Here is a 115,335-nt window from a genome sequence, read left to right on the forward strand (position 1 = left end):
GAGCTGCAAGTCCAAGACACTTGGAAGGGGTGCTTTGCCTCCATTCAGCTGGGGCGCCCCTCCTGGTGCTCCCCCTTCTCTCTGTGTATGTTGTCACATCAAGAAGAGGAACTGTAGGCTTTTGGAGAAACTTGGAAATTGACATGTGGCACAGCCAGTGACTGACATCCTAAGAATGTGGCAGAGAATCAAGAAATTAAAAAGCTGGAGAGAAACTAACCTAACACTGTATGTTAATTACACTGGAATTTTTTGAAAAAGCTGGAGAAACTTTGGATGTGATTATAAAGTAAGTAGACTAATTTTACAAAGCTATAGATGCAGACTAATGCATATACATGATGAGGAAGGCTATAGTTATCCTGTTAATATTATTGGATGTCTCAAATGCAGTTTAATGATCAAGATTTTTAAAGTCTCTCATTGAATTTTAGTCACATGCCTAATTCTTGATCAAAATGTCTATCAGCAAATTTGATTACCCTCCCCATTCGTCTGCATAATCTCTGGGCAACTTTTCACAGTCAAAACCAAAAATAAATCTTCCCTCAAAGGATGATCATAGGTGCCAGCACGACTGTTGAGAATATTTCAGAGGTTCCTCGGTTTTAACCAAAGGTCCAAAGACTCCCTGTAAGTAGAGGTACTATGTATTTTGAATTCCAACTTTTGAGAGACAATTTTCCATGGGGATCTCATGTTTCTGTACACCTTGTGAGCAGAGGCACAGAGCTTTTGTTCCAGACTTTTGATGTTTATGTAGGAAACTAGCTTGGAAGTGAGAATATCTCCCTCTTGGACAGCTTTGCTTGTTTACCCTTTAAAAGACTAGGCTTCCTGAGCTAGAAATTCATCAGCTGTGACTCAAGTATTTTCCTTGTGCAACATCTGCTCTGCGGAGCCCCCATGGAACTTGGGGGACCAGAGGAGCAGATGGGGAACATGAAGCTCACACAGCCTGCAGTGCTTCTGACCCAGGACTCTCCTGTCTTTTGCTAACATCCATGACACCGTCGCGGGTTAACTTGTTAGCCTGCAGTGTCTCAGACCCTTCATACATAGTTCTTGATACCAACCAACCCCAAAATTTAAATTTTATAGAATAAAAGGATCTTTTAGTCCTACCTAATTTCCCACCTCTCTCACGCAAACGATCTAATACAATTCCAGCACAATGAATAAATATGGATTGTCTTCTGGAATTTGTTGCAAAGGGACCTAGTATTTCCAGCTAGAAAACCAAGAAGTAAATATAATGTATTAAAGGATACGTGTTAAGAAAGACAAAGGTTAGATAGGGCTAAAAAAAGAGTAAAGGGGAAGAAGGTAATCCTAGAAGGTGGAAACAGAAATAAATTACAAAGCATGTCTTTAGTTTTGGTTTAGTCCCACAAGCTCAACCATTCTTTGCTAATAAAAATTATAGCCCTATCGCCCTCTACCGGAACCAGGCTGGAAACTACAGGGAAATAGTTTGAAGTTGCTCTTTATGGAAACTGCTCCCATCTCTTTTATCTATTGCTATCATTTTCCAGATTTTAAAGGGTAAACCTCAGGTGTTCAGAAAGATAAAGGAACACAGCTCCCTTTGCATATGCAGCCTGACAGGTTAATGCTGAACCACCTAGTGCTGAAAAGAGAGTGGACAATCCTTCCCATACTCACCTTTGATTTGTAGCAGCCAGATTACAGGGAACTCTAACAGCTGTAGCCTTTGCTGGACATCCCAGCAGTTAGCCCCTAGCTCTTTGGCCTCTACCTGCCCCACTTCCACTCCACGGATGACATCTGCTTAGAACTCTACCCTCATCTATTAACCCCATCACGAAACCTACTCAGTTCTCATCTTAGAAAGTGTCACTTTGCTCCTGGGGACTACAGTACGGCTAGACAGAGTGAATGCCAACTCCCAGCAGAGTAACATCACACTGTGAATTCAAATATTGAGTGCCAAAGGTCCAAATCATTTCAGTTTAAATGCCACCCTATCTATACGTAAAAGCAACGTATCCAAATGTTTCGATCATGCACTGAAATCAGAAAAAAATAATGAACCAATAAATGTATTTATTTACGAATTATAGAAGTGTACAATTGTACAATATATTATGTACATTATAAAACACACAAAAATAGAAATTTAAAAGGATGAGAGTAAATACAAATAACCATTTTAACATTTTCCCAACAGACTGATTTATCTGCATACCCCAGGGATGTAACACACCCCCAGCTGAAACCACAGTCCTAAAGCATGCCAATGATCGCTATATTTGGATTTTTAGCTCAGGTTACAGAAAAATGTACAAGATCACAGCTTTTCAAAGTTTTGCAAAATAGCCCTAGTATCTAGTTTAAATGTGTGAAGATGTTTGATGCTAACTTAAGACATATTTGGACTAATCACAACACAGCTAGTGATATGTTACTTCATGGTTCACTGATGGCTGTTTCATTTTAAGGCAAACTAAATAGGGGATTTCATGGAGTTGAGTAAGAATATTTGGGGAGAAAAGTGCTTTAAAGAAATACTTCAAAATAAAGGATGAGGATTCGCTTATTAAAAAAAATAAAGAGCCAATACCTAGCATCTAAAAAAAAAAATTCCTCTGCCTACAGTGGAAAAGACTTAAAAAAAAAAAGCATTCCAAACAATGGCCATTAGCTAATGCAAATGGATTAGAATGGATTGCCACACATCTTCCTGTCGTAATACCAGTGAGTCCTTAAGAACATGAATTATTTTATTTCTATAACTCCAGGATCCAATCATAGCAACTCAGTGAATATATGATGAATGATGAGCAACCACTCAAAAAATATGTAGAGTGCTGAATCACATTTGAAGTAATTGTTGCTAAAGAACACTCCTGCATCTGGTTTTGATTTGTTGAAGCAAATAACTAGATAAACGTCATGATCAATGATGCACTCAAGAGAGCTTCATTACATTCCTCAACGTCCTCCCCCACCCTCTTCCCCATCAGTCCTTTGGCATCCTCCTACTCCTATTGCTTGCGCCCGAGGTCTGAGCTTCCCGCCATGCAGTGGAGTACAGTGGACAGTCTCGTCCTTCTCCACCCCTCAGTACAAGCTGGGAGAACTAGAAGAGTATTGTTCTCTACAGAGAACCTTGTTCAAAGTGCTTAGTTTTAAAAAATATTCATGAAAACTTAAAAATTTTTAGAAAGGACACAAACATCTGACTTTTGAGACTGAGATACACACATGACAAACAACTGCTAGACTTTCAATTGTGGTTTCCTCATGGAAGAGTTACCTTTTAATAGGTACTTCACCAATTTAAAGAGATTAAAATATTACACAATTTAAGTAACTTAATTTCATAAATAACCAGTTTCACTTTGTGTACACACCCTGAATGTTTTCATCTGTATGTTCATTTATTCTGTTGATAAAATGTCAGTTTCTTCAGGAAAACAAAACTGAAACTACATTAAGAGTTTCCATTAGATTAAATGCAAACCAGGGTTTGTTATCAAATCTTGATCAAGAGAAGAAGGGATATGGAGTTCTGAGATTGGCTGGAGAGACAGGAACTATAAACTGAAGGCTCAGTTCTTTGACTATTGCAATATGGAAGGTTTTTTTTTTACCTAAAGTACTAATTAGAGGGTAATGTACTTGCGTGGTTGGGAAGTATGTATGTATCACACAAAGGGCAAAGGAAAACAGCCTGGTGGGATTTTCTAAGGTCAAGGTGATCCTGTTTTTTTTAAGCACTGTGGTGAGTTACTGGGTTGTGAAATTACCCTCTCTAGAGTCTCAAACACAGAAAGCCAGTTGTTTGAAAGAATAAAACCTCAGACAAAATAGCCACTAGAATAGAAATACTTTTCTTGAATATTATCCTTCAAGAAAACCAGGAGATGTGCACATTACACAGTTTGGTTTGGTCACACGTTTCCTCAAACCCCCTTTTGCTTGTTGCTACCGGCTGGCCTCACTCCTGTCTATCGCACTTAGGTGACCAGCTGCTGTCTCACCTGACACTGGAACTTCCCAGAAAAACCTGACTCAAAAATTGAACCCACCTTCTACTTGTAAAATGAAACAAATCCTCAGGGGGGCTACTGACTGCCAAGGAAGGGTCTCACTAACACCTCTGAAACAAACTAACAAAAAAACAGGTGATGGAAATTCCAATGAAGAAACTGCTTTGAGTATATTGTAGAAATTATATCCTAAATTTAGAACCAGAAAAACCATTCATGTTTTTGGTAATTTTCAAATTTTATTTCCAGCTACCGCAGTAACAAAATACCAATTCTGCATGGAATGTGGCAACCTTTTAAATCAGTAAGGTCACAAATTAGTATTCCAACAGTACTTTGGCCTACGGAGATTTTGATAGGCGAGGACTATCACAGTCTTATAATATTACAGACATATGCTTCCTCAGTATCTAGTAATAAAAATACTCATTTTACCTCAATGATTCATCATGTATACATTTCTACTCTTTATAAGCACTATCCTTCTGGGTTGCAATGTGTGAGGGGGAAATTCCTCCCACACATGGGCTTTTCTATACCATACAGAAATAGCGATCACTTCCGCAGTAATGTACATTAAATTTTTAGTTGAAAGAGTGAATTATCCTATTATATCCTTTCTCTGGAAGTAAAAAGACACACACCATTACAAACGTAAAATGAGTCAAACTTCTATTTTATTGACAGGAGTCCAAAATGAATACAAAAAAATGCCTCCTTTGCAAGTTATGTGTTTTTTTTTTTCCTTAAAAGGCTTCTGAGTCAGGTGGATTAAAAGCTAAGAATGTATTTCAGCTTTTATAGTGAACCTTTTAAAAAAGGTTTAATAACATGAGTCACCAACATCAGAGAACATATGGTCCCACAATCATTTTTAGACCTATAGCTTATAAAAAGAATTAGATCCTGCACTGATCTGCTAAAATAGAGGCTTAAAAATGTTTTAAGCCATTAAAAGCCATTTTTTATAATCTGTCTGATAACTCTGGGCAATTAAGAAAAGTAAAATCCCCAAATGTAGCCCTCTATATTATGTGGAATGGGACAGAATGCCAACTTATGACCAAGACAGGTAAAAATAAAAAGTTTAAAGCTATGAATGGAGCTGTTATAAATAGTCTTGTATCACTGCAAAATGTCAATAAATGAATGACAGAGCTTATCAAAAGCTTAAAACTTGAGCAGATGTTACTAAAAACATGTGTGGTGTTTATCATACTTTCATGTTTGCTGAAAACTAAAGCTAAACAAAGAAAAACTGCTCACTTATAGATTGGTTTTCATGTACCTTTACTTTTACTGGGACCATAAATTGATCAGATAATACATAGCCCACACTTCTGGACAGTTATAACAAAGGGTTTATTATCATTTGCCAATGAAATAAATGCACCATCCCATACTTGAAAGGCTTTAACAAGCCTTAAGCATTTTTCAGACTGTACCAAGGCATCACCACTGCCTAGTTATGTTATGCACCCATTTCTAGTAAAGAACTAAACACCTCCCTCAACATCAGTTCTGCACTGTTTCTGGTTTATTATACACTTCCAAAACAGCAAAAAGTTGCAAATACTGTGGTCCATTCATAGTATTGCTTAGTCATCATCTTCCTCCTCTTCTTCCTCCTCCTCAAAGCTATCTTCAAAGCCCTCGCTGTCCTCCTGGTCTTCATCCCCTTCTATTGCTGTATCCCACTGTGGGTGATTTTCTGGCACAGGTTTAGCCTCATGAACTTCCAACTATAAAGAAGAATTAAATGCAGACATCAGAAATTTTGGGAGGAAAAATGGAAGAAATATCTGATAAAGAAAAGGTTTTCTTTGACCACAGCAATTATAAAGAAACAGACTTTATGGTTGTTAACTCTAAATTTAACATATTTATTTACAATAGACATTCATCCCAGAAATAAAAAGGTAATCTAATATGCAAATGCAGTTAAATTTCAAATACGGTCTGACATTTTAATTCTATAGAAGCTATACTATTTATTCTGTACAATGAAAGATTAATAATTGTGATTCTTGAGCAAGAACACTGAGTTATGTCTTAGTAAGTCTTATGTCTTAATAAGTCTGCTGAGAGAAGAAAAACTCAAGTGTGACTTTCAAAAAAGTATTTTGCAGCCTCCATATTCATGAAGTGAAATTCTATAGACAATGGAAAGAAATATGGTACCCTCATGGGAAAAAAACAGGCCTGCCTTTCCCAGCTCCCTTTACTCTGGGACTCCAGTACACCATGCAACAACACTTCACCACAACGTTACACAACAGAAGGCCTTTTATAAAAACCTCAAGTGAAACTGGTAAACATTGATAGGAACGTGCTTCAAATGATACTTATACAAAATGTATAAGATGATAAAAAAAATTAATCTCAGAAATTAATAAACACTTCAACAGAATCTGTGGGAAAATACATGTACTTTTCTAAAAAAACAAAAACAAAACCCAGAACCCAGTTGGTGAGGCCCTGTAAAGTCATAGCAAATTATAGTACATTAAGAGTATCACTTAAGGGCGCCTCGGTGGCTCAGTTGGTTAAGCGACTGCTTTCGGCTCAGGTCATGATCCTGGAGTCCCGGGATGGAGTCCCACATCGGGCTCCCTGCTCAGCGGGGAGTCTGCTTCTCCCTCTCTCCCCTCTTGTGCGCTCTCTCTCTCTCATTCTCGCTCTCAAATAAATAAATAAAATCTTATTTATTTATTTATTTTTAAAGATTTTATTTATTTGACAGAGAGAAACACAGCGAGAGAGGGAACACAAGCAGGGGGAGGGGGAGAGGGAGAAGCAGGCTCCCCGCAGAGCAGGGAGCCCGATGTGGGACTCAATCCCGGGACTCCAGGATCATGACCTGAGCTGAAGGCAATTGTTTAACCGACTGAGCCACCCGGGCGCCCAATAAATAAAATCTTTTAAAAAATAAATAAACAGGGCTCCTGGGTGGCTCAGTCGTTAAGCGTCTGCCTTCGGCTCAGGTCATGATCCCGGGGTCCTGGGATCGAGGCCCACATCGGGCTCCCGGCTCGGCGGGAAGCCTGCTTCTCCCTCTCCCACTCCCCCTGCTTGTGTTCCCTCTCTCACTGTCTCTCTCTCTGTCAAATAAATAAATAAAATCTTAAAAAATAAATAAATAAATAAATAAATAAATAAATAAAATAAAAAAAGAGTATCACTTAAGTAATTTATATTTAACATTCTAAATCATTCTAATAACTTATATTTGAGGTTCTAAAGCATTATGCTCCTTCAACTCAAGTTTATTATTAAAAGAGCAAGCCATTGAGTGTATCATATATGAAGTATGAGAAGACATCTTTTTCCCTCTATTACTCTACATTTCAGAACTAGAAATGTTTTCCTAGTATATTAAGCACTTATTCAAACAGGCAACCATATTTATTAAAGAGTCACTATTCTTACCTTCAAGGGTTTGATCTGATCCAAACCCATATAGGAGTCTGATCTCAGAAACACTGTATACTGATAATTTCCAGGCTTGCCTGGTGCAGGAAACTTCAGTTCTACCTAGAAGAAAAAAAACAGCACTTAAAATCCGTATTTTGAGAAATGGAAAAAACAACATCATCTAGGTCTTTTATTATATTCTTTAATAATACACTAGTAAATGTGTTTCCGAGTTCTAGGAGCCATTCTAGCAAATTATCGGACTCAAGGAGGGGATCATGGGAATCCCAATTCATAGCCAGCTGGTCAGAAGTACAGGTGACAACTTGAGACTTGTAAATCTGAAGCACATGGGGGACGGGGAGTCTTATGGAACTGAGCCCTTACCCTGTGGGATCTGAAGCTAACTCCAGATAAACAGTGCCAGCACTGAGTGAAGTTGCAGGACACTCAGCTGGTATGACAGAGAACTGCTCGGTGTGGGTAAAAACCCACACACCTGGTGTCAAAAGTGGTGTGAGTGTGACAGTAGTGTGAGGAAATGAGAAATACAGGAGAAGTGAGTTTTCCTTTAAAAATGCCCAATGCTGAAAATACCATATGATTTCACTCATATGTGGAATCTAAAAAACAAATGAATAAACAAATAAAAAACAGAATCTGACCTATAAATACAGAGAAGAAACTGATGGTTGACAGAGAGAATGTTGGGGGGGGAGATGAGGGGATGAGCAAAATGGGTGAAGGGGAATGGGAAATACAGGCTTCCAGTTATGGAATTAATAAGTCATGTAAACGAAAGGTACAGCACAGAAAATACAGTCAATAATATTGTAATAGCATTGTATGCTGCTGGCAGTAGCCAAAGCTATACTCATTGTGAACATAGTATAACATAGAGAAGTTGAATCACTGTTACATACCTGAAATTAATGTAACATTGTATGTCAACTATACTCAAATAAAAAACATGTCAGCTATATTCAAATAAAAAAAATTTTTTAAAACATGCCCAGTGCCTTAAAAGGTCAAGAAGATATTTATTTCCTATTAAATCATAAACTTCATATATACAAAGAGTTACAAACTCTTAAAAATTTCAATTCCAGGGAAAGGAAGATGGCAGGGGAATAGGAGGACCCTAGGCTCACATCATCCCATGAATACAACTAGATAACTACCAAATCATCCTAAATACCCCAGCAATCGAACTGAAGACTGCCAGAACAAACACCACAGCTAAGGGCTGTGAGAAGAGAGAGAAGAGGCCATGTCGAAGAAGGAAGGAAGCGTGGAGACATAGTTTGGAAGAGAAATGGATCATGGCCACTGTGGTAGGGAGGGAGCTGCAGAGAAGAGCAAGAGACAAACCAGCACATAGGGGAGTGCATGGGGAAAAGGAATTCCCATAGCATTTCCAAGAATTTCCCTCTTGGAAAGCAAGAGGGCCCAAATTTCGTGAGTTCTTGCAACCAGCAGGGCTTAAAGCCTGGAGTTTTAAAGGTCAGCACTCTTGGCTCTGGGAGAGCTCAGATGGTACTGGGGCTGCTCTCAGAGAAAAGGCAGGGCAAACAGTCCATGGACATAGAGCATGGAAACAGTGACCTGAAAAGCGCATGGGGCTCACAGTGCGGAGGGTATTCACTCATCTCAGAGGGCATCACAGAGAGACCCCTGGCTGGGGCCATTACCCCCACCCCCACCTCTCAGCATAAGACAGGACCACCTGCAGGAAGCAGTGGAAGTGCCAATTCTCATTACCTAACTTGCTTACACCAAGCCCCCAGAACACCTGCACTCCAGTGGAACCACCCCTCCCAGTTACACTTGCCTCAGTCCCAGCACAGTGGGCCCCAAGTTTGGCAGGGCCTCAGTTCCCATGGCCGGTGGCAACAAGACTTGTTTCACAAGCAGACCAGAACACACCTAGTTAAAACTTGCCACATTCAGGCCACAGACCAAACACCACCCACCAACAGGCAAAGGGACCCTCTGCAGACGACTGGCCTGAAAGATAAAGCAGGCAGAACACAAAAGCAAAGCCCACACAGCACACACTGGAGACACTCTCTGGAGCACCAGGCCTTAGGGAACAAGGGACACTACACTGCAGAGCACCACAGCACCTCCTCTAAATAAAAGCCATTACTCTCAAGAACAGGAGACATAGCTGACTTTCCTACACAGAGAAACAGGCACAGAGACTTAGACAAAATGAAAAGACAGAGGACTCTCTCCCAAATGAAAGAACAGGACAAGGCCACAGCAGAAGATCTAAGCAAAACAGATATAAGTAACATGCCTGATAGAGAACCTAAAGCAATGATCATAAGGATACTCACTGGGCTTGAGTAAAGAGTGGAAGACATCAGTGAGACCATTAACACAGACCACATTCAATAGCAGAGATAAGGAGCTCAATAAACAAAACGAGACACACTTGATGGAATGAATGGCAGGGTGGAAGAAGCAGAGGAACAAATTAATGACCCAGAAGACTAAAGAAAACAATACAACAGATCAATGAAACCAAGAGTTGATTCTTTTTTTTTTTTATAATGTGTTTTTTTTTTTTTTAAAGATTTTATTTATTTATTTGAGACAGAATGAGATACAGAGAGCATGAGAGGGAGGAGGGTCAGAGGGAGAAGCAGACTCCCTGCCGAGCAGGGAGCCTGATGCGGGACTCGATCCCAGGACTCCAGGATCATGACCTGAGCCAAAGGCAGTCGCTTAACCAACTGAGCCACCCAGGCGCCCCCCAAGAGTTGATTCTTTAAAAAAAAAAAAAAAAAAAAAAAAAAAATCAATAAAATTGATAAACCTCTACCCAGTTATCAAGAAAAGAACCAAATAAATAAAATCACAAATGAAGGAGGAGAAATAACCATCACCACCACAGAAATACAAACAATTATAAAGAGATTATTATGAAAAACTATGTGCCAACAAATTGGACAGCCTAGAAGAAATGGATAAATTCCTAGAAACATATAACCTACCGTACAACACTAAAACAGGAAGAAATAGAAAACCTGAACAGAATGATAACCAGCAAAGAAATTGAATCAGTAATCAAAAAACTCCCAAAAAACAAAAGTCCAGGATCAGATGGCTTCAAAGGAGAATTCTACCAAACATTTAAAGAAGAGTTAATACCTATTCTCAAACTATTTCAAAAAATAGAAAAGGAAGGAAAACTTCCAAATTCATTCTATGAGGACAGCATTACCCTCATACCAAAACCAAATAAAAATAACACACAAAAAAAGAGAACTATAGGCCAATATCTCTGATGAAAACAGATGCAAAAATCCTCAATACTAGCAAAATGAATCCAACAATACATTAAAAAAATCATTCACCATGATGAAGTGGGATTTATTCTTGGGTTGCAAGGTTGGTTCACAAATCAATGTGATACATCACATCAATAAGAGAAAGGATAAAAACCATATGATCATTCCAACAGACACAGAAAAAGCAACCGACAAAGTACAAGACCCATTCATGATAAAAACCCTCAACAAGGGGCACCTGAGTGGCTCAGTCAGTTAAACATCTGACTCTTGATCTCAGCTCAGGGTCATGAGTTCAAGCCCCGCACTGGGCTCCATGCTGGGTGTAGAGACTACTTAAAAGAAAAAGAAAAAAAAAACACCTCAATAAAGTAGGTGTAGAGGGAACATACCTCAACATAATAAAGGCCACCCATATATGCAAAACCCCAGTGCTAGCATCATCCTCAATGGGGTAAAACGGAGAACCTTTCCCCTAAGGTAAAGAACAAAACAAGGATGTCCACTCTCATCACTTTTATTCAACACAGTACTGGAAGTCCTAGCTGCAGCACTCAGACAACAGAAAGAAATAAAAGGCATCCAAATTGGTAAGAAAGAAAGAAATCTTTCAGTATGTGCAGATGACATGATACTATACATAGAAAACCCAAAAGACTTTACCAAAATACTGCTAGAACTGATAAAGTTGCAGGCTACAAAATCAATGTACAGAAATCTGTTGCATTTCTATACATCAATAATGAAGCAGCAGAAAGAGAAATTAAGCAATCAATTCCAATTACAAAAAATGGGATTGTACCCAAAACAATAAGATACCTAGGAATAAATCTAACTAAAGAGGTCTATTCCTGTACTCTGAAAACTATAAAACACTGATGAAAGAAACTGAAGACACAAAAGAAATGGAAAGACATTCCAGGTTCGTGGATTGGAAGAACAAATATTTTTTAAATGTCTATACCACCCAAAGCAATCTACACATTCAATGCAATCCCTACCAAAATACCAACAGCATTTTTCCAGAACCAGAACAAATAATCCTAAAATTTGTATGAAACCACAAAAGACCCTGAAGAGCCAAAGTAACACTGAAAAGGAAAAGCAAAGCTGGAGGCATCACAATTCCAGAGTTCAAGTTATATTACAAAGCTGAAGTGATCGAAACAGTATGGTACTGGCACAAAAACAGACACGCAGATCAATGGAACAGAACAGAAAATCCGGAAATTCAACCCACAATTATATGGTCAATTAATCTTCAACAAAGCAGGAAAGAATATCTGGTGGGAAAAAGACAGTCTCTTCTACAAATGCTTTTGGGAAAACTGGAGAGCAACATGTCCAAAAGAACCTAGACCACTTTCTTACACCGTATATAAAAATAAATTCAAATGGATTAAAGACCTAAATGTGAGACTTGAAACCACAAGAGTCCTAGAAGAGAAGACAGGCAGTATCTTCTTTGACATGGACCATAGCAACTCTTTTCTAGATATGTCTCCTGAGACAAGGGAAACAAAAGCAAAAATAAACTATTGGGACGTCATCACAATAAAAAAAGCTTCTGCAAAATAAACAATCAACAAAATCTATGGAATGGGAGAAGATATTTGCAAATGATATATCTGATAAAGGGTTAGTATCCAGTGGGGCACCTGGGTGGTTCAACTGGTTAAGTGTCCAACTCTTGATTTTGGCTCAGTTCATGATCTCAGGGTCATGGGACTGATCTCTGTGTCAGGCTCCTCACTCAGCCAGGAGTCTGCTTCTCTCCCTCTCCCTCTGCCCCTCCTGCTCTCTCTCAAATAAATAAATCTTCAAAAAAAAAAGGGGGGGGGTTAGTATCCAAATATATAAAAAACTTATAAAACCCAATACCCAAAAAACAAGTAATCCAATTAAAAATGGGCAGAAGACATGAACAGACATTTCTTCAAAAAAGACATACAGATGGCCAACAGACACATGAAAAGATGCTCAACATGACTTATCAGGGACACACAGGCCAAAACTACCATTAGATATCACCTCACACTTGTCAGAATGGCTAAAATCAAAAACATAAGAAACAACTGGTGTTGGCAAGGATGTGAAGAAAACAGAACCCTCTTGCACTGTTGGTGGGAAATGCAAACTGGTGCAGCCACCGTGAAAAACAGAACTGAGGTTCTTCAAAAAGTTAAAAACAGAAGTACCCTACGACCCAGCAATCACATTACTGGGTATTTACCCAAAAAGCGGTCATGGTCTCAGGGTCGTGGGGTCAAGCCCCATGTTGGGCTCTGTGCTCAGCAGGGAGTCTGCTTGAGATTCTCTCTCCCTCTCCCATGCCCCTCCCCCTGCTCTCTCTCTAAAATAAATAAACCTTTTTTTTTTTTTTAAGATTTTTTATTTATTTATTTGACAGAGAGAGACACAGCAGAGGGGGTGGGAGAGGGAGAAGGAGGCTTCCCGCCAAGCAGGGAGCCCAATGTGGGGCTTGATCCCGGGACCCTGGGATCATGACCTGAGCCAAAGGCAGCTGCTTAATGACTGAGCCACCCAGGCGCCCCCAAATAAATAAATCCTAAAAAAAAAAAAAATGAGATACATGCACCCCTATGTTTATAGCAGTATTATTTATAATGGCCAAATTATGGAAGCAAATCAAATATCCATCAACTGATGAATGGATAAAGATGTGAAATATACATACAATGGACTATTACTCAGCCATAAAAAAGAATGAAATCCTGCCATTTGCAATGACATGGATGGAGCTAGAGAGTATAATGCTAAGTGAAGTCAGTCAGTCAGAGAGAGACAAACACCATAAGATTTCACTCATATGTGAAATTTAAGGAACAAAACAAATGAGAAAAGGGGGTAAAAAAGAGAGAGAGAGAGAGAGACAAACCAAGAAACAGACTCTCAACCATAGAGAACCAATGGTTACCAGAGAGGAGGTGGGCAGGGAATAGGTGAAAAAGGTGATGGGGACTAAGAAGTGCACCTGGATAAGCACCAGGTGATTAAAATAAAAATTTAAAGGAAAAAGTTTAATTTCCACTTAGACAAAGGAAGAGTAAGTTATTAAGATGGCATTTGGATGTTCTGGTGATCTGCCTCCAATCTCCAAAATCCAGATTTTGTAGGCAAGATTATATATTAAAACAAACAAACTAGGAAAAACAAACTAGAAAATTCATGGGACTATCATTTTTTAAAATTAATCCCACAGTTTGACCTTTCTCAGTATACCATAAAACACAGAAATCATAAAAGAAAAAAATTACTAAATCACACTACCAAAAAAACCCAAATAAATAATGTTTGTATTTTTACTTGGTAAAAACAACTGCAATAGTAAAACAAACTGGGGAGAAATATTTGCAACAAATATCACTAAGGGATATAATATTTAAAACAATAATTCCCCAAACCAATTAAAAGACCAATAATCCAACAAAAATGAACAATGGTCACAATCAGACATAAAAATAAGTACAATTCAAATACACTGAAAGATGTTCAGTTTCACTCTTGAGAGACAAAATTTAAACTATACTGAGTAAAACCAGCATAGTAAAAAGTGATCAAGGCAAGAATCATCAAAGGGTATTAAAATGAGTGGGCAGAAGACTAGTAGAGAACAAGATATTAACATAGTGTCCAAGTATTACCTGAAAGATTAGAGGAAAAAAATACCTTTTATAGTAGAGAAAAGCCTTAAGTAGATGTTCAGCCATGGTATCACCAATGTGGGGCAAACTGATATAATGTGCCTCATTAGAAGGTTGTATCACTCATGTAGTATTTTTGCCAAAAATATTTAAGATGAATGTAATCATGAGTAACCAATGAGACAAATTAAAACTGAGGGATATTCTACAAAATATTTTGCCTGGACTCTTCAAAAATGTTGATGGCATGAAAAATTTAAAAGCAAAAACGCCAAGAAGAGTTCTAGAATAAAGAAGAATGACAACCAAATGCAATGCATGATCCTTGAATGGATCCTGAATTTAAAAACAGAACAAAAACTACAACAGACATTAGTGAAACATTTAAGGAAATCTGAATATGGACTGCACATTAAATACCGTATCAATGTTAAATTTCCTGAATATAGTAATTTCATTATGCTTATGTAGGAGATGGCCCTTGTTCTTACGAGATACATGTTTAAGTATTTAGAGTTACAATGTCATGATGTCTATAGGCACACATGCAGAGAAAGATATTAAACTATCTTAAATATAAGGCAAAATGTTAATTGATAAGTGTAGATAAAGGATCTATGGGAGTTCATGGTAGTGTGCTTGCAGCATTTCTATAGGTTTGAAACTTTTTAAAATAAAAGATGAGAGGGGAAAAAATAACACTAAGATGCCATTTTCCACCTTTCTGATCAGCAGTGACATTCAAAATGTCTGATACACTGAGAGAGAAAGGGCATTCTTAAACATTCATTCTCCCTATAGAGAAATAAATATCTAGCGATACCTACCAAAATTACAAATATACACAGCATCTGATTCATTAATTTTAACTCTATGAATTTATCCTATAAATGTTTGTACATGTGCAAAATGACATATGAGGTTATTCACTGCAGCAAAAGAAATAATTTATAAGTCCATTAAATTGTAGAATGCTAAATAAATAAACAACCACACAAAAGAGTATAATGCAGCTGTAAAAACAAATGAGGAAGGTTTTTCTGCAGTAACTTGGAAAAAATTCCAAGTTATATCATTGAGAGAAAAAGGTGTATGCTATTTTATATGTAATATTGGAGAAAATACACATGTGTATTTGCTTGTAATTTACATACAGTATCACATGAAGACTACATAAAAATTTTATAACATTGATGGCCTCCAGGAAGGAAAGTGGGTGACTGAGAGACAGGGATGTTTCAATGAGTGTACTTTTGTATATCTTCTGAAATATTATTAACTAGGTGAATTTATTATCTGTTCAAAAATAGGTAAAACTTAAATTTTAAAAAAATAATAATAAAATTGCTCTATCCAAGAAATACCCTTAAGTTAGCACTAACTTTAAGTGTCAAATAAATAACAACAAACTACTTCACACATTTACTACTTGGTTATAAAGGGGGGAAAATACTTTTGGATTAAAAATCAACATCACAGGGGCGCCTGTGTGGCTCAGTCATTAAGCGGCTGCCTTCGGCTTGGGTCATGATCCCAGGGTCCTGGGATCGAGCCCCGCATTGTGCTCCCTGCTCTGCAGGAAGCCTGCTTCTCCCTCTCCCACTCCCCCTGCTCGTGTTCCCTCTCTCGCTGTGTCTCTCTCTGTCAAATAAATAAATAAAATCTTTAAAAAAAAAAATTATCACAGAACTATCTTGAAATTCTAAAAAACCTTGCTCTTGTCTACCAAATCCAGGCAGAAAGAACTTTTCTAGAGAAGTAGCATGAAACAATCAAGAAAAACGGATAAAATATACTCATCACTATGATATATTAGTAATGACATTAACAATGAATAATGCCACATAGTCAAAAATTCCATTCTAAAAATCTAATTATCAGTTCTTAAATTTGTTTTTAAGACCAAAGATATTTATCTTAGCACTAATCCAATGAGTATGAGAATCATAAATTTTTGTAAAATATAATTAAATTCTGGACAGGAAAGCAAAAGGCATATGTTCTTAGACACTAACAGTGAAAACTCCCAAAAATAAGTTGAAAACAAGTTTTTAAGACTGATAGAGTTGCCTACCTTTAACAATACTGTATAAATTTCCAATCAGTTACTCCCTAAAGACACCAGAGAACAGTTACAAAATGTGCCTTAACAAATAAAATACAATAAGCCAAATATGATAAACTGATTTCTAAGGAAGACTTTATGAAGCAGCATGATGGTGAGATGCCATATATTTGTAAAAACTGAAATAATGTTGTTGGATAATTACCTCTTCTGTATCTTTTAGTGTACACACATGATACGGCATAGATATTAACGTCTGTTCCTTCCTATCTGCAATATAAAGCCACCACCATTCTTGTTTTTCCTGCAAAGAAAAAAAGAGAAGTTTATATTATCAGAAAGAACTAGAGAAATAACTGTTTAGCCTTGTCTCCTTTCAGAGGTATTGTTCTGGTTTTATCACTGCAGTATTTCCAGCACAGATACAGTGCCTGGTACAAAACAGATACTTAATATTTACTGAATGAATAAATCATTATTAACCATTTGTAGATCTGCTGTCCAAAAGAATTCTGCATGTAATTTTAGGGTTTCAAATGGCCCCTTAAAAAACCCTAATGATGGGCCTCTGTATTAAAAACCCCTATATAACCTTAAATGACAAAAGATAGCCTAAAAAATACAACAATATAAACTACTACAATATCATCTAGCAAATAATCTTAGTAATCTTACCTAGTAATAAGCAAAAGCCAGAAAGTAGGAGCAGAAGGGACTTGGGAAACCAAATCAGAAATCATTAAAACATATTACTCATAAGGGAGCATCTCAGATTTAAGAGTCTATTTATACCTTTCACTGCACATGATTTTAGTAAGTGCAGCATTTTTAGTTGTACTCATAAAAGATTAGGCATAGAAAAAGAGCTCAGTAAAGAAACTGCCACCAGAATGCACAATGACAGAAAAGTATTTAAAAAAAAAAAAAGAAGCAGGGACGCCTGGGTGGCTCAGTTGTCGGGCGTCTGCCTTCGGCTCGGGTCATGATCCCAGAGTCCTGGGATCGAGCCCCACATCGGGCTCCCTGCTCAGTGGGAAGCCTGCTTCTCCCGCTCCCACTCCCTGCAACTCGTCTGCTTGTGTTCCCTCTCTTGCTGTGTCTTTTTTTTTTTTTAAAGATTTTATTTATTTATTTGACAGAGAGAGGGAACACAAGCAGAGGGAGTTGCAGGCAGAGGGAGAAGCAGGCTCCCCGCAGAGCAGGGAGCCCGATGCGGGGGCTCGATCCCAGGACCCTGGGATCATGACCTGAGCCGAAGGCAGACGCTTAACGACTGAGCCACCCAGGTGCCCCTTGCTGTGTCTCTTTCTGTCAAAAAATAAATAAATAAAATCTTTTAAGGAAAAAAAAAAAAGCAGCAGCAGCCCAAGCAGTCCAGAAGCACCAAGCTTCAATGTGCTCAGTGAGCACTGCTGTGCAGGACACAACAGTAACTGTTTAGCCATCTCTTGGTATCCACTGCTTAAGAATTGGTCAGGGAAGGCAGCTTTCTAAAATGGCTTAAAGAAAAATGTTTTGGAGCTAAAAAATAAAACGAACTCTAGGATATTCTAAATACTCAACCAAAACGACACTAGACTGTTGTAAATTTTCAATTATCCAAAAGAAAGTTAAAAAAAAAATAGCGTTTTACTGAAAACAGTTATCATAGGGAAAATGCCTTTTTAAGCCAAAATCACTTGCACTTCCTATTTTATCCACAAGACATTAAAATTTGATCTAAGAATGCTACACTGTCAACTAAAAGCTCTTGTAAACTACAAAGCACTACAACAACATTAACAAGCAGAAAAAATAAATCACAAGTACATGATTAATCTAACTTCGGCTTAACCCAAGGGGGCCTACCACAATAGGTATATGCATATGTACGTATGTTTGCCTCCGTGCGCGTTGCACACACACAGTGTTAAAAGTGGGCCAGAGTCTGAGTCACAACTACTCAACCCTGCCACGGTAACATGACCAGAACGAGCGTGACTGTGCTGCAGTCCAGCGTCATTCATGAAACAGGCAGGGAGGCAGACTCGTCTGCAGGCTGTAGTTTGCCGATGCCTGCTTTAAAGCCACACAGACCCGGACTGTTTCACGTCTCTAAATCTCACTTTTCTTCTCTGTTAAATGATGAGTGCCTAACTCAGGCTGTGTTGTGAAGATGGACTGAGATAATACGAGCAAAAGATATGTTAGAATGTCTAGCACACTGATTGTGACAAATGATAATCATGGGGGCGCCTGGGTGGCTCAGTCGTTAAGCGCCTGCCTTCGGCTCAGGTCATGATCCCAGGGTCCTGCTCAGCAGGGAGCCCGCTTCTCCCTCACCCTCTGCCTCTCCCCCTGCTTGTGTGTGTTGGCGAGCGCACACATCATTAAAAAAAATGATAATCATGATTATTAATGAAATGAGGTAGGCACCTTAATCATTTAAGAGTTCTGACATTTCATTGTCAGAAATCTCATTACCAGAACATATATGTAATGTAAGTAGCACAGGGAGATGTTCAAGAACGTGCGATTCTTCTTTACCTCTCCACTAAGAGAATGCCTTTCCCTCTGCTCTCCCAGGTTACTTGATTAAAATGAGATTCATTCAAAAATATTTATTAAGAAGCTAGTGAATTTCAATCCATGGCATTGTACTTGTGCCTAGACTCTGATGCACATAGTGAAAGCGGAAAATACATTGTAGCACGAGTTATTTGCACTTTCAATAGTTTTTCTGTGGTGTGAGATTCCTCACCATTCTTAACATATTAAGCATAATGAATGAGTTTCAGTAACATATAAGTCAATTATAATCATAAAACTTTAAGCAATTTAAGTGGGTAGTGAGTGTGGTTGTTAGGGTAGTTTGGTAGGTACATGGCAAGGTAGACAGATGTTAGGAAAATCCTAAATAAATTTTATCTGATAAATGATACTTTGAGATGTTTACAGTACAGTTGTAGCTTAAATTAGAAAAAGGCATTTTCAAGGCTAAAATGTTCTAAGGCAGTGAATGGATGTTTTGCTTATTAACTAAGCATGGTCTAAAATGAACTATCTGTTATAAGGGTACAAATTATGCAGCTTATAACATCCGATGGCACTTCTAAAACCAATCAATGAGTGGAATTTACTCGCTTGATTTCGGGAGCCTTGAGGTTGGCAGGCTACCACTGCAAATGGGCAAAATGCCCTTAACAGATGGGCTAAAGCTCAGGACATGCCAGAAGATCAGCAAGCGCATTAACATGGAATCCTGGGCTCACTTCTTTCCAAGTCAAAACAACAGTCTATGCAGAGCCATTCATTTATTATTAGGAAAGCCAAATTACTTGGGAATTTGCCTTCAGCAGCCCCCAGCAACTCTGGATTGACATGCTAAAGCAAAAAGCAGATTTATACATGAAATCACCTGCCAAACATGAGTGCTGAGCAGAAGGTTCTACGGCAAAGCTGTGAGGCAGTCTGTGGAACAGCTTCCCTGAACTAAGAGGCAACCAGTTCTTGACCTTTGGCCATAGAATCATGGCAAAAGCAAATCGTCATGCAAATCCCAAATTCATTTGAAAGACAAAAAACTCAAGGAGATCAACAGCTGAGCAGGCCACAACCACAAACTAAACAAGGATGAGAGAAACAAACAGCACTGATCAATCTGTCCTGAGCTTGGGGCTCAGCCACTCTCAACTCTTACTGAACTTAGCTGGTCCCACAGCCACGGGCTTGCCTATGGCCACGGACTAGGGCAATTACGAGGGCCAGAGCCAGTGTAGTGGTTCCAGGTGGCCAGTGGAGGACCCTCAGAGAAAACCCACAGGAAAACTTAAGAACTTTTTCCTTCCTATCTAAAACTTGGTACAAGTGAGGGATTCACAGAACCCATGTAGTCCTATGACGAGGACAAAATACGCATTTGTCTGCAAGACTGCCTGAAGTGCTAAAGAGAAATCATCATTCAGCACAACCTTCAGTCATCCAGCCACAGAAAGGACAGAAGCCCAGGAAACCACAGAAATACTTAAAAAGTTAACAATCCTCCCATTAAATGACACATTCACGTGAGAATCTAATTCATACTGAAATGTATCCTTTGAAATGTTGCCTATCAAGAATAGATCATCTTTAGCACATTTGAGCCAGTATACACCACAGAGGGATAATGAAAAATACCTGGAGAGAAATTAACGGGACAAGGAAAACACTGAGCCATGAATAACTCACCTCAGGAAAGTAAAGACTATAAACAGGATGTGTTATCTTTGATTTGGTTTCCAGGAGAGCTCTCTCCTTTCGCTGTATACTTTGTTGTAATTCTTGCCACTCCTAGTAAAGTAAAAATCAAACACTTGAAATCAAGTACGTTTTCAAATGTTCTCATTGAACAGTTTCCATCTTCTTCCAGCTGTTATTCCTGACAATGCTAACTACCACGGAGTTCAGTTCCACAAACTTGATCATTTCCCTGCTCAAAACTGTTGTAACGCATCATTTCATAAATCAAACCTAAGCCCTTTAGCATGAACTATACAGTCATAATCTGACCTGACCTGGGCCAATCTCTCCACTCCAGTCTCCTGTCACTGCCTATCTCTGCACTTTCTATTCTCGTCACTTCAAACTACCTTGACTTCTCTGAATTCACCAAGCTATTTCACTCCTCCGAAACCATGTCTGGATTTTTGTTTTCTCTTTCTCTAACCTGGAAAATTCCTACTATTATTCCTTCGGGAGCTGCTAAAGCCTAAACCATGAGCTCCTGAATACCAGAAATTTCCCTCAACTGAGTTGATCACTCCCTCCTTTGTGCTTTCACTGTACCTTGCACAAAATGTGCATAATCTCTTTTGTACTTTAATGTTTATTTATAAGTCTGCCTTCCCCACTAGCCTACTATCATTCAAGGGCAGAAACTGTTTTACATTTGGCTTGCATTCCTCTCATCTAACACAGTGCTTGCAATGTGACAGATAACGAATAACTGTTTGTATAATTATTTGACAACTGAATGAATGTATTTTTGGTATCTAAAGAAACTAATCTGCCACTTCTACTAATCCTAATACTATACTCAGAAAGGAATATGTCAACTCTTTCTCAAAGCACACCTGGGGAAATAATATTCTTAATAGGCTTTAATTTCTTGGCAATCAATTTAATTCCCAAAGTACAAAAACAGTTGGGGCCAGCAACTGCTAAAAAGTCATCCTTGTTTTTCCCCACCACTCCCAAGGGCAAACTCCCCACCACATTACAGGCATACCTCATTTAACTGCACTTTGCACATCTGTACTTCTCAAATACTGCGGTTTTCACAAACTGAAGCTTTGTGGCAACCCTGTGTCGAGCAAGTCTACTGCTGCCATTTCTCCAACAGCATTTACTTGCTCACTTTGAGTCTCTGTGTTACATTTTGGTTAATTCTTGCAATATTTTAAACTTTTTAATTATATTTGTTATGGTAATCTGTGATGTACTGTAATAATTGTTTTGGGACACCACGAACCATTTTCACATAAGATGGCAAACTTAAACAATAAACGTGTGTGTTCTGACTGCACCACCAATGGGTTGTTCCCCCCATCTCTCCTCCTCTCCTTGGGCCTCCCTGAGACACAACAATATTGAAATCAGGCCAATTAATAATCCTACAATGGCCTCTAAGTATTCAAGTGAAAGGAAGAGCCGCACGTCTCTCACTTTAAATCAAAAGCTAGAAATGATTAAGCTTAGTGAAGAAGGCAAGTTTAAAGCCGAAACAGGCAGAAAGCTAGGCCTCTTGGGCCAAATAGCCAAATTGTGAATGCACAGGAAAAGTTCTTAAAGGAAATTAAAAGTGTTACTCCAGTGAACACACTAAGTAGTAAGAAAGCGAAACAGCCTTATTGCATGTATGGAGAAAGTTTTAGTGGTCTGGGCAGAATATCCAACTAGCCACAATATTTCTTTAAGCCAAATCTTAATCCAAAGCAAGGACCTGCCTCAATCCTATCAAGACTAAGAGAGGTGAGGTAGCTGCAGAAGAAAAATCTGAAGCTAGCAGAGGTTGGTTCATGAGGTTTAAGGAAAGAAGCCATCTCCGTAACATGAAAGTGCAAGGTGAAGCGGCAAGTGCTAGTGTAGATGCTGCAGCAAGCTACCCACAAGATCCAGCTGGGGGAATTAATAAAGATGGCTACACTAAATAACAGATTTTCAATACTGACAAAACAGCCTTACACTGGAAGGAGATGCCATCTAGGACTTTCACAGCTAGAGAGAAGTCAATGCCTGGCTTCAAGAGACAGGCTGACTCTCCTGTTAGGAGCTACTGCAGCTGGTGATGTTCAGTTGAAGCCATTACTCACCGCCCATTCTAAAATCCCAGGGCCCTTAAGAATTATGCTAAATCGGGGCGCCTGGGTGGCTCAGTCGTTAAGCGTCTGCCTTCGGCTCAAGTCATGATCCCAGGGTCCTGGAATCGAGCCCCGCATCGGGCTCCCTGCCCCGCGGGAAGCCTGCTTCTCCCTCTCCCACTCCCCCTGCTTGTGGTCCCTCTCTCGCTGTGTCTCTCTCTGTCAAGTAAATAAATAAAATCTTTAAAAAAAAAAAAAAAAAGAATTATGCTAAATCTACTCTGCATGTGCTCTCTAAATGGAACAACAAAGCCTGAATGACAGCACATCTGCTTCCAACATGGTTTACTGAATATTTTAAGCCCACTGTTGAGACCAACTACTCAAAAAAAATTTCCTTTCAGAATATTACTGCTCACTGAGAATGCACCTGGTCACTCAAGAGCTCTGATGGAGCTGCACAGTAAGATGAATGTTGTTTTCATGCCTGCTAACACAACATCCATTCTGCAGCAAATGGATCAAGGAGGAATTATCACTTTCAAGTGTTACTAGCTTAGAAATATATTTTTTAAGGTGATAGCTGCCACAGATAGTGAGTGACTCCTCTGGTGGATCTGGGCTAAGTATATTGAAAATCTTCTGATTCACCCTTTTACGTGCCATTAAGAACATTTATGATTCATGGGAAGAGGTCAAAATATCAGTATTCACAGGAGTTTGGAAGAAGCTGATTCCAACCCTCACAGATTACTTGGAGGGGTTCAAGACTCCAGGGCGGGGAAGTAACTACAGATGTGGTAAGAACAGCAAGAGATCTAGAATTAGAGGTGGTGCCTGCAGATGGGACTGCATTGCTGCAATCTCATGAGAAAACTTGAGCAGATGAGGAGCTGCTTCTGATGGATGAGCAAAGAAAGTGGTTTCCTGAGATGGAATCTACTCCTGGTGAAGATGCTGTCAAAACTGTTGAAATGCCAACAAAGGATTTAAAATATTACAAAGACTTAGTTGACAAAGCAGTGGCAGGGTTTGAGAGGTCTGACTCCAATTCTGAAAGAAGTTCTACTATGGGTGAAATGCTATCAAACAGCATCTCATGCTAGAGAGAAATCATTTGTGAAAGGAACAGCCAATGCAGCAAACTTTATTGTCATCTTATTTAAAAAACTGCCCCAGCCACCCCAACCTTCAGCAACCACCACTCTGAAGAGTCGGCAGCCATCAACACTTAGGCAAGAGCTTCCACCAGCAAAAAGGTTACAACTCGCTAAAAGCTCAGATGATGGTTAGCATTTTTTAGCAATAAAGAATGTTTTAATTAAGGCGTGCATATTGTTTGAGACAATGCTATTGCATACTCTATAGACTACACTACAATATAGTGTAAACGTAACTTTTATACCCACTAGGAAACCAAAAAATTCATTTGATTCGCTTTATTGTGATGTCAGTTTCACTGTGGTGGTCTGGAGCTAAGCCTGTAATATCTCCAAGGTATGCCTGCAATTCCTTATACTTTTATCCTTTGCCCTTTACTTTTTTATCCTCTTTTCGGCCTCTACCTGTGCCTCACAGGCTATTCAGGGAATCCCCTTTTCTGTCCTAAACCACAAGGGTAACTTTTAGGTTGATGGCCCAGTAAGAAAAAAACAGAACAACACAAACATAAAGGAATAGCTGATCAGTTTACAGTTCATTTGCAGTAGTCTCTAAGGACCCATTATTTGTCCACCAAACCCTCTTTTTCTATAGCCCATCTATAAATCAGGTGCAACTTAATGCCACACCACGAGACTTCTTCCTATTCTCTCTACCCTCACAACCTTAGTAAGTTCCTTAGAGACTCCTCCTTTCCTTAATGTCTTATATACCTCTTAAACAAGGTGGCATTCTGTAAATGTTAGTCTTCTCCTTAAACAACCTCTTGATATTAGAGTCCACAGTAGTGTTTCTTTACTCTAAACACTACCTAGAACTTTTGAAAGACTCCTCTAAGTAACTGCTTAGACCATAACCCACCTTTCCTAATTCATTTCCAGACTCAGCTCCAATGTTGAAAATTACTGTAAGACACCAAACTGACTTCTCCTCAAATCCACAACCTATACTAACAGCAATTTAAGATTTAAGAAAATTAAGAGGTCCAATCCTTGTTAGAAACTATTTTTCTTTATAATTCTGACCACCATCCCACAAACATACTCTTACAAAGTAATATAAGATTATAAAATATACGGGTATTAAGACAAGCACACAAACAAGTAAACAAATGAAAAAACAACAAAAACCAAAACTATCAGAGGTATATAATTCTAATTATTTAAACCTATAAAAGTCTTACTGCTTCATCATCTTTGTTTTGTTTTTCATCTTGCTCTCTATCAGAGTCTCTGTCACTACCATCATCTTTTTCACTTTGGGATTCTCTATTGGTTTCTTCTTCTTCAGAATCACTGCCTTTGTCAGAAACTTCTTCTTCGTCTTCCTTTACTGCAGCTTCCTAAAAGGAAAAAGCAACCACAGAAGTTCTGAATATCTCAGTGAATTCTCAGTCCCTGAAGCTAATTATTGTCATTATAATTAAATTAGCTCAAAATTGTAATTTCACTATTCATACAGAATTTTAGAGAATTATAAACACACGTATTTATACATACGTGGTAGTCAGACTAAAGACTTTAACATTTGGCTTATTTGTCTATTGTTAGTTATTTTATTTATTTTTCATGTTTGTAAAATAAAAAATATTTTACCTTTATTTGCAAAGTATACTACTGCAATGGCAACATGGCTCATCTTTCAAAACATCAATCACACAATATATATTACTTTTTTTAAAGATTTATTTATTTATTTGAGACAGTGAGCACGTACACATGGCATCAGCGGGGGGCGGGGGGGGGGGGAACGGGCAGAGGAAGAAAGAATCTCAAGCAGACTCCCTGTTGAACACAGAGCCCAAGGATGCAGGGCTCAATCTCATGACCCTGAGATCATGACCTGAACCAAAACAAGAGTCAGATACTCAACCAACTGAGCCACCCAGGCACCCCACTTATACAATATATTTTATTTGAGATGGGGAAATGGAAAGCTCATAGAAAAGCACTGCTTTGAGAATTTAATATTATCTTCTATAGCTGATAAAGCCAATATCCCAGACAAAATATTTACTAATCCATTTCAAGAAGCAAGAAAAAGAACAGCAAATTAAATATAAAAAAACTCGAAGTAAATACCAGAGACCCGAAGTCAATTAAAGAGAAGGCAGATATACAAAGGGAAACCTAAGCAAAACCAAAAGTTGGTTCTTTGAAAAGATTAATAAAACTGAGATAAGACTTTTATTAGGCAAGACTGATCAAAGGAAAAAGAGAATATAAATTACCAATATTAGGAATAAAAGAGACATTACTACAGCTCCAAAAGAAATTACAAATAGAGGATATTATGAATAACTTTGTCAATAAATTTGGTAACTTAGAAGAAATGGGCCAATTCCTTGAAAAATATAATTTACTAAAATTGATACAAGGAAAAAAGTAGAATATGTTAAAGAAATGGACTCTAAAACTAAAAACCCTTTTTAAAAACTCCAAGCCCAGATGGCTTCTCTAGATAGTTCTTCCAAATAAGAAACAAACCCAATCTTACACAGACTCTTCCAGAAAAAAGAAAGAAAGAATACTTCCTAACTTGTTTAATGAGGCCAGCATAAAACGGATACAAAACCTGGCAAGGGTATTATAAGAAAGGAGAATGGCAAAACAATATTCTTTCATAAAATAGATGTAGGAATTCTAAACAAATACTATCAAATCTAGATAAATATGAAAAAGGATAATATGCTACAACGAAATGAATTTGTTCCAGGAATGCAAGGACAGCTTAAAATTTTTAAATGCTTCAACATAATTCACTACATTATAGAATGGAGAAAAATCACATCAACCTCAACAAATGGAGAAATGGCATTTAATAAAGTTCAGTACTGTTCATGATAAAAATTCTCAGCAAACCTGATAAAGAATATCTACAAAAACCCTATAGCTAACATCACACTTAATAGTTTGTTCCCTTTCTCCTGGAGATAAACAAGAAGAGAGGGGTGACCACCGTCCTCACTCCTAACCAACGTTACTACACTGAAAGTTTCAGCCAATACAGTAAGACAGAAAGGAAGAAAAAGCAAAAAGATTAAAAAGAAAAAAGTAAAACTGTCTTTATTCCCAGATGGCATGATTGTGTACACAGAAAATCTTTTAAAAAGTACCTACAAATGGTTAGAATTACAGGCATACCTTGGAGATATTGCAGGTTCAGTTCCAGACCACTGCAGTAAAGAGATTACCAGAATAAAGTCAAATGACTTTTTTTGTTTCCCACTACATATAAAAGTTATGTTTACACTATACTGTAGTATGTTATGCATGCAAGCAATATTCTGTCTAAAAAGTGTGCATGCCTTAATTAAAAAATACATTATTGCTAAAAAATGCTAACCATCACAGGAGCTTTCAGCGAGCTGTAATCTCTGATCACAGATCACCAAGCAAATATAATAATACAAAGTATAAACTACTGAGGGAATTACCAAAATGTGACAGAAACACAAAGTGAGCAAATACTGCTGGAAAAATGGTGCTGACAGATTTGCTAACACAGGGTTGCCACGAACCTTCAATCTGTAAAAAATGCAGTATCTGACAAGTGCAAGAAACTGAAGTGCAATGAAACAAGGTATGCCCATATTGTCAGTTCAAGACTCCTTGATACAAGGTCAGTATTTAGAAGACAACTTTATCTCTATGTGCCAGCAATAAACACTGAAGAATGGATTTTTTTTTTTAAATGTTATATGCAACAGCACCAGAAAGCATCAAATACAAAAGGGTAAATCTAATGAAAGATGTGTCATACCTCTGTCACTGGGAATTACAAAACACTGCTGAGAAAAAATTAAGGAAGATCCAAGTTAATAAAGATAAACCATGATTATGAGTAAAAAGACTCAATACTGTGGGGCACCTGGGTGGCTCAATTAAGCGTCTGCCTTCAGCCCAGGTCATGATCCCAGGGTCCTGGGCTGGAGCCCCACGTAGGGCTCCCTGCTGAGCGGGGAGCTTGCTTGCTTCTCCCTCTCCCTCTGCCCCTGCTTGTGCTCTCTCTCTCAAATAAATAAATAAAATCTTAAAATCTCTGATAGGCAGAAATGTCAACAGGACTCAAAAGCAATAACCATAAAATTAATGAAAGACTTCCTTAAAATTAGGTATCACCAAAGGCTTCCATTAAGAGAGTAAAAAAGGACTCATATCCAGAATATATAAAGGAATCCTACAAATCCATAAGACAACCCAATAGAGAAAGGATATTCAAATGGCTGCTAAGTATATGAAAAGATGCTCAATATCATTAGTTATCAGGTAAATACAAACCACACACAGAGATACCATTACAGATCCACTGTAGTGGTTAAAATAAAAAAGAATGGTAAAACCAAGCATTAGTGAGGATATGGAACAAATGAACTCATATTCTGCTAGTAGAAACAAAGAATAGTACAACTTTGGAAAACAGGCTCTTTCAATGAGCTAACCATATACACTTATTTTATGACCCAGCAACTCCACTGCTAGGTACATACCCAAGAAAAACGAAATGTCCACAAAATGACATGTACATGAATAAGGACAGCATTTTTATTCAATAACAGGCAAAAACTAGAAACAACCCAAATGTCCATTAACTGCAGAACAGATAAGCTGGAGCGTATTCATAAGATGGAGTATCACATACACACAAAGAATGGACAGCTGCTACACACAACACAGATGAATGTCATGGACATAATGTTGAATGAAAGCAGACAAACGTATTTCCACTTACATGAAGTTTAAGAATAAGCAAAACTAATCTATGGTAATAACAGCCAAAACTGGAAGGTATGGAGGTAGATGGAGGGGTCACTGACTAAGAAGGGACACAAGTGAGCTCTCCAGGGTGCTAAGCTTTTCTATCTTAGTCTGGGTACCATGGGTACATGCATACGTAAAATTTCAGGAGCTACACATAGGATGTGAACATTTTAGTGTATGTTATAATTCAACACAGATAATGATAATAACAGTAATAAACTTACACTCCCAACAACTCCATTTGCCTGCTTTTGTTTCTGTTGCTTTGATTGTGGTAAGGGCACAGGTGTAGGTTTTTTTTTTAAAGGTTTCTTTTTTTTTGATTTAGCAGTTTTCTTGGGTCCTTTGCTCTTCTGCTGCCATCCTCCTTTTGTCCTGTTCTTATTCGTATCACCCTGCTATAAATAACAACACACATACACACTCAGAAGTTATAGCAACAGTCTCATTTGGGAGTCTGAATAATTTTTAGATGAAAATGGCTAAACTAAATGCTTTCACAAACTGAATTACTCTCCCACAACAATATAAATCAATCAGAGAACAAAAGGAAACACTTCCTTCACCAGGAAAGATAAGTATGAAAAATCAAGTTTTACCCCATCTTCTGCTGGCTGTTCCTCTGCAGCACAGATTGACTGCTCCTTTTCAAATACTTCCTAGAAGCAGAGAGAAGAAAAATATAAAGTCTATCAACCTATGTTTACCTTTCAGATAAAGCAATCTTTCAAAATAGATGACCAATAAGTTTTTTAACTGGTGACAACTGGTGGAGGGAGGGAGAACAGCAGACTTCTGGCAATTACTAATGATGTGTGCAAATTCAGCAATTACTAAATGACACTTCAAAAGTTACCTTCTGAAATATCTCACATGTGTCTTGAATACATTTTGAAAAGTACAAATGCAATGACTTAAGATATATAAACTCATTATAAAGTCAAGAATATTTCATAGTTTAAAATAACTATGGAAGGGCACATGGCTGGCTCAGTCGGTAGAGTGTGAGACTCTTGATCTCAGGGTTGTGAGTTCAAGCCCATATTAGGGGTAGAGTTTACTTAAGAAAAACAAATTTTTTTTAATTTTTTAAAAATTAATTACATATATAAATAAAATACCTAAGGGGTGGAACACTGAGGAAATCCATAAAATCTAGACATATCCACCATATAATCCACTTAGGATCAGAATAGAAGGCATAAATTTAGGATTTATATTCCAGTAAGGTTTCAGTGAGAATCTATACTAGAAGATAATAAGTGATGTTGGTTGTGTTTAATAAACTCCCTGGAATTACTAAAGCTAACAAGTAAAAACAATGATAACTCAGGCTTTAAACTGCTAGCCTAATTCAGGGGTCCACAAACTATGGCCCATTGCCTGGTTTTCAAATAAAGTTTTATTGGAACTCAACCATGCCCATTTGTGAATTCAATAGTTGCTACAGAAACCATGTGGCCCATAAAACCTAAAACTTTACTAATTGGACCTTTAGAGAAAAAGTTTGCCAATCCCTAGTCTAATTCTACCATCTCTGCTTCATTTCTTCATTTCTTAGCTGGGTTTTAATACTTAATTACTCTGAGGTTTCGTGCATACAAGAACTTGAAGATAAATATTTGATTTTCTCCCTTCCTCCAGGGCAATTTTGCTTTTTTTCCCCTACCAATTATCCCAGAAGTGTCAACAGCTCAAGGCCAGTTTTTACTCATTTTTCAGGCTGGGAATTCCAAAGCATGTAGGCAATATAAATTTGGATTCTATGCCCAATCCTAGCCACTGGCTTTGAAGTTTCCTCTTCTCCCGGGCAGGACACTTCTCATCCAGAGTCCATGACACAAATGCTTCCTTACCACTTGCTACCATAAAATCAACATCTTTGATTTGATATATCCTACTACAAAGTATGCTTTTCCGACCAGAGTTTTAGAGATGGGGTTTAAATGCAGAGTATGTTTCCTGCAGATATTCACAGGTCCCAGAGCAGAACAGGCTAAAATCTCCCACTAGTTGGATATGCAGAGTTAAAAATAGTACAGTCAATTAAAAACGAGTTACAACTATAGGTCTAACTTGGGAGGTAATAGTTGACTTGGGAGGTAATACAAATATGTAATAGAAACTAAGAAAAACAAGATATACAGGAAACATATACAATGTGATTGAATTTAATCAAAGAGAATGAGAAAAGTACCAGGGTGTATATATACATACAGTGTAAAGGCCCAGGCATTAAATACGAGCATGGAGAAAGATATGAAAGGATACACACAAGACTAAATTCTGGTCTCCTGGGACTGACAAGGGGTTTCCTGAGGGAGGTGGGTGGGAGAAGGAATCCATGATCATGAAAACACCATTTAACCCCACAGGTATTCATGCATTAGGGTATCTAAAGCGATGAGCTTCAAAATCAATAATCTCAGAGTGGCGGGACTTTAGGTGATTTTAATCTCTTCCTATACTTTTCTGCAATGCCTGAAGTTTTTTCCCAGACAGCCTTTATTTTTCACATAATGAGGAAAAAAAATATTTTCATTATAATTTAAAAAATTAAGAGTAAAATCAGAAGTGACCAAGAAGGAATAGGTAATGAAATTCACAACAATCAATAATTAATCTTTGTATAGTACTTTAGACTTTAAATACTAAACTCACATTACCTTATTATTATAATGTTTTTACAGGGAATTAACAAATCATCACAGGAAGAATTAATCTATTTTCCAAGGGTTTTCTGTATGTAAAAACTAATGGGAAAACTATGAATATTAATTTAAAATATCAAAACAGCTAAATAGACTGCCTGGGTAGCTCAGCTGGTTAAGCGACTGCCTTCAGCTCAGATCATGATCCCAGGGTCCTGGGATTGAACCCCACATCGGGCTCCCTGCTCGGCGGAGAGCCTGCTTCTCCCTCTCCCACTCCCCCTGCTTGTGGTCCCTCTCTCGCTGAATCTCTCTGTCAAATAAATAAATAAAATCTTAAAAAAAAAAAACAGCTCAATAGGACTTGCAAAATTAGATTTTACTACTATAATAGTTTTGACTGAGAATATGTGACTTAAAATGAGAAAATAAATGTAAGAACTCTGACACATAACTTTTTTTTCCTTTTTTTTCATTGAAGTATAGTTCACACTATATTAGTTTCACGGTGTACGACACAGTGATTCAACAACTCCCTCTGTTACACTACATAACCATACAACACTGTTACAATATCCTTAACTATATTCCGTGCTATATTTTGAATCCCATGACTTATTCCATAATCGGAAGTCTGCACCTCCTTTTCCCCTTCACCCCTTAACACATAACTCTTTTTTTTTTTTAACACATAACTCTTAAAGCATAAAAATAAAAAGAGATGACTTACTGCCATTGTTTGCCTTGTCAATTTAACCAACACTGTAACTAGGGATCCTACTGTGATGTTGTTGCTATCTTCATCATCCAATACTACAAGATGAGAGTAAAAAATGAGAGTAAACAATAAAATTCAATTTGGTACTTCAGTATTTCAAATATATTTTAAACTCAATAAAAAATATCTGACTGCCTACTCTATATAAAACACTCCACTAAATGCCTTCAACAATGCACTCATTTAATCTTTAAAATAGCTCTCTGAAGATTATTTCCACTTAGAAGAAAGTGAGGTTCAAAACTGAAGTAAAATGCCTGAGGTCACATAATGGCTGTATCGGCTCTGCCAAGTTTCAAACCCTGGTCTTTGAAAACGAAGTATAATGTGAGGCCTACTGTACCACAGCTTTCTTTCACAGTGATATAAAAATCTGTCACTCTATTAAATTGTACAAACCTTGTATTCACGAGATTTTACCTATATGATCAATGCCAGTCTGCCTGTCAGAAATAAAATAATTAGAACTAGTATTCTAAGTCACATTAATTTCTTAAGGCAAGAACTTCGAAGTTTTGTTTATAGTAAAAAGCACCTTAAAAAGCTTTTGCAATTGCTTAATTTTTCAAAACCACATTTGCTACACATATTGCCAAAAGCTAATAAAATAAACTTGACATTAAAACTAATATTAAAATTAATAAATGAAGTAACTTACCAAACATATCTTATTCAAATTCATTTTTCCTGCAAATTTTATCTGTAAGAGTTTTCTTCACTATGTATTTCTGCCTAAAATTTTTCTAAGTTATGTTTATTTTACACAGATTTAGATTAGCATACTCTGTTCTGGGCCTACATTAACACACCACCAGTTGGAAAAGAACGGCCTCCAACAAACTCTACTTTCTCCTCCATTACTGGCTGTGAGGTGCAACAGCTGGGCATCGAGAAGGATACAATATCCTGGGGCACCTGGGTGGCTCAGTCGGTTAAGCACCTGACTCTTGATCTCGGCTCAGGTCACAATCTCAGGGCATGGAGATCAAGCCCTGCATCGGGCTCCACGCAGAGTATGGAGCCTCTTAAGATTCTCTCTCCCTCCTCTCCCTCTGCCCCTCCCCACTTCTCCCCGCCCCCGCATCCCCCCACCCCCTGCCTCGCGCTCTAAAAAAGAAAAAATTATTATTATTAAAAAAGAAGGATACAATATCCTTTCTTCAATCTGAAGTCTCCATTATCTCCTATCAAACCTGGGCTACACATTCGTCAACATTCCACAGTTGTATGCTCACATGCGTGAGCACTGCATGTGAATTAACAGCTATAACAATATCTACCTGCCATCTGAGGCTTTCAAGTGGAGAAAAAGCCTACAGGAGATTCTATACAGCCTCTAAGCAATGTGAGAAAGAGATCCACCATCTCTAGCACTGGATCAGGCAGATGCTCCTTTTCTGCTTCTAAAATTCTTCTACTCTCCCTCCTTTAACTATATTACTCATATTACACATTTGGATAGCATTGTGAAAATATAATAAATTGTCTATACAAGATGCTATGGAATGAAATACATCAAGAAGTTTCCCAGTGAGATCACAAGGAAATCCAAAATCCCCACCAAAGCAGTCCCAGTTTTCATTACATGTATCCTATACTGCAGCCAAATTGAAACCAGATTGCAGTTTACCTTACCTCTCAAACACCGAGTCTTTGAGAGCCATTTATCTCTTTTCAATTCCATTAGAATGCAAACTCAATAAGGCAGAAGCTTTGTCTTACCACTGCTTCCCCAACACCCAATAAAATGGGTGGCACTCAATAGTTGTTGAATGAATCAATGGCACAATGTCTGTGTCATTCACTTAACACTTGCCTTACGTTTCCTTGTTTTTAATCCTATGTTTATGTCCTACTTCCTCAACTAGACTATAAACTCTTTAAAGACAGATACCATTCCTAACACATCCTTGTATTCTTGGTCCCACAAGAATGTTCTCACAAGAGAAACTTAGTAAATGTCAAAACTCAGAATACTGTCACAGTGAAGGAATGGGCAGATAATCTCTAATTCTGTAACCACTGTATGATACTATTATTCAGCTATTAAAATGGACACTCAAAGGACAATTGTGTAGGTAGAAAAATCTATTTTTTCACCCCAGCAGACATAAAGATAGAGACAGGTTGAGAAAAACACATGAAATGTGGCAGAGAACATGGTAATTTCCAAGGCTTACTAAAGTAAATTGGACTTTTTAAACTTAATTTTAGAACTAAACAGCTATTTCTTTTACACTAACAATATACACTTCAAGTATCTTCCAGTGCACCTGAAAATCTTTCATTCTTTGAAAAGTTAAGAAAGTCCTAAAACTTGAACTACAGAACAGAGAGTCCTCAAGCTTAATCCCATTCTGAGGATAATAAAAGTAAGATTCTATGGGATTCTATCAGTATTCTCAAATTATTAAGCATGTATCATATTCCATCACAGCCAGTCTGACAGGTAAACTACAGTTCTGGAAAGTCTAATTACACATTATGATATCAAATGTTTTGAGAACCTTAAGCCACAGAAACAAAAGCCAATCTATCAAAAAGAGAAAAAATGTTCAACAGGGAAACCTCCCACTTACCCTGTGATTTTATATCCATAGTCACATATGGGAAACTCCCAAGGACAGCCATAACCTCTTCATATTTTTCATCTTCAAGGAAGTGAAGTAGATTGTGACGATCTGATTCTTTTAAACTCACCAAATCCTGAATAGTCTTAATTTTGTACTGAATTTTAAGAGAGAGAGAGAGAGAGAGAAAGAAAGAAAATAAATCCCAAAGTCATAGAATTTTTCACAAAAAGAACATTAGCATGTTTCACTAAAACAAAATCCAATAACTTTTAGAAAAATGCTAAGATCATACTGGCTCCCAAACTTACAATGGTTCTACTTACAATTTTTCAACTTTACAATGCTGCAAAAGCAATGCATTCAGCAGGAACCAAACTCTGAATTTTTATCTTTTCCAGGACTAAGGATATTTGATACCATACTATCATTATGCTGGGGCGCAGCAGCAAACTGTAGCTCCACCAGCCACGCAACCACAAGAGTAAACAATCCATACACTTACAACCATTCTGTACCCATACAATCATTCTGTTTTTCACTTTCAGTACAGTATTCAATAAATTACAAGAGACAGATATTCAACACTTTATTATAAAACAGGCTTGTGTTAGATGATTTTGCCCAACTGTAGGTTAATATAAGTGTTCTGCGCATGTTTAAGGTAGGCTAGGCTAAGCTATGATGTTTGGTAGGCTAGGTGTATTAAATGCATTTTTGACTTAGGATATTTTCAACTTACGATCGATGGCTTTATGAGGATGTAACCCCACTGTAAGCTGAGGAAGATCTGCATACACATTTCAAAGCAAAAAATACAACTTTATAGCATTTCATGGCCTTTTATCCAAAGAAATTCAAATTTAGGATTTTTTTTTAATTACAAAGTTAATACAGGGTAATTTTTTAAATTTAGAAAAAATAAAGTTAGGAGGAAAAAAAAAACAGTAATATTCACAGAATCTTGACCCAACCAAGAACAACTATCATTTGATATGCTCAGTTTGCTGACCCATATTTTCTATTTTAATGATAAAAACCTTTAAGAGTATGAATTTATCTCCAAGTACAACTGCACCCTTAAGGTTTTACTATGCAATATTCTCATTTTTGTTATTTTCTAAATACAGCTATCTGTTATTGCAGTAATATCCATCTAGGCTAAAGGGATACTTAGGAGAGTGTTCATTTCCAGGCATTTGGTACTAGTTATTAATATTTACTTTCACAGACAGGGCTTAGATCATGAGGAATGTGGAATGCCCACTTTTTGATTACACAGTTTTCAATTCAAAATGTGAACAAATTTGTAACGGTAATACGATTACCTGAAAGGACAGAGAACTCATATGTGAATCTCTAATACACATTAGTTCTACCTTAATATACTATCAAATCCCATGTCTATCTTCCGCCCACTTTGTCTAATGTATGCAAAGTAATGTTTAAAATCTCCTATCAGAATTATAATTTGTTTTTTCTTGTATTTCCTCAAGTTTTTTCATTTATACATATTTTTGCCATATCTTAAGATTCATTATCAGATCTTTACGATAGATTGCATTATCTAAATTAGAAGCATCTTTATCTGATCTACTTATGTTTTGAAAACTTAATTTTTTTTGTTCCTATTCAACCAATAAACCATGCCCAACCTTAAAAGCCAGGTATGAAATGACTGGAAAGCATACAGTGCATTTTTACTCTGTACATTTCTGGTAACATAATATAAAGAACAAAGTCTTAATTGCTAAAATGCACTGACCTCCAAAGTAGTAAAATCACTTACAGTAGGTAAATTTATATTATTAAGACACCTCCCTAATCAAGAAAATGCTAACAGAATCACTTTAGGAATAGTTGTAGAGTGTTTAAGACATTCTAAATCTAAGAAAGCCATAGTAAACACTTCTAGAACACTTTTTATTCGTGCTACCTTTAAGTAACATGACAAACTGTTTAAAGCTAATTTTAAAGTGGCAAAGAATTACCTTTTTATGATTAGAAACCCTCCTAAGATTGTCCTCTTCAATGTGAGGGAGCTGCAGAAGGGGAGACTTAAACTGCTGAAGGCCCTGCACAGCCATCTGGGAAAGCTTCATGCAGTTTTCTAGGGATGCCAAAGTTGGAGCACGAAACTCCCTTTCTTAGAAAGAACAGGAATAAAAGAAAAAACAAGGCTGGACTTTTTATGTGTTCCGGAGTACACAACTCATCATGAAAACATGACTCATATGAATATCGTTAACACCTCAAATTTTAAGATCATAGTGTTGATTTTCCTTTAAAAGTTGTAAAATCCAGTATGGAGGTTCCTCAAAAAGTTAAAACTAGAACTACCCTATGACCCAGCAATTGCACTACTATGTATTTACCCAAAGGATACAAAAACAGATTCGAAGGGATACATGTACCCTGATGTTTACAGCAGTATTATCAACAATAGCCAAACTATAGAGAGAGCCCAAATGTCCATCGACCAATGAATGGGTAAAGAAGATGTGGTGTATATATACAAAATGGAGTATTACTCAACTATCAAAAAGCATGAACTCTTGCCATTTGCAACGATGTGGACAGAGCCAGAGTATATTATGCTAAGTGAAATAAGTCAGAGAAAGATAAATACCACATGATCTCATTCATATGTGGAATTTTAAGAAAGAAAACAGATGAACATATGGGAAGGGGGGAAAAGAAAAAAAAATAGAGAGAAGCCATAAGAGAAACTCTTAATGACAGAGAACAAACTGAGGGTTGATGGAGCAAGGTGGGTGGGGGATAGGCTAAATGGTGATGGTTATTAAAGAGGGCACTTGTGATGAGCACTGGGTGTTGTATGTAAGGGATGAATCACTGAATTCTACTCCAGAAACCAATGTTGCACTGTATGTTAACTACCTAAAATTTAAATTAAAAAAAAAAGTTATAAGATACCAAAAATATACAAACATGTTCAAATGCAACAACCATTATCCAGCAACAAGCATTGGTTTAACAGAAAAATTCTTTGCATCACCTCCCAAAACAGTAAATTATCAGTAACAATAACATACTGATACCATGCCAAGAACTGACATCAGCCATAACAACAAACCACAACCATTATCTCCTTTCTTAAGGGTCCCCTTTTCCATTACTGACCACAAACTCTCTCATTCTTTTTTCTTTCCCCTCATTCTTTTCTCCCTTCATGCAAAAAACACTACATGTCAGATGAGTCATTATTACATCACTTAAAGAATTATTTCAAACTCATTGTTAAAATACAGAATAACCTAACTCTAAAAATATTCAAAGGAAGGAAAAGGTATCTTAAATCTTTACAAACAATAAGTGACAACAAACAATAAAACAATAAATAAATGCAAAAACATGAATTGTGATAAAGACTTTACATAACGGCACATACAGGAAAGAAGTAAGAAAAACCATGAATAAAAGTGGGAAAGCTGATTCAACTTATATAATATATAGGCAGAATTACTGTAGGTACTCAAAAATCCTAAAACTGTAAGTATAATCTGCAGGAGCTTGCAAGAAAAAGTACAACATAAAAGTAATTACATTTCCACCTCACCTTCACGGCTCCGGGCCATTATTATTAGCTGGCAGATTACATTAACCATTTCTTGAAGTAGGGCAGGGCATTTTTTCAACATAAATTGCTGATCTGCAAAACAAATGAAAACCTGAAACAAATCATTCCACTTTTATAGTTAAAACATCTTTATCATCTATAGTCCAAGACTGATACTAAATTCAAGTTGTCCCATAAATATTTCAGATGACCTCAGAATTTTACAGGTTGAACACAACAGTTTCTCCAAGCAGGACTGTCAAAAATCAGTCAGAAAACCCTAGATCAGATTAGATGTTTCAAAGGCAAATTTTTAATATTGTGGTGCTGTGCTTCATAAGTTAACTTTCGTTTTTTGGAAGAATAGTCTTAAACTTAATTCTAATCTTACTACATTTAAGAAACCTTAAGAATCTTCTTCTTGTGCACCTAAGTTTCTATAACTATGAATAAGTCCAAAGACTAAGATTGAGAATAAATCTTAACTCAATGCAGAAAGAGAAGGGGGAGAAAGAGGAAGGAGACAGACTCATTTTTACTGCATGTAATGGTTAACTATTAAGATCATCCACTGGGGTTAGTACTCAACCTAAAAAAATATTTGTTCCCTGTTACTTAGAAAAAAATGGAGATGGTTTCATATCTGTACAGAGTATTAGAAAAATCAGAATTACTGGTTAATTTGCAACTCCAACCACAATGCCTAAATAGTGATCCTTCATTCCATCCTAAGTATCCTATCTTATCACCAATTACTGAGCATCAGCTAGCCTTGTTTTTGGAGGCATTTGGTTTTATTATTGGCTTTAAAAAGGGACAGACGAAGAGGAGCTTCATTCGGAAAGAACACTTATTCCCTAGGTACACTAATTTTCTTTTAAAACTTCAAATGAAGTAATGCAAGTAAAGAAGAAAGGACACTCAAATTCATGACAGCCCTGGAAACGGCACGGTCCCAATGCACTGCTTTTCTTTTACACAGAGAGGTGGCTTCAGGCACTTTCGGAAGCGTTCCATAAAAATTAAACCCTTTATCAGCAGTTACTGCTGGAGGTGATGGTCGTAGCGGTGGAGGGCTGAGATATTTGTTGTGAAATCCATTTTTTCTTCCCCCGAAAAGCTTAAAAAGCTTACAAAATCTTTTTTAAAAAGTCACTAGAAATTACTATATAATCTGCAACTGAATAAACATTTCTCAGAGTCTTCTCCCACCTTGAAATACTAAATTTTAACATTTGTCAAAGTATCTGACTTACCTTAGACTTTCAAAGTATTTGTGAATTATGTAGCATAAAGTTTTCTTTTTAAAAGGTCCTTGAGCAATTATTTGATTGAGCAAAAAAAGAACAGGGCCAAAACACTGCACCATGAGGTCTAATTAAATCCACTGCTTTTGTACTATTAAAACCCTGCCGAGGGGCGCGTGGGTGGCTCAGTCAGTTAAGCATCTGACTTTTGGTTTCAGCTCAGGTCATGATCTCAGGTTCGCGAGATCAAGCCCCACCCCAGGCTCCATCCTCAGCTCCAAGTCTGCTTGAGATTCTTCCCCCATCCTCTCCCTCCCCCAGCTCGTGTGTGCTCTCTCTCTAAAATAAATAAATGTTAAAAAAACAAAAAACCCTGCAGATACTAGAATCTTACCTTCTTCAAGGGTCTCAGGAATTTTCATTCTAGCAAGATGAGATAGTAAAAGAACTCTGGCTTTCAGGCTATATGGGCAGGTAAGTGGAGGCTCATTCTTCTTTAGATTAATGCTGCCAATTTCTCTGATTAGCTAGAGTAAATAAAATAATTATTAAAAAATATATACCTAAAAAAGCATTTACTTTAATACCTAAATGCTTATATCAAGGAATATGGGAGTTAGGCCTAACCTGAGGTATTAGAATATTATCTGTTGGTCTGCTTGTGGCATCTTTATTATACTGAGGATCAAATTCAGAGGCTCCAGCCAAAACCATGATAAGACCTAAGAAAACAAAAGTAATATGAAGGTAAATAAATACATTTGCTCACCTATTAACTTCCTCTCCTATGATATTTCATTAATCCTACACTGAAGCAATTTTCCACTTGCATGGAAAGCTAAAAATCATCCGAACTCCGTTAACAAGTATTCATTTTTCCCATAAAAAAGAAACATTTCACTTTTTAAAATATGTACAATATTACCTATCACAAGTAAACAGAAATATACATCAAATTAAGGGCCCCAAAGCACTGGATGCATTAAAATCAGTTTAAATAGCATCTGTTTCTAGACTTAAGCATGTGTTCCACAGAAACTTTCTACAGAGCAATTATTAAGTATCCCATGTGATCTTAATAACTATTAAGTGAAATAAAGAGGGGCTCCATAGTTAAAGAAGGCTGAGAAACAATGAGTTAGAGTTTTAGGTCTGATGACTGCACTACAGTCATGAATCTCACCTTCCAGCAGAAAATGCACGCAATGTATTCACAAAAAGCAGGACAGTACAGAGGTTAAGAACACAGACCCCAGGAGTTTCACTCCCTAACAAATGACCTAGGACTACATCTGTAAATTCTGCAGAGCAGTGATTCTGAAATGCAACATTATATATTCCAAGGATAAAATTTATACTGTTAGCTTTATGGCATCAAAGAAAGTATTTTAAATGGAACTTTTTTTTTCCATAAAGAAATTCTGAAATAAGAATCTGGGAATTAAATATTCTGGCAATTTTCTTTCAACACATCCAAGATCTCTACTTATTTTATTGAGACTAATGTATAACGTACTGATTTAGGGCTTGGGAACCAGACCTCTTGAGTTTGATCCTAACTCTACCACTTACTGTATGTATCCTTAAGCTCAGTTTCCCCATCTATAAAATGTGCTTAAAAACAGTAACTTACTTATGGGAGCAAAATAAAGATTGAGTTAACACATACGTAATCCCTAGCAATGCCTGGTATACAATACTCAAGAAATATTAGCTAGTGTTATTACAAAATTAACCCACATGAAGCTTTACCATACAATTTCTAGGGGGAAAAAAATATATATATATAGCTGAGTAAATGGGAATAATAGAAACACAATACATGTGGGCGCCTGGGTGGCTCAGGTGGTTAAGCGACTGCCTTTGGCGCAGGTCATGATCCTGGGGTCCTGGGATCGAGTCCCACATCAGGCTCCCCCTGCTCTGTGGGAAGCCTACTTCTCCCTCTGCCTCTGCCTGCCACTCCCCCTTCTTGTGCTCTGTCAAATAAATAAATAAAATCCTAAAAAAAAAAAAAAAAGAAATACATGTGATAAAGGGTGTTAGCATTCTCCTCCAGCTTTAGTTATATGAACAGAATATAAAACTGAAATGAAATGTCTCCAGTTGAATATATATCACATAAATGACTTGGAAAATAATCTAATATCACAGCTACTTAAATTTACTTACGTTTCATATCCATATTTCGGGTTTTATAAACGAAATATGTATAAATCTGTGTTGTGCGTATTAGAATCTGGTCTCCACTATAACGTATTGAGCGATACCACCAAGAACCCTAAAATGCAAATAAAATTAAACAATAAATAAAGCATCAAAACCACAATATTAGGTTTGATGCAGAATATGTTTCTGGTCAAATTTTCTAAATGTTCATAAAACAAGTAACAATACCTGAACTTTAGAACAAATGCTTTGTTACATATTTCAAATTATTTAGCAAGTATTCATACTGCCCAACACCTAAACACCAACCTACCTCACTACATATATATGATTAAAACATTTATGGTTCAGTTAGAAGCTGAAGACAAAACAAACAAAACAACCCATTGCTATAAAAGCAAAAAGCTGGTTTCTGACAGTTAGTATTTAATAAATATTTGATAAATAAGTGCAGGAGCAATTTTACAGTTGATATACTAATTTCATTCACATGATTCCATATAGCTGGATCCTCACACAACAAACCCATGAAGGCAAGACAGGTTAATTATCAGTCTCACTATGGGACTCAGAGGAACTACAAGACCAGAAAGAAAACCACCCAGTCACAAAAGAAACAGTAAAATCATAAACTTTATGTTATCTTCATATTGAGGTGTTATGCAATAGTTTTAAAAATGAGGTTGCTCTATATGTTGTGCCTCCAATATAGGAAGCAAAAAAAGTCACGGAACAATACATACAGTAAGATGACATTTTTTTTTTTTTTTTAAGTGCGTATGTATATACAATCCATAGAAAAATATCTGAAAGGGGCACCTAGGTGCCTCAGCTGGTTAAGTGTCCGACTCTTGATTTCGGCTCAGGTCATGATCTCAGAGCTCCATGCCCAGCAGGGAGTCTGCTTGAAATTCTTTCTCTCCCTCTCCCCTGTCCCTCCCCCTCCTCAAAAATAAATAAATAAATATTTTTTAAAAATCTGAAAGGGAGAACACCAAACTTATCAGTGATTATCTCTAATGAAGAAATGAAGTTGAGGGAGGTGATGAAGGAAGACATTCTAAACTCTAAATACATCTGTATTATTTCAGTTGTGTAACTTTTGTATTGGGAGGAGATACATACTCTAACATACTCAAATGATATCACCTTTAGAAGACCTTTAAAGTATACTTGAATGTAAGATTCTTAAAATTCAAGGATCAATGGATTATATTCTAATACAAATTGCAATCTTACAGGGAGATTCCAAAGCATGCCACCAATTCCCTTTCCAAAAATTGTTAATAAAAAGAGTTAGAACTTACCACAACAACTGGAAGGATAACCATGAATGCTAATCCATACACAAGTAAAACCTAGAATGGAAAAGAAAATAATTATGTCTTTCACAGGTCAATTATAATACCTAAGAACACTTATTTTTAGGTTTACATGGGAGAGGCACTATCAAAAGCACTCCTCGTGTATTATTTCATTTAATCCTTATTTTCAAACTCTATGAGAAAGGTACCATTATTATTTTCCTTTTGCAAATACAGAACCTGCAGCAAACACAGGTTACAACTCTTGTCCCAAGTCACACAGCTAGTAAGTGGTGGAGCCAGGATTGGAATCCAGGCATTTCAACTCTAAAACTTTATGCTTTTATCCACTATAATAAATTACCTTTTAATCTGCTCTGTAGATAACACCAGCAAAACAGCTTTATAAATGGTATTTTCCATCCAGTCAGGTACTTATAGATGCACACCTTCGCAAGTAGTTAGTGTCTTAGAAATAAATAATAGAAGCCTGGTTCCTTATCAAGGAACAACTTCATAATGTTCTGTTTACAAGTAATTTCTATCTATTGATCTTAGATTTTTCTCCTACTACTTGATCCCAAATCAGGTAGCTAACTATCTTTCTCTTCTCCAGTATTCCCACAGTAATCCTAAGCATGACAGACACTCTTATATATGAAACCATATATCCCTTAAGATAATGTTCGTCAGCCATAAAATAACATTAAACAGCCATTTTCAAAACAAATTACAGACTATATGAATTTTCTTTTTTATTGCTTCAAAGACAGCTCCTAATCATTTTTAAGAAATGTGAAATAGGGAAACATCTATTCCTGAACAATAGGTTAAGATAATTCCCAACGTTTTAGAGTTGCAGCATCTATCACTGATTAAAAGTCTGATATCCTGGGGTGCCTGGGTGGCTCAGTTGGTTGAGTGTCCAACTCTTGGTTTTGGCTCAGGTCATGATCTCACAGTCATGGGACTGAGCCCCCACATTGGGCTCCACACTCAGTGTGGAGTCTGCTTCAGATTCTTTCTCCCTCCCCCCATGCCCCTCATCTCTCTCTCTCTCTCTCTTTCTCTCTCAGGTAAATAAAATCTTAAAAAAAAAAAAAAGTCTGATATCCTACTTCCTCCCTAAGTACCATACAGAATATATACAGCATTAATTTAGCATATGTTATAACATTAATTTAGCTTGGATAAATGTAAAATGAAGGATAATTCCAATTTTGAGTACTACTTAGGATACCATATAAAACCAAAGTTCTCCAAACCAATGGTAAGACCTGACCTGAAACTGCCTCCAAAAGAAATCACAACTTTAAGGTTTTTAAAACTACATTTAGAACACACTGCCCAAATAGCAACCTAACAATGAGAACCAATTCTTTTCTCCATTATGTAAAAAGTTTTCACAATACACAGTTACATTAAAAACAGCATTGCAGTATTTTTTTATAGCTCCCTTTATATTACTAAGCTATATCTAACACATTATAATGTGTCTTATTTACATACACTCACCAAAATTGAGTTTTTCTGGTCGACTATCCAAGCTGGCAAGGCAATTCCAAAGCTTGTGGCTAAAACAGAAAGAGTATTTCTGAAGAATCTCCACTTTCAGTTTTATTATTTAGTTATAACCCAAAATTCTTCCTCCCAACTCCCCCCAACCCAGAAAAAGCTTTAAGAAAGATTATATTATGTGTGTTCCCATTACATAAAAGTTAATGGATTTTTCCAGAAGGTGGGGGGGAGAAACTCGACCAAAGTACATGAATTCCTTCTTATTAAATCTAAATTCTTTTATATGTCCTGGGTAATGTAAACACTGTGAATATACAAGAAAATGTTTAAAGTCAATAAAGAAAAACAGATTGTTTTCATCCAACTTTTATCAACTACTAGCTGGAAATGATGAATAATTACAGTGATTACTCTTCTCATCAACCCGATCTAAGTTCTATCTTTCAAACTAGTTGCTAGAAAGAAAAACAAAGTAAAAATTAGCTAAAGAGAGCTCATTTACATATCTATTTAGCTCCTTGAGGTTATAAATTTCCTATTAACAAACTAAGAAAATCAAAATATTCTTTTCAATCTATTAATATTTTCATTATACACACACACACACATATATACACCATATCACCAGTAATTTGTAATTATTATTTAACACACCTTGAGGGCCATCTGGATTTCCAAACTCTTCCCAATTTTTCCGCGACTCTTCATCAGTTAAACTAGCATTAAAAGAACAAAATTGCAAAATTAGAAAGGCACATCTGAAAAGTACTCATATATACAAACTCTATCTAACCAACTCATTTCTTACAGATATTAATTTTAGAAAATCAAGAAAAGCCTCTCTGAAATCAGAAAAAAAGAGAGAGAGGAAAGCAAGGAGTTCTACATTAAAGCAAATGAGACCTACTGAGCCTTTACAGAAATTCCTGGTTGGCCCGTGGTTTCTCAAGTTTTGCGAGTTCAAGCAGGAAGATAAAACTTTAAAGGTTACTACATTTTCTGAGAAGGCAGGGAGGATTACAGGTGACTTTCTTCTTATATCCTCATATATTTTCCAAAATTTCTTCAGTGAGCACTGTTTATACTTTAATAATAATATATACCTATTTATAAACTTAATACAAATTAATAATAATCCCCCCAAAACTGGTACCACATTCTCAAAGAAAAAAACGAATACCTGTAAAATTCCATTGCTATAGAAAAGGTCATTTGCATTGTGCTGAGGTCACAATTTTCTCCTAAACCAACTGCCAGAAGGACTAGGATAATACCTGCTAAAGCAACAGCTTCCTAACCCAGCAATATAAAAATGACAGAGTGATTTTTTTAAACACGTAAAAAGAAATATTACCCTTGATCTGGGCCATGGCTCAAGGCACAAAATGAGAGTGGTTTTATTCCAGGTCCCAAAATAGATGTTAAAAAAATACTAAAAGAAAATTTCAATTCCTTCAAAAACTTTACAATGTTGTTAAGCAGACAAGGCAGACACATACAAAATGACCAGTAGTATCATAAGAAAGGCATTTTTTGAAGACTAAGTGGCAAAAGATTATGTTTATATCCAAATCTAATTTTAACATTCCCAGAATATACACACAAATGTAGTTTTCTATTCGACAAAGCTCCACATTAAGAGTGAAAATGCAGAAGTACCTTTAAAAACTAGCAAAAATATGGGGCGCCTGGGTGGCTCAGTCGGTTAAGCGTCTGCCTTCGGCTCAGGTCATGATCCTGGAGTCCCAGGATCGAGTCCCGCATCGGGCTCCCTGCTGGGCAGGGAGTTTGCTTCTCCCTCTGACCCTCCTCCCTCTCATGCTCTCTGTCTCTCATTCTCTCTCTCTCAAATAAATAAATAAAATCTTTAAAAAAAAAAAAAAAACTAGCAAAAATTTTCAATGAGTTCAAATTTTTTTCCTCTAAACCATTCTATATATATATTTTTTTTTTTAAAGTAAGCTCTACATCCAACGTGGGGCTTACACACTATACTGACTCAGCCAGCCAGGTGCCCCTAATTTTTTTTTTTTTTAAAGATTTTATTTATTTATTTGACAGAGAGAGACAGCGAGAGAGGGAACACAAGCAGGGGGAGTGGGAGAGGGAGAAGCAGGCTTCCCACCGAGCAGGGAGCCCGATGAGGGGCTCGATCCCAGGACCCTGGGATCATGACCTGAGCTGAAGGCAGACGCTTAACGACTGAGCCACCCAGGCGCCCCCCCCTAATTTTTTTTTAACTTAAGTACAGTTAACACACAATATTACATTAGTTTCAGGTGTACAAAATAGAGATTGACAAGTTTCTAAGTTATGCTAGGCTCACAAGCGTAGCTACCATCTTTCACTATACAATGCTATTATAATACCACTGACTGTATTTCCTATGACTTATTTTTAAAATATTCCCTTTTATTCCTATGACTTATTTTTTCTGTAAATCTGTATCTCCAACTCCCCTTTACCCATTTGCCCATCCTCCCATCCCTTGTCCTCTGGCAACCTCAGTTTGTTCTCTGTATTAACGGGTCTGTTTCTGCTTTTTGGTTATTTGTTTTGTTTTTTAAGCTCCACATATAAGTGAAATCATATGGTATGTCTTTCTCTGCCTTATTTCATTTAGCATAATACCCTCTAGGTCCATCCATGTTGTCACAAATGGCAAGATCACAACCTTTTTTATGGACAATAGTCGTGTGTGTGTGTGTGTGTGTGTACCACATCTTCTTTATCCATTCATTTATCAATGGACACTTGGGTTGCTTCCATATCTTGGCTATTGTAAATAATACTGCAATAAACATAGGGGTGCATATATCTTTTTGAATGAATGTTTTTGTTTTCTTTGGGTAAAAACTCAATAGTGGAATTACTGGATATATGGTATTTCTATTTTTAATGTTTTGAGGAACCTCCGCACTGTTTTCCACAGTGGCTTTACCAATTCACATTCCCAACAACAGTGCACGGAAACTTCCACATCCTCGCCAACACTTATTTTTCTTTTTGACTGTAGCCATTTTGACAGGTGAACGGTGATAACTCATTGTGGTTTTGATTTGCATCTCCCTGATGATTAGTGCTGTTGAGCATCTTTTCATGTGTTTACTGACCATCTATATGTCTTCTTTGGAAAAATGTCTATTAAGGTCTTCTGCCCATTTTTTAATTGTACTGTTGGTTTTTTGGTGTTACATTATGTAAGTTCTTTATATATTTTTGATATTAATCCCTTACTGAATATGTCATTTGCAAATATCTTCTCCCATTCAGTAGTTTGCCTTTTTATTGGTTTCCTCCACTGTACAAAAGCTTTTTATTTTGGTGTAGTCCCAATAGTTCATTTTTGCTTTTGTTTCCCTTGCCTTATAATTTTTTAAATCTTTTTAAGTAGGCTCCATGCCCAGTGTGGAGGGCATGGAGCCTATTGACCGAGCCAGCCAGGCACCCTGCCTTATGAATTTTATCTAGAAAAATGTTGCTATGGTGGATCTCAAAGAAATTACTGCCTATGTTCTTCTAGGTGTTTTATGGTTTCAGGTCTCATAACTAGGTCTTTAATCTATTTTGAGTTTATTTTCGTGTATGATGTAAGAAAGTGGTCCAGTTCCATTCTTTTGCATGTAACTGTCCAGTTTTCCCAGCACCATTTTTTGAAGAGACTGACTTTCCCCATTGTATATTCTTGCCTTCTTTGTCATAAATTGACCATATAAATGCAGGTTTATTTCTGGGCTCTCTATTCTGTTCCACTGATCTGTGTGTCTATTTTTGTGCCAATACTATATAGTTTAGTTACTATAGCTTTGTAGTATGTCTTGAAATCTGGAATTGTTATACTTCCAACTTTGTTCTCCTTCCCCACGATTGCTCTGGCTATTCGAGGTCTCTTGTGGTTCCATATAAATTTTAGAATTATTTATTCTAGTTCTGTGAAAAATACTATTGGTATTTTGATAGGGATTATACGGAATTTGTAGATTGCTTTGGGTAATACAGACATTTTAACAATATTAATTCTTCAATCCATGAGCATGGAATATCTTTCCATTTCTTTGTGTCATCTTTAATGTCTTTCATCAGTGTTTTATACAGAGTACAGAGGTCTTTCACCTCCTTAAGCTTATTTCTAGGTATTTTATTCTTTTTAATGTAATTGTAAATGAAATTGTTTTCTTAAATTCTTTCTGCTATTTCATTATTAGTGTGTAAAAATGCAACCAATTTCTAGGTATTAATTTTGTACCCTGCAACTTTACAGGGTTCATTTATTTATTATTTATTTATTCATTTATTACTTTTAAAAGTTTTTTGGTGGTCTTTAGGGTTTTCTATGTATAGTATCATGCCATCTGCAAAAGGTTACAGTTTAACTTCTTCCTTACCAATATGGATGTCTTTTATTTATTTTTCTTGTCTGACTGTTGTGGCTAGCACTTCCAATACTATGTTGAATAAAAGTGGTGGGAGTGGACATCCTTGTCTTAGCTCAGTTTTTCACCACTGAGTATGATGTTAGCTATGGGTTTTTCATATATGACCTTCATTATGTTGAGCTATGTTCCCTCTAAGAGTTGAGGGAGAGTTTTATCATAAAACAGATGTTGAATTTTGCGAAATGCTTTTTCCGAATCTACTGAGATGATACCTGATTTTTATTCTTCATTCTATCAATGTGGTCTATCACCCTGACTGATTTTGCAAATACTGAGACATCCCTGCATCCCCAGAATAAATCCTACTTGATTGTGGTGAATGATCCTTCCAATATATTGTTGAATGTGACTTGGTAATATTTTGTTGAGGATTTCCGCATTTATGTTCGTCAGGAATTGAAAATATTTTTAAACTTATCAATTTGGTCATTTATGAAAACAAGTACATTGACATCTTCAGTCCCTTTTTAACTTTAACTCCACTTATACTATTTGACCTGAGTACACAGTAAAATACAGAAGCCAACAAAAAGCACTGTAGAGAGGTTCATAAGGACGGTGCTTATGGTGGCTCTTTTTTGCTAAGGGAAGGATATTTCTCAAAAAATTTTGCCCTGGTTTCCCTGTACAACTTTGCACTTACCCAGGGGTTTTGCTATTATTTTTCTCAATATTCTGTCCTCTAATCAGATTCTTTTCCCAAAAATAATTATCTGTCCGCTCTACCTTTTTAATGATGGCAGCATAATAAACTGCTTTGTTCTCTATACAATGCCCTCGATTTTGCAAAATAAAGCATAGCTCACATCATAGAAGCACTTGATTTTTTCAAACTGCATACACAGCTGATTACCATTCCATTAATTCACTCATTAAGCTGACTTGTACAGCTGGTGTGTGAGAGGCACCATGCTCCATACTCAATCAAATTAAAAGAACTTTATCATAAACTTTTTAAAAGTGTAAGAAAGCAACATTTTTGGCTACTTATTAGTGCTTCAGTATACCACTCCTAAGACAAAACACTTAAAAGTTATGTAATTTTAGGGGGCGCCTGGGTGGCTCAGATGGTTAAGCATCTGCCTTCAGCTCAGGTCATGATCTCAGGGTCCTGGGATCGAGCCCCGCATCGGGCTCCCTGCTCAGCGGGGAGTCTGCTTCTCCCTCTCCCTCTCTCCCTGCTTGTGCTGGCTTTCTTGCTCTCTCTCTCAAATGAATAAATAAAAAATCTTAAAAAAAAAAAGTTATGTCATTTTAGTATAATTCATATATAATAAGCTTAAACAAGACCAATAATATTAACATAATTTTTAAAAATTCAAGGAGTATAAAGTTTCCTAAACATGATTAGATCCCTTAACTTTGCAGGTGGGAGGTTGTGTCATAGATCCTGTTACAAATCTGATAAAATCTCTAACCCTTCTGGCCCTGGAAAAATGCATAGTTAACAAATACACATAAATTCTGTATACAGTTTCAGAGGTCCCAGATTTTACATCCTGATCTAGAGAATGTTTTCATTAAATTATAGGTGAATGACCCTGAGCTGACTACGTAAAGCTAAGTTACATATTCATGCATAAAACACACAAAAACACGTTTTTTAAAAAAAATATCTTTAAAGTAACATCTATGTTGTCCACTTGTTATAAAGTAGCTTAAACATAGGTTTTACACCCAAAAGCCAAATCCCAACTATATCCAAGAGGAACCAGAAACTATGAACCAGAAAATTCAATAGTTGGTCTAACTCCTCGAAAATAACCTCCTTTCCTTTAAGTTAGAAACTGGTATGAAGAAATAGGAATGACCCAGCTTGTTATTATAATGGGCAAATAAGGGAAGAGAAAATATCCTGAACAGCCAAAGCAAATTCTAAAAAACTTTGCAGTTCAAAGCCTATAAATGCATTCCAAAAGCTGCTTGAGTTATACTTAGGCTGCTAGAACTATGCATAAAATGGGAACTTCAATCACCCAGAACTTGTATTTATCTAATCCATTTATACAAGTTACAAGATCTCAAAGTTCTGGGTCCCATAATTATTTTATTCTTTCATTTGTCTTACGGACCATCAACTATTTAAGACATTTTACTTAAAAAAAGCATTCTATAGCTTGATCATATAATTGAGTTAAAACCAAAGGCCATATATTCTTCTTCTGTACTTTTTAGAATAGTGACCATACAACATAAAGAGTCAGATTTCCAGTAACATGAGAACAAAATCATGAACTTAAGAATGTTACAATACCTGAAAACTGAGGGGGGAGGGGGGAACAAAGGGACTAAAATTAAAACTACCAATTAAACAATCTTAGCTGTCTGACTTCCTCTGGGTATCTTCAGTTCTTCTCAAATTACCTGAAGACAGCAACTAAAGCACGGTAACACTTGTGCATGCAATGAGAGTAAATGCTTGGAAGAGACACAATGAAAAAAGGGGGAGACACCAACTGAAAGACAGCAATCTGGAGGACATCTGCCATGCAGAAAACAAAATGTAGTACACACTTCAGGAAGTTCCTGAAGGCACTGCTTTATCGCAGAATCATATTCACATATGTAACAAGCAACTCACAAAAAAGAGGGGAGAGGAGACACAGTCAATATACTTTTATTAAGCACAAAATGAGTATTTCCCAAACTTCTGTAAGTCATATACCACTTCTACTTGCTATTACATCTGAGTATCCTATTAACCTTTTTTTCCTTTTAAGATTTTATTTATTTGACACAGAGATAGAGAGGGCGCACAAGCAGGGCAAGTGGCAGGCAAAGGGAGAGGGAGAAGCAGGTTCTGCACTGATCAGGGAGCCCGAAGCAGGGCTCGATCCCAGGACCCTGGGATCATGATCTGAGCCAAAGGCAGATGCTTAACCAACTGAGCCACCCAGGCGCCCGTCCTATTATTTACTTCTATTTTTAAAATCAGCACAAAATTATACATCAGTGAGTCCTCTAAAAATAGACAACATTTTGTCTGTATTTTACTCTTTAACATAAGAGTTGTGTTGGGATATGCCTATGAGTCCTGAAGAATCCAGCTAACTTTTATCTCTTGCAATATTAACACTCAAGGAAAAACTATCTCTAATTTTATATACCCTCATCTTGTTTCCCAAAAATTAAACTAGTCTTTAGATAGCTTAATAAGATAAGCTACATTTCCAAAATAAGAGAAAGAGATCTAGTCTAAAAAAAGCCTAGATATGAAAACAAGGTGTAAGTATATCCTCTTCTAATCAGAATGCTTAGAAAATAACTCAATTAACATATTACCTACTACTGAATTTAACCAACTTCGCAGGGCAAAAGCACTACTCTAAGTTACTTAAAATTCAAGTTTAGTTAAATTAGCAGTTTAGGGTTGTCAGGCAGTTCCATAAATAATAGACTCAACATATAAGGTCAGCATTTAAAAGCTTATGACAACTATTTTATTCAAATAAAAAACTATCTTTACCACTCCTAAAAATGTGTAATGGGTCCTATGATACTTACGCTGCATAAGCTTTTGCTATCCTCATGAACATAACTTCATCACCTCCTTTATCTGGATGATATTTAAGTGACAGCAAACGATACTGTTTCTTAATTTCTGCTACTGTTGCCCCCTAAAAGGAAAGCTTTGTTTTAGTTAAAATAAGCACAATGCTGTAAAAACATAATTCATCCTATTTTGAACTTTAAATATAAACTATTCGGTATTTTCAGAAAGAGAAAATGTTTTCATCCTATATATTTGTCCCATAAGTTTCATCCCATGTATTTTTTAAATAAAAATATACTTATTTTGCCCAATATGTTTATTTTATTGAGCACCTACTGGGTGTTGTGTAACACCAGGCACCAAGGATTTAAGGATGAAACCACACAATGCCGTATTAAAATAAAATAAAAAGATAGCAACATTTAAATATCAAAGTGATCACAGTAAATTATGTCTGTCTGAAGAAACTCTCAAATCAAAGGTTAACTCCTTTTCTAAGAAATAATCAGAAGAGTATTTGGTTTCATTTGTTTATCAATACTTTAATATTAAACACTTAAGAAGTTTACCTACCTGTTTCCTAATTAGACTCAATTTCTATCAATAAATTTTTCATATTGATTTTTATGGCATTAAATTGTCCCCCCAAAATCTTTTAATCTTAAAAAAAATCTCTCTTGATGATCATAATCATCACAATAAGAAAAATCAGATGATATGATGCAAATTTTGCTTCTACAAAACCATTAACAATGCAACCAATTCTTTGTAAGACAGAAAGACTTAACATACTGCTTTAGTGTCAACTAACACAGGATCATGAGATTTTTACCATCCAACTAACATAAATGAACCTCCTGGTTTTAACTTTGCATTAAACCAATCTTATAAAAGTCTTTTAAAAATATACTAACTTCTCATCTCATCTTCAAACATTCTTGTATTTAGCAATTTCAAACCAAGCCTTACTAGGATGGAATTTAACATCTGCAGCTTAAAAAACATATATACATTAGAATAATAATGGATTACATATCCAAAGTCTGATTTCTTTAGGCACAACCCAATTCCTTTTAGGATATGGGCTTACAGTATTTTCACAGGGTCAATAAACTAATGTGCATTGTAGAAAAACACTACTTACAGGATCCAAATTTAATACTTCATAAGGATTGTATTCTTGATATTCTCGGTCTGTTTTGGAAACTTTGTATGCAAGGAATAAGAACAATGCCCATCCTGCAAGCAGAACTATTTTCCTGTTTAGGAGAAAGATAAGTGAAGTATAAATAAATATACCTATACGGGTTTCCTTTAAGAATCTATAAAGACATATGGCAGAACAAAGCAATAAAACAATCTAAAGTGTCCTACATCGCTATGATATTGACTCAATTCTATAATCTCTGGGTTGTAAACTCCTGTCACAACCAAAACAGCGCCTTTTTTTACCTTTGAATTCTCTAGAATCTAGTAGTCTGCATCTAGAATCTTACATGTAATATTCCCTCAATTACTATTTGCAGAATTTTATGTATAGAACTTAATTCAACTTATTGGTCTCATTATATTAGATCAAAATATATTAATACTAAGTATTCAATAAACCATTTATGTAAAAAAAAAAAAAAAAGAGCTGCTCTTAACCTAATAATTAGACTTTGAGTAAGATAAACTGCAAAAAATAATGGGTGAATGAATAGCCTTGTTTATAACAGTAAAACTTTAGAAACACATTAAATATCCATTTATATGGGACTAATTAAATAAACCATTTATAGGAGACTAATAAACCAAGACACAGCCAAATAATTAGCCAATACAGATATAGAAAGATGTACATTGGATAAAAAGGGATATAAAGGAATATATAGTTTAAAAAAAACAACAAACCTAACCTCTTCTCTCCAATATTCTGTTTAGTAAAAATATTTAAAAGACTGATATTACCAGTGTTGGAGAGGCTTAAAAAAAAAAAAGGAACACTCATACCCTTTACACTCTGAAGGACTGTCTGGCAATAAGGTATCAAAACCCTGAAGAAGTACATACCCTTTTAACTATCTATTTCAAGAAATTTAGAAGGAAGTAAACTAGAATTAGGTATATAAAGTATAAAAAGCTGGTTACAGATATATAACAGAACTAATACACAGAATACACAGAAATAACAACAGAAAACACACACAGAGATGTCCATCAATAAAGTAGTAGACAAATTAATGGTATATTAATAAAGTGAAATACCATCTAGCCAATAAAAACAATATTTGCTGTGGAAGATCATTAAATTAAATTAAAACAAGAAAAACAGCTTTCCAAGATATATGTATAATATGTATAATATGCTATTTTTAATAAATAAAAGTTTATTAAAAATATAGAAGGTAAATCATCTTAATAGTGGCTATCTTTAAGTGATGAAATTGAGTAATTTTTATTTTTTTATACTCTTTATATCACAATTTGTTATGCTAAGTAGGAACCGTTAAACACATAAAATGAATCCTACGAGGCCTAATCAAACAAAATTGGAGTGACCTTCTTTTCAAAGACAGAAAATATTCCATGTGTTTAAGCTCATTTGGTAGAAACCTAGCTTAAATATATTTATTTGGAATGAGCCTCTAGGATCAAGTTTAAATCCACCTACTGACCTTTATCACCCAAATTAAAAACAAAAAACAAAAAACAAAAAACAAAATCCCCATCTCCCGAAGTTCCTTAAGCTTTTCCTACCATCATGCTTTCGCTCTTGAATCTTTCCACCTAAAATTCCCATTCCCCATTTCTGCCTATCCAAACTCCATTCATCCTTCAAGACTCACCTCAAAGCAGTCCTTACCCTTGTCAAAGTGATCAGTGGGGAAACCAGGGTTACCGTCACTAAGAAGCAAAACCCATGACTTTTCTCCTCTAACTCACTGCAAGCTCCTTGAGCATGTGGACAGGATCTTACTGAGTTTTTGACTAACCCCAGAGTAGCTTAAACAGGGTTGGCATTCAGATACAAATTTCTTTCCATCTAGCCAAAATAATGTTCTAATTCTTATTAAATACCTAATACTGCAAACTTCTTTCCATACTGCCTATAACCCCAAAGAGGAAAAGAATGCCCTACCTGGAACACTCCCACTTTTACCTAGCTATCTAGGGAGAGGTAATTAAGAACAGAGGCTCTGGAAAACTACCTGAGATCAAATCCCACCCAGCTTGACCACTTCTTAACTTAGAGATCCTGGAAAGTTGCTTTGTCCTTTACAACTCAGTTTCCAATTTATAGAGTGGGTTTGAGAATTAAAAGAGATTAGGTATGTAAAGCACCTAGAAGGTATCTCACAGATAGCAAACAATTCCTGTTAGCTGTTCTCAGGATGTCTTACCCAATCTCAGCCCTGACCTCACTCGGAGAAGCTTTCTCTGTCTCAAGCCAGAAAGCCCTTCCTCTGCTCTGTCATGGCATGCCCCTCACAGCCCTTACTAAACTCTATTATCATTACTTGTTTACTTGCCAGTTTCTCCCACAACTGTTAAGTTGCTGAACCACATCTATTTGTTAATCACAATATATCAGTTCCTGGTATATTACCTGACACATAAGTAATCAGCACACAATGACTACTTACTGAATGAATAAGGAGAATAATTTACATAGTAATTTTTAACTCAAACCCAAAGTATGCCATACCTTCGATATGCTACAGAACACTTGAAAATCTACAAGTTAATAATTCCACATTTTGTTTTGCCAATGCCCCAAAAGGCTAAGAAAGCTCAGAAAACAAAGATAAAAGTAAAATTGAAAACCACTAAAACAAGACTTAAAAGCAAACAAGGGTAGAAGGGAGAGGAATCAAAACACCTAGGATATACTATACCCCACGACAGATGCTCTCCATGTTGCACCTGGCTCTCTAAGCTCAAGAATGAAGAGAGGACTAGAGAAGCTCGTCACAGAACCCCCCAGGCTGATGAAAACTGTAACAACCAATAACACCATGCTTTAATTTCCTGAAAGCCAAAGCAAAGGTGGAAACATAATGGATTTCATCATGATCTACACCCAATTTTTTAAAAACATATTTAGGTCCTGTGAAAAGATAAGCGTTTTTCCCTACATATAGCGTCAGTGATCAACTTGTGAAGTCTTGTGTTTTTACTCTAAGTATATTTTAAAGGTCATTTTGGAAGCAACTTCCTGAAATTAGAGCATTACACAATGACTGCTTAATTGTGAACAATGCTTTAAGGTTAAGCAGCACAAAGGTTTTGATGTTTCTGACCTTATCTAAATTGTTACCAGTTATCTATTTAATTCTTCCTCACTTATAAACATCCCTTAATTTGTGCTTCCATTTACATAAATCAGTTTACTAATCACTAAAGAGAACTTCACAGAGTTGGGTTTTTTCCTTGAAAACTGAGGTTCAGATACCCACAAAGTACTGACCAAAACCAAAAAAGGAAGAGATTAGGAGGCCACAACTATCTGCCCTGCTACCTCATAAAACTTTAAAATGAGAAGCAAAAGCAAAGAATAAACAGTGAACATAAAACTACTCTTCTAAACACTAATTTTGCCTTTTAGTTTCGCATCAATGAAGAACTCTTAACACCAAAGCTAAAATTTCCCTCCCTCTGCAAAGGAACCAAACTAGGCAAAGTAAAACCTTACCAAGAAAAACCATTTAAGCCCCCTGAAGTTACACAGATATGTTGAAAACTATCATCATCATTTAAACCAAAATTAAAAAATAAATGGCTCTACTTTTACTAATTGTCACTGCTAGTTCTTCCCCTCCTATCTACTGGATAGATAGATATAAGTAATTCACAAGATACAATCCTCCAATAATAGCAACTCTTTCACCTTACAGATTCACCTACTACCTCAAAATTGATGACTCAGGGTGAAGACCCAAAGCCTAGGCTCTAAACCAGCATACCCCATAGCCTCACAAAATCAAATAAGCCTTCTCTAATTAAACATGCTAATGGCCTGTTTAATCAGACTGGCCTGCCAAAATAAAAGGTCCCCGGCTCTACCACTCCTAGCTCCAGGACCCTGGTCAAGTTACCTCATCTTCCTCTTAATTTCTTCATCTGACAAAATAGCAAGAACATCTACTTTGAAGTTAATAATAAAATTATGAGATAACACATAAAGCCCTAGCACAGCATCTGGCATACAGTATGTGCTCAATAAACTTTAATTATCACTATGAAATGCAAACTTGATTATGTCACCTCCCTGCTTTTGATAATCTTTAAAGATTCTCCCATTGTCTTTAAGGCAAAATGCAAATCCTGACAAGATGCACAAGGTCTTCCTTCAGGATTTTACTTCCCTTTCTCCCTTCCTCCCCCAAGTCAGAAGTACATTCTCTCTCCTTTGAACTTCTAAATCACTGTTTAGAAAGCTCCCAAATTCACATCTTACTTCTACCTAAGGCTACAATTTCTTTAAACATATGTTTTATTTATCATTATACCCATATTTTATATGTTACCTAGCAAAGAGTAAGCACTAAGTATTTTTTTTTTATTGAAACCAATTACTTACTTTACTGTAGGAATAATATTTGGCTGGGGTTTTAATAACCGTAAACGATACCACATACATCTTCCATATACTTTTCTGATATTCTTTAATCGAATTTGCTCTGTCAAAAAATAAATAAATAAATAAGGTGGTAAGTTAAAGCATTTTTCACATGAAGGCAAAACCAGTTAATACCATACTAACCTTCATTACCATGCTAAAATTTTACTGGAATATAAAAGACTACCTACTCAAATAACTTTTAAGAAAAATTGACAATATAGGTTAATTTTTCTGCCACTCAGAACAAATGATCTATGTGGAAAATCTTGTTCAACTACCAGGCAACCATTTTCATGCAAGACTTAAATAACTTCTAATTGAAAACACAAAAACTGACTTGAACCCAAAATATTTAGTCACATAATCAGCAATTTCTGAGAAATGCTCTCTTCCTTTCCCTTTTGCTATAGAAGGTACAAAAAGTATAAAATAGCTGAAACATGCAGCTTATTAAAGGAAGCTAAGCAGAAATGGTACTATTCAATTATGAGAATAATTATGTTAAATTAGAAAAGTCACCCAAACCCGTAAGAAGTTAAAATAGGTTCATATAGGAGTTATAAGAAAAGGCATTATTTTAGTCGCCAGGAAAAATCTGCAATTCAATTAAAGAGGAATTAAACCAAAGCCAAAATACCATGTATTGTTTTACTAAACTCACTACCATCACTTGAATAACTTTCCTAAGTTAAAAAAAAAATTAAGTTTTAAAATAAAAATGTATCTTTCCACGAAGATGGCATGGAGAAAGCAAAGGGAAAAAACCCTCCCCTTCCCAAAGCTGAAGCCAAAACAAAGGTTTGGAAGGCCAACAAGGCAATGCTAAAAGGCAACCCCAGCCACACACACACACACCACACACACCACACACACACACACACACACAAGATCTGCATGTCACCCACCTTCTGGTGGCCCAAGATACTCCAAAGGCAGCCCAAATATTTTCCCTGGAAGAGCAACAAGCTTGACCACTATACCATCATCAAGTTCCCCCTGAGCAATGAGTCAGCCATGAAGATAGAAGACAACAATAATTGTTGTGTTCATTATGGATGTCAAGGCCAACAAGCACCAGATCAAACAGATTATGAAGAAGCTCTATGACATTGAAAAGGGCCAAGGTCAACACCTGATCAGGCCTGATGGGAGAAGAAGGCATATGGTCCACTGGCTCCTGACTATAATGCTTTGGTTGTTGCCAACAAAACTGAGATCACCTACACTGAGTCCAGCTGGCTAATACTAAATAGAAATTTTTTCACAATACTAGAAACAACAAAACTGCAGTGCTTAAATGAGATGTTAGATAAGTAAAAGAACTTTGCATATAATAGAATGCTCCAAAGCCACTATGTAACTAAGAACCCCAACTACCCTGTTACCACCAGGCTTTGAGGAAAGCACCCACATAGGAGAGGTATGTGGTAGGAGGTATCAGAACCAGGTATGATGACAATGGATCCATATACGGGAAGGGGTGGTGACAGCAAAGGAGACTGGTAATATGCAGGGGGACTGATCAAATAAGTTAACATATAAAAGATAACTGGGGTCAGTTTTTCACTGTCAGAGAAGGGAGTTACACATATGAAAAAATCGAAAATAACGAATCCTGCGGTACTGAATTGGAACTGAAGATTTCGGTATGAACTAATATCTTTCAATGTAGAAATACAGATGTATTCTATACATATATATTCCCCAACACTACTAAGGAAGCCTAGGAGCAGTGTGTAAGATCAATAGCAGTGAGCACATTAACACCCAGATCTAGTTTCTAAATACCACTCTCCACCAACAAGAACAGGGGATCCAAGTGTCTTTCCACAAAATATTACAAAAGGGAAAAGAATAATTTTACAGTGGGAAAATATGGTAGGCTGAACGACTGCCACCCAAAATGTCCACATCCTAATATCCTGAACTGGTGAATACATTATCTTACATAGCAAAAAAGACTTTACAGATCCAACTAAATTAAGATGAGATGGGGAGATGTATCCTACGTTATCTGGATGGGCACAATACAATCACAGGGATCCTTAAAAGGAGGATGCAGGAGGGTTAAAGACAAAGAAGGTGATATGACAATGGGAGCAGATGTTGGAGTGATGTCCTCTGAAGATGGAGGGAAGAGTCTTAATAAGCCAAGGAACACAGGCTGTCTCTAGAAGCTAAAAAAGGCAAGAAAACAGATTCAACTCTAGAGCTTCCAAGAAGAACCAGTTCTACCAACTCCATGATTAGCCCGGTGAAATTGATTTTGGACTTCCAGCCTGCTGAACTATAAGAGAATAAATTTGTGCTGTAATAAGCCATTAAGGTTGTAGTAATCTGTTACAGCAGCAATAGGAAACTAATACAGAAAAAGCCTGGCAGACATTATCTTAATCAGGTGATCAGTGAACATCAACAGCAATGGGACAAAATGCAACCATATATGATCTGATAGAATGCAATAAGAGACACACAGAATCAGTTTTGTAAAATTCCTGCCTAAGATATATAACCTGAATCTAATCATGAGAAAACACCAGACAACCCGCAGGTTCATTCTACAAAATAATCTTCAAAGTCAACAAGCTGAAGAACTGTTCCAGACTGAAGGAGATTAAAGAAATATGTCAACTAAACGTCATGTGTGATTCTGAACTGGATCTTTTGCTATAAAGAACTTCACTGAGACAAAACCTAAATAGGGTCTGAGAATGAAGTGGTAGTAATGTTAATTTTTTTATTTTCACGGTTAAATTATGGACACTTTTGAAAATATCACCCGTGATTTTTTAATCTGTATTTCATTAAATTAAGCCTCCACAGTCTTCCATTTTCAACTGTAAAACCAAGAAAATGTTTGATAAGGTTATAAGAGCAATGCTGAAGTTTCTATTAACAGATGGCTTGATCTATTCAAAGGAATGATATTCTCCCAATGTCTCTGGCCCAAAAAAAGTACACATGGTTTTCAGCCCCGTAGTTTTTCACAATGTGTACATGTACATTTTATGCCTCACTCTTCCAATCCAAAACTTAAATCTTAACTTTTTAGGATAATACTGAAGACAATCAATAAGTACTACAAGCTATGGTTTACACGGTAACACACTGGCATTAGATTTCCAGCACAACTAAATATGGAGAGCACACATTCCAAATCTCTACATGAATGACCTCAAGTCAAAGTAAATATCACAAGTGAAGTCCTTCCAGACAGTTTTTTAGAAGACACTTAGGAAAAGAAAAAAAAAGTTCATTTATAAACTTCCAGTTTGTACAATTACTAGTGTCATGGCCAGTAAAAATTATATTAATAATACCATTATAGTTTTTAAAGAAATCATCCACATTTATAGAAAAAGGAAATTACGAAATCGTAAAACAATGCTGTGGTTTAAAAAACAATATAACATATTATGATTGCTCTCAGCAGCTGAACATAAAGTTTTTAAGTCTGTGGAAATAGTACAGGTTTGGGGGAAGGTTATTATGGTTGTTTTTCATAAGCTATACAATGTCTTTGCTAAAATAGTCACAGCCATCTGTCCATGCCAGAATGATCTGCCAGGGTGTAGTATATCTGAGTGAACTCTTAGCACCATATTCCTTGAAGCCAAAGAACTGAAAGAATGCTAGCCAGAATTGAAGTCTTCAAACCTGTTTGCCTGATTACAGCAAAAATAATTTTTAAAAATCATATTATCTACTTGTAGATTTCTAATTTGGCATCTGAAATTTTTTATCAGAAGTCTGAAGAGTTGCAAAAGATGTCATTTTTGACATGGAGTTGACATTTTAAAATAAAATAGTTCCATCACTTTTAAACACACCAATGAAATCTAAATACCACAGCAATTTCATAGCCACCATCATCCATTTACAAAACTTCATGAACAAGCCAACCCCTCATTTTACTTCCCCCACATAATTTTATCCTAATGTAACATATTTTTATCCTGATAAGTCATTTCTTTTTTTTTTTTTAAGATTTTATTTATTTATTTGACAGAGACACAGCGAGAGAGGGAACACAAGCACGGGGAGAGGGAGAGGGAGAAGCAGGCGCCCCACGGAGCAGGGAGCCCGATGAGGGGCTCCATCCCAGGACCCCAGGATCATGACCTGAGCCGAAGGCAGACGCTTAACGATTAAGCCACCCAGGCGCCCCATGATAAGTCATTTCTTATGATACTGACTAAAATTAATTTTTTATTCCCCGTGACTATTTTTTCCTAACTTTTTATTTCAAAAATCTTCAAACCTTCAGAAAAGTTCAAAGAATATTACAATGAACAATACCTTTCACCGAATATTAACATTTTGCAGCTCTTAGCCTTACCTCTAGTTTCCTTTTTCCCCTCCCACTCTTTTTTATCTGAACTATCTTCCTGTAAACTGCAGACATCAGGATGCCTCACCTCAAAATGCTTTAGCACATATTGCCAAAGAACATCAGTAAGTTTATCATACTCAGGTTTGACATCTATAAACTTTTAGATGTTAAAATGTGATGCTACTTTTTGGTGTTATCAAGAAAACATAAATATTTTAAGTTGATAAATTACTAAAATGAGAGTAAAAGATCTGCTATGCTGTCACTTATAAGCTTATAAATATCCCATAAATACCAAAACTTATTTTTGCCAATCTGACACATCAGACAAAATAGCTTTATCTTCTAATTTAAGTATATTTTGTTAAAACTTGGAAGCTGCAGATTACCTTGAATCATTCAATTTATAGAAAACATATCCTACATAACCAAATTGGCAAAGGCAGCCCTCATTTTAATTAAATCAATTAGACAAATCAAACTTGGTCAAAAAAAAAAGTATGACTTCATTTTTCAGTTCACATAAATATATCAATATATATTCTGATATTGTGAAAATTATAAAAATCACTGAGAAACAAATTTTGGAATGCCTTATAATATAGATTACTTAAATTAACAAGGCTAAATGATATAGAGAGAACATAATTTACTTAAAAGAAAAAAGTACCACACTTCTCTTTCCAAAATTCAGTGACTACTAAAACTATACCTAAATCCCTCGGGGGTCCAAGAAAATAGTACCAAGAGTTAAAAGGTTATATTCAATAATCCAAAAAGTCTAAAAGACATTATACATTAGTTTTCTAGCTACCCAAAGTCCTTCTGCAGCTAGTTGAGACTATATCACCTCACCATGATGATACTGGCTCACTCACTGTTGGGACAATTTCGTTTTATTAATTTTAAAAAATAGGAAAACACATTTTACTATAATAGTGCGGTTTGGTTCCCAGAATGCTGCAAAAGAGAAGAGGCATGAGAATGATAACTTGTTAGTGAAAAATTGAGACTCACTGCTCTAGACCTCCAAAACTATAGCTCACCTAAATCATCCTAATCTCAAAATACACTAAGAGAAACTAAAGCTTCTGTTATGATCTTAACTTGAATCTGAATAGGTAGCCAAAATGTGTCATTCTCAAGGTGAGGTCAGAACCATTTGGATTTGGGATGGACAGAGGACTGACTAAACACTACTCACCACCACCAGTGCACACAATCACAGATTATCTAAATTGGAAGGTTTCAGAAACTTGGGTTCATCTGCCACCTACACACGAGAAGGAAACCTAGGTAACTTATTAAATGCTGTACTGAAAGTAAAAAACAGAATGGGCACATAGTATGGAATGGTTGTAAGTGTGTCAGTCGTTTACGCCCATGATCACATAGCTGACTGGGAGCTGTGGTTCACTGCTGCCCAGCATCATGAGAGTACTGTACCACGTATCGCCAGCCCAGAAAAAGACCAAAATTCAAAATTCGAAGCACAGTTTCCACTGAATGTGTATCAATTTCACACTTTACAGTCCAAATATCATAAGTTGAACCATTATGACCCGGGCCCATCCGTATGATATTTTATAGTATGTGATTTTTTAAATATGCAGCTAAAAAAAAATTTTTTTTTAAAGATTTTATTTATTTATTTGAGAGAGAGAGAATGAGAGAGAGCACAGGAGAGAGGGGAGGGTCAGAGGGAGAAGCAGACTCCCTGCCGAGCAGGTAGCCCGAAGCGGGACTCGATCCAGGGACTCCAGGATCATGACCTGAGCCGAAGGCAGTCGCTTAACCAACTGAGCCACCCAGGCGCCCGCAGCTAAAATTTTTTAATTAAACATTTTAAGTAGAAAAGACATCATCTGTAAAAGGATAAATAAGCAAGGTGGCCAAAAACTATTTTCATCTCATTAAGAAATAGGAGAATATTAAGTCAAGATCTTGTCACTTCTCTGCTTAAAAACCTTCAATAGCTTCCCATTGAACTTAAAATCCAAGCTTCTTACCCTGGTTTACAAACATGCTCTGCACCCCAGCTCCCTCTCTGACTTTATCCCAGATTATTCTCCTCACCTGGCAAACTCCTGCCACTCTGGTCTTCTCTGTTCATGGACTATGACCAACTTGTTTTTGGCTTAAAGGCTCTTGTACACACACAACTGTTCATCCAATCAGTAACAGGCCTTTCCCACCCAATTCAGATCTCTGAATGACTGGCTTCCTTATGTCACTCGGCTTGAAGGAACATTCCCAAGAAGACTTTCTCTGAATATCCTACTTCTCTATACAGTATCTATCACTATCTAATATTTTACTGTTTACATGTAGTATATCAATCATCTCCCCCACACTAGGAGGTAAGCTTCAAGAGAAGAGAGATCCCACCTACATTGTTTACCCCACATTCCACTGCCTAACACAATGCCTGGCAAATAGTACATGCCTAATAAATATTTGTTAAATGCATGAATTTTCTCATTAAGATGTTCTAATAATCCTGGGGATATATATGTACGTATTATACTTAAAAAACTGAGGCTCATAGAAGTTAAGTAACTTGCCTACAGTTACAAATGGTACAAAGGAAGAATAGATATAGGACAAGGAAAATAAAAGTGAAAATAAACTATTGGGACTACACCAAAATAAAAAGCTTTTGCACAGCAAAGAAAACCAACAAAAAGGAAATGCAACCTACTAAATGGGAGAAGACATCTGCAAATGATATATCCAACAAGGGGTTAATATCCAAAATATAAAGAACTTACACAACTCAACACCTAAACCGTAATTCTCTTACAAAAAAAAAATATAGGGATAAATTTTCACAACCTTGGATTTGCAATGGATTCTTAGATATGACAACAAAAACATAAGCAATAAAAGATAAAATAAATTGGACTTCATCAAAATTAAAAACTCTGGTGCATCAAAGGACATAATCAAGTAAGTGAAAGGACAATCTACAGAATGGAAGAAAATATTTTCAAGCCATGTATTTAATAAGGGATTCATATCCAGAATATATGAAGAACACCTTCAAGTAAACAAAAAAAAAATTAACAACTCAATTTAAAAATGGGCAAAGGATTTGAATGGACATTTCTCCAAAAAACATACACAAATGGCCAACAGACAAATGAACTGATGCTCAACATCATTAGCCACTAGGGAAATGCAAATCAAAACCATAGTGAAATACCACTTCATCACATCTATTACAATGGCTATAGTTTTTTAAAAAAGAAAAATAAGTGTTGAAGAGTATATGCAGAAATTGGAACCCATGTCTGCTGCTGGTAGAAATGTAAATGGTGCAGCTACTATGGCAAACAGTTCGGCAGTTCCTCAAAAAGCTAAACATAGAATTGCCATATGACCTGGCAATTCCACTCCTAGGAATATACCCAAAAGAACTGAAAATAAGTACTTAGATACCTGTATGGCAATGTTCACTACAACATTATTCACAATAGACGAAGAGGGGAAACAACCCAAGTGTTCATCAACAGGTGAATAAAAATGTGGTATATCCATACAATGGAATATTATTCAGCCCTAAAAAGGAATGAGGTCCTGATACAGGCTACAACATGGATGAATCCTGAAAACATTATGCTAAATGAAATAAGCTAGACACAAAAGGACAAATATTGTATGATTTCACCTACATGAGATACCTAGAATAGGCAAATTTATAGAGACAAAGAATAAATTAAGAGTTTTTCAGGGGCTGGAGGAAAGAAAGAATGGGGAGTTACTGCTCAACAGGTAGAGTTTGGGGTGATGAAAAATGTAAACAGCAGTGATGGCTGCACAACACTGTAAATGTAATTAATGTTATGGAATTGTTCATTTAAAATGGCTAAAACTAGGGCGCCTGGGTGGCTCAGTCATTAAGCGTCTGCCTTTGGCTCAGGTCATGATCCCAGGGTCCTGGGATGGAGCCCCGCATCGGGGTCCCTGCTCGGCGGGAAGCCTGCTTCTCCCTCTCCCACTCCCCCTGCTTGTGTTCCTGCTCTCACTATCTCTCTCTGTCAAATAAACAAAATCTTTAAAAATAATAAAAATAAAAAAAATAAAATGGCTAAAACTATAAATTTTACATTATATATACTTTACCAACATAATTAAAAAAACAAAGAAAGAAAGAAAGATTCCACCTCAGTAACATCTCAAGTATGTCACTTATCTTCCTATTGCCACGACCACTGTTCAGGCCCTCATTATCTGTCTGCTTCTTAATCTCTGTTCTTTCTCATTCTATGAGATGTTATTACATTAATTCAATACACCACAACTGTAAAAATACATTCTAAAATGTCCAAAAATGACATACCGTCAACCAAATCACACATAAACTCTTCAGCTAGGCATATAAGATTCTCCACCATATGACTTAAATCAACTTTTCCGACCTTTTCTCACTTATTCCCTGAATGAATTCTGCTTCAACTGATCTGTACTTTGAATACATTCCATGCTTTCCAGCCTCTATACTTTTCCTCATGTGATTTTTTTTTATTTAAGATTTTATTTTTAAGTAATCTCTACACCCAACATGGGGCTTCACACTCATGACTGAACCAACTGAGCCAGCCAGGTGCCTCCCTCATGTGATTTCTTTGCACTACCAACCCCACCATTCTACCCATTAAATCTTTCTTATCCTTTAAGAGTTTAGTCAAAATACCTCTAGATCCCCACTATCATTCCCAACCAGATGTAAATACTTAATCTAGCTAACTTCCACAGCACTTGTTTTCACTTTTCTTACATTTCCTTTGTTGTGCTCTGGATATAATAATTCATGTATTTGTCTAATCCTAATCCTCCCACCCTACCTGGATTGCAAACGCTATCAAAATAAAACCTTGTAAACAAGATATACAATGCATTCATATTCTTATCTTCTGCCTTCCCAGTATAGGCAAACAGTGAAGGCTCAATCAATAACTACTAGATTTAACTAAACAAGCAAAAAACCTAAAGCCAAAAAAATCTGGAATCTACATGAGAAAATCCCTTCCATCCATACTGACACAAACACAATTCTCAAAATGTAAGAAACACCTTCTTAAGATAATGAATAACCAATAACACTTTTCAAAGAAACAATGTGATGGTGAGATGGTGTAGACAGTCTGATAATAGGAAACATTCTTTAAAATGAAGTCCAATTACAATATAGATATATTTGTTGTGACCTCCTCTATGTCTAAATAAAAAGTATGACTAAGGGAACAAATATCTGAGAAAATGAAAATAAGCCTATCTTTGTTTTTCAGGTTCTTCCAAGATCAAGCAAGTATGCAAAATGACCTTTAAATAAAAACAATTGTACGCAATGCATTTACTAATCCATTGTTTGTCACCATATCTACAAAGCCTAAATGTTGTACCATAATTCATATTGCCAACGTGCCTGCTGGTCCCCTCTACTGTGTAGGACTTAAGTGCATATACAGTACATGTCTGATACCCCTTTCTGTCAGGATAGAACACAGAGGGGAATGACTTTATTTTAAAATGACTCAAACTGGGGCACCTGGGTGGCTCAGTTGGTTAAGCATCTGCCTTCCCCTCAAGTCATGATCCCAGGGTTCTGGGATGGAGCCCCTCGCGTCTCCCTCTCCCACACCCCGACCCCCACCCCCGCTCATACTCTCTCTTGCTCTCTCAAATAAAAAAATAACCTTAAAATAAATAAATAAAATGACTCAAACTTCTCAGATCTCTAGTATCCCTTCAAGATCTAAAGTCTTAAGGGGCGCCTGGGTGGCTCAGCTGGTTAAGCGACTGCCTTCGGCTCAGGTCATGATCCTGGAGTCCCTGGATGGAGTCCCGCATTGGGCTCCCTGCTCGGCAGGGAGCCTGCTTCTGCCTCTGACCCTCCCCCTTCTCATGTGCTCTCTCTCTCTCATTCTCTCTGTCTCAAATACATAAAAAAAATCTTAAAAAAAATAAAATAAAATAAAATAAAAAAAAGATCTAAAGTCTTAGGAAGAATATATGCTCTAAATAAAGTATGAACATTCATAAAATATTCTCCTGTGAACACAAAGCTGATATTAGCCAGTTTTTTTCTGTTAAAATCCACTCAACAAGAGCTTGAGATAATCAACTCTACTGTAATTAGAAACCTAGATAAATCAATAAATAAGGCCAATATTTCATTTTAAATAAAAATGATCATCCCCATCTTTTTCCCTGCACTCAATCCCCAAACTGATAAAAGTAGGTTATTATTGGGCCAAACACCAAACAGCTTTTAAGAGAGGGAGAAAAAAGCAAAGACAGAAATAAGTGAAAATTCAAAATCTGCACTCCACTCTCTCATTCCCTCCAAGGTACTTCTATATTCCATATAAATAGTCCAAGCTGTCTTAGAATTCTCTTTCTAATCTGCCCATTCCCCTACATTTCAATGGACTAATAAGCCTCTGAAATGGACTCCTCCTCCATCTAGTTTTTCCCTACCCAGCAACCACCACCTTCCACCCTCTTCTGCCAAATCATTCTCCACACAATGCTCCACAAAAGCAAAACTAACCAAGTCATTACCCTACTTTAAAAACTCTACTGTCTACCCAATATCTTACAAGATAAAATATAAGCTTCCTAAAATGGCAAAACTGACCATGTCATTAACTACTTAGAAACTTCCACTGTTTACCCAATAACTTACAAAACAAAGTATAAGCTTCCTTAAAATGGCTGATTTACTCTTAAGGGCACATTAAATTTTTACCATTTATTGAACATCTCCATGCTTTTGCATATACTTTCTCCTACATAAGGAATACACGTCCCCACTTACCCTTTATGACCTATCTCAAATCACCTTCTCTGCGTGAAACACCCAAATCCCCAAACAGAATTATTCATTCCTTCTTCTGTGCTCCCACAGCACTTTCCACTTACCATTTTAATACTTACTATAATGTGCTATATTAATTACAGAAGGCAGTATAAGAGTAACGGCTAATGGGGTGCCTGGGTGGCTCAGTCGTTAAGCGTCTGCCTTCGGCTCAGGTCATGATCTCAGGGTCCTGGGACTGAGCCCCGCATCGGGCTCCCTGCTCGGCGGGAAGCCTGCTTCTCCCTTTCCCACTCCCCCTGCTTGTGTTCCCTCTCTCGCTGTGTCTCTCTCTGTCAAATAAATAAATAAAATCTTTAAAAAAAAAAAAAAAAAAGAGTAACGGCTAACAAGAAAAACTCTAGCATTAAAACAGGTTTGGATCCAACACCCAATCTTCCAACCAGAGGCTATATGGCTTTAGGTAAGTTGGCTTCCTTCTCTAGGAGTTAGTTTTCTCATTAGTAAAACTGGGATAATACCTGAGTCTAGCTCAAAGTGCTATTGTGAGTGCTTTCAGCATACCCACCTTGGGGCTAGCAAATATTCAAATGGTCAGCAGCAGAGCTGAGATGAGGACAATCACTATTATCTGTCTCAAGCTGGAGGCGGGTGTAGGACCTTCCCCACCAAGAGGAAGGACCATGTTTAAAGTCATCCCCACAGGATGAAAAAAAGAGAGGTACATACACCAAAATGTTTCATTACCTCTGGGTGATGGGATTACAAGCAATGTTTATTCTGTTTTTGTGTGTGTGTGCTTTTCTGCACTGTGTATATACAACTTATTAAGAAAAATGTTATATGCGCTGAAAAGATCTGATCCATCACCTAGAAGCAGCATCTAGCACAGAGTTAATGCCCTATAAATATCTACTAAATGAAGGAATTTCTACACTGTGTTGGTTTTGCAAGCATGTTTATATGCATTTATTGCTTTGCTTCTCATCACTTCTTATGGGGCATATTATTATTATTGTACCTAGAAAATGAGACTGAGTTCAGAAATAACAAAATAGGGACTGGGCTGGAACTTAAAACCAAAACTTCTAACTTTCCAAATTCAGAGTTTTCTTACTACACTAGTAAGCACTAAAAGTGGACTCCTACTCACATTCCTGTCAGAAAGCTGAATCACTTGTACACTGCTTGAGAGGGGGCAAGCAAAGAATAAAGAAATGTAACTTTTTTTTAAGTTTCATTAATCCTTTCAAACCATGGGGAAAAAACCTGAGTACAGTATATCTATTTGTTTAATCCTCATTTTAATTCTGTAAAACAAAAAACTCACTGTCTCTATTTTATAGATGAGTAAACTAAAAACATAGAAGTTAAATAACTTGCCTAAGATCACACAGTTAGTAAAGCAGCAGATCCAGACAGGTTTCAAAACCAGGCAGTTTTGAAAAAGATAAGGGGTAAGGTCAAATAAGTTTAAAAAAAATACGGTCAAGGAGTTAAAAAAACAAAAACTTGGAAAAGGTAATGATATAATTTATCTCAATTCAAAGGATCAATAAGCCTTCTTCACCTATAGGACAAATAAAGGCATGTTCTTGATTATTTGAAATTCTAGTAATTACAAGCAGTTTTCTCTTGTCAAATACCATTGTAAACCTATATTATTAACGTTGTTTTAACATATATATTCAGCTTTCAACTACAGGAACTTTACAGCACTGTTCTACAATAAGTGCTTCTTAACTATGTAAAACAAAAAGGCTAAGGCATTAGTGATTTTTGTTTTTTAGCAAAGAGCACATATAAAAATACACCATCGCCCAAAATGACAACTCCGGCAAAAGACCACTACCAAGGGAGTTCTCCCCTTTGCTAGCTACAATTTACAATCACATAGGGACCTTTTAAAAAACCAATACACAGCACCCACTCCAGACCAATTAAATCAGAATATCTGGGGGTGGGTAAAAGTGTTTTTAAAAGCTCCCCAAGTGATTCTAATGTGGAGCCAGGGTTGAGAACCACTGTTTTAAGGAAATCTAAACCCTCTGTTATTACTTCATCCAGAGCTTTTGTCCATAATGGTCTGAAAAAGTATTCAACTTATTCAGCCAATTTGCAAACAACCAGGAGAGTAAGATAAATAGGACCCCTCAACTACTAAAAGGGGTATTAATTGTGTGCACTTAGCCCAGATTAGACAAAGATCGAGGCAAAAGGATTCCATTAGTGTTCCGGATAACAGAGTAACTTCAATTAACATATCAAATATGCCAATGACCAAGCTACTTCTATTTCTCAAACCCTAGATTTTACCATCTGTGAAATGGTGCCATGCTCATGGACTCAAGAGCCCAATAATTCCAGAAGAGCAACACTGAAACAACTAAACCTTGAAACTAAAAGACCCACATGTATCATCTTTTTAAAAAACTAAACAAAGATTACTTACACTGGACTTTAAAAATGTATACTTACTGGCAAAGAAAACCTTTTCATGCTTTCCTACAGAGAGTATCTCGGAAAAGTCAAGATTGCCATAAGAACTCTGAAATTCAAACTCCTATGCCAACTTTTTTGTATTTGGTTACTTATAGTTTCACAGGAAAATGAAATAAAATAAGCTTCAAAATCAAGTATTAAAATATCCTGTTGTGTTAATCAAAAATATTACTACAGGTCCATATCCTTTTTTCAAAACCCTTGAGGAAATATGTATTTCAGAATTGTTAAGATTTCAGAAAGACAGTACAGTGTCTCTACCTTTACAAGCCCTCGAGGGTCTAAAACAGCAGCAATAATCAAACAAATTAATATTCCAAATTAATATGCCATATTAATGACTATTTTCTAAGTGAGAAGAATCAAGATTTTAAGTAGCCTCCTGTTGATACAAGTCACCAAATTATTTTGCTGCAAACATCTGAAAAAAAAAAAAACCTTTTTCAGAGCTTTGGGTGAACCTATTAATTCTAAGATTTCTTTTTGATATTCAAGACATTGCAAACTGAACTTCAGAAAAAAAGTCATTATGATAAAAACATCCTTTTAATAGCACTGTAATCCTAAAGAAACAACTCAATTATGGTAGATACACAAAAATAGTCCAAGTGGTGTCCACCAATTTTCATGATGCTTAGAATAGCTTGTAAGTAAGTGTCCACCTCAATCTTCACAGGGCAGTTGTGAGCAAAACCAAACAAATGCATCAACACATGCACATTTACTAAGGCAAGCCCGAAGCAGAGAGCCAGAGGTAAAGTAGGGGCAAATCAACACCTTTCTATCTAGCAATATGGAGACAACAGAGGACTTTGAAGCTAAGCAGACTGAGCTCCCCCACGAAGAAGAAAGTTACTTAAGCTCTCTAAACTCCAGTTTCTTCACATAAGGATAGAGATAATAGTAATAGTACCTACTTCAATGTGTTTTAAGAGGATTAAATAAAGTGACATTTGAAGGCCATAACTTATAGTCACTATTAATTCCCTACCACTTTTCCAAAGACCAACTATATGCTGAAGGAGCTCAAGTATAACTTGCCTGTAAGTTATCAGGCAAATTTCATAATTTCATAAATAAAACCCACCATAAAAATAGGACTTTCAAATTTCAGAAATCCAGTGTAGATTAAAATGACTAATTTCTGAAACCAGCAGCTTCTCGTAACACATTCTAACCAAACCTACCTACTCTCCCAATACCCTTGTCTTCGACACAACCAGATGCACACACAAAGGGTTAAGTGAAAATAAACTACTATACTGAAAAGTGCATTTTTAATTCAAAATAAAATTATGAGAATGGCCTAGGTTTTGCAGATAAGGGAAACCATTACAATATTAAGACTTAATCATTTATATAACTACTGTCCAAAGAACCCATTTAAATTTAAATACACTTAGGAAAAGAAGGCACAAGAGTCCAAAATCCAATTTTCATAAACTATCCACTGAATAAGAAAACTGGTAACTTTGGGCAGATTTCTGCGCCTAATGGATATTTAAACTATAGAATGTACTAAAAAATGGAATCCTTTGTTATTTATCCTAAACTCAATTTAATTCCATTATGCAACTCAAGAATTTAACAGGGCATTTGAGTCAGTCTTAAAGCATAACAAGTTCTGAGCTGATTCAATGCTTCACTGTTAACAATCTCCCCCAAACAGAATATATAACCTGGACAACCTAGACTTCCATCACACCCAACTTCAAAGAAGACGTTTAATCAAGTTAGCATACCTCCTTTCCCTAAATGTTAATACTCAAAACCTACTAGTTACTGTTAAATAACCTATTAGGGCCTGGCAGTTCCATCAGCTTTAAGATTATCACTTGTCATATATCTTAGTACAGTGCAACATAAAATGCCTCGAAAAGAATCTATATTATTTTGTGTTCTAATCCCACGTGTTAAATGTGAAAAAGATTTAGAACTAAAAGCGAATGGACCAGCTACCTAACAACTACCTACTAGATTTAATCCTTCATACTTGCACTTTTTCCGCCATGAACAGGAAACTCCAAAGAAAAGGAAATAGAGAACAGCCTATTGTTGCTAAGGGGGATAACTGCATTGCTTCCAACCCCACAGTGTTAGTGAACAAATGAAAAAGCAACAGGGGAAAGGGACGGGGGGAGGGGCGACTGGTGAGCTCAGTTGGGAGTCCAAAGCATGCCACCCAGCTCAGACGGTGCCCAAAACATCTGTAACGACAGCTGCAAGAGGGAAACAGGGGTGTGAGGGAAGAGGACCCTGGCTAAGGGGCTCAGAGTTGTGCCTGCACATTCGGCTTCCTCCTTTGCCAACTCTTCTCTCACCTCCCAGTTCCCATCCTCCCCATCCCATCCTGCTCCCTCCATATAGAAAAATAACCAATAAAATCAGAGGCAGAGAAGACAAAGAGGCAGGAGGAGGCTGCAAGGAGCGCCCAGAACAATGGGTGAGAGGGAGCGAAGCGAAACTCCTGAAAAAGACAATGAAACGGGGGATGGAGAGGAGCTCCGAGAGGAACCGAGGGAAACACCGCCGAGCCGGGCCCCGCCAGCGGCGGACGCCTGGACGCTAGGCTCGGCCGGGCTGGATGATCACCCCGACGCTGGGGGCTGGGCTGGGCTGGGCTGGGCTGGGCTGGGCGGGGGCGGCGCGGCCCAGAGGGGCCGGCGGGGCCTGCGCGGGTCCGCGGGCAGCTGCCGGCAAGACTCACCGGCATTCTGGTCTCGGGGCCAGAGGTAGTATGTGGCCGGGATCACGATGAGCCCCACGAATGAGGTGAGGAAGTAGAAGAAGGTGTTCCCGCTGTCATCGTACTGGAACTGCTGTCCCGCCATGGCACCCCCCCCTCCGCCTCTCTCGTCTCACCACCGCCGCCACGACCCCGCTCTGCGCTCCAGCACCCAGCACCCCTGCCCTGTGTGGCGTAGCTCGGACGCTGCCGCCGCCTCTCCTCCCCGCCCCCACGTTACTCTCAGGGACACGCCGCTGCCACCGCCGCTGCCGTCGCCAACTCTCGCGAGAAGAGGTAGTTCCCGCCCCGTTCGGTTTTTCCCTCCCTCTGACTCTCCCCTACACACTTGCTAAGGGAGACGTGGCGCGCGCAGCCGTGGAACTCAGAGATGTCCCGCCCTTGATCCCGCCCCCAAACCACAGCCCCGCCCCTCGCGCTTCTGTAGATCCTCCCCTAGAGCTCCGCCCCAAGCCTTAGAGTTCACCCGCTCTCCCCGCCCTTTTTCCTCCTCCTCCTTTCCCAGCGTCCCACCAGGGTCTCGGGGGTCCCAGCAAAGACTCGCGGTACAGTGGGTACGCGGGGTTTACCTGGCTACTCCTGGAGCCGCAGCTTTTCCGAGCAGAGCTGAGGCTTCTTTGCTTCTCCCTTCTCCCATCCTTACCTCACCTTGTCGCTTATTTAATTTCCCTGGTTGATAATACTTCTTTAGGTTCCAGATCCGTTCCTCCAGTCCGCACATTTTGAAAACAAGGGTCATTCAGAATTGGGCGGCGCGGGTGGGGGTGGGAGGGTTGTTGTGGTTTGTTTGCAAAGTAATGTTTGCTACCAAAAGACTGCGATCTACACTGCGCCCATTTTGCAGATGGAGATGGAGATGCAGATGGAGATTCCCCAAGCCGATAGAGACAGTGATCTACCCATCCCAGAGGCAATACTTTTAGACACTTTTAGACACCAGGTCACCAGTGTTTTCTTCAACCCAGGCAGTAGGCTAAGTAAGACCTTTATTGCTTTTTTTTTTTTTTTTTTTTTTATGACAAGCAGGCAGGTAAGAACAGCCTTGCAAAGCATGACCACTCCTCCCAGGGAGAGCTGACTCCAGGATAAAGGAGGCTGGAGTGTGGAGAAGGAAGGGGGATTCAAGGACCACCAGGCATGCTTGGAAATCCTGACTCATGGGGATGACATCTGCTAAACTCTCCTGTTTGTGGTTAGCCCAGGCATCACTCAGAATGGGGTGAAGATTCACACGCTCCTTTCGGGAAGGAAGACTCGTGTCTTGTTCTGCTCAGGCTGCCATAACAGCATATCACAGAGACTGGGAGCCTTAGACTACACACATTGATTTCTCACAGTTCTTTTTTTTTTTTTTTGGAATATGAATATATTTCTTTATTAGGATGCTCACAAGAAATGACACACTGGCACTGTCCTTCTGATGTGATAAAGAATACATACATCTGACCCACATCATGGCAGGAAACAGGAGTCAGGGCTCTCAGAGCTGGTACCAAGTGTCCACTGAAGACATCTCCATTCCTTGATTCCAACCTCTCTGCTGTAGCTTCCAATCAGGTCTCTGTGACTTGCCCAGACTTCTTCACTCCAGCATCAGCTGACCCTCTTTTTTTCTAGCCACTGTGGACTCCTTCAAGACCTGGGTCAGCTGCCTCATGTCTAACTGGCCCAGGCAGCCTCTGGAATTCTGCAGCACATCTCTTTGGTATGCTGCTGCCCCGCCACCCTCAGGGGCATGGTTGGGAGTTGGGGGTGAGGGGGAATAACATCACATGACCAAAGCAGACAGCAGGGGTGTATTGGCAAATGACACTTGGACATACACATAACAACCTCACAGAATACATGCTTTCTCCCCAAATGATACATAACCCCCTAGAGGGCAAACACATATGGAATGATTCTGTACTCCAGGCACAAGGGATACAAAGTGAATGGCATTTACATCCATCAGGTCCTACACACAACAGGAAGTTAGTGCCTGAATGTTGGAACCAGATCTCTATCCTGGCTCTTCCCTGCCTTTGAATGGTGTCACCACTCTGTTTCCGCCTGTTTTCAGCATTAGTTCATTTTTCAAAAGAGAGGATAGGACGGCAGAGAGAGTAGAATGGGAGATTGGGGTGGGGGGCTAATATGTGGCTAACAACCTATACAACAAAACAAAAATAATACAAAAATGCAAAACCCAGATTTAGTACTAGAATCTAATGAGAAGGTAGCTGGAGACACTACACGCCGACACAGACAAGCCCCTTGGAATAAATCAAAGCATGCTCGTTCTCCAGATGAGGAAATTGAGGGTCAGAGAGATTGCCTAAAGTCATGCATAGTAAAGAAAGGTCTGGGGATTCAAACTCAGATCTCTCTGATGCCACAAAGCCGGTGCCTTTGGCCACCACGTCGTCGTGGACCTTAACATTTCCCTCGGAGCGGCTGGCTCTCCTTGCAAGGTGTGGGCATGATATGTGCTTCTAAAGGGATGGCTAAGGAAGCAGTAGCTCTCAGGAGCCTCTCTCTTGGCTGCCTCTGAGGTCTCAGAGGCCAGAGTCAGCTGAGCTGGGAGCAGGAGGACTGGTGCCCTGATCTGGGAATGACCCCACGGTCCCACTGCAGCCCCACCTGAGGCTTATCCCAGTGTCTCCATCTCGCCTCTATGGATCAAAAGGAAAGACCCACCCGAACTACCTCACGGAGTGGTTGTGAGGATTAAAGTGAATTATAGTGAAAATGCTTTGAAAAAATGTAATAAGAAAATACCACACATTACACTGTTTTTTTAAAACACGTTTTAAGACTACAATCTGTTTACTAACTTTCTTTCAATATGCCTTCCATTGTTGGAAGAGAAATCTGGTCACATGTCTTTTATTTTAGGTCCTCAAAACTAGCATTTATCATAATCGGTAAAGCTTTTCTTCATAACGGATTATTTTCACATGTATTGTCTCTTCCCTTTCAAGTGTCCTACCTACCCGTTTTGAAAGGAAATTTTTAAAAATCGTCTTCTCTGCATTTCCCTCCTCACTTTTTCTATATAAAGTTTTCAAAGGCTGTATTAGAGGTGAAAAAATAAAAGAGAAGTGAGGGGAAGAGGATTGAACTATGAAGTCAGCACCACATTCTGATTACCCCAATGCAGATATGCACGGAACAATTTGCCTTGCTTCAGAAACAAATTAGCCATAAAATTGCCTCAACTGAAGTGGGTGGTTCCTTAAATTTCTTTTGTTTATGTTGAATTTGTTATTAAGTCTTCTTAGGTTTTAATAATGCTGAACAGGTTATTTTTTATTACTCTGATTATATATTTTCATCAGTATTTGTGCAAATACATCAGTTTTATAACCTTGTGATAATAGAAATTATTGATGATAAATATTCTTCTGACTTTTTTCCTGCAGGAATAATCTTTTCACTGCAGCTTTGGGTTCATGCATAAGAGTGGCTTGAACAGAACCAAACCATAAAATAATATTTTGAACAAATTGTATTTATTTGCTAACCTCCAGACCAATCTAAAACATGACTTTTTTTAAGCAGATTAAAGAATGTGAAGGCTGTTGTTGGAAAGATATTAGGGCTTGATTATGCTCAACTCTGAAATCATGAAAACAACTTTATGGAGGGATTGAGGGCTGTGGTTTGTCCTTTAGTATTGGGAGCAGGTCTATATTTTGGCTCCTCTCTTTTCATAGGTATCTTCTGTTTTTAAAGATATAAAGACATTTTATCCTAGAACTTAAGGTTACTGAACATAAATAAACTCGGATCACCCAAATATTCTCCAAAGCAAATCTGAACTATACCTTTACTTAATCACAATTTCTAATTCAGTGGTATTTTTAAATTAACACAATGGTTTCTTTCAAAGATCATTTTAATGAAATATTTAGTAATAGTAAGTGAATATGTAGAACCAGATCTATAAACACATTTTGTTCTTAATCTAACAGCATGTTTTAAAGGGCATTTTTGTATTGTCTGTGTGTCTTTAAATCAATATTTTAATCAACTTCATTACAATTGCTAGGTAGATAATTCCTCTCAAGTATAGAAAGCCTCACTATTTTTAGGTTCTTCTTAATAATTTACCTTTTCCTTAGAGCAAATCTGTCCTTCATTCCAAATCATCCTCATACTGCTGGTGTTGACTTATATTTATACATACTAAAATACATTTGTGTGGCCATAATCAATATTATTTAATATTCCATTTAATGGAATTAGTCTCAAAGAGACAGGAAAGACCCAAATTATTAGGTAGGTACATGCAATTATTTCTAGTTTTTTTCTCCCTCCCCCCACCCTACAATAATCTTCACTGCCAAAGCCTAGCAAATCATCTTTAATGTTAAACCCCTTATTACTTTGTTTCAGAGTTAGGATTTTCTTCCATTAAGAGCTAAATCTCAGGTGCCTAGGTGGCTCAGTCGGTTAGGTGTCTGACTCCTGATTTCAGCTCATGATCTCAGACTCATGATCTCAGGTCATGAGATTGAGCCCCATATGGGGCTCGGTGCTCAGTGAGGAGTCTGCTTGAGATTCTCTCCCTCTGCTACTCCCTCCGCGCTTGCACTCTCTCTCTCAAGTAAATAAATTTTTTTAAAAGAGCTAAATCTCTTCTAATACAAAGTAACCAATTCTTTTTTATTTGTCCTAACAGAGATGAAGAGTTACCCCCCACCATAGTAATGACAAATCGTTAAACATTACATTAAACTTTGTAATCAACAAAGTAATATTTGTACAAGACTCATGATTTACAAAAAGCTTCCATGACACTATTACAGTTAAAATTTTAGATCATGACCTATATGTTGGAACTTTGACTAGATAAAATGTATCAAACCATTTTAATCCTTTCATTCACTACCCCTGTAAGGTCCTTAGGATGCAATGAAACCACAATCTTATACTTGGAGAGAATGTAAAGGGAGGTATGGGTTGGAAAGGTGTTAGGACTTGATTATACTCAACTCCAGAACCATGAAAACAATTTTTTAAAAAAAGATTTTATGTATTTATTCAAGGGAGAAAGAGCATGAGTGAGAGAGAGCATGAGCAGTGGGGAGGGGCAGAGGGAGAAGCAGACTCCCCACCGAGCAGGGAGCCCGATGTGGGGCTCTGTTCCAGGACCCTGGGATCATGACCTGAGCCAAAGGCAGACACTTAACCCACTGAGCCACCCAGGCGCCCATGAAAACAATTTTAAAAGAGGAATTGAGGGCAGTGGCTTTTCTTAAGTATTGGAAGTAGGTCTGTATTTCGGCTCCTCTCTTCTCATGAGTATGTTAGACTTGTCAACATTGTTCTTACTCTATCCCTACTTTTGTGATTACAAAGCTGAGAATTTATTTTACTAAAACCAGTTGTCAATGATGTATCAAGAAACTCAGGTCAGGGCGCCTGGTGGCTCAGTCGTTAAGCGTCTGCCTTCGGCTCAGGTCATGATCCCAGGGTCCTGGGATCGAGTCCCACATCGGGCTCCCTGCTCAGCAGGAAGCCTGCTTCTCCCTCTCCCACTCCCCCTGCTTGTGTTCCTGCTCTCGCTATCTCTCTCTCTGTCAAATAAATAAATAAAATCTTTAAAAAAAAAAGAAAAGAAACTCAGGTCATTCTTTTATGAATTAATTGCCAACATATCCAAATTGCTTGATTAAAAAAAATAATGATTGACATTGTTCAGTAAGCCATAAAATAGCTCTTGATGAGAGTTCCCACCCAGATTGAAATACAACTTGGAAGAATGGCCATAAATAAACAGAAGAGTTCACTATGGGCAAATTTCAAAGCCATGTATTTGAGTAAGAAGAAAAAAATTCTCAGTAGAGATTAGAACTTCAGGAAAAAACAAATCATCTTGTTGAAAAGCAAATATTTGTGGGTTTTGAAGCATATAAGATGGGGGGACCCTAATTAGGAAAAAGAATATAAATTATGATTATAAAATTAGGTACAAAAGTTAATATTTGCTATGGACTTTGGATAATAATAATGTGTCAATGTGGGTTCATCAGTTGTAACAAAGGTACCACTCTATGGGGGGACATTGATAATGGGAGAGGCTATGCATGAGTGGGGGCAGAAATCATATGAGAAATCTCTGTACCTTCCATTCCATTATGCTGTGAACCTAAATCTGCTCCAAAAGAAAATAATAAAGTCTACTAAAAATAGTTAATATTCATAATAATTATAATTGCTATAGGTTTGTGTACTACAAATGGAAGAATTCTAATAAATTTTATTTGCATGATTTCCATTAGGATTTTTTAAAACTATGGTACATTTATAATTGTATACATTGCATATTGAATATATTCCTACTAAGAGAGATTTTCCTTTTTGAAAAGCCTCAACGAGAACCAAATCCTCTGCCTACAATTTTAACACCTACTGAGTGGAAGAATTTTCCATAGAGTAGTTTCTGGCTCTGTATATTTCAAAATACGTTTCTCCTTTACTACCTTTATACTTCAGGTGCCAGGCCTCCTGGGATACATTCATATCTTGAATCAAGATGTATCACTCTTCATGTTACAATAGGGCTTGACTTTGCCCAGAGGGTGAGGTAGAAGGAGTATTCCTGAAGGTGGTAACAACCATACACAGAAGTAACTGTACACTACATAAAAATACCTCCCCAACTCCAAAATGAATGTACCCCCTAATCTCCAAATATGCAGATTATTATAAAGAAGAAATTCAGGGAGGCGCCTGTGTGGCTCAGTTGGTTAAGCGTCTGCCTTCGGGTCAGGTCATGATCTCAGTGTCCTGGGATCGAGTCCCATGTCGGGCTCCCTGCTCAGCGGGGACTCTGCTTCTGCCCCTCCCCACTGCTCATGCTTGCTTTCTCTCTCTCTCTCTTTCTCTCTCTTAAATAAATAAATAAATACAACCTTTTTTTAAAAAAGAAGAAGAAGCAATTCATTCATTCAACATTTAACATCCACAGAGCTCACACACTATTAGTCAGTGTGGAGAATGTAAGTGTGGTGAGTTTAAAACAGTGTCTCTGACCTCTGGAAATTCACCTACAATTTAATGAAGAGGACATACTATCTCAGTAAGTAGCAAAAACCCAAGGAAGGAAGTGATAAATGCTAGAAGAGGTATACTGTAAAAATATTTGAGAAGTTCACAGGAAAGAAGCATTTCTTTTGTCAGAGAACATCCGAGGGCTTCAAGGAAGGGATGGCAATTGAGCGAGGCCTCAAAACTTAAATAGAAATTGAATTTAAAAATCCAGGTGGAGGGCGCCTGGGTGGCTCAGTTGGTTAAGCGACTGCCTTTGGCTCAGGTCATGATCCTGGAGTCCCGGGATCGAGTCCCGCATCGGGCTCCCTGCTCGGCAAGGAGTCTGCTTCTCCTTCTCCCACTCCCCGTTTGTGTTCCCTCTCTCACTGTGTCTTTCTCTGTCAAATAAATAAATAAAATCTTTAAAAAAAAAAAAAAGAAAAGGAAAAAAAAAGAAAAAAAAAATCCAGGTGGAGTCAGCTCAAAGAACATTTGGAGAATAGCATAAAGTCCGGCCTGTCTGTGAATGGGACTAACAGAGTTGAAAAAATACTTTTAAGTCCAGCTTCCAGGTTACAAGCTACATATTAGCAATATTGCTTTTAAAATTAACTTTGGTAAAGGAGGGCATGAGCGCGAGACATTGCAATCCCCTTGGGATGCCTTAAAGAAAGAGGAAAAAAGGAATGGTTTGAACTAGCATGGTTGAAGGACAGTCCTGCAGGAAACAAGAGGGTGAATTAGGTCACCATTTCTCTTTTGTTCTTCTTTCTTCTCTACCCAGAATATAGTTTCCACTCTGATATCAATCAAATCTTCTTAAGATCAAATACAAAAGTTATGTCCCCAAAAAGACTTCTTTGACATACCTTACCTCACTTGGCTGGCTCTTCCGTTTCACATCCTGTTACCCTCTCTCCTTTCAATCTTGTTGCCCACCTCTGTCACGCCTCACATCTGTCCTCTACACAGCAGCCAGGGATCCTTTTTTTCTTTTTCTCCCTCCTTTCAACTTCCGATTTTGAAATATAGATTCACAAGACATTGCAAAAATAGTAGAGAGAGAGAAGCCTATGTACCCTTCAGTCAGCCTCCTCCAATGGTAACATCTTCTATAACTAAAACACAGTATCAGAATCAGAAAATTGACATTGGTACCATCTATAGATCTTACTCAGATTTCACCAGTTTTATATAACACACATCTGGGTGTATATGTATGTAAGATCCTTCAAAACCCTGTAAAATCATTTAAAAGCCTCCTTTCCTCAAAATCCTCCACAGTCTTCCTATCTCACTAGAATGAAAGCCGAGCGTTTGGGTCTGCAACGTCCTAAGTCATCTGCCCTATGCCCCAGCTCTCCCAGTCCATGGCCACCACTGCCCCCTCATTAACTTACTCCAGCCACACTGGCCTCCTTGTTGTCCTCAGGGCCTTTGCGCATAGTGAGTTTTTCTGCCTGGAATATTCTTCCCCCAGCTATCCCAGTGGTCCCCTTTGAAGCGCTCAGCATTCAGGTCTCTGATCAAATATTACTTTTTCAGACAAGCCTTACCTGATCTCCTTATAAAATAGCATCTGGGGCGCCTGGGTAGCTCAGCTGGTTGGGCGACTGACTCTTGATTTCAGCTCAGGTCTTGACCTCAGGGTCATGAGGTCGAACCCTGAGTTGGGCTCCACGCTGGGTGCGGAGCCTACTTAACAAAAAAATAAAGTAGCATCCTCCTTCATTTTCTATCTCCTTATTTGCTTTTATTTTTCTTCAAGGCATTTCTCACAAGTAATATATTCTATATGGATTTGTTTATTTATTGAATTTCTTCCCCCACTACTCAACAAAATTATTTTGATTTTAGATTTGATTTTTAAGTAATCTCTACACCCAGAGTAGGGTGCAAACCCACAACTGTGAGATCAAGAGTCACATGCTCTACTGACTAAGCCAGCCAGGTGCCCCAAAATTGGTTTGGTGTTTTTTTTAAGATTTTATTTATTTATTTGACAGAGAGAGACAGCGAGAGAGGGAACACAAGCAGGGGGAGTGAGAGAGGGAGAAGCAGGCTTCCCGCTGAGCAAGGAGCCCAATGCGGGTCTCGATCCCAGGACCCTGGGATCATGACCTGAGCCGAAGGCAGACACTTAACGACTGAGCCACCCAGGTGCCCCTATAATTGTTTTTATTTGTTATATTCTATATGTTCTATCCTCTTACCTGCTATGTAAATTCATGTTAATTGTTACAATCTCAGAAACTGTATTTTCTGCTTAAACTTGAGCAAAAGCCTGATCAAAATCTTCCATTTAAAACAAGTTTCAGGGGCACCCAGGTGGCTTAGTTGGTTAAGCATCTGCCTTCAGCTCAGGTCATGATCCCAGGGTCCTGGAATAGAGCCCTGCATTGGGCTCCCTGCTCAGCTGGGAACCTGCTTCTCCCTCTGCCACTTTCTCTGCTTGTGCTCTCTCTCGCTCTCTGTCAAAAAACAAATAAAATCTAAAAAAATAATAATAATAAAACAAGCTTCACTGGGACACTGGGTGGCTCAGTCGGTTAAGTGTCTGCCTTCAGCTCAGGTCATGGTCCCAGGGTCCTGGGATGGAGCCCCACATCAGGCTCCTTGCTCAGTAGGGTGGGGGACGCCGCTTCTCCCTCTCCCTCTGCTGCTGCCCCTGCTTGTGCTCTCTCTCTCTGACAAATAAATAAATAAAATCTTTAAAATAAATAAAACAAGCTTCACTGACTCTTTTTTCCCTTTTCTTCCTTTCCTGTTTCTCCCCACTTTACCTCGTTCACACTATGGAATAGCAAAACATGTAGGTAACAAGAAGTAGTGTGTGTTGTGGGATTTTTGCATTTGTATAGAGTTGGAGACTTAAGTCATACAGTTGTGCCCACTTGGTGGGTCTGGGTCACAGCCAAGCTGTAGTTGCAGGGGAGACTGGGAAAGTGGGTATTTGGTGAGATGAGGAAGTGAGTATCTTCTATGCTGAGATGAAGGTTCTGCCTCACAAGATGGGAGATTCCCAAATTTTGGAAGGGGTACAGAAACTGGGCAGTTAAATGGTGAGATCCTCTAGCCATTACTTCCTGGGCTGCAGTTGGCATCTTGCTGAGACCCTTAATTGAAAGATATTGGAAGTTTGACCTCTCTGGGTTGCTAAGGTTGGCAACCTTTGCCTGGCAGCCTGAGAAGAGGGCAAGCAGCTGGGTTGGGAGCCTGCTTTGTTGCTGGGCTATGGAGGGGTGAGTGGTTATGGTCAGCTCTCATGGCTCACTCAGATTAGCACAGACTCAGAGTAGCCACCTTGAGCTGAATGATCACGAGCCAAGAGGTTTCAGCATCAGGGGCATTTCCAGTCCACCAAAAGCACATTTCTATGGGTCATCCCTGCCAACACTAACTACTCAGACAGAGGGAGGGAAACTTTGACCTATAGGCTGCCTAGATTCAACCCTCATTTTAACTTCTTCTTCACTGGACAAGTTGGCAAGAGACCCTAATTGTTGAATAAATGAATAAACTTGCCCAACAGATTAAGTTGGTGCCTTGCTTTGACGGGTAATGAGACAGACTAGACCTCTACGACAATAGAACCCTAACACATAACCTTCACAGCAACCAATCCAGGAAATCAAAACACAGTCTCTTCAGCAATCAGCCCAGAACATCAGGACTAGGTCAAAAATTGCCAGCTTCCAGTTTTTTGCCCCCATTTTCAAATCGGGATCAATTAGCCAAATATGCTGCCTAAGCCAATCACACAGGATGACCCGCTCTGAGTTAGCCTGGCTCCAGCTTCTCCATGCCAACCACCCCTAATCAGAGCATACGTGAAGCCTTCCCTTCTTTGCACTATAAAGCTTCCCCATTCCCCTCCCTGGCTTTAAGTCCCTGCCAAACCCAAGTGATGGTGGCAGAATCTCTTGCTGTGGCAAGCTCTGAATAAATAGCCTCTGCTTATTCTCATTTGGATGCTCTTCATTCGTTTCCACATTAGGAAATGCTAAATGAATTACTTTTCGCAGTATTACGCACATCCTAGTAGCCTAGCATACGTGTCTTAATTATCTGCCAATGTCTGCATTTCCTCTCACCAAAACCCAGACACTCTGGGAAAAACAACTGACCAACCTGGGAAGGCAACTTGCTGCTTGAAATCTGAGGCAGGACCACAGAAATAGAAAGCCTTTTTAGAACGTAAGGAATGTTCTTTCTTAGCAGGGATTACTGATTTGATCCTTATAATGAGCCCTTCTGCATACTTATTTACATGACACTCTCTGTTCACATGCATGAGAACTGCCAAACCTTGTACCATATGCAGCTGTGCTTTTCAAACAGCTTTTGACCATTATTCATAGCAAGAAATATATTTTATATTACGGCTCAGCATATTACTGGAAAAAAAGATCAAAAAAAGAGAACTTAACTCTCACCCTGTGCAGTATGCTGTGATATTTTTCTATCTCACACTATAAAACTATTCAGGTTAAATATAAGCAAATTAAACTTGTTTATATATAAAGTGCTTTCTTAAAGAAATACTCAACTACGGTGTAGAAGCTTTCTGAAGATGCATAGGGATACTTGATCAGAGAATACAGCTAAGGTCCCCTCTGGCAACAAGTGTATTCTTGGACATCCTTTGTCTCATTTGTTGTGGGGAATGTCTCATGTAAAGAATTAGTCTGGGGCGCCTGGGTGGCTCAGTTGGTTAAGCGACTGCCTTCGGCTCAGGTCATGATCCTGGAGTCCCAGGATCGAGTCCCGCATCGGGCTCCCTGCTCGGCACGGAATCTGCTTCTCCCTCTGACCCTCCTCCCTCTCATGTGCTTGCTCTCTCTCATTCTCTCTCTCTCAAATAAATAAATTAAATCTTTAAAAAAAAAAAAAGAATTAGTCTGGTACAGTAGGTCTCAAACTTTAGTTGTAAGAGAATCACCTGAAAGGCTTTTTAAAACACAGATTGCTAGACCCCATAACCCAGAGTTTCTGATTCAGGCTGTACAGCGTGGCCTGAAAATTTGCATTTCTCGTGAGCTCCCAGGTGATGCTGATTCTGCTAGTCTGGGAAATACACTGCTTTAATGAATCCTCTGTAAATCAAGTCATCCTTTTGTGAAATGAATAACCACTTCCTAATTTATCTGTTTGTCATATGTCAAGTTTACTGAAGTAAACTTCCTGAATCAAAAGTCAGAATTTAAGGGAGTTAGTCTGCTTGCTGTTTCCTTCTTCCAGCCACTCTGGTGCTCCTTTTCAGAGTTATTTTACCACTCACTAATTTATTTAACAAATATTTGAGACCCTGTGCCAAGAGCTGTGCTAAGCTCTAGATTACAGTCAGCCTGAGCACTTTATAAGAAAACATTTCCCTTTAAAAAGCTGTAGAACAATACCAAGACCGTTTTTTTACACTTTTAAACCCAAGGAGTTCCTGATGGGCAAAGATCAGGTGCCCTTCCAGAAACAAGAAAATGATAAAAGCAGGCAACTGCTACAGGGTTTAGAGCTTCTAATCCACTGGTCTTTGGAAGCAGTATCTTCCAAATCCCCTCTATGAGAAGGAGCACAGCACCTAGGTGCTGGTTAAAATTACAGCTCCCAGACCCTTGGTGATTCTGACTCAGTGAGTTGGGAATAAGGCCTGATTATTTTATTTTTAGCAATTACCCCAGGTGAGTCTTAAAATCAAGTATAGGAAACCCTGTGTTACCTTTGAATATAAAATAGACCCTAGAATTATATTAACTGAAAGAAGGTATTCACAGTAGTTCAGTGGTCCTCAAATTTTGCTGCATGTAAGAACCACTTGGGGAACTCAAGAAATTTCCAATGCCTAGGCCATTTTCTATACCAGATATATCAGAATTGTTCTCCCCACCTCCCACTCTGATTCCAGTTGGTGGCCGTATTTTAGAATGACTATGATCGGTTATAAAATTAAGCTCCTCTTCATGTTGAAGCACCTTTCACAGTCTTTTCCCATGGTGGTTGCCTCCAGTTACCATGAAAACCTACAGCCTGCTTAAGTGTTGGGGGCTTAAGGGTTGGGGTAGGTGATACCCCATCAAGTGATTTTGAGGGGCTTTTGAGGTGCTGAGCAGCAACGTATTAGCTTTAGAAAGCTCTGTACTTTGGGGCAGGAACTACCCCAAAGCTTGATGGCTTCAGGGATTCTGCTCAAAGTTATAGACTAGTGCCTCTCAAAATCTGGTGTGCATATGAATCCCCTGGGGACCTTATTAAAATTAAGGTTCTAATTCAGTAAGTTTGGGGTGGGATCTGTGATTCCTCATTTCTTTTTTTTTTTAATTTTTTTGAAGATGTTATTTATTTGTTTGAGAGAGAGAGAGCGAGAGCACAAGTGGGGGGAAGGGTAGAGGGAGAGGAAGAAATAGATTTCCCACTGAGTGAAGAACCCAGGGGGGCTCGATCCCAAGACCCTGAAATCATGACCTGAGCCAAAGTCAGACACTTAACTGACTAAGCCACCCAGGCACCCCTGTGATTCCTCATTTCTAACAAACTCCAGGCGATGCTTACTTGGCTGGACCATGAACTACACTTTGAGTAGGAAAGCTGTAGATTTTCCCCCAAATCCGCTGTCAGTAGATAAAAGCTGCAAAAGTATATAGTGAAGGCTAATATAGAAGGGACTGGTGACTATGACTCCCATGTAGGCAAGGCACTATATGCCTACTGAACCTCAAAAAAGGCAGTACTTTAGGAAACAAAAGTAGGAAGAACTGTAGACCAAACTGATAAGATAGATTTGAGACAAAGTTAAAGAGTGTGTGCAATACTGGAAGATATGGCTGGAAGTATAGATAGAGAAAAGCAGACTAGCATAGAAGAGAAGGGTTTGGACTTCCAGATCAGCTTACAATTCAAAACCCGGCTCTACCTCTTCCTACCCAAGTGATCTTGGGCAAATGGCTTAACCTCCTCTGTAAAATGGGAATAACTTTTTCATGTATGCTTAGTAAATGAAAGGTGCCCAACCCAGGGCCTGGCAACAGTAGGTCCTCAATAAATGATTGGTACTAGTGTATAAATGTAGCCTAAGGGCCTAGAGCTTCCCCAGATTTAGGTTCATTCACCCAATTTTGATGGCTCTCCATCCCTGCTTGGCAGGCTGCGGGAAATCCAGCCTCACGCAGAAGTTGCACAAATGACCAGGGGAGCTCTCTCATGTACCCATTTTGGACTTGCCAATTGCTCTCCACCATGGCTAAGGAGGTCACAACCCTGCGGGCTCAGACCACAATGGAATCCAGAGGGGCTATTGCCCAACCTTCACCACTACTGTTGCCACTGCTTAAGTGCTAGAACCTTTGCATCTGATTGTTGAAGTCCATGTCATTGCTCTTGCAAAAAGAATATACCCCAGTATTACTATGTTGCTTGGTGATGGCAGTAGAGTGTTCTCTGAAGTTGGGGGGGGGGGGATAGAAGAGCCAATGGAGGAGTCCACAGAAAGGATTCTTGAGTGCCAAGGAATCACAGAACCTTCAGTTCATAGACAAAGGCATTTTCTCACCAGAGCACACAAATAAAGTGCAGTTCCAAGGTCAATTTCCACTCTCTGCAGAACTGCTCCTATAAACTCCTTGATGCTAAAGCCTCATAGCTGATAACAGGAATTTTACTGATAACAGGAACTGCTGAATACTTTACATACATTAGGTCATTTCATTCCCAAACAACTCAATGAAGTAAGTACTAGAACTGCACCCATTTTCGACATGAGGAACAGGAGGCTTAGAGAGATGAAGCAATGTGCCCAGGGACACACAGGTGGTAAGCAGTGGAGGTGAGTTTTTAATCCAGGCAGTCAGAGTGCAGGACAGGGACATTCCTCTGTGCATCTGCTCCCTACCCTGCTCCCTGCATCAAGATTCCCCTTACTTACCAATGTGCCCTCTCAGCTTCCACCTGGGACCCCCAGTCAATCAGACTTGTCTGTACATGTCTTCACCTCAACTGTGGATAGGGTTCAAGTGTTTTATCCAGAGGGCTCCTCATTTCTGGAGCATGCAAATGTAAATAGTTACAAAGTAAAGAAGGCCATTAGGCTCCACTCTCCTAGGGCATCTGATTCTTAGGTCTGTTCCAGCAAAGTCACCTGGTTATGGGATTAAGATGATATTGGTGGAGCCAGTTTGTAAAGGGTTTTGAAGATCAAAATAAGGAATCTGGACTTTATCGTCAAATTCTAAGACTATATCATTAATATAATGTCAGAGCGTAAGGAGGATTTTTAAAAAGGGCAAAAGGAAGAAAAAAATTAATCTCAGTTTCATTTGTTCAGGCTGTCTTATTCCCATCCCTGCTATAGCTGCGGTGACCCACCCCTCACGGGCAGGTGTCAGATGAAGGGGTCCTGAACTGGAATCACGCAGGAAGAGAGAACAAAGAGAAGAGAGGAGATTGAAACCCTTGATACGTTAACAAGAATATAAATCTCTAAGATGAAGGATAAGATGTGAGGTTTCCCCAAGTATTTGACCATTTCCGCCTTTTAAAAAATGCACGTAGGGGCACCTGGGTGGCTCAGTCATTAAGCGTCTGCCTTTGGCTCAGGTCATGATCCCGGAGTCCTGGGATCGAGCCTCTCAGTGGGAAGCCTGCTTCTCCCTCTTCCACTCCCCTGCTTGTGTTCCCTCTCTCACTGTCTCTCTCTCTGTCAAATAAATGAATAAAATTAAAATAAATAAATAAATAAATGCATGTAACAAGAGTCTGCGGAAATGCATTTTGGGAAATGTTGGTCTAGTAGGTACAGCAAGATGGCTGCCACGGATGGATGACTTTAAATAAATAAATAAATAGATAGATAGATAAATAAATAAATAAATATTTACCATGTTCATATAACATGCTCTCAGCCCCTCTGTTTTCTTTCCCTCATAGGATGCATCTAGCAGCTTTTTCAGGTGGAACATAATAGAAATTACTCCTGCTGCCCTCCTCTGGGGCAGGGCCCCTCCTGGTCAGCCATGAGGTTCCTAGGCCCACGATGAAGGGGCCCAAGTCCTCAGTTTTAGATTCAGCCTTATCTTCGATCCCTACAGAAGGTTTAAGCAATAATTTATCCAAAGGTTCAGGAAAGAGATCCAGAACCAAACTTTACAGAGGATGGGAGACGGGGAGGAGGTTAGTTAAGGTAAGTATCCTCAGACCTCTAACCAGATACTTTGCTCCAAGGCACCATTCACAAAGCAAATTCCCAGCGTGGGGTTTCTGAAATCCTACAGTCTCAAAGCCTCTGGCTTTGGCCCTCAATGTCCAGGGAAGGGCCGATCTCTGGTCCCTTGGATGAAGAGGAGAATAAATGCTACTATCTGCTCTTAACAGATCTGACATTCGGGGATGTTGCCAATTCCCTCTGACCTAGAGCATCTAAAAACAAGCACATTTAATCATTTTGGGGTTTTTTGTTCTTTAAAAGATTTTATTTATTTATTTGACAGAGAGAGATACAGCGAGAGAGGGAACACAAGCAGGGGGAGTGGGAGAGGGAGAAGCAGGCTTCCTGCTGAGCAGGGAGCCCGACGTGGGACTCAATCCCGGGACCCTGGGATCATGACCTGAGCCGAAGGCAGATGCTTAACCGACTGAGTCACCCAGGCGCCCCACATTTAATCACTTTGAAGAGTGATTTTCAGACCCTGTGTAGTCACCTTAAGAAATCCATATCTCTCTTACTAACTGCACTCTGACTCTCTATCTTGAGAGCTAATGACTTGGTCTCATTCAGTTAAGACAGTAAGTGCCTCTTCCCTGTGCTAATTAAGAGGCATGTGATGCCTTCTCTCTAATTCCTGGAGTCTGTATGTGAGGGTGTCAGTGTCTGGAAAAGTTAGGGAATAGGAAAAGACAGGGAGAAGGAAGGAGCCTGTGGAGTGAGCAGAATCAAAGATACAGAAGAAAAGATCATCTGAAGATTTATTTAGGACTGCTAAACTGTTTTTCACTCTAATAATTAATATAGTTTTATAAATAGGCTTGGCCAGAAAAATACATAGAATTTATTACCCCAGAGACAAAAATACAAAACTTTAAAAACAGGTGTTAGTTCTGAATAATAATGGTAATTAACTAACTTTGTGACCTTGCACAAGTCACTTTACCTTGCGCTTCACAGCTGTGTGTGTTTGTGTTTGTCTAAGAATGATATAATATTGGGCGCCTGGGTGGCTCAGTTGGTTAAGCGACTGCCTTTGGCTCAGGTCATGATCCTGGAGTCCCGGGATCGAGTCCCGCATCGGGCTCCCTGCTCAGCGGGGGCTCTGCTTCTCCCTCTGACCCTCTTTGCTCTTGTGCTGTCTCATTCTCTCTCTCAAATAAATAAATAAAATCTTAAAAAAAAAAAAAGAATGATATAATATTACACACCTTATCTCCCTCACAGGGATGCATGCTATGGAGGTCGAACCAGATTACATTAAAATAGTTATAATTACTTACATTTGCATAGTACCTTATCATGCACAAAGCACTTCTGCATATATTATTCCATTTGCATGAAAGAGCTTTGAAAAGTTATAAAGTGCTATAAAAGGACAAACCTGGGTATGAACACCAGCTCCATCTTGCTCTACTTTAATGTTCTCATCAGTAAAATGGGGATAATACCAGTATCTACCCAATCGGTTATTAAGAGGATCAAGTAACATGCACATCTAAACTCAGTGCCGCATCGGAGAAATACTGACAAAATGCACTTTGTTCAGGTCTCTGTGCATGTGTCACCCCCTAAAGGCCTTCCCGGGCCTCTCATCTACGATAGTCCCTCCTTTTTCTGAGTAACACTTAGCACTATCTGAGATCACATTGACTTATTTGCTCACTGCCTGTCTCCCCATTAGAATAGAATCTCCATGAAGACAGAGATGTTGTCTGTTTCTCTGTATCCGCAGCATCAAAACTGTAGTAGGTCGTCAACAACTACTTGTTCCGTGAATGAAGTGAGGGGTTATAATTGTTATTGTTGTCATTCTCTAAGGCCTCTCTCACTTTGCCCTTTCTGATACAGCTCCATGCATAGGACAACTCTGCTTCGGGAAAGATCCCTTCCCCGTCCCCGCCCCCCCCCCCCCCCACCGCCCACACCCATCTGGAAAAACAGCTTTCTTGAGATATAATTCACATACCATAACATCCATCCTATTAAAGTGTACAATTCAGTGGTTTTCACATAGTCACAGAGTTGTGCAACCAGCATCACTATCTAATTTCAGAACTTGCCATCACCCCAAAAAGAAATCCTGTATCCAGTAGCAGCCACTGGTATCCTCCCTCGTCTCTCCCCAGCCTGTGGCAACCACTATAACCTCCTTTCTGTCTCTGTGCATTTGCCCATCCTGCATACTTCATATAAACACAACTACATAACGTGGTCTTTTACGACCGGCTTCTTTCAATTTGTACAGTGTTTTCAAGGTTCATCCACATTGTAGCATGCATTCGTACTTCATTCCTTTTTATGGCTGAATAATATTCCAGAATATGGCCATTCCACGTTTTGTTTATCCAATCATTGGTTGACAGACATTTGGGTTGTTATGAATAATGCTGCTATGAGCACTCATGGATAAGTTTTTTGTATGGAGGTATGCTTTCCGTTCTCTTGGGTATGTACCTAGGAGCTGAACTGCTAAGTCATCTAGTAACTACGTTTAACATCTTGAGGAACTTTCAAACTGTTTTCCAAAGTGGCTGCACCATTTACACTCCCACCAGCATTGGATGGTAGTGACCCAGTATGAAGGTCACAATTTCTTCACATCCTCATCAACATTTGTTATCATCTATCTTTTTTATTTTAGCCATTCTAGTGGGCTTGAGTGATATCGAATTGTAGTTTTGACTTGCAGGTGCCTAATGACTAATGATGTTGATCATCTTGTCATAGGCTTATTGGCCATTTATATGTCCTCTTTAGAGATGTGTCTATGCAAAACCTTTGCCCTTAAAAAAAATCAGGTTATGGGGCACCTGGGTGGCTCAGTCGGTTAAGTGTCTGCCTTTGGCTCAGGTCATGATCCCAGGGGCCTGGGAGTGAGTCCTGTGTCAGGCTTCCTGCCAGCGGGGAGCCTGCTTCTCCCTCACCCTCTGCCATTTCCCCCACTTGTGCTCTCAGGCTCTCTCTATCTCTGTGTCAAATAAACAAATAAAATCTTTTTTAAAAAACTGAGTTGGGGTCCTGGGTGGCTCAGTTGGTTAAGCGACTGCCTTCGGCTCAGGTCATGATTGGAGTCGTGGGATCGAGTCCCACATCGGGCTCCCTGCTCGGCAGGGAGTCTGCTTCTCCCTCTGACCCTCCTCCCTCTCATGCTCTCTGTCTCTCGTTCTCTCTCTCGAAAATAAATAAAATCTTAAAAAAAAAAATTTAAAAAAAACTGAGTTATTTGTCTTTTTATTGTTATGTTGTAAAAGTTCTTTATATACTTGATGAAAGTCCCATATTAGATATGGGAGTTAAAAGTATTTTCTCCCATTGGCAGGATTCCTGAACACCTGAAGCCCACCATGGGCCCAGGGACTGAAGGTTAAAAAAGCATTCTTGTTATAAATATTCATGTCCAGCTCTGCCCACTTAGTCTTTTTAAAAATGAGCACGTCTTACCATACCCGCCAGCAATTGTACTCCTTGGTATTTACCCAAAGAAGTTGAAAACTTATGTCCACACAAAAATCTGTACACGAATGCCTAAAGCAGCCGTACTCATAAGTGTCAAAACTTGGAAGCAACCAAGATGCCTTTCAGTAGGTGGATAGATAAACTGTGCTACATCCAGACGACAGAATATTATTTAATGCTGAAAGGAAACGAGCTATCAAGCCGTGAAAAGACAAGGAAGAAACTTATGCATATTACTAAGTGCAAGAAGTCAATCTGAAAAGGCTATGTTCCATATTATCCCAACTATATGGCATTCTGGAAAAGGCAAAACTATGGAGACTGTAAAAAGATCCATGGTTGCCAGGGGTTAGGGAGGGATTAGTAGGCAGAGCACAGAGGATTTTTAGGGTGGTAAAACTATTCTGTATGATACTATTAACAGTGGATATATGTCATTATACATTTGTCAAAATTCGTAGGATAGACAACACAAAGAGTGAACCCTAATGTAAACTATGGACTCTGGGTGATAATGAGATGTCAGCGCAGGTTCATCAACTCTAACAAAGGGACTACTCTGGTGCTAGATGTTTATAGTAGGAACTGTGCATGTGTGGGTGCCAGGGATATATGGGAAATACGGAGATTTCCGTACTCTCTATTCAATTTGCTGTGACCCTAAAACTGCTCTAAAAATAAAGTGTATTTTTTAAAAAAGAATGACTTGTTGGCCCTACAGAGATGCCTAGTAGCTGTGCAACCATCTTCCCAGGATACAACTACACCAGGAATGTTTCTTTCTTTCTTTCTTTCTTTTTTTTTTAAGATTTTATTTATTTGACAGAGAGAGACACAGCGAGAGAGGGAACACAAGCAGGGGGAGTGGGAGAGGGAGAAGCAGGCTTCCCGCAGAGCAGGGAGCCTGATGTGGGGCTTGATCCCAGGACCCCGGGATCATGACCTGAGCCGAAGGCAGACGCTTAACGACTGAGCCACCCAGGCACCCCAGGAATGTTTCTGAGAGACATTTTTCTAGAACTTTGGTATGGCTCTCTGGTGTCATCATGGTCTTCATGGGACATTAAAAATGTCGTTTTCTCTGCCATGGCAAGAACTGCTAAAATCAAGCAACAACCAGGTTGTTGCAATCTTCCTGAGCATTTTTATTTTCTAGTATGGAGAACTACCAGCAGATGGCAATCAAAGAATACAAAACCTAAGCTGATCCTTAAGAAGTGTTTGATAGATTTAAGATTGATCAAATGGTGAGTTTAATGCTGTTGGATACCAATTCTCCAGGGTCACAATTTCTTATGCTCCAAACAAACAAGTCTTCTTCCACCAGTGACTGAAGTAAATGTCTAGCTTCAAAAAAAAGGCACCAGGGACAAATTCTGAGATTCTTTAGTTGATCAAATGAGAACTTTGGTTACTCTTTGTGAAAATGAATTAGAAGGGTTTGTTGTTTTTATTTAGACATTATCCGTGCTTACATTGTGAGCCGGGGGGGGGGGGGGGAACGGGATATTCACTGGTATGTAAAAATGGTTATTTGTGTAAATTATTTTCCAGTGATAAAAGACATACAACTGTAGTAGGACAGAGCCACAAAATCAGAAGGAGTTTGCTTGAAACAATCCAACGTTCCTGGCGGGGGTGGGGGGTGCTGGGGGGGAAAGGAGGTGGAATGGGCCTGGGGGCAGGAGGTGTTCTCACCAAACAGAGGATTTTAGAACTGGTTGTACAACAACAGGAATTTCTTCTTTCCTCCTTTTTGCTGTTTGCTTCTGGAGATGTACTAGTGAGTGGATTCTCAATAAAACCAAACCTTCTCAATAATGTGACTATTAAGCATGGAAGACTTTGTCCTTGTTGGTAAATTCTGACATGTACGCTTTCCATTTTCTAAAATCACCATGAGTCCACAGAGAGAGCTGCAGTGTGGTAGAGCCTGCAAAATATGAATATTGCTAATTTGTCTGTTAAGTTGAGGCAAAGAAAATTTCAATTTATAGTTTACAGTTCGGGCATATTTGATGGCATAACAAAACCTCTTTATTCATGGCTATAGGTTGTAGAAAGCAATTAGCCTGTTTTGTTTTGTTTATTGACAATACTTTTATGAAAAAAGCCTCATAGAGCATGTAAAAAAATAAACATTAGACCTAGAGAGCTTGAGAAGAATACTCAATATTTAAGAAGAAGCTATGAGCAGTAAATAATGCTTTTTGGACTCTTACTATGTATTAAGCAATATTATCTTAAGACAATAAATTAGCCTCATATTTACAGGTGGGGGAACTAAGGTTCAGAGACATTCATCATTTGCCAAGCTGACACATCTAGTGAGTAGCTGAGCTGGGATTTGAACCCAGGCCTCTTTGGGTAAATGTAAGTATTTCCCTACACTGTAATTGTTGGCCTTATTCTAAAGGGTGATATCAAACATTGAAACCTCCTAGCATATTCAGAAATTTAACCAAATCACCTGGGGAAGTTGTAAAGATTCAGAGTCCAAGTCATACCCCTAGAGATTCTAATTCAGAAAATTGGGGATGGGGGCCCTGAAATCTGACTTTTTAACAAGCACCCCGCAGTGGTTCTGCTGCAGGTCATCTTCTGACTTCAAACACAGAAAATACAAGCCCAACCCAGTGTACTTTAACTTTCATGAGCAAAGAACCCTTTGAGAATCTGACGAAAGCCCTGAACCATTGTTTTTTTTCAGAAAAAATACACATTTTACACCCCAAATTTCTCATATGACTTTAAGGGGTTCATGGACACTGGGGGGCCAGGAACACTCATTTTCCAATATGTCCCTGGGAACAGCGGCCGAATTAAAAGTCCCTTCCATCTCTCCACCAAGAGATGTCACTCTTCAGCCTCAAAAAGCTTCCCCAAAACCTCCAGTTTTTTCCTTTCCCCTCAACTACAAAGGGAAGAGTTTCCCAGGAAAATGAATTTACTGTTTGGGAAGGAGCTTCCCCTTGTAGATAGAGCAGACTCTCGTGCAAGCTTCAAACAATTAAGCTGAGATGGAAGGATAGTGTTGTCTACAATCACAGTGAAAGCCCACCTGGAAATAAAGATGTGATTAAAACCTCCCAGTAGGGACCATAGATTAATATAAGCACAACCTGTCTTGTGAAGGGTCATGAAATTTATTTTCCCAAAAGCCCCTTCTCTAAATTTTTTTCAGTCCCTAGGTTTTCTCATAGGTCTCCATGCTGAAGCTAGCTTTTGCATCTTTGAATAAGTCAAGACTTACGGAGCAATCATTTGAAACATGTACATAAATAATATTGGCACAGAGTTCTCACACATTTACCTTTAATAGGTCTGGAGCAGTAAAATAGGAAAGACATAAGGAGAGTATGTAGTTCTCTCTGCAGCCCTGAGGTCTAGATAAACCTATGGCTTGAAGTGAGATGTGTCTGTGAACACTCTGATATTGTACAAAAGTTACATTTCATGTATTTTTTCTGGGGAGAGAGTCCATGTCTTTCATCAATTCTTAAAGGAATCTTTGACTAAAATTTAAAAAGCCATCCTTTACGGGAAGAATCTTACTTCACAAGGGCTAGACAAGTAAACAAGCATGAGCAGAGCCATGTGGTTCAGCCTTGGTGAGCATCTTCTTCAGACATAAAGTGGTAGACAACATTGTATATGTTGTACATACGTTCTGTGGACACAACAGTGTCAGAGTGAATACTCTAATTATGGTTTAGATTTGGGGCACTCTGCCAGAAGGTCCACTTACCCGGAAACATGACTTCCTTGGTATGAAGACAGGAGCATGTGTTTTGGATCAGGAAGACCTGAATCAGTGGCCAGGCAGATTATACTCACCTCTCTGACTCCTAGTGTATGTGTAAGTCAGGAATAATCATTTGTAATTTGTCAGGTTATTGGGAGGCAGTCATGAAATACTATACATAAAGCCCCCAGCACAGTGTTTGGCACAGGGCGGACAATCAGAAAGGTTTGTCTTTGTCCCTGTTCCACACCACCACACTAAGATCCACCAACACATCCCCGCCCCCGCGCCCCCCCCCCCCCCCGCCCCGCCATGACAGGGATGCTGAGCACAAACTATCTGCTGCTTAGCTGGGGCTGCACCTGTCAGACTGACTAGGGCCTGGTTTGGCAAATCTGAAGGAAAACGAGTTTCCTTTAGGGAATTCCCACTTTCCAGTCTTCCCTCCATCTCTGTTGCAAAGGTAAACAAGGACCTCAGGCACAGAACATGCCTGAGGATCACAGGGAGTTACAAGGGATGAAAAGACATCATCCCTGTCCTTGGAGTTGCTGGACCCTAATAGGGAAGACATTACCAAAAATAAGTTAGCAGAAGCTATAGGGCATGGGACACTAAAAACATACCTATAAGCACAAATATTCTACACACCTGAAAACAGTTTATGCTAGAAAGGACAAAGCCACATGGAGATGATTTAGGAAACAACCATGAGGAAAATGATTATTGAGCCATATTTTTTCAGTGCAGGAAGGGATATGATATGGTCGAACGAAAAAGAGAAGCTAAGAAAGGAGGAGAGAGTGCCACAGGGACTAGCTTAGGGGGGGAGGTGGGCATGGTGCAGATTCGCAGGGCAGCAGGGGAAGCCATGCTAGAGGGCCTGTGGAAAGATGACAGCAGCTAGGTGTGGGGGAAGGGAGGCAGCTAATTGGTAGAGACCCTTGAGACCCATGATTAGGAGTTTTAATTTAATTCAAGAGGCAATTGGAGCTATTGTAGGCTTCTAAGAAGGGGAGTGATATGATCAAAATGATGCTTGAGGACAATGGTTCTTGCTGCTGCGAGCAGGGTGGATTAGATGAAGGAGACCCTCGGGCAGGGAGGCTGATCTGAGGCTTTTTCAGGAATCTAGGGTTGCAGGGGCATGGCCTAGAACAGTGCTCTGGGAATGGGATGGAAGGAGCAGACCTGCAATATGTTATGGAGGATAAATATTTGTTCTTTTTAGAACCAGACATTGGGGTAGGTGCTGGGATACCATGGGAAATAGGCACAGCAGTTGGAATGGGGAAAGACAATTCATAATATGGTAAGATAAGTCCTATGATCACTGAAGCAAAGAAATATGAGAGTGCATGGCAGGAAAAACACCTGAGTTGTGGGGAGGGACATAGGTGGCCAGGAAAGCCTTTTCTGAGGAAGTGGTATTGAAACTGGGAACTTAATGAAGAATCAGGCATTAACTGAGTGAAAAATCATTGGGAGAAGTGTTCCAGCCCGAAGCCCCAGGATGAAAGAGTAAGAGTGGAGCCAGGAGGGAAAGGCAGGAATGGTTTCCCAAAAGATTCAAGAGAGCAAGCAGGGTGGGGACCAGACCAAGAAGGGCCTTGAGTCTTCAATATGGACTGTGAGCTTTATCCTAAGAGCAGTGAGAGGCCAGAAGAGAGGCATGGTTTGTTTTTCATTTTAGAAAAACCTCTCTGGCTATGTTGTGGGAGAAAAGGATTAGGTGTGGGGGTAGTTAGGATGAGAGGCTTGCCATAGTCTATAGGGAGAGATGATTAGGAAGTAGTGATGGAGACAGGTAAATATTTAGGATGTAGAATTTATGGGATGTAGGGAGCCTGGGGGGCTCAGTGCCTTAAGCCTCTAACTCTTGATTTCAGCTCAGGTCATGATCTCAGGATCATGAGATAGAGCCCCATGTCGGGCTCCGCACTAGGCATGGAGACTGCTGGAGATTCTCTTTGTCCCTCTCTTTCTGTCCCTCCTGCTTACAGCATTTGTAGAATCTTCAGAAGGGTATTGCCTCAACAATGGAGAATGATTATTACCCCTGAACTAAACACTATCCTAGTTTATTCTATAACCTCTTAAATGTAAGGCCCAAAAGGATCAAATGATTTCCAAGTAACTTAAGTGTATTTCAGAACAATGTTGAAGAATATTTATAAAAATCCCAAAATATCTATCACCCAACAAGGTAAAGTTCACAATGTCGGCCATCCCATCAAACATGAACATGTATACAAAGAAGCAAGAAAATATGCACCATTGTGCAGAAACAGCAATCAATTGAAGCTAATCCAGACCTAGTATAGATGTGGAATTAGCAAACAGTATTAAATGGTATTTTCCATATGTTCAAAACGTTATGTAGAAACATGGAAGATTTTTTTTTTTTTTTACCAGCTGCTGCAAGAGGCTTTATTGTTTCCATTTGGTCCGTGGTTGGGAGAACCAGGGTGGTTAAAAAGATGCGTAGCGGCTTCAGGGAGAGGCTCGGGCAGAAGTCCTGGCAGCGGGGGGGATGCCTGAGGGACCCCTGAAAGGCTGCTGGGATTCAGAGGCTGTTAGTCATGCTTGAGGGTGAGCCTTTTGAAGAGATACTCACCCAGCCCAGCCTGGGTGCCAGCCACCCTGTGAGGGTTAGACAGGTGGTTGTCCATCTTCTTGATGAGTTTCATCTCCTCACCCAGGAAGTGGTTCTCTAGGAAGTCACAGAGATGGGGGTCTGCATGGGCAGAACCCAGAGCAGGTAGATCCAAAAGGGCCTGGTTCAGGTTCTTCTCCAGAACCAGGGCAGCTTCCATGGCATCCAGGGTTTTACCCCACTCATAGGATGGCTTCTGCACATCCTGGAAGAGGGCACTGCCACCACCATGGTTTTGCATCTTCAAGAGGTGCTCAGCGCCCTCTCATTTCTCCTCAGCCAACTCGTAGAGGAAGGGGCCCACGCCCTCCAGAGCCACATCTTTGCAGTCCAAATAGAAGCTCAGAGAGAGGTAGATGTAGGAGGCCCACACATGCACGTTGACCAGGCTGTTGGTTGTCAGCAGCCTCCACCTCAGTGGAATAATTCTGACAAATCTGGGAGCTCATGGTTGATCTGTCATAAGGAACTAAGCTCAAAATAGGGTATTGGCTAGATCCAGAGGCAGAGGGTGGCCGAGAAGATGGCTCCAAAAGTTGCAACTAGAAAAAAGTTTGGAGGGGTGGTTGGAGGCTGGTAGAAGGGGCATCCCCAGATCTGTTCCAACCAAATACTGTTGAAGCAAGAGACAGATCCGTGGGACTGCCAGGTGCACCAGAAGATATTTTTAAAAACCCGAATCTAGACATTAAACCTACAATGTCTGAGATAAAATATACACTGGATGTGATTAATAGCAGATTCAACTTAGCAAATTAGTGAGATTGAAGAAAATATTCAAAATGAAATTTGGAGAGAAAAAAGAAATGTAAAATTGAACAGTGCATCAGTGATCTGTGGGACAACTTAAAGCAGCTTTGTATACATATTATATTAATAGATAATAATTAATATAGACATATTTACATAATACAAATATATTATATTATATATTCATATTTATATTAAATATTGATATGTAATATTAACATTTAACAATTCGAGCCTCCAAAGAAAGGAGGAGAACAGAAAAACATTTGGAGAAATAACGGCTGAAAATTTTTCAAAATTTGTTGAAAACTATAAACTCAGGTCCAAGGAATTTAAAAACCCCAAGCACAAGAAACATGAAGAAAACTACTCCAAGACACATCATAATCAAATTGCTTTCAATACCTTAGAAATAGGAAAGAAAAGATACACATTATATAGAGAGAGGAACAATTAAAATGAAAACAGATTTTTCATTGGCAGTGAAATAGTGGAACAACACTTTAAAAAAACAAAAACCTGTCAGCCCACAATTCTATACCCAGCAAAAATATCTTTCAGAAAACAAAGCAAAATAAAATGCTTTTAGACAGAGAAAAGCTGAAAGAATTCATCACTAGAAGAACTGCATGGCAGAGGACCCATTATTCCAGAACTAAGTTAGGCCCGCTACAAGAGCAAGTACTTTATCTAATACGAGGCCTCTGTTCTGGCTGGCAGAAATGCAAATTACTCCCAGCCCTGCATGAGCTTTGAGCATTTGATTATCCTACTGTTTTTAGAGTGGTTTATTTCCAGGCCTTGGGGAGTTTCCTCTTATATATGCTCAGATCAGTACTCAGCCAAAGACTCAAAGGAACTCCTGTGTAGCTCTCTGGAGTTCACCTCCCTTTACTCTTATAATCTACACTCAGATTCCCCAAACTTGGATCTCTGCCTTTCAACCCAGCTAGATCATCAGGCTCTGTTTAGTTTCTTTCTTCTTGACCTATAGCCTAGAAATTGCCTCCAGACAATGAGCTATAGTACTGATAAATCTTCCCTTGCTTCTTTACCTTCTCTCAGGATTACAGTCTTGCATGACCTGTTGTCCAATGTCTGGATACTTTTGTTTCAAATATGTTGTCTGGTGTTCTAGTAGTTTATGGTAGAAGGGACATTCCTGTAGCATTTAATCCTTCATAGACTGAAACAAAAATCTTTCAGGTTAATTTTAACTCTCCCAATTGTCACTGTGCTCATTGCCTTTGGGATCCAGTCCTTGCCAAGTAAAATGCAACTCCAATGTATATTATATGGGAAATTTGAGAGAGAAGATATTTACTCTACCAGGAGTGGGACCTGAATGAATGAAGGGCAGGAAGAAAGCAGGGAGAGAAGTCAAGGTGTTAGCCAGGTTTCTGACTTGGGTGTTGAAGAGATGGTCGGCATGTTGACTTTGAAGATTTGATAGATAATACTTAAATCTTGGACAAGAAATCTGGGCTGGGCTGGAAAACCACATTCCATTGTTTCATTGTACAAGTAACAGTTCAAGCTTGGAAATAAATGCAATTGGGAAAAGAGATTATATAAAGGAAAAGATAAATAGGCCAGCGGGAGAATTGTGAGTAATGGCAATATTTTGGAAGATAAGATAATAAGAAAGAGGCATACAAGGAAGAGACTGACCAGCCTTGGGAGAATTGGAAGAAAATTTGGAAGAGAGAGAAAAAGAATGATCAGCTCTGTGAATGAAACAAAGATAGTACTAAAAATTGACCATTTGCCCTGGCAGCGGTCTTTGCAAGAGAAATGTCTGTAGATGATGCCAGGCTGAAGCAAGCTTAGGAGTGAAAAGATAAAGTGAACATAATGAATGTAGGTGACTCTGAAAATTGGATGAGAAGGGAAGGAGGGAGATAGAGTTACAGCTGTGGGAGATGGAGGATCTCTGAGAGATAAGCATAGTTTTTCTTTTTTCTTTTTAATTAAAACTGGACTTGTTCACGGCATGAGGGAGAAGTTTGAAGGAATTGGAGAGAGAGAAGATGCATGATGAAGGGAAGTCCCATAGGAGACCGAAGGAGGAAGAAATCAAGCACTCAAGGAGCCCAGTGATGACTGCTTCCCATACAGTGAAACAACATTTTGTAAGGAAAGTAATCATGGATATTCTCTCTTCCGTCCCCTTCCTGCAATACTTCTCCTACTTTCCAAAAAATATGCATGATTTATATGCTCTGTAAGTTTGGATGGTTACACATCAGGTTTCCTTAAGGCAGAATGGCTTCTACATCAGAGTGCAGGACCCGGCACTCCCACAGTGTTCCTTTGAGGTCATTGGCTAGGAAGGACATGGGATAAAAAGCCAGTCACCTGTTTTGAGTCAAGAAGTGTTTTGAGACCTGTTTACATATAATGTATTTTGCCAAGGAGAGTCTCATGAGGTCAGTCATTCAGTGACTATTCAATGGGCATTGGACACTGTCATTGAGAAGGAAGTCCCTGCCCTTGAGGAATCTACCACCCAGGTGTAGAGGAGACAGACATGCTCGAGACACTAAACTGATGACGCTAACCGTGGGTGCTGACCAGTGCACAATATGGATGCTCTGGACAAAAGGGGATCTCCAAAAGTGTAGGTGGGTTGGGCAAGGCTTCTCATAGAGGCAGGGCTTGAGCTGATCCCTGGAAGGGGTTTTACAGACTGGGACTTCGTATGAACAAATGCATAGAGTTTGCGTTCTGTTTTGTGTTAAATGTGGTGCATTTAAAATGCAGTCACGCATCCTGTCTGACCATGGCTGAGGGTCCAGAAGTGGGAAGTAGTAATGCTGGGACCACAGTTGGGCCATTTCTCAAGATGATGGCCGAAAGCAAGGCTGACACCAATGACTAGAAGCACCTATACTCCTAACTGACATCAATGGCTAAAAACAATGAATTGGAGAAGTGTTGTCCAGCACCTGTTGGAAAGAAACCACTAAGTGATATTTTTCTAAAGTTACCTCAATTTGCCCACGGAGGCAAGAATCGGGGTTGAAGGAAAATGAAATCCTTTAGAAATGGACATTTTAGAGCCTTTTACTTTTTGTGTCAAATTGCTGCTGGGAAAAAAAAAATTGGAGGGAATGACAGAAGTGCTCTAGGTCTTGATTGCGGTGTTTATATGGGGGCAAACATTTGTCCAAACCCATTAAATTGCACACTTAAATGGGTGTGTTTTATTGTGTGTGAAGTACACCTCAAAAAAGTTTATTTTTAAAAAGGAATTTGCACAATAAAAAATATCAGAATGCATCTATAAACACAGACATACATATAATCCATCCATGCATACATACATCACCGTCCCTGGACTTCCTTCCTTTCAGCTAAGCAATACCATTTTGGAAACAGTTTAGGACTTTCACGGAGTAAGCAGGAAAAGAAAAAGATTTTGAGTTACAAAGTGAGTGGAAACAAAATTTTCCAATTAACTATTATGATTATTAAGCAGCCAGCATGGGTTTTTATAATTAATGATCCCAGAGGTTTTTATGACTTTCATTTTTCTTTTGCCCTTGAACATGTTCTTCTGGAAGCCAATCATGGGAATGCACTGTAGGGGGTGAGAGGCATAACTTACTGGGTGTAATTACCTCCCTAGACATTGTATTAGGGGCACAGATACACTTAAACTGGCATTTTAGAATCTCTCTTTTCTAGCCTGTAAGTGCATGTGTTTGCTGTATTATTTAGAATATCCAATTCTGGGATGCCTGGGTGGCTCAGTCGGTTAAGAAATCTGCCTTCGGCTCAGGTCATGATCCCAGGATTCTGGGATCGAGTCCTGCATCAGGTTCCCTGCTCATTAGGGAGTCTGCTTCTCCCTCTCTCTCTACCACTCCCCACCCCTCATGCTTGCTCTCTCTCTCTTTCTCTCTCTCTCTCACATTCTCGCTCTCTCTCAAATAAATAAAATCATTTTTTAAAAGAATATCCAATTCTGCTATAAAAGAAGTGAAACACCTAAGATAGATAAAACTCATAAGAATGGTTCAGCATAGATAGAAAGTAAATGAGTAGCTTATGAGAGCTAGAACTCCTAGGATCTGTTAAGTGTAGATGAGTGAGCAAATAGACTATGAAACATAGGAAGAATTCATAAGATGTGCTCAGTATTAGGTAGTAAGTAAATTGGTAACCTGTAAAATATGCTATATGTTTAAAAGGACAGAACACCAAGAGTGTTACTTGTAGACCAAAAAGGATGGAAAGACATGTCGTCAGGTATGGATTATGCTACATGAAGGCTGATAGTTACAAAACCAGCCACCTTCCAGTGATCTCAGTTTTATCCTTTATGGCCTCATGGATGCTCTGCCCCAATAATACCAATAAAACCCAGAGCTGTTCAGCACGCTAATTGGCAAGCTACAGGTCTGTGCAGACATACTTGCCCTGTGTCTTTCTAATAAAGCAAGCATGTGGTAGTTCCAGGCACCTTCTTTCTGCGGACCCACCCCACATTGTCCAGCCCCAACCCTGGTCCTCCTAACGACAACATAGGGAGACAGAGAAAGATAAACTTCCTTCCACGCTGTTTGCCCCCTATCAAAAGGGTGTTAACTCACCCCATCTCTGTCCCCCTGTTTCCCATCTTGTGTTTTAAATAGATTCAATACATCTTTTTATTTAATTTGGTCCATGAGACTTTCTGTTCCAAGACCTGTGAGAAAGCTTTCCTGGGAGTGAACTTGAAGGCTGTCATTCCTTACAACACAGCCTAATTTGGGGGACCTTTAGTTAAAACAGTCCTAAGTCCATTTGATATTTTAAAACATATTTAAGGTGCAAATGAAATTTTATTCCTGTGTTTCCAAACCAAATCAGTGCTTATCCATCAAGTCACTTCATCCCATGCCCTGCCAGGTAGCATGAGTGCTCATGAGATTATGAGTAGTGGGGGGGGACCCAAACATTTTGTGCCAGGGTAGGGGAGGAGATAGAGGGTTTTAGAGGGAGAGGCACATCCCTCCATGATTCCCGTTCATTCACTGAGTTAATAAACACTTAATGAAGCCCCACCGCGTTTCACTTACTGTGGTAGTGTTGAAGTGATAAACATGGGAGGGTCCCACCCTCTGGGAGCATGCTTTCTCTAGGAGGCCCCAGATGCAGGAAATCTGAATAAGTAAGCTAAGTGCAGAAGAGGTATTAATAAAGAGCCACGGGAAAGAGAGCTGGGTGTGAATGCACCTACTCAGGGATGTGTGAGTGCGTGCATGTGTGCGTGTGCGTGTGTGTGTGTGTAAAAGAAAGCAGACCTCACAGAAGATATGTCATTTTAGAGGTCTTGAAGGAGGAGTAGGAGTTTGCCTGGTGGACAGATGACCACACTTTGGCAGCCCAGGAGGAGAGATTAGCATGAAAAAAGACCCAGGCATCTGAAAGAATGTGAGCGTGGAACCTGGAGGGCCTGGGTGGGAATGGAGCACAGAACACAGAAAGAGGGAGGCAGGTGACACTACTGAGAGGTGGACCAAATAGAGTCCTAGAATGAAAAACCCATTGTCTTCATCCTAAGTCATGCTTCCAGTGGCTCAAAATAAATAATATTTTAAAACTTGCAGTCCCCTTTGATTCCTCTCTCCCTGTCCCTCTCTCTCTCCCTCCATCCATACAGCGAGTCCTTCTGTTGGCTGTACCTTCAAAAACATCCAGTGCAGCCCCTTCTTACTACCTTCAAGATCCACCTTGGTCCAAGTGACTGCCATCTCTCCATCGGATTGCGGCAATAAGCCTCTGACCATGTGTCCCTACTTCTGTCCGTACCCAGCGCTCCCCAGTACTCTGCACAACACAGCAGTGTCGGGGAGCTTGTACAAACTGAAGTTATATCGGGCACACCTGGGTGGCTCAGTCGGTTAAGTGTCTGCCTTCGGCTCAGGTCATGATCCCAGGGTCCTGGGATTGAGCCCCGCGTCGGGCTCCCTGCTCAGCGGGGAGTCTGCTTTTCCCCCTCCTCCCTGCTCCTGCTCTCTCTTTGGCTATCTCTCTCTCTCTCTCTCAAATAAATAAATAAAATCTTAAAAAAAAAAAAAAAAAACCAAAGTTAAATCAAAGCCCTCTGCTGAAAATCCTTCAAAGCTCTCCCTCTCACTCAGAGTAAAACCCAACGTCCTCCGAATGCCCCCAAGGTCCAACATTATCTACCCACCTCCCTCCTACTTCAGCCTCATTCTGTTCAACCACACTGGCATGCCCCTTCCCACCAGAGGACCTCCTTCCCCGTGTCCCCTCGGCCTGGAGAGCTCTTCCCTGAGGTTCCCACTTGGCTTGCTCCCTCCCTTCGTCAGCGCCCCCCCCCACCCCAGAGTCACCTTCATGCAGAAGCCTTTCTTGACTGACCCAGGATAGCACCTTCCCATCCCTCATTCCTGTCCCTGTCCCTTGTTCTCCTTTTCCTGTAGCACTTCTCACCATCTGACATGTGGTATTCTTGTTCAGTATTGTTTGTCTTCCCACCCGAGTGTCAGTTCCACAAGCGCAGGATTTCAGAGGATTTTGTTCACTGCTGAACTCCCAGCTCCCAACGCAGTGCATGGCACACAGTGCACGCTCTGTACGTGTCTGAGGGGATGAATGACTGAAGGAAGACCTGTGGAAGGACTGAGAGCAGAGGAGTGACGGTCCGCATGTCTTAGAAAGATCCATCTCAAGGAGGCTGAGACTGAAGCAGGGAGATGGGCGAGAGGTATGTAAGGTCTTGCCACAGAAAAGGACTAGATTCTAGAGACGGTTATAAAAAGAACAGAGATCAAAAGAGCATTTACAGACTGACCAACTGAGATGAGAGCAAGCAATAAAGAGTAAATTCAATCGGACCCAGCAAATAGTAAGTATTTGCTATAGGCAAGAGATCACAGGCGGAAGGATGAGGGCATAGATGGGACAGACTGTATGCCAAGGGGGTTAGGGTCAGTGAGCCAAGGGCACGAGAGAAGTTTGTGCTGGGAAAGCAGAAGAGGAAAATATTTGGTTTCCATCAGTGAAGGAAATTCGAGCTGTCATGGAGGAGGGAATATTTAAACTGGGTCCTGAAAAATGGGTAGAATTTCAAAGGCAAAGACGGGAAAAAGGCAGTGATATGATAGGTTTGGGATTTCTCTTTCTACCACCACGTGATTTTGGACGGAGTTGCTAATGACTTGAGAAATAGTTCTTTCTATAGTCCGTAAGATAACATTTTAAACAAGAAGACACAGAAGAGCAGAAAGGAAGAGTCAGAATAATTCACCACCCAGATAATTTGATCCAGAACAAGTGACCCATACCAACAAGATTTTAAGAAAACACGGACAAAATCACTTCCCTGTTTAGAAGTGTCACAAAGGGAAGAACAACAAAAAATCACCCAAGCAGGTAATTCTGCTGACTCCTGGACTTGGACCCGAGAGAACAGTTTTCTGCCAGGGTGATATTATTTTACAGGCAAATTAAGATCCTTTGTAAGCAGGATTCCTACATGAGGGCTGACAGTCATGGTGGCATGTAGAGCTTGCCTACATTTTTAATAAAACTGTCAGATTAAGCCATGCCTGGCTGCAGTATCTTATTAATACAAATTCTTAACTGTCAATTAGTTAACTGGCTAGTAAAAAGACCCTGGTTTATAAGATTGTTGCTAATGAATATCATGCTTTGTTCTCCAGTAAAACATCAGTTGTGGATATGTAATTAGAAGGGCCCCCTTCTTCCCTCCCCATAGGAAGAACATGTGCAGCTGAATAAAGGAGCTTATTATACCTGTGAGGGGTCAAAGTCTGTGGGTCTGTGGCTTATGGTATTATGACAGATTACAAAACCACTCCGTTATGCTAGTCGATCTGTTTCCAAGCACCTAGCAGGGAGCTGGCCCAGTACTAGCTGTTCTGCAACAAGATTCTCATCGGTTTGCTTCCTAAGGTCTTATGACGGGTCAGCTGTTGTCGACACCACCCGACAGCTCACGTGTCAGAGCCCTTCTGTCTGACTTCTGCCTCTGTCACTGCCAGGCTCTCCTCTGAGAGTCAGCCTGCGCCTCAGGCCGCAACCGGCTCCCAAGAAGAGCTTAAGTGCATTTGAAACCCATGGGTCGCCCCATTATTTGTGCTAATGAAAGAGAAAAGGAAGCAGAACACTTAAACCCCAATGTGTCCTTTGTTTCTGACTCTCCCTCTCTCCTCTCCTCTGTCTCCATCTCCCCTCATCTTCTCTTCTGCTCTTTCCCCAGTTGCTCATCCCCCCCTTTCTCCTGTTGGCATATGCCTTCTTAGAAGACGTGTTTAGAGAGGGGACCCATCTCCTCTAAAAGCCTTTGTTTTGAAGTTGGTTGTCACACATACCTACAAAACTAGTTCAAACTCAAGAGGTCGAAAGACAATTTAATATTTGCCGGACGCTCCAAGGGGGTTTTAAGGAAACTCAATTTTAGAATAGTAATTACTCTTACAAGTTTTCCCCCCTTGTGTTTGTACGTTTTCAGCAGTGCCCTGCCTGTGGCCGGATGGTATGGGTGGGGGCAGGGGGGGTGACTGTCTTCATCCCCACCAACTCCAACCTCCCTGCCTATTTCTGCGCCTGTCCAAACAGCTCAGAGTTTACAAAGGGGAAACTTACTGGGGGATGTGACATGCAAATCATAATATTTATAAGACTTAATGAGCAGGAGTAAAATCACAGTTTTTCCAGGTAAATCATGAAAACCATACACACGGGGGCTGGGAGGAGTGGAACTGCATCCCTGAGGCAGAGGAAGAGTTTGGCTTCACCGGGAAACCAGCACTCGGTGCTGCCCATTCACTGAGGGAAGTCACACCCCTTGGAACATACAGCTACTTTTATTCAATGAATACTTTTTGGCTAGCTGTTAAGGACGGAAAATACCAATGTCGAAGCAAGAGATGAGAGGAATCTGGACAGACCAAGGATAAAGGCTCTGCAGTTACAAAAGGGGAACCGGAAGCTGAGCCCATTATGTGTCTTGCGTCAGTCACATCTGCAATGGATTATTTAGTGTTATTTTTACCCCCTGTCTTCTAGGTATCCTTAGAACCCCTACAGCCCTCTTTCACGGTTCTATCAGTACAATGCGCCATTGGACTGCACCCTTTTTGTAAAAAGACAGCCTGGGTCTATAAGGTTTTGACCTGGTATGTATAACGATGTTCTTTGACATGAGCAGAGATGGGAAATTGGGAAGAGATCCAGTGCAGGTGAAAAGTGGAGGAACTGCATTCTGCAATATTTGAAAGAAGAGCCTCTGGCGTAGCACAGGAAACATGGGCTCTGGCATTAGAAACACCTGGATTTGATTCATGGCTTTCACTTACTGGTTGTGTGACCTTGAACAAGATACTGAATTTTCCTGAGTCTCAGTGTCATCATAGGTAAAAATGAGTATAATATCATTGGAACTCCCTTGGGAGAAAAACTGTAAAAATGCCCAGGGCAAGGTCTAGCATAATAGGAGCTCAGTAATGGGTAGGTTTCTTTTTTAAAAAAATCACTATTGGGGGGCGCCTGGGTGGCTCAGTTGTTAAGCCTCTGCCTTCGGCTCAGGTCATGATCCCAGGCTCCTGGGATCGAGCCCTGCATCAGGCTCCCTGCTCAGTGGGAAACCTGCTTCTCCCTCTCCCACTCCCCCTGCTGTGTTCCCTCTCTCGCTGTGTCTCTCTCTGTCAAATAAATAAAATCTTTTTAAAAAAAATTTTTTTAAATAAAAATTAAAAAATTAAAAAATCATTAGTGGTTTTGAAACACTGGACACTTTAGTGGAACCTAAAGTGTCCTAGGCTTCAAAAGGTGAAGGATTCAGGAAACATTTCAACATCTTACATCACAGAACAACACTGCTAAGACTGCTTCATGTGCTAATGAAAATCCTGTGGTCTAGGCAATTTACAAACAATAAAGCCCCTTATGTCTTCCCCCTGTTAGACTACAAGATCTTTCAGGAAAGGGATGGAGGCTTCCTCATCTCTGTGTCCCCAGAACCTATCATTAAAAGGTATATCACACCTCCCAATACTCCTTGGGCATTTTCTCATTGAGGAATTTAAACTGATATGTGATAGGAAACATTACAAAGGACCATCAGAGTACAGCCCAGGTTTAGGAAAAGTTCCAATTCGAAGCAGTTGCCTTAGGCTGATGAGTCTATGTGTCTTACTTCCCACATGGATGTTCTTGGAGGTTTTAATCCTGGCAGGCAATTCTGAATCTGGTTGACATTGTAATTGCACAGTCCATTGCTATTTGAACAATAATCCACAATCCTCCAGCTTGTTTGATTCATTAATTCATATAGTCAACAAATACTCATCAAGCGTCTACAACATGCCAAGTGCTATCTGAGATGCTGGGGATACTCAGAGTGAACAAGACAAGCAGATTCTTATGGAGCTTACCTTGTTGGGAGAGGGGAATGGCATAGACAACAAACAGTAAAAAATTAAGTCAACAATTTCAGATCATGGTAGGTGCTATGAAGGAAACAAATAAGATGATACCTGGAGACGGACTGGAGAGAGATGGTGCCTCCTTCACGTTAAGTGCTTCAGAAAGGCTTCCCCTTGGGATGAGGAGCCAGTCCTGAGAAGGGAGAGCATTCCAGGTCAAGGGAACAGGTAAGGGCAGGGGCAGGGCCTCCAAGCAGAGAAGAGCAGGTGAAATTCAAGGAGTAGAATGGAAAATAGCTGGGCTGGAGCATGGTGAATGAGAGGACAGTGGTCAGCGAGGAGCCTAGGAGAAACAGATGAGATCAAGTCATGAGGGCCATGCAGGCTAAACAAAGGAAGGGGATTAGGTTGACCACATGGTTCTCAGGATTCTCTCGTAGAATGTTTGGTGGATACTTCCATTTGTATACACGCCGGCTCTTCTGCAGGGTACTAAGAGGGCGCGATGTGGATCTCTAAAAACCCCATTATACTATGAACAATTACTCTTAAGTCAGTCTCTGTCAACCCTTTGAGCCACAGGTCCTATGGCTGAATTGGAAGCAGCCCTCTCAAGAATATTTCTATTGAGTATAATCTATTTGATATTTCATTTTTGTGTCAACTTTAATTTTTGTAGCATACCTCAACAAGGAGACACTTGACACTTTCAAATACCTGAGAATGTAGAAGAAGAAAAACAGTGAACCAAATCTGTGAAAAGAAAGTAAAGAAACAAGTACGGCATGCGAGAGAGTTCTAAGCCTCTTGAATTAATTCATCCAGGGCTGAGGGTGCCCACTGCTCAATAGAGTGTTATTAGGAGGACATTATCAGAGCTTTGCACTTAAAAAATACTAGGCAACTAATTAGTTAACTGGAGAAACAAGTCAGAAATCTAAAGATAAATTTATATTAAAAGTATTTTTTTTTAAAGATTTTATTTATTCATTTGAGACACAGAGATACAGAGAGAGAGAGAGAGCATGAGCAGTGGGAGAGGCAGAGGGAGAGGAAGCAGACTCCCCGCCGAGTCAGGAGCCCGATGTGGGACTCGATCCCAGGACCCTGGGATCACGACCCGAGCAGAAGGCAGACGCTTAACCATCTGAGCCACCCAGGCGCCCCCAAAGTATTTTTATTTTCTATTTTAATTGGGATTTCTCTTTTATTCTTTTACATGGGCTTAGCTCTTTAACTCAGAAAACTTATATTTTTGAAAGCACAAATGCATATGTGACATTGTTATTGGTTTTTGTCCAAATAAAAGAAAGAGAAGGTTTTTTTTCTGCAAGCACTGGCATCTTCTTTCTCCTCGTTATTCTCTGAGAGAGGCAAGGCAGCATTACACAGGAGGAAGAATTTAGGGCCATGGGTCAAAGACTTGCTTTCCAACTGCTATGGGCAAACCATTTCTACTCTCTGAGCCTCAGTCTTCCCCACAGGGGATATTAAACCAGATACTGGGAAGTCTCCTGACCTTCTAGCTCTAAGAGACTATGATTTTAGAAAGCAAGATGTTTCTGAGAAAGGATGAAGGAAATAAGTTAAAAGATGAGGGAAGCAAGCAGAGACCGACTGTAAGAAAAACAAAGAGTCTGGATATGTACTGTAGTCAACCTGCTCCTAGTTAAACATCAGTAATGCTAAGTTAACTTTCCTGGGCTTTTTCTCTTTTCTCCTATGCCTCTGCTGGGATAAGAGCAAATGGGCACTACAGTACTTTCGAGACAGGCAGGAGCAGGACCGGGATGATCATTAGCATAATTAGTCCACATGCCATCCAGATGTGAAGGGAGCTTTCCCCCTTCACATGACAACTTGACCCTGAAGTCTAAAAGGTTAAAAGGGATCTTTACTCTCTGTGGGCTGCTCCCAATAATCTTAATTCAAAAGTATACCAGCTGTTTAATTTATCCAGAATCATCTCTTAAACACCTAGCAATATGCTTCATCAAGCATTTCAACATGATGACAAAGCACCGAAGATACTCTGATAGGTAAAGCTTAGAAAAATTTCTTGGTTCTAAATCAAGTCTTATATTTTTCTGTCTAAACTGATTAGGATTCATTTCAGGTCAAGTTACCCTTCAAAATATATCTCTGGGCTTTTCTTAAGTATCTAGAGAGGAGACCTAGAGAAAGAATATTCTTGTCGAGCATACTAAATAGAATTCACAACCTCATCTACAGCCTCATTTCCCATGGCTGGGAAGATCGTGTCACTTAGATGCACTCATCTCTCCAACAAACCAAGCCCTAAACTCTTGTGGGAGGAGGCAGGTGAGTAAACAGCAATTATAGCGCTTGGTGAAGGGGGAGTGGTACAAGGTGCTGAAGGAACGCATCGGAAGACGTCGCAAGTGACCTATGAGGGTGGCTTGGACCAGGATGGTGGCAGTGGAAGAGGAGAGAAGTAGATAGACTTGAGATATATGTTGGAGGAAAAACTGACAAGAAAGGGTAATGCACTCCATAAGAAACATGGAAGAAAGGGTGTGTTTCTAGTTTGAGTAAGTGTGTGAGCATTGACACCTGTTTACTGAGATGGAAAATCAGGAATTCAGTTTTGGATGTGCTGTCTGATAAGCTGTAACTCCTAAATTGAGCTATAACTCCTCCAAGGGATATGTGCATTTTAAAGAAGAAAACTCTCAAGAATCAAAAAGGGTGAAGCTAGCTAGAGAGGTAGATTGGTGCGCAGTTGGGTTGTCATTTTTGTTTTTTGGGTTTTTTGTTGTTGCATTTATTTTTCATCGAAATATAATGAGCATATATATAACATTTTAGTTTCCCAGGTGTGCAACATGATTCAATATTTGTATTATTGTGAAATTTACCACAATAAATCTAGTTAACATCTGTCACCACACAGTTACAAAATTATTTTTCTTGTAATGACAACTTTTAAGATCTACTCTTAGCACCTTCCAAATATACAATGCCATATTATTAACTATAATCATCATGCTGTACATTACATCCCCAGGACTTATTTATGGATTGTCATTTTTTTTTAAAGATTTTTTATTTATTTATTTGACAGAGAGAGACACAGTGAGAGAGGGAACACAAGCAGGGGGAGCGGGAGAGGGGGAAGCAGGCTTCCCACTGAGCAGGGAGCCCGACGTGGGGCTCGATTCCAGGGTCCTGGGATCATGACCTGAGCCGAAGGCAGAGGCTTAACGACTGAGCCACCCAGGCACCCCTGGATTGTCATTTTTGAAACAAGAATTACCTACCCTGCCTATGGATAAGGCTAGTTGGGGCATAATGACCACATTTTATGGAGATGAGTACAGGATCCAGGAGAAAGGGTCCTTAAAATTTTTTTTTTCTTTTGGTTCTGGTGCTGGGAACATGAGATTTGGTAGAGAACATCCCCTGAGTTGCTCCTGAGTACATGTAACCCAAAAGGCTATGTCACCCACAATGGCTGTGAGAAAGTGACCCACCACTCCCTTCCCAAAGCACCACCTCACCTCCTGCCCCCAAACCCATCCACCTTGAGGCAGGGAACAGCTCAAGCTTCCAAACAGCTGCCAGTCTCTGTCTCTGGAAAAGGAGCTCAATTCATCTCAAAACCAGGGAGAAGAAAGAGAAGCTGGGATTGGTAGA

General features: G+C 38.9%; 1 protein-coding gene and 1 pseudogene across 2 annotated transcripts; both read right to left on the reverse strand.

Moving 5' to 3' along the window:
• Nucleotides 1–4,676: 4,676 nt before the first annotated feature.
• On the reverse strand, nt 4,677–74,646 carry SEC63 (SEC63 homolog, protein translocation regulator). Of its 2 annotated transcripts, XM_045865268.3 has the most exons (21): nt 74,414–74,646; nt 58,007–58,106; nt 53,588–53,702; nt 52,455–52,567; nt 45,169–45,230; nt 44,512–44,570; nt 43,000–43,050; nt 41,696–41,804; nt 40,151–40,245; nt 39,918–40,050; nt 38,277–38,369; nt 36,688–36,842; nt 34,706–34,853; nt 32,079–32,161; nt 29,297–29,356; nt 28,922–29,095; nt 25,121–25,279; nt 20,666–20,767; nt 16,665–16,763; nt 7,446–7,550; nt 4,677–5,758 (listed from the first exon to the last, which is right to left on the reverse strand). In XM_045865268.3, the coding sequence occupies exons 1-21, from the start codon at nt 74,535–74,537 to the stop codon at nt 5,615–5,617; spliced, it is 2,283 nt and encodes a 760-aa protein (XP_045721224.1). In that variant the 5' UTR covers nt 74,538–74,646; the 3' UTR covers nt 4,677–5,614. The 2 variants fall into 2 exon arrangements, with proteins under 2 accessions (XP_045721224.1, XP_064454025.1); XM_064597955.1 differs by lacking the exon at nt 58,007–58,106 and having other exon boundaries at nt 74,414–74,547.
• Nucleotides 74,647–100,093: 25,447 nt separating this feature from the next.
• Nucleotides 100,094–112,039, reverse strand: LOC123837067 (ferritin light chain-like; annotated as a pseudogene).
• Between the last annotated feature and the right edge of the window lie 3,296 nt (nt 112,040–115,335).

Source organism: Mirounga angustirostris, unplaced genomic scaffold (assembly GCF_029215605.1).
Source record: "Mirounga angustirostris isolate CCGP_5_RB_7025 unplaced genomic scaffold, mMirAng1.0.hap1 SCAF_8, whole genome shotgun sequence".
NCBI lineage: Eukaryota > Metazoa > Chordata > Mammalia > Carnivora > Phocidae > Mirounga > Mirounga angustirostris.

Bases quoted from the DNA above. Each gene is read 5' to 3' on its own strand.
- SEC63 (XM_045865268.3), bottom strand. From the start codon at position 74,537: ATGGCGGGACAGCAGTTCCAGTACGATGACAGCGGGAACACCTTCTTC. The intron at 41,805-42,999 runs GTAAGTTCTAAC...TTTGCATTTTAG, and splicing joins TTATCCTTCCAGTTGTTGTG to GGTTCTTGGTGGTATCGCTC. The intron at 7,551-16,664 runs GTAATTATCCAA...TTTTTCTTCTAG, and splicing joins CACTAAAAGATACAGAAGAG to GTAGAACTGAAGTTTCCTGC.